The sequence below is a fragment of the Gouania willdenowi genome, chromosome 12 (assembly GCF_900634775.1).
Source record: "Gouania willdenowi chromosome 12, fGouWil2.1, whole genome shotgun sequence".
Taxonomy (NCBI): domain Eukaryota; kingdom Metazoa; phylum Chordata; class Actinopteri; order Blenniiformes; family Gobiesocidae; genus Gouania; species Gouania willdenowi.
The window spans coordinates 27,861,113-28,004,517 of NC_041055.1; the positions used below are offsets into that span (position 1 = coordinate 27,861,113).

The window sequence follows — 143,405 nt, forward strand, 5'->3', positions numbered from 1 at the left end:
TGAGTGTTGGAAACTTGATCGTGCACCTTGTTAAAAAAAAAAAAAATAGGTGAGAAAAGCAAAAACCTAATACAGTAGCTGTGTGGAAGAATCAGACAATGAGTTTAAAAAAATATTTTTTAATGGCTTACAAAACTGTTTTATATAAAAACTTCACTGCGAAATTCTAAAAATTGGCACATTTACTATTACCTGAAAAAACAGATTGTCACAGTATTTCTCATCAAGCTTTGAAATTAAAAAAAAAACTATCCAAACCCTGAGAAAAAGACTCTGCCTTTAGCAGACACATGTCCTTGTTTTTTCTCCATTTCTAGTATTTCGGGTAAATGACCCTGGAGATCTTCCCATCAGCCTTTTCCATGTCCAGCCACTTCCTGCAGAGGAAGATGGTGGTGACCCCGTTGGCGGTGTTGGTGACTTCCACCCGATCCAGGAGCCACCCGGGGCTCAGGCCTGAGTTGTCGTGCTCCACTCGCACCTTCTGCAGCTCCCCCATGTCAAGCATCTCCATCAGAAACCTGTCGGTTTGTTCGCGCTCGAAAAGGTTGCGAAACTTCTGCCTCAACTGTCGTTGGCCAGAGTCTCCGTTGGTGCCGTAGATGGTGAGGAAAACGTTGGCATCCGTACCCGCTCCCTTCTCGTCACCCGTGATTACGATGATCTCGTACTTGACCGGAACCAGGCTTCGAGCTTTACTGGCAAAGCTCTCCATCGTCTTTGTGCACTCGAAGGTCTGAAAGTCATCCCTCTTTGAAGACAGAGGGATGAGGGCATTGCAAGTGAAGAAGTACCTGGAGAAATGAACAGATAGTTGGGCCATTATCCAAAAAAGAAGAATGAAATGAACTAATAGTAGTCATTACCGTACTTGTTTCCCAGCTCTTTCTCGGTGACAACCACCTCCTCAACCAACCAATAAGCCTCTCCTTTTACTTTCTTTCCATCCTTGGGTGTGTGGCCCAGGCAGATACCGGCAATATCACCCACGTTCTTGGAAGAAAACTCAAACCTGTCAACATTTCCCCTGACAGAAACAAGAACATGAAGTTATTAACCACATGCCTTTATTGACAGTCACCGACAACTTGAACTAAGTCGGGGGGAATGTTCAGCAGGACTCTGAAAAGTGTGGGAGTGGGTTCAAGTGTTTGGTTGCTGGTGGGATTATCATACAAAGTGTAAAAGGGAGAGAAAAGACTTTTTTTAATGCAGAAACACGGCAGCTGAGTGAGGTAATCTCACAGCAAAGTACCTACCGCAAGAACCTCTTCTTCTTTGAGGAGTTCTCCATTACTAATTCCTTTGATCGACCTTTCCTTCCCTCGAGTACAATCCACGCATTCTCCTTGGTTTCTGCCTCAGCCGTGTCTCCAGTCGTAACACTAATTTCATACTCTTTTAGAGACAGAAATTAAGAGAAACATATTTTTTTTAATGCCAACACTTTACTTTAACAAGGTCAGATGGATCCCAGAAAAATGTTGTCGGGTGGTGATGTTGGATTGTAAGCGTTGTAAGCAAAATGTAAATATATTTGCTATTAAATAGTGTTTACTTATTTGTTTATGTCCATAAAAAATTCATAGATGATTTCCTTACGAGAAACATCAGGAATCTATGAAAGATCACCTGCACTGTCCAGTATCCAGGGATTTATTTCACACTCACACTTGTTACATTATCATTTTGACTAAAAAGTTACTGAATCGCTCCAAATCGAATCGTTCTAAATGAACCAATATCGTCCTTGAATCGAATCGGCAACAGCGAATCGTGATTCAAATCGAATCGTTGCTCAAACAAATCACTACACCCCAACAAACAAGCATTCTCCTCTGCAATAATATGTTATTTAAATGATCTGTGCAGTTTAAAGACAAACACCTTACAGTATGAATACAGTTGGTTCTTACTGGTCTTTTCATTGAGGTCTAAGAAGTCACTGTTGGCACATGCTAGCTCCCTCATGAGCTGCCCGTCGTCCTCGTTCTTGGCTAGCCAGCGGTCACAGGGGAAACGGAAAGTTTGGTCCATGTATTCATCTTTCACTTCAATGTACTCCAAGTGCCATCCAGGTGCAACACCTTTGGAGAATGTGGTAGAATACAATATCATGTCATGTCGTTTTTAATACTCATATTATATCTTAATGTGTTTTAAATGCATTTTCTGTCTTAGTTGGGCTATGACAGGGGTGTCAAACTCATTTTGGTTCAAGGGCCAAATACGGACCAGTTGGGCTGCAGATTTTTGATGTGCCCAAGTTAAAAATTAGACATAAAGTATGGAAGACATCAACAATATCTAAGTAATAAGTGACTGATACTCAAATGTCTTTTGATTTTTTGACAATTTTTTATTCAATTTGGGGACATTTGGTGGATTTTTTTTCCGGAAAATTTTCGAGTTCTTTCAACAACAATTTACAACTGAATTAATTGATAATTTCATGTTTTCTCTGTCATTTTCACTTTCTCCTGCAGGCCGAATCGGATGCTCTGAAGGGCCGGATTTGGCCCCCGGGCCTTGAGTTTGACACGTGGTCTAAGAAGCTGACCTGTGTTGTCATGCCAGACCCTCACTTTGGAGAGCTCCCCCAGGCTGAAGATGTCGGGGAACTGAAACGTGTCCACCTGCTTGCGTTCAAACTTGTTTGACTTTGGACTTTCTTTCAAAGCGAGAGTTCCCGTGTCTCCGTTTTCACCGAAAATGATGATCCACACGTTGGCATCTGTTCCCGCCGCTGTCGGAGAAAAGAGTGTCAGTAAAATGACTAGATTGATGCAACGCTAGTAGATAAATAGATTCGTTACATATTCTTTTCCTTCTTTCTTTATTTATCCATTGTTAATTATGTTATAAAAGAATAATATTCTTTCAGTAATAGCTGTTATATCTCCACCCCTTTCATTTCCTCCCCTTCACTGAGGTTCTGTGGGAGTGGCTTATTGGCTGATTGGCTGATTGGCTGGGGCCTGGACTAAATGGAGCTGCTACTTGCACTGATTTAAAAGCAGTTGCACCACTAGAAAGGAAGTTCCTTGGATGGTAAGTGAGTTTGTTGGTTTCTGTTCACCATGTGTTAAGTTTAATTTCCTCTGTTTGTCTCTGTCTCTCTACTGCTGTCTTGTTAGTTTAGTGGATAACATGTTATGTTGTGAACACATTTTAGTTTTTTTTTTTGCTCCAGCCCATGTACAGTATGTGCCCATCTTTAGCCATAAGACAGTAAACTTAAATGGGCATTCAAGTAAAGTACAATAGTGTGTTTACGACTTTAGGCCAAAATCTGTGACAAGCATAGGTGAAAGTAACCAAGTATTTGCATTACTGTAACAGTTGTTTTTAGTATTTCAGTATATTCTTAAATTGGCAAATTTACTTATATGTTTTAAAAGTAAAATATTACATTTCTACACCTAGCTGTTATTTTTTTGTTTTGTTTTAAAATGATTAACGGACATTGTGAAACTAGAAAAAAATGAAATGACCAGACAACAATCAAATGCATCACATCATCGCCCACCAATCAGATTAAACCTAATGTTCGGGACCAAAATACTGTTTAATGTGGGTTATTTTCTCAGTTATGAAGCTATACTTGGACCTTGTACATTTTGACAAACCTTTTATTTTATGGAAAATGTAGATTTGGTCTCTTTTTATACCTGAGATGTTTACTGTATGCAGGGGAACCGTGTTAAGATTTATATTAGCAAAAATATACGTAAGGGTAGTAACTTTTACTTTGAGTACTATTTAATTAAGCTACTTTTTACTTTCAAACAAGTAAACATTAATTCTATTTGAGTAGGATATATTAGCACTCTTGACAAGTTTGACTCTTAGTCGTAACATATAGCATACTATTGGCTTTATTACCATTTTACTTTTTTTCAAATGTTTCTCTTTTCCTCTATCACTTCCCTCCTACCACACACACACTATCATAATGTGTAAATATCATTTCTAGTAACTTTTTGTCAGTGTATTGTCTATCATTGTTGCTGTGGTTTTGTGTAGAAAAAAGGTCATTAATTGAAGATAAAAGAAAAGCTTTTGAGTCACAATAAGAGTAAAATAATGTAATTGTTCACTTGTAATCTCAATGAGAGAAAGTTTTGCACAAGCTTCTAGAACATGGTGCATACCATATGCACAAGAAAGTAATTAAGCACTTTCTCGCGGTAAAATGTGTCTAATTAGATACTTAACATGCTTCACCATGTCTCAACATGTGGATGCGGCCCCTCAGAGGCTCCCAGTGGGGACCATTACTCCAATCACAGCATCGTTTCATGTGTAGAGTGGCTCATTATTCCCTCAGAGACGTAGAAGCGTTTCTTTACTTTTAGTTACTGCTGCCACGAGCAGGAAAAAAGTCCTTTGAAGTCATCCAGAGATTTCTATTAACTCTATGGTATTGATCAGCAGCGACCACAGACGCTACAGAAGGTACAGCGTGAGGGAACAGTACCGTAAGTTGAAGGATTTCTTTCATGATCACGTGTGAGTCAAACATGAGTCATTTATTACCACGGGAGAACAAAATTCTCTGCACAATAGTGGGTCAAATAAGGATGTGTGAAATATTAAAGATGTGGCTTTGACACACCTTTAATCTGGTTATCAGATCACATAGGTGAACATGGACCAGTGGTTCCCAACCTTTTATGGATAACACTTTTTTCTCTTTTTATTCTAGAATGAATTTTAGATCACGTCTATTAGAGAGTTACAAATACAAAGTGGCGACAAGATATTTTCATATTGCATTTTATTTGAACTAAATTTATATTTGGGAAAGTTTAAGTATAGAATAAACCCCTCAATGGCCCACGTCACGAGTGACATGGCTGGAGGCAAAAACGGGAAACGCTGCTGGCTAAAGCATATATATATATATATATATATATATATATATGCTAGCTCAACGGCGGCCATCTTACCACTGACGTTCTGACGCACTCTACGGTAGCTGTTGGAAGGTGAGTGATCAGCTTAAACAAAAAAAATACCCTTAACTCGATGAAATATTGACAGATTTACAAATGGTTTGCATTATTACAAACCTCATTGACATAAGACGCTTGTACATGTTGAAGTTGTTGTTTGAAAATTGGTTATTTAAATAGTACATGCACCATTGACGTAATGAGTGGGACCAGCTGTCTGAGATAAGATGGCGCTAAGTCGCTCCTCATTTTCTAACAGCGCGCCGAAGTCATCTAGTGAATATATATATCTATTGTGGTTTGCCTCCAGGCTAAGCCCCGCCCAACAAAATACGTTGCAATGCTTACAAGCAAAGGGTCTATACAGTTGTTTGATGTATTAATCTGACAAATAATGATAATTAAAATATATATAATTTGATCAACAATGGGTTGTTGTTGTTTTTTTTTTTTTTTTTTTTTTTTTTTTTAACCAATTATTACTAGACCATTCAGGCGACCCCATTTTAATTCTAGGCGATGGCACATGGGGTTGAAAAACAGACAATTGTAAGCATTTGTCTAACTAACTAATTTTGCTTCAGGAGCCAAATAATGACCGATTCGCTCTCAAGTGGAGAAAACAAGCAAGTTCAACATTATCGTGGCTGAGTTTCTTTGTTTTATAAAATATTTAAGGCACTGATCACAGGTTGCAGGATCTGCACTTAAAATTTCTTGTTTTTGTCACCATTTTTCATTTCATTTGAGGATATGCTGTGGAATAATTTGAGGCAAAATGCAGAATTTTAGAAAAATTAACAGTTCTTGCAACAATTTGAGATTAAAAATGTAACAAGCATTGAAAACTGGAAGGCCTGCAAATATTGTAGAGTACTATTTATTTTGGAAGGGTTGAGTTTATGTAATTTTTACTTTCCCCCGTGGACCCAACTGGATATTATAAAGGGCTGGATTTGGCTGCCAACCCTTGGTTTTGACACATGAAGTCTAACTCATATATTCTGTATTTCCCTAAAAGTGTTTTATTCATTTATTTGTTCTTTACGTAAGAAATTGCAGCAGCCCCAGGAATAAGGTGGATATTTTTAAATGTTCACGTTTTCTCCTCAAGGTAAATGTTGACCTTCCACTGTGATCTCTGGAAAATGATGCAATATGTGTGGAAACTTTTTTTCTCCAAATAAAAGCACATGTTGCATGTGCTGGACTTACCTCCAACATCACTGGTTTTGACCTGAACGACGTACGTGGTGAGCTCCACCATCACTTCATCGTTCACCACAGCAGCCATCTCACAGATGATGGTCCTCTTTGGGCCGTGCGTCCTGGACAGCCACTCCTCATACGTGAACACACAAACCTCCTCCGTGGTCAGGTTACGCATGTTTACCTGTACGCACACACTCAAAACTGTCATTATACCTCAGTTAACTGAAAAAACCGGGAAAGTAAAAACTATTCAATGGCTTTATTCAAGAAGGACATATACAGTATGTATAAATTATTTGTGTTATTACCTCCATGTCATATTTTAGCCAGTGTTTATTTGGTTTAGTTTGCAGGATTACGTCAAACGTACCCAACACAGTGGTTCCAGTTACCACCCTTATTTGCATTGTGACCCCAGTTTGAGATCAAGAATTTCCTGGTGACCCTTAAGACATTTTTTTCCCAATAATTAATTTTTCATCGTGTTTGTTATACTGTATTAAAAATACAGAGGAGCCAAGATTAGTGACAAGTTGTGCCAGCTCAGATATTTTTTTAACTGCATTTTATTATTATTATTATTATTATAATAACTAGATTTATATTTGACAAAGTAAAAGAATAGTATACAGTTGTTTAAGATTGTTTTAATTTGAAAAAGTATATGATATATTGGAAAAATGCATTTCTAATCAGTGACTTAGTTTTTTTATTATCAAGTACTAGATGATTCAGGCAAGGTTGAAAAACACTGACTTAACAGATTCTGACCAAATTTTTATCAAAAATAGTTTGTTAGGGATAATATTTTTTGTATTTGCATTTTACTTAGCTTTGCTTTTCATTAAATTGTTAATAACAGCTTTTAGAGAATTTCCATACCAATTACAACAGCAACACAATTTTCTAATTACAACTATAAGTGTCATATTTGTAGTTATTAATTATACTATTACAATTATACTTTACCCCAACTCTGCCACTATTTGTGTTTTACTCTTAATACTAACTTAGCCAGGTTAAAATGCTGGAAATCAGCCCTATTTCACTTCACAGACCAAGTAATCCATGAAGGCAGCACATCTGCTTGTGATGCTGAACACATTGGGCTACGTGCAGGGTCAAGTCAAGGATATGTTCACAGTGGTAGAGTCGGACAGGGCTCAGTATTGTTCCTGACTGCTCTGCATGGTGGCTGCACCACAGGAGACGCTCACAAAATAAGTCTGTTGTGTTTCATCAAATCTCTCAGCTCGACACTTCAGTCTGCATTTGGAAGTGAGCATTGAAGACGTCCTCCAAGGGTCATTTCAAGTAAGCACTATTATCTACAGTGTAGATTACAGCAGGTGACGATATGGCCAAACAACACGTTAAGTATTCAAAGCATACACAAGATGAAATGATTTTTCATCCCATTGAAGACTGAACTGCACACTGAGCATGTGCAAGTGTGTGTGTGTGTGCAAGTGTGTGTGTGTGTGTGTGTCTGATGCAAGAACAGCATGATGAATCAACTGCATCAATATGCCCTCTCCAGGAGGCCTGAGCCCTGGTGTGCATCAACTTGTGTGTGTTTACGGTGTGCGTGTGTGTGTATGTTTTTGTGTGTGTGAATCACTGACTACCCTCCAACAAGCTTCTATGTATGACTGTCTGGACCTGTACTACGTAGCTGGATAAGTATATCCTGGATTTATCTCTGTTAGCGGGCTTCACCTAACCAAACATTCTCCGTCAGAGAGCAGCTGTACTACGAAGCTGGATATAAACACGCTAATGGCACGTTCACACCAAACGCGGCGAAAGCGTCAAAAGCGTCAGGTGTACATTCACAATATATGGTGGACGCCCTTCTAGGAGCGTCGAGAGGTCCCGCTGTGCATCCTTCGCCTCCTGTGCGGAGCGTTTTGAAGCTTTACCCGTTTTGAGATTTCATTCAACCACACTTCTCTATAGCCCTCTAACATCACAGTGCACACACTGAGTCACACCAAAATACATCCGACCGGAAACGCCGCCTTCTCAACACAATAATGTTCCCCACCACTCCACGTGAATTATGAAAGTAACAATATCATCCACTGTATGAACACCACCGGCAACAGAGAAGCCCCTCCCCTCTTGTTTGAACACGTGTCCAGAGCGTCTTCGACAAGCGTCTGATTCAATGAGCACAAGCGTCCAACTAGGGGCGCGAGGCATGATTTTGACGCCCGAAACGCGTTTGGTGTGAACGCGCCATAACTTAAGAGAGTTGATTTCAGACAGAATACTAGTGCCCTCTGTGACAGGGGTGGAGATTGCAGTGTCAGACTAATCACAAACAGATAAAGCGTGTAGAGCAATTTATGTCACAATTGAGGAATAATTCTTTAAAAAATATGAAGAATTAAAACCCATAGTTGAGACGAAAAACAACACTGTTGCTGCAGAAAAAGCAGGAAGAAAGTAACACAGGCAGGAAGCTCTGATAACACGTAAAAACGTGAGATCATACAATATTAATCCATGGGATGATAAACGAACAGCGCTCTGATCAGTTTCACTTTATTACATCACAGACGTTTTTCTATTAAGGCAGTCCTCAATTTATCACACACACACTGGAATGAGAGCGCATTGTTTCACTGTAGTATATTCCTGCTGATGCTGTCAGCGTCACTGTAGTGTATGTATGTATGAATGAATGAAAGAATTAATGATGTGTTTAAAAAAAAAAAAGTGAAATGATTATACCTGCTTAAGAAACCAGTCTGGTCGACTACCAGACCCGTCAATGCGAATCCTCATTTTCCTCAAAGGAGCGATGTCATCGATCTCCATGTTGAAAGTGTCTTCCTGCCCACGCTCAAACCTGTTGTTCACAATAAGAGAATCAATCTCTACCTTTAATTATCCTTGCTTTTGGTGTTAGAAAAAGAAGACATGGTCCAGGTGTGGTTACCTGTCCTCATTCTTCTGCAGTAACATCTCCTCCGTGCTGCCATTGGCCCCAAACACTGTCATAAAGACCTGAGTGTCTGTTCCTGCATCCTGCACGTCTCCTGTTACCACCGTCACCTCATAGATCACCTAACACAAAAATATTGGATATTAAAGATACTGCATCAGCAGCTGCAGCTACAGTTAATTCTGTAGTTCACAGATGGGCAACTTTTAGCACAGTATCACTCAAAAGACACATTATCCACATTCAAGTCAGCATTCGGAATTATGACCAATCTGATCATTGATACAGTTTTCACTTTTTTGTTGTATACTTCCTGTCATTTTTGTATATTTTGCTGTTTCATGTATATTTCTAGTTGTTTTTTGTGGGTTTGTTGTCAATTTGTGATATTTACTGTATGTTGTTTTGTGTTTTTTGGAGTCGTTTTGTAGTATTTTTGTTGTTTTGTATATTTTGTTGTTTTGTGTATATTTTATGTTGGTTGTTGTGGTTTTGTTGTCTTTTGAGTATTCTTTTTTTTTTTTTTTTTTTACCTCGCATGCTGTTGAAGGTCAACACTACATGTAATGCAATTTTTTTACGACAGCTATGCATGTTTTATTTAATGACATAGTCGAGTATTTTTGTTGAACTTTTGTGTGTTTTTCTCTGCATTTGTTTCTGTTTTTGAGTCACTGTGTGTGATTTTGGATTCACTTTGTGCATGTGACCCCCGAGCTGCTAGTAGCCTGTGTCTAATGTAGTCTATAAATAATAAGATTAGGTTAATCCTGGTCTTTAAACTACAGGTAGTCATCATTTGTCTTTGAAAAACCATTTTGATTCAGAGGTTTTTAATCTGATGCAATATATCTATATCTATGTAATATCTATGTTCACTCATCTTTTTCATGTATTGTCATCTACAGGTTCAGTTTGCGACTACATAGTGGATCTTGCGTTTGAACCAGTGCTCAGTGCTGTGTTATTATGGTGTTGCGGTATAACGTGTGTTTGCTGACAGATGGCTCTGCCTGCTTCCACATGTTGATGTTTCCACACCTTCTGTGAGATAGAAATGCCCTCTGCATCCATCACGTTGAACACCCGAGCTGTCAACCCGTCTCCTCTGTCTTTGGCGAGCCAGCATTTGCAAGCGAAGATGAATTTGACCCCTTTGGTTGGCACGGCAACGTCCAGCTCATCTACAAGCCAGCAGCTCTCAGGCGTTCCTCCATCATGGCCGAGCTGCAGGGGGCGGAGCCAAACAATCGCGATGACCACTGAGTGTGTATGTGACCGCATGTGTGCGTGGGAATAAAAGGTTCAACCCCCTGCCTCACCTCCACCTTTTTAATCTCTCCCACATCTGAACCATAGAGTTCAAAGCTCTCCAAAGAACAGGCCTCAAAGCCAATCCTCCCGTCTGGCAGGTCCAGCCACAGCCTCTCAGTCTGAGTGTGATTGGCTCCGATGATGATCACATAAGCTCTGCTGGTGGTGCCTGCATCGCGTTCCATTCCAGTGCAGATGGTGATGTGGTACGGTATGCCTGCACATGCACGGTGGAGATTTGGTTGGATTTTCTCATGAAAAAGACACCTTCAGTCCACAGAGACCTGGAGAACTTTTCTTACTTGGAAGCTCGATTCCCTCTTTCTTCTTTTTACTTTTCTTGTTCATGTTGCTGTCGAAGCTTTTCAGTGTCAGAGCTGAGTTCTTCTGCTTGCTGTTCAGACTCTCTCTCACGCCATCGTAACCCTTAAAACAAACAAAAACATACTTAAAGAACATATCTGCAAGACAGAATGACTGCTTTTAATGGGAGCTTCATCACTCTGTAAGAATGTGTGCATAAAACTTAAACTAGAGGTACAGTGTACATTTTAGGTATTAGATATCAGAAAAACCTCTCATTTTTCAGAGCAAACTGATTTATGTCTCAGCATAATCTCCGTCAAATGAAACGCGGTCAAATGACAAGACATCAGGCTTTAAAATAAAAGTCTTCAGTACGTCTTGAGGACATTAAGTCTAGCTCTACGCGCACTATAGCAGAGAAAATGATTCCAAGAATTATGTCCTTTGGATTTCAAGATAATACCGTGATTAATAATTGATTTGGAAAAATTGTACTTCCCAGTATGATTACTGTTTGTTTGGTTAGCAGAGGAACTTCGAAAATTTTAAAGCAAGGGTTGGGCATTCGAATCCCACTCTATCTGAGTCATTGTCGTTGTGTCCTTGGGCAAAGCACTTTACCCTCATTGCCTTGTATGAATGGGTATGATTTGTGCATGAATGTTGGTGGTGGTCAGAGGGGCCGTAGGTGCGAAATGGCAGCCTTGCTTCTGTCAGCATGCCCAAGGGCAGTTGTGGCTACAATGTAGTTTACCACCACCGGTATGAGTGATGTGAATGACTGGAGTGAATGAATAATGGTTTCTGTCACGCGCTTTGAGTCTCCTCGAAAAAAGCACTATATAAATCCTAGCCGTTATTATTATATCACTATTATTTGACAAATATATTCTCTGTTCAAGTAATTCATTGTTTATATCAGTTGAATAAACTTTATGTCAGTGTTTTTCAACCTTGGGGTCAGGACCCCATGTCAGGTCGCCTGAAATTCAAATGAGGTCACCTGAAATGTCTAGCAATTGATAATAATAATAATAATAATAATAATAATAATAATAAAATTAAAAAACGTAGGTAAAAATGGATTAAAACAATTTTTTTTAATTTTGGAATTATTTTTCAAATACACATCACATACAATAAATATCAAATAACTGTATCCGATACTTAAACTTTCTCAAATATAAATCTAGTTTAAAATAAAATGCAGTATAAAAATATCTGAGGTTGCACACACTAATCCTGACTCCTCTGTATTTGTAACACACTTTAATAAACATGATCAAAAACTAATTCTAGAAAAAAAAATGTCTTTGGGGTCACCAGACATCTGTGATATCAAAATGGGGTCACGACCCGAAAAAGGTGCAAACCACTGCATTATGTACTATGGACTTGTTAAGACTTGTAAATTAAAGTTGAGGACTTTTGTTTTGACTTGACCTGGAACTTGAGAAGCAGTGACTTGTTCCCACCTCTTTAACTGCTTTCAAGTATTCTCAAAAGTTTGCACAAAGCAAGAAACGTCGGCATCATTTACTAATTTTAAGTCAAAACACATCAGATTTCTATCGTCACTCTGCTTCCTGACAGTTTGCACCATTGTTTATCAACACATACAGTTTATAGTGTAAAGACATTATGTTGTACCTTTACGTAGAAGATCCTCTCAATGCGTCTATCCTCCCTCTTCCTAGAGAGCCATCGTTCACATAAGAAGAGAAAAACCTCTTCTGTATCCTCGTCAGTGACCTCCACTTGGTCCAAGTACCAGTCGGCGCTCACCATGCTGTTATCGTGACGGATTCTTATCTTGAAAACCTGGCCCAAGTCGACAGCCTCAATGGAGAACTCATCCACCTGAAATAAAGATTAGAGCTTGTGGCGTATTTGTCTACGGATGGTTTGTTACGGTAACTTTTATGCTTCCTTACAGAGCCACGTTCAAACTTGTTGCTGTTAGTCTCTGACTTCCTCAGCTTTCTCTCCCCTGTGTCTCCAAGGTCTCCGTAAAGAGTGATGAAGACGTTGGCATCAGTGCCGGCTCCATACACATCACCTGTCGTCACTGACACTTTGTATGTGTGGACTGGAGGAAGAGAGTGAGTACATGAGGGTGAGTAAAGACAAAGCACGCCAAGAAATCAGATATTGCAAGTGTTTCTGCGAGTGTGTGCATGGAATAAATCATACCCTCTAAAGCGTCATCCACCTCCTCTTCGGTTATTTTCAGGCTTCCATCTCTGGCCAGTTTCTCAATGATGATGTCAGAGGGCACCAGCTCCCTCACTGTTTCTCCATCATCCTCTGACTTGGCAAGCCAGCACTCACATGGGAAGATGGCCGTCTCAGAACCCTAAAACCAAGGAAACAAAGCCTTATTAGAGAAAAAAAAATGTTCAAAAGATGTTGAATCAATAACAATAACTCAGACCAGAAGGATGTGAGAATCTTTCTATGAGGAGAACGACTCCACCTACTGACCAAGAACAGAGCTGCATGGTTGACGTATGAAAGGCCAATAAGGCTTTATTTACGAATCCAAAATCCTGTTTCGCACTTTTGTTTGAATTCTGGTGGAAAACAGTGTAAATGACCAAATCATTTCATTGCAGATATCCCAGTAGGGTTGCAAAGGGGCGTAAAAACATCTGGCAGATTTCTACGGAATGGAAATTTTCTCAATATTCAAAAAATAGAAACTTTTAGTGGGAATTATTTATTGAAGTTAGGAAATTGGGAGTCATTTTATAAAGCAAAAATAATATGCTCAGCATATATCCACAGATTTGTGTTTGGATGTACAACTTTAAAATGCATTTGTCACAAATTCAATGAAACTAACGATATTTGCAAGGGTTGGCTGTTTTCCCATGCTTGTATATCACGATGGAATTTTTTGAAAAAAAAAAAAACAAATTTTTCCCAAATCCTGCTCAATCTTCAAAGTATTTGACAAAATTTCCCCAAATTAAATAAATATAGTGAGTGCTTGTCACCTATTGCTTGGATATTGTTTTATATACTACATACTTTTATATCATTTATACATGGAAATGCAAAGTAGCACTAATATTGTTCAATTCCTCACCTCTGCAGTTATCCATATTTGACCCCTGAACTAAAATGAGTTTGACAACCCTGTATGGTAAAATGTTCAAGTGTCTTGTGCAACCTCCTATACCTCCTATATATATATAACCCCCCTAACCTATATATTAATTCATTTGTATAAAATTTGGACTCAACTAATTTAGCCAGATATGAGACCAAATGCAGAGTTCTAATCTAGAGAATCACCCTAATGGATATGGATCACCTTTCCCTTCCTGAGCAGACGTCTGATCTCCACTCTGTCCAGATGCCACCCTGGATTCACACCTCGGTTGTCATGCCCGATTCGAATTTTCTCAATCACGTCTCCGATATCTTTGAGCTGCACAGAAAACCAGAAATGTTGATGCATGCAGTAGTTCATTTAACTTTAGTAACATTCACAAAACGTTGCTGTATTTGCACCTTTGCGGAACGGATGCCCCCACTTTGTGTCTCTATAACGTCACATATTTGTTATACCTCGACTATAAACATATCCTCTGCTCCTCTCTCAAAGTACATCCTCCTCTCCCGCTTGTTGACACACAAAGACTTCTGCTGGGTGCACACTGCGTCTCTCCCGTACAGGACGATAAAGACGTCTGCGTCTGTGCCGGCTGCGAACAAGTCACTCGTAAAGACTTTGATCTCATAGGGAACGACTGGTAGGAAAAGAAATATCTTGATCAGGAAACCTTCTCAATGCCAACATGAAAGAGAAGAAATGGCAACACTTTACTTGAAGTTTTATACAAAAGGCTGACATTACACTGTCATTATCGTGACATGAAACCTGTCATTAGCATGAATAAGGTGTCATGAAGGCTGTCATTAAGTGTTGTTTGTTAACCTAACCCTTCGTTACCCTAACCTTTGGTTACCCTAACCTTTCGTTACCCTAACCCTGAACCCTTCGTTACTCTAATCCTTCATTACCCTAATCCCTAACTTTTTGTTACCCTAATCCTTCATTACCCTAACCCTTCGTTACCCTAACCCCTAACCCTTCGTTACCCTAATTCTTCATTACCCTAACCCTTCGTTACCCTAACCCCAAACCTTTCGTTACCCTAACCCTTCATTGCCCTAACCCTTCGTTACTCTAACAATAACCCTTCGTTACCCTAATCCTTCCTTACTTTAACCCTTCTTTAACCTAACCCTTTGTTACTTTAACCCTTCGTTACCCTAACCCCTAACCCTTTGTTATCCTAAGCCTAACCCTTCATTACCCTAACCCTTCGTTATCCTAACCCTACTAGATTCCTCCACCTAACATAGCTTAAAAAGTGCCATAATTTGGTGAACAACACTTGTCAGTGTAATGTCAGCCTTTTGTATAAAACTTCAAATAAAGTCTGACTGATGAAATAGTAGCGTGATTTACATGGAGTGTAAAACTCTGTCTGGAGGGAATTTGGGAACAGATCTCTGACGATAGCACCATCGTCCTCGCCTCTATCCAGCCACCGACCGCAGGGGAAGCGAAGCTTCTGTCCTAAAGACGGGGCATCAATCTCCACCCAGTCAAGAAACCAACCTGCTGATCCACCACCTTTAAACAGGAACATGAAGCACTCTCATCACACACAGATCTCAGCAACTCCTCATTCTAACTATGAGGCAGAACGTTTATGAACACATACCGTTGTCGTGGCCAATTTGAATCTTTTTCAGAGGTCCGAGGTCCACAGCCTCCACAGTGAACTCATCAATCATACCACGCTCAAACTTATTCTTATGACTCTTTGAGGCCTTCAGGTTAATCAGCCCTGATTTAACAAAGACAGAGTATTGAGTGTTTAATTACACGTACAAAGAACAAGTCTAAGGTTAAATACTTTTCACCTGTGTCATCCTTGGAGCCGTACAGGACCATAAAGACATTGGCATCTGTTCCCGCATATTTCTTATCACCAGTTTTGATCCTTACAGTGTATGTTGTTGACATCGCTATGTTAGAATAAAGAGAATTAAGTCAGTGATGGACCATTTAAAAGCCCTGTTAGAGATGTTCAATATCATCGTGCTGCCAATATTGTCAAACACATAATTTCCAATATCAGTCGAGATTAATGTACATAGACGCCCCCTCCCTCAACCTCAGTTTACGTTACATTATATAAATATCTCCATGGAATTACTGTAACACACTAAGTCTGTTTCTAATGAGATGCTTGACTGGATGAATTGCTCAAAAAGAACTTCACTTGATAACTTCACAAACTGATATTATCAGATATTATCGCCTCTGACTCCTGCTTCATTTATTTGATCGTTTCTTTTTGGCTCTGACCACATTTCTCACCTTTTTGTTCCAGACCGAGAGTTACATCAGACTCCTCATCATCTTCATCATCATCTTCACCCCGCTTCATGAAAGCCTCATCCACAGGGACCAGCTCCCGGGCCAGCTGTCCATCATCTTCATCAACGGCCAGCCATCGTTTACAAGGAAAAAAGTAACTAAAACACACAAGAAAATACACAGATACGCGCATTCTCTAAATGGCAAATATGCAAAATGGAACTACTATTCTACATAATAAAAAACAAATACAAGTTACAGACAAATAAAAACATTAAAACGATTTTTAAGTATTGATTGCTCAATTAATTGTGTATCAATGTTTTTTAAGGGACATTTAAGACAATGTAGTTTTCCTTGGGTTATAAACTTTCCATAAGAGGAGACAGCAAAGCCAGTAGAGATGCACAAATAGATACACGCTATAAATCAGAGAGGTACCACTTTACACCACACAGAGGAGCTCTACACATGCCTGGCAGCTGTTGCTGATGAGAAATCTGTTAAAGAGGAAATAACCTGACATAACCTTTAAAGTAGGGCTGGTGAGAAAAAAAAATCTAAATTTTCTTGATTTTATTATAGATTCTTAAATTTCCAAAGATTGAATATTTCCGTTTTTCAGTTACAGTAGACAATATTATTGAAGGTGTTCCTCTAAAGAGCAGTCTAATAATTCAGCAACTGACTGATGTTAAATGGAAAATCAATAATCAGCAATAATCTAAAATTGAATCGATAAGCGTTCATAATTGACAATTAGTTTGTAATCGAATCGAGACTTCAATAATGGGAATCAAATCGGGAAATTGTGCTGATTAAACACCCGTACTTTAGAGCACATGTGTCAAACTCCAGGCCCGGGGGCCCAATCCGGCCCTTTAGAGCATCCAATTCGTCCCACAGGAGACAGTAAAAATGACAGAGAAAACATGAATTGTTGTGTAAATTAATAATCCAGTTGTAGATATCTCAAATTCACAATTTTAATGAAACTTCACAATATTTTTAGGGGCACGCAGTTTTTTGTTTTGTTTTGTTTTTTGATACAGTATATCACATGAATGCATTCATTTTTAATTGCAAATTGTGGAATGAGCTCTTCAATTTGCCACAAATGTTGCAATTTCTCACAAACAATTCCACTAAATTCCTCTAAATTACACAAAAATTGGTTACAAAATCAATAATTTTTTTGAGTGAAAGTCCTTATGATATTGTCATTATCATAAGCCATAAATCGTCTATCGCATCATATCGTGAACTCAGTGTATCGTCCCATCTCGAGTATTGAAAGTAATGAAAAGATTCTAATTTTCCAGTTTTATTTGAACTGATTCATCTCATTTGAAGAACTTTCATCTCTTACGTGGTTTCATCTTTGTCGTCTAAAATCTCCACTCGGTCCAGAAACCAGCCGGCGCCGGCCTGACAGTTGTTATGTCGGATCCTTAACTTCTTTAGGACGCCAAGGTCGACCGCTGTGATGTTGAAAATGTCCTCCTGGGTCAGAAATACGCACAGATAGCAGTTCATTAGGTGTTTAGAACTCATTAAATGCTCTTTGTTTGGCCTGTCACTGTTCTAAACTCATTACCTGGCCTACATATTAAGCATATAAAACAGTCTACTCAGGATCTACGGCCTATAAGGAAGAAATGTTCCTTAAATTATTATTATTATTTAAGATAAGATTGGAACACTTGGAAAGAGAAACGTGCAGGATCTGACCTGTCCCTTCTCAAACTTGTTAATGTTGTTGGATTTCCTGAGCCGTCGTTCTCCAGTGTCTCCATTCTCTCCGTAAACGTTGATGTAGACGTTAGCATCAGTTCCTGCTCCCCACATTGTCCCAGTGAACACGTGAACCTCATAAGAATTCACTGAAAAGAAAGAGAACCAGAGAGACATTTTATCATTTTAGATTCCATTGCTTTTTATTAACGTTCCATTGAGTTTTAGCTCACAGCAGTGCTAATGGAGCTGATTTGTGTCTTTGTTATTATATATATATTTTCTTTTTAAAAGTTGCTTCATTAAAAAAAAGTATTTTTAATTTAAAAAAAAAAAAAAAACTTAACTTCAATAATTTAAAAAATATCTTTCTCCAATTATGGAGCTAGATTTGTCTTTATTTAATTTTTGCTTTATTAAAAAAAAAGTATTTTAAATATAAAAACAACTTCACTTCAATAATAATAATCATAATAATAATAAATCTTCACAGTTATGGAGGTAGATTTGTGTCATTATTATTCAATCAAAAAAACTTTTCAATAAATCCTAATCACTTCAATTAAAAAAACACATTCAATCAAAGAAAAAAAGTGTTCAAATGCAATTATTTGGCTCTCAAATATGTTTTTGCATTTGACATCTTTTTTATTAAATAATAAAGACACAAATATAACTCCATATACAATAAGAAAAGTGTTCAAGTGCAACTTTTTGGGTTTTAAATATTTGTTTGCATATTTGAAACCCCAAATGTTGTATTTGAACACTTTTTTCCTTTAATCAAAATTGTGTTTCTTTGATTGAATCCACTATTTTTGATTGAATAATAAAGACAAACCTCTCCCGTACTGCTCTACTTACTCTCCAGGTCTTCATCGCCTTCAGTCAACAGCTCCACTACGATCTCTGTGTCTTCCTCATCTTTGGCCAACCAACGATTACAAGGGAACGTAAACGTCTGCACCACCTCCTGCAGCTCCTCAATAATCTCCACCTCCTCCTCATCTCCCTTCTTTTTCTTCTTCTTGTCCTTCTTCTTGTCTTTCTTGGGCTCCTTCTTTACTTCGACTTTTACCATCGCCATAGTTAGCCTTCTGATGTGTACGGTATCCAGGAACCAGCCGTCCCCAACACCCGTCCCGTCGTGATAGATTCGTATTTTATAGATCTTGCCAACATCCAGTGCTTCAATCTGTGTTACAGAGGTTACAAATAGGAGTCGTGGCAAACTCAGCCACTGGGAGAAGTTGACGGAACGCAACAGTGTTCAGGACAGACCTTAAAGATTTCTGTGGTGCTACGTTCAAAGTTGTTGGATCGACTTCTCAAAGGAATGACTTCTGTTTTTCCCTCTTCTCCATAAATCTGGCAGAAGACGTTGGCGTTAGTTCCAGCTGCAAACACGTCCCCGGTGATCACGGTCACCTCATAGTTGATTACTGTCACAGATAATAGAAAGCATGGCAGCATTGTGACTGAACGCCAGAAAATAAAAACAAACGTTAACGTGTTTTAAAGTCAGAAACAAATATCTACCATTTTGTTTCGGCTTGTTCAACATTTTAACCTCAAATAAGCAATACATAAATTGGGACTAAGTTTAGAATCTCAAAGAGTAATGGGTAACACTTGAAATTCTATACATAAGGCTGACATTACGCTGTCATTATCTGTTATTAACATGAATAAGGTGTCATGAAGGCTGTCATTAAGTGTCGTTTGCTAAATTATGACACCTTTAGAACTATGTTGGCATTTTTTGGGTTAGATTGAGGCATAGGTGTAAAATACGGGGAGGATAGGGGCGTTACAACCCCCCAATATTCAAACCTAACTAATTTAACCCCCCCCCCCATCTTTGTCCAAATGTAAATTCCAAAACATTTAACTTCAAATTTCCTACGTTAATGTGTGATGTATTTTACAACCATTTAATGACAAAATACGTAACACGTTTATATGCCGCACCCCTTTCCAGCTGCACACTTGGTAGCTTCCATTACCTACCCAGAGATTAATGCTGCATTCGATTGCACTCGGAACCCGCGAAAACCTGCACTTTTCCGAACAAATCGGAAAAGTGCAGTAAAGCGGCCCTTGAGCTCGGGACCCAGAGTCCAGCAAAGCGCAGCTTCAGTGCACTTCAATGTTTAAAAACATGGCTAAGACCTACTTTGTTACAAACATGTTGTGGTTTGCCATATTCATCCAGAAAAGCTTGATGAGATAAACAAAACAACAATTTGTCAACAATTTGTTTCATTTTCAGACAGACGGAAAAAAAACTTTTGGAACATTTGCGTAATTTAGGGTTTTCGTAATGCATGATTCTGATTCTGATTCTGATTCTGATTAAAAGTAATTTAATGAACTGAACCAAAATCAAGGCCTTAATTGTTATTAAAAAAGCATTAAATTGAATTCACACTGGCATAATATACGGAATTTATTGGGAAATTATGACATTGCTCAACAATGTTTGCAAATCTTAAATGAAATACTGTATACGCTGATTTTTTTTTTCATTTGTGGCATTAACATATATTATTTAGGCATTAAAAAGCATTACATTTGACTTGCTTCTGCCTGTATCAACTCTGTAATTCTGTGATTTATTTGTTGCAACATGGTTTGTTTATTAATTACACACTGTTGTGACAGAAGTGTGACCGAGTTCAGTAAGATTATTGTACCAACGTTTTCATTACGATTTGTTACTTGTTTATGTGGCTAAAATGCACCAGAATTCAGGGAATTGCATGCATTTTGTTAAAATGTTTCTCCCCCGGAAGAGATTAATTCTCAACCCTCCCCCTAATATTCAAACAAACGTTACACCCTTGGCTGGAGGGATCTAGTGGGGTTAGGTAGGGTTAGGCTTAGGGTAGGTAGGGTCTGGTTTAGGGTTCGGTAGGGTTAGGTTTAGGGTAGGTAAGGTCAGGTTTAGGGTTTGGGTTAGGTAGGGTCTGGTTTAGGATTGGTAAGGTCTGGTTTAGGGTTGGTAGGGTCAGGTTTTGGGTAGGTAAGGTCAGGTTTAGGGTAGGTAGGGTTAGGTTTAGGGTAGGTAGGGTCAGGGGCTATTAGGTTTCTCAGACATCTAAAGTTCCATATAAGTTATTTCAGAGTTAAATGAATAGAAGTGAAACTGTTTTTCTGCATTCATTTATCTTGTACAGTATGTCTCTGTACTATTAACTGTTACTTTATATGCATTGTCTTTCTTCATTCCTATCTGACTGTTTCTTTCTCCTTTATTTGGGCTTTTGTCCTTTGAGCACATGTGGGCAACTCCTTAGCTTTCAGAAACTGGTGGAATTTCACAGATGAAGCAGATATTAGTGGAGTTACAGTGTTTTAACGTGTTTCCGAGATGCGTTCAAAGTCCCTGGGAAACAAAATACCCCTGGGCATCGCAGATGGCGGAGAATACAGAGATTTTGTTGCGCGTAAACGTGGGGTGTTCAAGGACCGTTGGAAAGTGGGGTTTTTTTTATCTTAAAAAAAGAATTATATTTGGCTAATTAAGTAATATCTGGGGCTTTAGCCGTGAAAAAAACTACCTAGTAACGCCAGTGGGCAGGATTAGGTGGAGGGTTAGGGTAACAAAGGGTTAGGTTAATGAAGCTTTAGGGTAACGAACCACACTTAATGACAGCCTTCATGACACCTTGTTCATGCTAAGGACAGGTGTCATGTCATAATAATGAATGCGTAATGTCAGCCTTTAGGTATAAAACTCCAAGGAAAGTGTTACCGAGTAACAAAATATTGTTTTCTAAAGTTGTGGACTGTTTTGTACGTTTTGTGGTTTTGTTGTTATTTACACTTTTCGATGTTCAAAGTCTCACTGGGATAGATCTCCACCTCCACTTTGCCATCGGCCTCATCCTTGCAAAGCCAGCGATGGCTTGGAAACATGTATTGCTTCCCATGAACTGGCACAGAAAGCTGCACGCTATCCAAAAACCATCCTGCTCGCAGGCCTTCGTTGGTGTGACCAATCAGAAGACGATTGACCTGCAATCAATAAAAAACAAAAACAAAAAACACTAAAAAGTTTTGAAGAACAAAATGCAAACTATGCAGCTTCATTAATAATTTGGACAACCAGAGGTCTTGCCTCTCCAACATCAAAGGTGTCGATGGTGAATGTATCAGTGCGCCCCGTCTCAAAGTAATTCCTCAGATCATTGTCAGAAACAGCCAGAATCATCTTGGTAGTGTCACCCTTTTCCCCGTAAAGCTTCACAAACACCTTGGAGTCTGAGCTGGCTCCGTTCACATTGCCTGTCTTGATTGCTATGTGGTAACTGACATCTAGAGAGGAATCAGGGCGTTGTTGTATTTGTATTCATATTTGTATTCATATTTAATTTTATTGTTATAAGATGTACTCACTAAAGAGACGGACGCCATCTCCAGCTGGTACCAACTCACGGACAATCTGTCCATCATCTTCATTGCGGTCCAACCATCTGAAAAATGATTAGTGACTTTGGTCATAAATGGTAATAATGGTAAAATATAACTTTACCAAACTGAATCCCAACTGGTGCTTTTCCTAAATGAAACTTTTGTGACCCTTAAAGGTTTTTTTCTTTTAACAAAAACAACCTACCAGGTGGACACTAGGTAAAGGAATTTAACTTTTAACCAACAACAAGCGAATGCATTGCACAGACATAAAGAGCCTCTTCCCAGATGTAACACTGCACCATAGATTGTCTGTGGTGCAGCTCCAGTTTCAAGGTGGGGGCCGAGCTGGCTGACCGCATGCATTTAGCACCCATTTGTAAATCAAATGCACCCATCAGCTGACCTAACTACTTAAACAAATGGAACTGGAGAACTTTCGATGTTGAGTGTGGTCAACTTGCACCACTTAGGAGCGTTGGAAAGCTAGTTTTCTATTCCTGTTCATCAGTTAAGGCAGGTTTGACCTTTGCAGACAGTGTAACAATGGAATAAAATGGTCTAATCTTTACTTTATTTGTAATATTTGCCCTGAGAGAATCACTTTCTAGACTCCTGTTTCATTTATTAACAGATCTTTTTTCACAAAATATTTCAAACAATGATACAGTAACTGATGGTAGGATTGTTTGTTAGTTTGGCATACAATTATATTTCTATCGTGGTAATCTTTAATTTAGAAAGAAAATTACATTACACTGTCATTACCTACCGTTAGCATGAATAAGGTGTCATGAAGGCTGTCATTGTCGTTCACTAAATTATGACACCTTTTGCTAAATTATGACACCGTTGGAGCTATGTTGGTATTTTTTGGGTTAGGTGGAGGGATCCAGTGGGGTTAGAGTTTTGTGTTACGGTAACAAACAACACTTAATGACAGCCTTCATGACACCTTATTCATGGTAATGGTAAGTGGTAAATGGACTTGATTTATATGACAACTGTCATGTCATATTAATGACAGCGTAATGTATAAAACTTCAAGTAAAGTTTTACCGAAAAGTGTGTAAATTGGGAGAAAACTTAGTCAATTCGATTACATTTTATGGAATTAGTGCCAAACATGTACAGCACATCTAGTAGCATTCAGTTGAAAAAGGGGCCATTTATAAACTCAAGGTTGTGCTGGAGTTTGCAGAGTCATTAAATTGGATGTATTGCACATTTCTTCACTACGGTGGCTGGGAAGTGTCAGGTGAATGCATTTACAAATGAACACAAATGCAAACAGGTCACAACACGAATGCAAACCGGCCAGTGTTTCCGACGGACCGGTATTACAGACGGACACGTTTCTGGCGGATGTTTTTAACCCACCAGAACAGAGAAGAACAAGAAGAAGACATCGAAACGCGTATGAAAGTAAGTGAAAGTTGATTAGGATACTCTTATATTTCTCATATCAGGCTATCATATCATAATACCTGTCCGACTGTAATACCGGTCCGTCAGAAACACTTCCGTTGTGACCTGTTTGCATTCTTGTTGTGACCTGTTTGCATTTGTGTTCGTTTGTAAATGCATTCACCTGACACTTCCCAGCCACCGTACTTCACCACTACTACCTACAATAATGCTGAGTTTGCGCTATGGGACTTGCCTGTAACAGGGGAAGTCGATAGCCGAAACCTCAGGCTGTCCTTCAACTCTCACCATCACCTTATCCAGAAACCAACCACAGCCTCCACCACGGCCGTCGTGACCCACACGGACCCTTCGCACCTGGCCTAAAGACACTGCCTCGATGATGAACTCATCATGCTGAGGGAAGACAGACAGACGGACAGTGAGGTAGGACATCACACAGTACCCTACACTCTTATTAGGAACACACTCACGTTTCCCTTTTCAAATTTATTGACGTTGTTCTTGCTCAAGATCATAAGCCTGTCCCCCGTGTCTCCATGGTCACCGATAAGATTCAGGAAAACGCTGGCATCTGTACCACTACCACTGATATTTCCAGTACAGATGGTTACGCAATACTTAAGCACTATTGAAGAATAAAGAAAAGGACAGACAGTATCAGACTTGAATTGGCTACATTCAGAAAGGACAGTGTCTTTCATCTTGAAGATGTTTTCAGAGAGATTCTTACGTGGCAATGGTTCGTTGATTAAAGCTCCCATAGCTGGAAGCTCTCTGATGATTTCATTGTCATCTTCATTGATGTCCAGCCAGCGGTTACATTCAAATTTGTACTTCTCCGTGGTCAGGGTCTTTAGTAACGTCACCTGCGGGGAGTGACAGTCTCGACATGAACCTCAGTGTGCTGATGAGACACCAAACAAGTTAATTATCTATCTTCACTGTTAAGGAGTTTAAAGTCTTAGAAAGGAGATTCTCTTTGGAGTAAATGTTAATCATGCTGCTTTGAGTCCAAAGATGTGGGTTAAAATTCCAGTCCTGAACCAACAGAATGGCGTGTGGTTGTTTTAGTGTTTTAGTTCTTTAAATGTAAAAAATGCATTTAAGGTAAGATTTAGTTTCTTGGTTGAGTAGAAGAGAGAATGTTGTTCATTGCCTGTTTTAGTATATGAGGCCTGAAATGAACTGATTACCTGTGGAAACTGTTCTGCTTCACTTTACCCTAATGCTAGGATTGTCTGTAGCACTTTAAACATTGATTAACAATGGTTTATAAGGATGCAAGGAATAACTGAGATTTACTGAGATACTTAAGTAAAACTAACAGCCTCCGTTGTCTCCATTTCGGTGAAAACAAACAATAGAAGGATAGAAGAAGGAAGCTAGCCTTGCTAGCAACAAAGGCCGGGAACTTTTTTCTTTATCAAGAATTATGTCATGTTCATGAAAATGTCAACATTTCATTTGAAAAAAACCTCACATTTTTGTAATCAGTCTTGTTTCTCTCAAACCTCTGTCAGCTGATACAAACATGCCTCAAAGGTATCTTTTCTTTTAGCTAATAATGACTCACATTTTGCTCTAATAGTCTTCTCATATCTTTGCGCTATGAGATAATTATTGTTGTAATTGGTGCGGTTTAAATAAAGTTGAATTGAATATTTAACATCCATGTGACTAATGCACAACCTGGTCAAGAGTTGACAATTCAAGTGGATATACCTTTCCTAAATGCCAGCCAGAGAATGGATGCCTCTTCTCGTGCCAGATCCTCAACTTGTGGACTTTTCCTATGTCTGGCATCTCAATCTGCATTTATGCAAACAGAAAAATATAAAAAAGATTATTGTGCTCCGTGAGCCTCATTCTGATAAAGAGCAGGTGGAAGATGTACTGCTATTGTCACAGGCTCACCATGAATTTATCAATCTGGGCTTGTTCAAAACTGTCTGATTTGCTTTCCAGCTTGAACTCATCTGACTTTCCCTTTTCCCCATAGACCTGCACAAAGACTTGGGCATCTGTGCCTGCTCCCTTCACATCTGACGTCCAAACCCACAGTGACCACGGGTACCCTGTGTGACAGAAAGGTAGAATATTCAAGAAGGAAGGAAGGTTACAGTATCATTAGCTTTTGCAGCGTTTCAAAGTAGGTCCTTCACTTTTCTGTTTTTTCTGCCTGAGCGAAACCATCTCGTACAACTCCCTCTCGACCAGTCCATCTCCCTCATTTTCATCCAACCAACTCCCACACGGAAACGTCTGCTCAATTCCCGTGAATGGACAGTACACCACCACCTAGAAGGATAACAGATGAGGAATTATTGCACCGTTGAACACCCTCAGATAATAATGAGAAAAACCAGCTTACCTTTTCACAGTACCAGCCTGCACCAACAGCTCCATTATCATGCCCGATGGTCACCCTGCTGAGAGGGCTAATCAGCTCACATATCTCCACATTAAAAATGTCGATGAGCCCACGTTCAAAAGTACCGCCCTCGAGGAAAATTTTGCCACTGTTTTTATTGCCCTTGGCGCCATGCATGACTAAGTGGATCTTAGAATTGGTGCCTGCTCCTCTGATGTTTCCAGTCATCACTTGGACATTGTACACAACTCCTACAGGACAAAACGTAAGGTGGAAAGAAGAGCCCTATTTACAAAAGCGTTAAAAACTAATGGAAGAAAAGAAGAAATGCTTTTATTTTGAAAAGGGGATGTTTGACTTTTAGCTTGAAGCTGGTCCCAGGACGATTTTACATTCTGCTCGCCAGCCGCAGCGCCACGGTATCAAGGCCCACACAGGTGCTGTTCACCCGATAGCCAGCCCAAGGAAATCTTTGAGTGAAAGGTTTTCAGCCAATCAGCGACTTGCACCCCACATGTGGACTCTTAAGCCCGCCCACAGGCTGCATCGTCACCAGTAAGTTGCTGTCCTCATGCTGCACTTCGCACAGGTATGCATATAGCTCGCTTGGTGGGCGTAGCAAAATCACACTCCTGTACAATTGGGACACTCTATGCACCCTATAGGTGCACATTGGCTTATTTTAACTGGCCCATCCAGTTTTCTGGGGGCCAACCCACAATTAAGATTCTGGCGCCGCTACTGCTGCTCACATTGCATGAAGGGGCGGTTCAGTAGGACTAGGACTATGACTCGAATTGTGCAAGGCATAATCGTAATGTACGTTTAATTACCTTTGAAACGATATATCACACGACTTTAGTGTACACAACAACAAAAACAACTTGAACAAAGTGAGTGGCATTTTTAGGCCGGTAGCACGGCCTAAAAATGGCCAAAAGCACATGGCCCTTGTTTGCCCACCAGTAGATCCCCTTGATGGTAGAAACTTCTGTTGTGATGAGTGATCAACACTTCTTGAGTATATTTAAGCCAATCAGATCTCTGCTTTAAAAAGGAAGTGAGTGAACACTTTATTCATACATTGGGTTTGTAAACCCCGCCCCCTAAGGTTCTGGGTTGTTTCATAAGACCTTCTAATCATGAACGATTCTGGTACATCTCCCCAGAACAAACAAAACAGATATTACCAGAGAACATTCTTAGATCCAGGGGTTCCTTTGGTAGAACTGTGTCAATCATACTGTATAGTCCTCACCCATTGGCTGCGTGGATCCAACCAACACATCTTTTTGTATTTTGCCATCGCCATCATCTAAGGCGAACCAGCGATAAACAGGGAATTCATACACTTCTTTGTTTCCCATGTCATCTATCAGCACCTGTGGACATTATTAGAGTGTATTATAGTACTTGCATCTGCTGGTGAAGTTAATACATTCAGGTTCTGGTGATCCGTGCCTTATCTAGGAACCATCCAGCTGACGATCCTCGGTTATTGTGGCCGATGGTAATTTTCCTCAGCTTTCCAAGGTTTGGACTGTCGATTGTAAACTTGTCTTCTTGGGCACGTTCAAAGTTGTCTTTGTCACTGTCCAGTCTTTTCTCCCCTGTAGTAAAGAAACACATTCAAAACACAGAGGATAGTAGCTATTAGCGCAAATTAACTACAGTACATATGTAAATTTAAATGGGTTTCTTGTCTTATGTTAATTATTGACAAGTATAAACCAATAATTAGTTCAGTCCTTACCTGTATCTCCAAATTCTCCGAAGATTGTTAAAAATACATCAGCGTCTGTTCCACTTCCCTTTATGTCAGCCGTGAACACACTCACAATATATTTATTTGCTGAAAAAGAAACCAGATAAAATATTAGATCAATACAGTGAAAGTTAATAGCTTTCATTGTTTTGTTTGAAATGACGTATTAAAGTTAAAAGAAAATATTTTGTATTAAAGGTAAAAGGAAGTAAAAAATTAAGAAATCAAATTAAAAAAATTAAAGATTTTTTTTTTTTCCTTTAAAGAACATTATATTTACATATATAGAAGGTGATCATTTTTCTTTAAAAAGCCTTATCTACTTCACATAAAAGACCAAATTCACATTTTGAAGTTGGTCAAAATGTAACATTTTTTTTTGTTTAAAAACTCTGCTTTTAAATTTGATATTAATCAACTTAACAAACTCCATGTAGGTCAATCTGTCAGTGTGTGACAAGGTTCTTAAATTTAAAAAAAAAACATTTGCTTATACTAAAATCTATAACTTAAATTAACTGCACTGTTTTTTGTTGACAATAGTTTTTCACCGACAGATTAGCACCAAATGCAAAGCAGGAACACTTGAACTGTGACATTTATTCACCTGAAAACTAGGCAGAAATGTTCTAAAGACTCAAATATTATTCTGCCATTTGCTATCCTCAAAGCAGATGTTTAGCAGTTTCTTAGAGTTTACTCATATTAGTTAAAAAATAAATAAAAAACCATGATCTAGTTTAGTTTAGTTTATTAGCTTATTATTTCATGACAATCCCCTTTTACAATAAAAGGAGCAGCTTTAGCCTTTGCGGCAAATTTTCAGCTGTAGTCCCCGGCCATTTGTGAATGGGCAACCTAAAGTGCATAATTAAAAAATGTAAATACAATAAATTACATGAGGACAGGTGGTTTGGAGTTACGGGCACATCTGTGTGAATGGGACGAGGTGTTTAATGAGCCGATCAGAAGTCGGTACATTCAAATAGCAGTTAAATAGTACAAAATCATTACAAATTTCTTCAACAAAAATTATTTTAAAATTACCTCGTTGACCAAAACAAAAAAAAACCTTATTATTATAGTCTGACCACTCCCCCACATTGCCATGTTACCCCGTCTTTACCTTCAATGCTCTGCTTGATCGACTCCAGACGCCTGAACATTGTATCTCATTACAAAACAGAGCTGGTCTGCTTTACATGTGGACTACACTGAAGGATATAGTTACAACTCAAAGTAGTGGTAAGATCAGCAGCAACTGAGCCACTGGGAATACACACGGCTTTAATAATGTCAGGGTTCTATAGTTTAAAAACCTGCAATTCCAACCCCTACATTATTCTGTCCCTTGGCCTTGTTCTACTGTACGTAACCAAGAGGATGTATGTGTAACTGTGACCTACATTTGGTGACATCCATGGGGTTCATGCTTCCCAGCAGGTCTCTGACTATGAGGGTGTCTCCCAGCTCGCGGCTCAGCCAGTTGCTGCAGGTGAAGTAGAAGCGCAGATGTGGTCGGTTCATGTCTGTTACCATCACCCTGTCCAGGTACCAGCTGGCGTTCATCCCAGTGTTGTCGTGTTCAATCCTGTGGAATTTGACACATTTATACAACATTCCTGGCAATGTTTTATCCCCACACAGCAAATATCGTTGTCTTCCAGTTTATTTCTTGACATTAGCTAAACTGCAAAACATATTCAAAAATATTATTAGTTGTAAGCGCCACCTTTAATGTAGCTATCTGAAATCTGTTGGCTCTAGGAGACATCACCTTTAAAACGCAGAGGTGTAATGAGTACTGATATATCCTACTCAAATAGAAGTACTGTCACTTCATTGAAATTGTATTCAAGTACATGTAAGTCATACATAAAATACTCAAGTACAAGTAAAAAAGTAGCTCAATTAAATATAGTGCTCAAAGTAAGTTTATTTTTGGTAATAAATCTTGCCACGGTTCCCTTGCATACAGTAAACATAAAAAGGAAGAGACTAAATCTTGCACAAATTTGGAACTTCATTTGTTTTCCACTAAGGAATCTGTATAAAATAAAATAACACCAATAAATTCAATTCAAAATCAAAAAAAAATATCAGGCTCTAAGTATAGCTACATTTATGAACTCTAAAGCCAAGAAAATAACTGTCACTCAATGGTGTTTTTTGCACGGTGCATTACGTTTAATCTGATTGGTTTGGTATGATGTGATGCATTTGTTTGTTGTCTGGTCATTTAATTTTTTTTTTTGTAGTTTCACAGTGTCCTTTTTAAGCTAAACAATAATTTACTCAGTAACGGTTGGGTGTAGAAATTTAACTAATTACTTATTATTAAATTATTTTAAAATGTACTTAAGTACAAGTAAAATGACTGGTTTTGAAATAACGTGAGTACTTGTAAAAACACTTCTTCACCTCTGTTAACTGTTACTATAATGTGCTGCTTCTTTTTGGCTGTTTTTCTTTGAACTTTTTTACAGTCTGGAAAAAGCCAGCAAATTGGATCAATGTGTGGTCAAGTAGCTGTAGAGGTTACATACCAACATGACAGCTGAGAAAACACTGATCACTCCAGGTGGGAGTTCACAACAAACCAGACGACATGTTTAAGACAGAGATTCTTCGATTCTTCTGACGTATTGAAATGTATTCACATGTAAATACTGTATGTGGGTCTTTAAAAAGCCTTTCCCTTCTCCTGTCACTCTGTAATACTGTGATATATCTGCCTCAGAGGGTTCAACAGTAATTCCTAACAACAGCTGAGGCCTAACCTCCTGTCGTCATTAGATGAGATACTTTGTTGGCCTCCAGTGTAGCTGGAATGATTGAGAAATGGGAACATATACTGGGAAATATCAAAGATCAGAGCCTTTATTCAAGGTTTCTGGGACAGTGAGAATGCTCTAATAGAGGTTTGCAACTGTTTTCAGCCCGCGACCTCTAAAATAAAGGTCCCAGAGACCGGGGACCCCCACTGTACCTGAATGTGATTGAACACAGACATGAAAACTGAGGAACAGTCATGTGGAGACAGGGCCATATATAAGGGGGAATAAAGGGGAGATCTTTTTGGGGTCCATCCATAAAGTCAGGAAAATTATGGTCCATTGTTCTATGAATCTGTGATAACCACATTTATTTATTGATCGGAATAATATCCACTGTTATCCAGGAAGTTTATTATTTGTGCCATACTATCATCTTAAAAATATAAATCCTTGTTTTAATCGGAAATGAAATTAGTTAAAAGTGCCCAAAAATGGTGGAAAAGGTGGTGAAATTGGATTTTAAAAACCACAGAAATTGGTTAAAAGTTGCAAATTAGAGTGGCCAAAAACAGACAGAAAAAGTGGTAAATGGGGATCTATTGGCTTAAAAGTGGTAAAAAGTGGTGGGGTTGGGGTAATGTAAAAAGTAGAACAATTAGTTTAAACTGGCAAATAGCAGGCATGACGTACTGTGACTGTGGTTAAATTGGCAGCAAAAAAAGCATGAATCATGGTGAAAATAGGTTAAAAGTAACAATGATGGGTCAATGTATGCAACATTAGGTGGGAAAAGGGGTGGGCATCGTTTGTAAGTGCAGACAATGTCTTGAAAGTGGAAAAAGTGTGCAGGAAAGGCATTGAAATTTGATGGAGAAGAGACAGAAATGGGAGAAATTTAGCAAAAATGCATCAAAAGGAGCAAAAATATGGCAAGAAAAAGTGATGAAAATAGGTTGAAATATGGTAAGTTTGGTGTAGTTGCAGAAAAAGGTTAAAAAGAAGCAAAAATTGGCTCAAATTGATCAAAAATATTCTTAGTTTCTTGAGGGCAACTGATAACCCCTGCTCTAGTGTACCTCAGTTTCTTTAGGGGTCCCACGTAGTGAGTTTTAATCCGAAAAACATCAGTTTTGTTCTTCTCGAATGCAGACCGGCTTCTGAAATGAGGAAATATATTAGTACCTTGTGATGGATGCTTCAAAAAGACATGGTGTAGAATAGAAAATAGTTCAGACAGACAAAGAAAGCAAACTGTTCTCTCCTGGCTGATGAGGTACCCTGGTGGTCCCGTGGCATGGCAGGGCTATAATCTGACACTTCCCTTTACAGACCAGACCTGTCAGCAATCAGACACCCCTCTTTCTCTTTAACAAAGAACACCAGCCTTTGTGTTTGACCCACATCTCCATCAGCTCTCCTTTGCCTCCAATATTCACCCCCATAACAAAGCCTCCCATAATTAAAGTGCACAGAGTTATGCTGCCATAAAATTCTAGGATTGACCCACGGTTGGTCACACACGACTTACTTCTCCTTGTTCTGGTGTAAAATAAAATCACCTGCATGACGGACATGAATTGAGCAGAAGGCAAACACACAGCAAACTTTGGAATTCATGTAATGTGATATAATTACACTGAATGTCCAAAGAGATGCATTTCTACAAGTAATCGGATTTGATTTGTTTCATTTTGCAACCCTGCTGTTCCTGTATCGTATCATAAAAAATAACGGTAACACTGTACTTGAAATTTTATACATAAAGGCTGACATTACGCTGTCATTATTATGATATGAGACCATGTCATTAGCATGAATAAGGGGTCACAAAGACTGTCATTAAGTGTTGTTTGTTAAATTATGACACCTTTGGAGCTATGTTGGCATTTGTTGGGTAAGTTGAGGGGACTGGAGCATGGCACTGGCAACAAGACATCATCCTGGTGTTCTTACTATCCCTTGTTATTACACAGATTAAAAAGATTTTGAAAGATATGAAAAAGGAAAACTCTTGAGTCATTGGCTCTGGGTTGTTTGAGTAGTGGTCTCCCATCCATGTACTGGCCAATTGTGTGGTCCTTTCAGGATGGTCCTTAGCCATAAGTGCTATTTGTAAAAACTTGAGAGTCTTCCTTGGGAAAGGATAGAGGAGGGAACAAGGAAGGGGCAGGAATACGTAAATCAGAAATTTGCATGATTGTGAGATGTTTAGGTTTGGAAGGATGGGTAAGGGTTTGTTTTAAATTTGACCTCTGTAATTCATAAATTTGAGGTTCATAATGGAAGGTACGGGGGAGGGGATGAACATTTTATTGAATGGTTGAAATTGTACATAGAGGTGGGATGGTTAGGTTTAGGGAAAGGAATTAGGGCAAAAGTAATAAATAACATTCATTTTAATTTTTAAAGTAAGTCCCAAGTAGTTCATAGAAAATGGGGGTGGTTTTCAAAGTCTAAAACATGTCAAATGTAAAGTTAAAATTATCGAAGAACACTGTTCCTAAGAGCTTTGTTGTTTGTCGTTCGCTAAATTATGACACCTTTGGAGCTATGTTGGCATTTTTTGGGTTAAGGTTAGAGTTTGGGGTTAGGGTAACAAAGGGTTAGGGGTTAGAGTTAGCGGTTAGGTAACGAAAGGTTAGGGTTAGTGGTTAGGGTTAGGTTAATAAAGGGTTAGAGTTAAGGGTTTGGCTAATGAAGGGTTAGGGGTTAGGCTAACAAACGGTTAGGGTTAAGGGTTTGGGTAAAGAAGGGTTAGCATAACAAACGACACTTAATGATAGCCTTCTTGACACCTTATTCATGCTAATGACAGGTAACGTCAGCCTTAAGTATACAACTTCCAGTAAAGTGTTACCATAACACTTGAAGTTGGTTATGACACAATACAGGCAGGACATAAAATATATAGGAGTAAGGTGGAACTCCTTATCATACTGTACTATTTATTAATGACAGACATTATTATCATAATTCTAATGCTTTTATAATCTCAAAAAAGCTGCAGGAATCAGACCTACTGAATACAGTTTCTGCAGTGGATGAACTGGTGTGGATGACATGGTTTCCAGTTGCTGACAATAAGTTGGTATATTCTAGACGCTGCACAGGTTAAAGCTGTCAATCATTATGTGCAGGAGGATAAATGAGAAGATCCCCTGAGAGTCATTCGATCATCCACACAAATGACATCGTGGTCTTCTTTCATTTGATATGAAATGGAAAAGAAGACCGGCCATGTCAAGCAGTAGTTGCCCCTTACTCCAGATATTCTGTGTCCAACACTTTTTTTATGCTGTATACAGAGAGATTCCTGCATGGGAGTTTTGTGCAGATTCATGAATCCATCTCAGTTTGAGTTTATCATATCAAGAAATCTCTCTCATACAGAGTTATTACGTCTGCAATGCAACCCAACATGAAGACAGAAGCAAAAACCACCCGGTTTTTCTCCAGGTTGATTAGAAAATACCTCTTTTCTGTGCTGAAAGATCAAAGAGAAATAGAGATGGTCAATGGTTAATATTGTACATGCAGAATGCTCAAAAAGAAGGACAACAAAAAGGAAATATAAGAGATTTGAAATATTTGTTTTGAAACAGGGAAAAAGGCAATATACCTTTCCTATCAAATGTATGATTTTTAGTGCCTTTTCTGAATTTTTATGGCTTCTTTTAAAAAAATTCATTTTTTTAAATTCACCTTGTTTCATTTTCTGTTGTTTCACACATTAAATCAGTGTTTTAGTATATTTTAAAAATTCTACATTAAAAAAGTTACAATAAAAACATTTATTTAAATAAATTTTTTTGAAAAACAAAATTAAAAATAATTTCATTTTACATTTTTGAAATAAAAAAATAACAAATATTTTATTTATCTAAAAAAAAAATAATTTTAGAGGAAAAAAGTGTCTGAAATAAAAAATTAATAAAAAAAAATGTCGTTATACCTTTTCCAAACAAACTAACCTCAACCTTAAAAAAGTTTTTTAATTTAGGAATCAGACCTGAATCTAATTTCCCTGGGTTACATAGTGAACTTATCTGAACTCACTTGCTCGCCAGGTGAACCTTGGGTGTGACCCCAAAGTCTCCAAACAGGGTAACAAACACATTAGCATCGGTGCCGGCTCCCTTCACATCGCCTGTAACGGTGACTACTTCGTACACTGAAAAAGAAAAAAAAAGAAATAAAACATGATCTGTGATAAAATACATGTCTGAAGTGTTAAATTAACAATCAGCTGAAGGATCAAAGGGACAAAAGGACAAAGGCCAACAATCTATAAACACTAGGGAGCGTTGTGTTTCTTCCATGCATTGTTTGCCAGTGGAATTCAATGCGGCGAATCGACTGAGAATCCATGTCTGGCATGATACACCTGCCGAGCCTCTCTCACATTTCACCGATGTGTCTGGGCTCAGCCAATGAATGGATCAAAAGTTAAACAGGAAGGAATCTGTGATGCCTCATGAAAAAACCCCTAACCCTAACTCTACAGCTGAGATATCCAGCTGTTTAGTGATCTAAATTGGGCCTGTGCATGTTTCTCACAAGACCTAAAGGAGCATAGGAAGGATTTGAGAAAGAAATCAACATTCATTTTAAGTTTTTTTTAATGCTAATGGGTGATGAAGCGCTCAAAACCAAAGAGAATTCGCCAACACACATTTCTACCTATTGCCTTGAACAGATTGTGTGATACAGTGTGTACTGCTGTTCTGGGCGTGAATTTGATGCTGGTGCGCGTTCTCGACAGCTTGAAAATAAACTGGAAATAAAGAAGAGAGAGACGAAGACGGTTTGGAGACTGAAAGAAGACAAGCACAGTGGACTAAGATACTCTTTGGTTCCACAGATTTACGCAGAGGCATGTGGACAGGTCTTGCAGTAAACAGTCACATGAACGGCGAGTAAATAAATAACCGTGTCACGGTTGGAGCGCATATTAGGCCGCATTTTCTCGTCCAAGACCGACCCAACGGTGAAAACATAATTAACCCTAACCCATAATTTGTTTTAGTGGTAAGCAATTAACAAACAACTGTTATCACTGCTGTCACTGTTACACAGTTTAAATATCTAAATGTCTTTCCGATGCGACCCGTTCGGCGCCGTCGGATCCCGGTCCTCTAGTATCAGCTGTAAACAGTTGATGCGCACCCCCGCGGCGGCTTGGCTGATGGCTGCATAACTAACCATAAGGTGTCACTATGGAGTCTGATTTCTAGATCCTGCCCTATGCTAGTTTAACTATGTTTTTACTTTATTATTTATTTATTATTACCTTCATGTATTTTTTATTCATGTATGTTCATAAACATGCACTGTCCCAATCAAATAAATAAATCAATCAATTATCTTAGGGCAGGGGTTTGAAACCAGAGGGTCAAATGAGCAAAGCTCTTAACCTAAGTGTCAATGATTCCAGCAAGTTCTTTTTGTCATCTTTTTGAATAACTTGTTCAGGTTTAATTTATTCAAATTAACTTTTTTTTAGAAAATTTACTTTGATATTTGGTCTTTCTTTTGATCAAAGTCAATTTTCTTTAAAAAATTAAACCTGAACAGATAAAAAGAACTTGCTGGAATTACTACACAGAAGTCAAGGAAACATCAAAGCAATCAGCAGACGCCCGTAAGGGAGATCAAAGTCAATTTCCTGCTAAACAGTTGTCTGAATAAGTGAAACCTTAACAGACTAAGAGTGTCAAGCTCTTTTTAGGTCAGGGGGGCCAAATATGGACCAGTTTGATCTCAAGTGGGCAACAGATTTTAGGTGGGAAAAATGAGTCATTTCAACATTATTGTGCCCTTGTTTGCACTTCAACGTATCAATGTTACGTAAACTACATAAAACACAGACAATTTCCATGCAAAAAAGATATCAGTCCCTGCGGGAATTGAGGAAAATTGCAGTAAAACTAAGATTTATTTGCTGCAAATGTCATGTAGTTTCATTTAATTTGTGTATTTGAGATATTATTTTGTCATTTACACAGTGATACATGTTTTCTGTGTTGGGTTTAGCACATGTGGCCGAACCCGTACTGCTACACTGATTGTTTAATGCAGAGAAACAATTTAATTTCTGTAAAGTAATATTCTTCTGTTTCATGGAGAATATTTGTGAGTAATATCTTGCATTTTCCATGTACTTCAAGATATTGTGCTTGGCAGCTATTTTGGTCAAGCCTCTCTTGCAAAATGCATTTTTAAACTCAATGGGACAACGTGGTGAGATACAGTTTTAAATCAATGAAATCTGCGTCAGGGTCAGCCAGGGCTCACCCAGAGTTGCTAGCCTGTGTGTGTGATGCAATCTAACAGACCGCTAAGGGAGACAATGCTCGTCCTGTCTTTGAGGTGTGAGAACACTAAGTTTCTCACAGTTTAGTTGCATAAGTTGTGGTCAAAGAAGAACATGTGGTCATTGAAGTTTCCTTTAGTTTCATTTTTATTTCCTGCAAGTACAAGGTCAATGTTTGGTTTGTGTGTAAATGTTAACTGAAGATTTAAATGTGCATTTCTGCTGATGCTTTTTAATGCGTAAAAAACTGACAAAGAGCTGATTAGTCATGATTAGCTCCAGCAGGTTTGTGTGAAACTCAATAGTCCCTCTGCATTACTGTAACTGAACCCTTTTTGTTTTGAGATGATAAAACAGTGATGAGAACTTGATGCTTTTGGAGCTTTAAGTTAAAACTGGCCTGTATTATTTAATAAGAACCAAACAATAGCAGCTCCAGAATTAAAGACGGTAGAGTCCATTATTCCATGTACAGTATATATTGAAATGTACGTAAAATACAAACAAATTAACACAGAATAACTAGTTTGAACTAAGGCTAGGCAATATATCGAGATTCAAGATGTATTGAGTTTTCTATTTTGGCGATATAGAAAATGATAATATTGCTTATATTCAGATATGTTTTCTTATTTTGTATTGTTTTAGGAGTCGCTGCTTTTGCTACTTTTCAGAACACCATGAAAAGTACATGTTAGATGGATTATTGAGTGTGTTCTAACCCAGACTTTCCCCTGAATAAGCCACACTACAGAACTCACTCACACGTGCTGTCCCTTACAGGAGAAAAAGCCAAAAGTTGCACATATTGTGCAGCTGTTTGTTCATAAATGTACCTGTGTGGCATTTTTCATCAGAAAATTTTACCCAGAATTGTCTTTCTGTTGAGACTTTATTTGAATTAAAAAATATTGAGCTTTATATCGTATATCGCCATTTTGAGAAAAAATATCGAGATATCAGTTTTGGTCAATATCGCCCAGCTCTTGTTTAACATTTGAATCTAATTTGTTAGGGTTTAATTTATTCAGACAGATTTTTTTCAACTGTGCTTTCCTTATGAAAGAACATGTAGGGATACATCAAAGCAATCACTAGATGCCCCTGAGGAAGACTGACAGTTGGCAGTCAAAAAAAGTTTGTCTGAATAAATTAAACCTTAACATATTGTTTCAAAGAAGAAGACAAAATGAACTTGCTGGAATTATTAACATTTGAGTCTATTGCAGGGAAACTTTAGTACCAGAAGAAAACCTATACAGTATATCAGGAGAACATGCAAACACCAAACAGAAAAGTCACACAGAGTGCATGTGATGGGGTTCCTATCTGCTGACAAACTTAGCTGTACGATGTTGTGTTTTTTAACAGTTTAAAGCACTTTATGCTGTGATGCTTTGTATCAGAATTTCTTGACTGGCTTGCTCTCTTGAATTAAGAAACTCTTTCTGGCTATTAGGGCTGGGCAATATATAGGGATTCAAGATATATCCAGTTATCTATTTTGACGAAATAGGATATGACGCCTATATCGAGATATATCTATATTTTTTTAATGAATGTGCCTGTGTGACATTTTTCATCATCGTAAGACTTTATTGAGTTAAAATATTGAGATTAATATTGAATATTGCCAATTTGAGAAATAGTATTGAGATATGAGTTTTGGTCCATATTGCCCAGCCCTACTGTGTATTATCACACAAATCCAAACCATCTCATGTCATTTCCTGATTATCAGTCTCTGATGTCTCCCCTGCAATGGTTTTCCTAAAGTCGAGGTCTTAGTTTGACCTTCTCCCCACACTGTGTCCTAAAGGTTACCTTATATGGACCTTACCTTTCTTTTTGTAGTACTCGTCTTCATATCCATCAGAAGAGTCTGTGTGGTAGTTCAGCAGCTCGTTCTGGTAAATGGCGGCGTAGTCCACCTGTTTGTTCTTGGACTTTTTCCCCTTTTTCTTTTTATCTTCATCGCTGTCCGCAGACCCCTTCTTCGCCTTCTTCTTTTTCTTCTTCTTCGAGTCTTCCTCTTCCTCCTGTTCGTCCATTAAAGGCTCCCCGTCATCGTCATTGTGGGACTTCTTCTTTTTCTTCTCTTTTTTATCCTTGGACCCCATCTCCTTCTCCTGATCCACTCCTTCTGGAGAAGATTTCTTCTTCTTCTTCTTCTTCTCTTCCTCTTTTACTTTCTCGGATTTATGTTTTTTGGGTTTTGGCGTTGGTTCGTTGTTGTTCGGCTCAGCTTCTTCATCTTTGCGTTGAATCACTGCATCATCTCTTGGCTTCTTTCTCTTTTTCTCTTTCAGTGGAGCCTCCTGACTCTCAGAGACGTTTGAACTCTTGACTCGTTTATTTTGACTAACATCTCCGTCAGAGTTTTCTTCCTTTAGTTCAGTCTCACTTTCCTCCACCTCGTCATCAACCTCCTCAGTTTCGTCTGAAGCTGTGGATTTTTTCTCTTTCGACGGCATCTTTTATTCATCCACTTCCCTGGCCTTTAGTTTCGTAAGTGCTGCCTTCAGCTGTTAATGGTGGAAGTCTAGATAATTCATTTGACCCTATGCTGATGAGAGCCAGTTGCACTCTGGAGGTTTGTGCTATATGCTGATGATGAACCCAATGCAAAGGATGCAAGGATGCAGTGAGTGGCTCATGCCTGAGCTGTGTGTGTGTTATATGGTCATACCAACGACACGCAGCAGTACTCATGAAAAATTACTGTCACCTCAACACTCACGTGACCCAGGGGGGAGAAAGCCCCGTGAAAAAAGAGCCTTGCTCAGAGAACTTATCCCCTCTGCTGCGGCACGCTCCATTATTGATGGTGTCGGGATCGCTTTACCTTTACCCTGCTGTCGCACCCCCAGACAGACAGACAGACAGACAGACAGACAGACAGACAGCTCGACCCTTATGACAACCTCATATAGGGATTTAGGCTTGCAGTAGGGTCATTCCATGTCATTTCACCAATGGTCCCCGCACTTCGATCCAGTAAGAAATGACTTATAAACTGTAATTGATAATGAGACTCTCATGTAAAGGATTTTCAATATCCGCGAGTGGTGAAATAACCCATAGTTGGGGTCCAAAATAAAAATGAAGAAGTTGCATAAACAACATTTGTTTCATATCCCAAGAAGGAGTAACCTTTACACTATAAATTAAAACAGATCTTACATTCCCACATTTAGTTGTGGGTTAATGAAACTATAAAAAAAAAAAGCATTTTGTCAGATTTCAAGAGAGTGTCACCATACGCAGAGTTTGCGGGTCAAGAGTTTTCATTCGAAAAAATATGCAATTCTTAATATAATGTACATAATATACAAATATTTTAAGTGCCATAAAACACAGTGACTACAAAATATACATGAATTCATTGGTTGTTCTTTTAAACAATACTAGTCTAAGTTTTCAGTGTAATGGTCCCAAACTTTTAAGACTTTAGGTTGGTTCTTCTTCTGTTGCGCAATTGTTCTTCATTTAAACTCTCGACTCCAAGGTTAAAAATGCACTGCATTAAGGTCTAACCCATTCAAACAAGTCAAATAAGTTTGGTCCAACTATTAGCTTTTTTCACTATACATTTTCTTTTTGAACCATGGGAGTAATTACCCACAAATCATTGGGAGAACATTCAAGCTCCACATAGTAAAAAAATTTTGCATCCTAAAAATACTAAGAGACAGAACTGCTAATCATTCCATCGCAGTGCTGCAGTCAAGGAAAATACAAGTGTAAAAAAAAATCCATACAAGTTTATTTACAAACCACATGACAAGTATAAAGAATGATCCAGAGTTGTGTGTATAAGCACTGTGTTTCAAATCTGATCCGTTCAACAATCAAACCAGTTCCTCTGTTTTCCATTCTAGACTCAGGGTGGGATTGTACAACACTTTATTTTAGAGGTTAAGCCAAACAATTCTTGGTCTTCTTCTCATTGTCTGAACGTGTCATATAAATACAAAAATGAGCAGAATGTTGTTTAGGTAAAACAGAAAGAGGACAATGGGGAAAAAAACACGACATTCCAATAGTTCTATGCACAATGCTTATTAGAGTGCAAAATAAATGCTTAAATCAGCAATTCTCAACTGGTGGGTTGGGAACCAAAAGTGGATCATGAACTTGTACTGGGACAGCTGGTCAAAAATAAATAAATACTGAATGTCTCTCATGTTGGAATTGTCTTTTAATTTGAAAGAAAGTTTCATTTTGACTGGCATGCTATGAAATGCATGTTGCACAGGAAAATATATATGCTTTAAAAACAGATTATATATATATGAAAAACTAAATTTGGTTGGTTGAATTAAAAAAATAAATAATAATAAAAAGTGGGGTTGGGATTTAATAACCGTGGCAAAATGTGGGTCCCAGGGTGAGAAACATGTTGAGAACCCCTGGCTTTAAATCACAGAGAAGTATTAAAATGGGGGCAGGCAGTCATTTTCATTCCCAATCCTATTGTAGGCTCTTTGATTAGAGCATTGAAGGTTTCACATGTGCATTCACCTCTTCATAAAAAACAGTTCGCATAGCAATATACTTATACTACAAGCACGGTGAGATTCTTCTTTGTCGGATGCTTAAGTGTAAACATTTCTGTGATGTTTAAAGCAGGCACACAGAAAGCCAAATACAGAGTAAAGTCATGCAGAGCATCACATGGTTATGATGAGTGAGGAGGAAACTAACAATATCAGGTTGTGTGGATAGTATGCAAAGCATTGCAATGTTGGACAGAGGGGTCCGATACCTCATAAGGCAATATGGCTTAAGACATGAATGACAGCAAGACGCTGGGTCGCTCAACAAGTTTCGAGGGACGAACAAAGTCTCAAATTGTACACAAAGTGGGCCGTTCCGTTAGAATGTTCACCCTGTCAGGTAGGAAACAGATTATAAAAGTAGACAATCAAATGGTACAGTGTTCTCGTTTTTTTTTTTTTTTTTAATCTTTGAATAACAAGGTCTAGCCAACACAAAGGCTGTGTTCGAAACAACAACATACAACGTACTACTCATACTAAGTCTGACAACGTCAGAATTAGTATGCAGTGCGTTCACATTAGAAAAGATGAAAAGATTGAGTATGTGAGAAATACCCAGATGTATACATACTATATGGGAGGGGTGTCAAACTTATTTTAATTCAGGGGCCAAATACGGAGAAGCTTGATCAAGTGAGCCACAGATTTTATACAGGAAAACGGGTAATTTCAATTTTATTGTGCCCCAGTTTGCGCTTCTAAGTATACATAAAATACTAAATATGTAGGAAATCGACAATATCCAAGTGATAAGTGACAGATATCAGTCCCAACAGGATCTTCACTTTAAATTTCCTAGATTTTGTGACCAATTTCTATTAAATTAAGGGAAATGTTATGTCATAATTTGAGGAAAATTGAAAGATTTAGTAAAAATTTACAGTTTTTTTTACACAGTTTAACATTAAAAATGACTGCCATCATGCAATATAAGAATCGGAAAAACTATTGTTGTCTTTCATTTACACAATGATCCATGTTTTTTCTATCATTTCTACTTTCTCGAGTGGGTGGAATTAGATGCTCCAAAGGGCCGGATTTGGCCCCCAGGCCATGAATTTGACACATGTGCAGGGTGGGCATACTAACTCAACCGCGCCGTGATGCATTGTTAACGGAATCTAAAATCGCCCTGTGACCGGCTTCAAGCTAAATATCAAACATCCTCTTTTCAAAATAAAAGCATCTCTTCTTGTCTTCCATTAGTTTTTTTTAACACTTTTGTAAAAAGGGCTCTTGTTTTGAAGTTAACCAGAAGATTTGTCAGTAGCACAATTGAGGGTCTCCGAAAATCTCTGAAATGGTAAAATGGTAAATGGACTTGATTTATAGAGCGCTTTATCCCCACACTGAAGCAGTCTCAAAGCGCTTTACATATCAGCTCATTCACCCAATCACTCTCACATTCACACACCAGTGGGACAGGACTGCCATGCAAGGCGCTAGTCGACCACTGGGAGCAACTTTGGGTTCAGTGTCTTGCCCAAGGACACTTCGACACATAGTCAGGTACTGGGATCAAACCCTCAACCTCTCGATCAGAAGACGACCCACTACCACCTGAGCCACGGTCGCCCTAATTCAGAAATGTCTGAATTAAATGTGTTTCTGTGAGTTTTATGGCTCAAATGTGCACATGTTGATATTCTGCTTGGTCACTTTCTCACTTAAAATGTTTTCAGAAAGTTTAAAGGTGGAGAATCAACAGATATTTAGCCTCAGTGTGATTCAAGTTTTTGTCATTCTAGGTTCCAAATGCATCTTCAGTGGGAACACTCATCATTCTAATCATACTTATAGTATATAGTAGACAGTATATACTCATTGAGTTTGTAGTGCATAGTATGGAGTGTGTCATTTCGAACACAGCCAAACATTTAAAGCTGCCACACCCACAGAGTGTCCATCAGACACCAAAGAAGAAGAAGAAGAAAAGGGGAACTGGGAGCCCATTTCAGCATTAAAAATCTGTGCAAGTGAGTAAAAAAACAACACCTCTGTACAGCAGAGCCACTAGAAAACTTCACAGAAACAATATCACTATGGAGACCACTTTTCACATATAAACAAGCATCCAATGCTCATAAAGACAAAGAAGACATGAGATAAAAGATGTGAAGGCGAGTTATTGAGACGTGTGTTCCCAAGGCGAGCAGGGTGAGAAAACACCAGGGTTAGAGTCAATTATAATAATTAATTGCAATTTATGACATAATTATTATAGTATTTGATACTGAAAAAAATGTTGCGGTTGTAATCATAATTGAATTGTAATTGACCTCAGATAATTGACTTTGTAATTGTAATTGTCATGGAAATTCTATAAAAACTGTCAATTACAATTCAATTAAATGCAAACCTGTGGAACCATGTTACAGTTCTATAGTTTACACATACTTAGCTAACAAAGTTTTACAACTACCTGTCACTTCTCTTGAAGGCTATACCGACATACACAGAGGGATTAATTGTTGAAAACGTATTGGTCCAGTTAGATTAATTGAATGGTGATCAAGCCAATAACAGCCATTTGATGAAGCCGCTGTTCCAAGTAGGTGAACAAAGAGATAAAAGCGATGAGTAAAGTGTAAGTAAAGCAACAAAAATGAGTAAGAGGTGGCTAAAGTGTGGCAAGAAAAGAGCAAAAATTGTCTAAAATGGGCCAAAAGCAGTCGAGAGTGGCAAAAAAATTGACCAAAAAGAGGAAACAGGTGGCATGTAATGGCAAAAGATAGCTTAAATGAGCAAAATGTGGCAAATAATAGTGAAAAAGAGCAAAAATGTAGAACAAAAAGAGGCAAAAATGAAATAAGTGTTATTCATTGGGCAAAGGGAGCTTATATGCATGGAAAGTGGCAAAAAAAAATGGTTAAAGTATACAAATTTCAAAACAAACTTGCAAAAATATATATTTATTGGCAAAAGGAAGCTAAAATCTAAAAAAAAAAAACAAAAAAAGTGTCACATTTTTTGGAAATGGGGCAAAAATGGAACAAAGGAAGTTGCAAAATGGCCAAAGAAAAATGCGTTTTATGAGGTTATTTATTAAAAGCTCAGTATCCATCCATCCATCCATTTTCATACCCGCTTATTCCCGTTTAACAGGGTCGCGGGGGTCACCCTGGACAGGGCGCCAGTCCATCACAGTAAAAGCTCAGCATTTGTAATTAAACTTTAGTAATTGGGAATGTAATTGTAATTGACTTTCACAGGAAAAAATATCAGTCACCATATTTGACCCCAACCCTGGAGAATACACAACCAAACGAAAATAAAAGTTGTTGGTCTGACACATGAAAGAGGAGTGAATGATCACGTGCACGGCATCGTGTGGACGTTGATGATCCCGCGCGTGTGCATGTGAATAAAGTTGAAGATTTCGTGGGGCATGGCGTGAAATCCGGGCCTTGGCTTGACGTTGTCGTAGTAGTGGTGGGTGATGAAGATGCCAGATGGGTTCATGGGAAACGCCCAGAAGCCGTAGAGGTGGACTTCCTCGCACATCTCAAGCGCGGCAGTGACCAGCATGATGCCGCTGCTCAGACGCTTGGCCCGGACGCCCTGCACGGCCCAGAAACGCTGCACATTGAGCAGGTACTGAGGGTGGAAGAAGAAAACTCCCCTCTGAGAGTCGAAGTCGTCCAGCATGTATTTGACTCTAAAGGACACGTCAGTGTTACGAGTGTTGTAAAAGGCCGGTAGCACCATGGAGGAGTTCTCGTAATTCTGAAGGACTTCGTAAAAAGGTCGCCGCCATTTCTCCAGCTTCTGAAATCTGCAAAACAACAAGTCAGCAGACGACGAGACTAGAGGACTTCTCGTTCAGATAAGTATTTCACAGTACCTTTCTGTGATTATACTGGGATTTATTGTCACCAGATCTGTTTTTGTGCCAACATCTGCAGAGTATTTCTCACTGATGGGTGGAATGTTGCATCTGCAAAGAAGAGAAAAAAAAAGATAAAGAGTTGGAGGTAATCGACACCTGTCTGTATTATGCAGAAAGGTTTCATCAACCTAAGCAACAAATAAAAGAAGCCCAGCAAACAGAAGTCGTAATTTTAAAAAGCTGATCTTGTCTGTCTTAACAGTAATGTTGGTTCTTTGCAATCTTTTACTTCTTTGTTGTATACAAGGGTCACTGAAAACACAAAAATCAAGTTGGAGCCTTTCTGAGCTGAGTTTTGATTTTTCAAGGCTGGAAAATGAAAAAGAAGTCTTACTGATTCAGTAAAATACAAAGGAAACACATCATTAGGTGTGCCTGATGATTGTTTTTGACTTCATTGAAAAGCATATATTCAATAGCTTTAAAACGTTAAGTAAGTCATTCATCATTAATCTAAAATTAAAGTGTTGGCGAAATAATGTTGGGTTTGACCCTGTGTCCCGCAACCCCAAATGGGGTCCTGACCCCGAGGTTGAGAACCCCTGCCTAGAAGGGTTTTTACTTCATTCTTACTGTGATTTCTTGTGTTTGTTCACCAGACAAAGCAGAAAAGGTTTTGTTTGACACTTTCTTTTTTTTCTAGTTTGCTCCCGGCATTCCCCGTGATATGGGAATTAGGTAAAAACACTTCCATGCATCGGTCTCCGCAACTCCACATCCCACAATGCAATGCGTGATAATGTCAACTAACTGATTGTTTACGGTGGAGATTAAAATGTTTGATCCATTGATCTATGAGGCCTACACTATAATTTTATCAAATGACTGATGCACTGATGTATATATTTTGTTATGCCAATGAAAATGAGTGTTTTTAGACAGATTCCTGCATACTTTACGACATTCACTGTCCCATTTAAAATGAACAAAACTCAAACATTTTAAACACATACTGTATATATATATATATATATATATATATACATATATTGTTTTACCTAAAAACAAAGTCTGCCGAGTCGATCTCTTTTCCACATTTGCTGTTCTTGATGATTCCACCATTTCCAATCACAGCACATCTCTTGTATTGTGATTTTGAATAGGGCATATCCTGAAGGAAACACACATTGTACATTTACAGACAAACAGCAGGAGGCCACGAGCTTGAAGAAAACAGAATCTAATGAATCGACAGACGAGAACTCACATCGGGAAACATCTTGAAGAGCTCGGCAGTGACTGGGAGGATCCCACTGGTGTCCACTTCATACCTCAGCTTGGATCCAGCAGGAGTGTTTCTCTTTGTGGTGAACAGGAAGGACGGAGCGTTACAGCAGCGAGATAGAGACATTCTACAGGGAGACACAAGTGGGAAGCATCAGTTGCTTTAAGGATGAATGAACAACAGCAGCATCACAAAAAAGTCCATTTTTCTTTATGGATGAATGATGCAAATGTCAAAATGTTGGTCATAGGCAGAGTTTGAAAATATTGCCAGGGGGTCAAAATAAAAAATAGAATTAAACATATAGACTGTCACGAGATTCTCGCCAACCACAATATGTGTAACATATACAATAATACAAAAATGCATAATAACATAATTGATAATGAAAACATTTGCGTCGACACGTCGTTTAATGTTGTAAATTCATGATAAAATAATGTGAAGAAGAATTGAGCAACAGATTTCACTGAAAACGTATTCTACACATCTGAGTTACAAATAACATCTGCAACATGAAACTGTCAGTAATATGTTAGAACCAAAGCAGCAGAAAACTATTTTATGTTGAAAATAAAACTGTGATTAAAACTTTTGACCACTAGAGAGATGTTTCATTCCAAGCTTTCCCACATTTTACCATTTAAAAATACATAAGTCGAGGGGTATACTGACACAAAAAAGCTCTGCCACCCACACCAAAAATACTAAAACCTATATTTTCATTGATTGGGAAGCCTAACAAGATAACCAATAGATAGGAAAGAAATTAGATGATAGATATTTGTTTCATTTTATTTTACAGCTGATTTCGGACCCGTTATCATAAGAGATGCTAACAGAAAGCTAACACAAGAGGAAGGTTAACTTTTAGGGGGTTATTTATTTCAGACTCAGTCATTGTGATTGATTGTAATTGAGAACTTAATTGTAATTTACTTTCTAAAGATAAAAATAACTATTGTAATTTAATTGTAATCAGAAAAATTGCCGGTCACTGTAATCGTAATTATCTTGTAATTGAACATGGATAACTGAAAATGTAATTGTAATTGAACAATGTAATTGACCCCAACCCTGATGCTTACCTAAAGTGGTTGGATTCCTCCTTGTTGTGGTCCCACTTGCAAACCTGCAGGTTCCTCCACCTTTCAAACAGCTCAGAGGTTTTCACCCTGATGGCGAGAAAAGAAAAAGTGTTAAATATGAATGTGATTTCAGACTTTCTGTGACTCATTCCCTAGAGCTGAGCTAAATTCAGAAAACTGTGAAAACGACAAAACCAGGTGGGACATTATGATGACTCTGGGCTGTACCCCCCCCCCCCCCCCCCCCTCGGGTCTCGACTCATTATTAAACCTGCTGTGACTTCATCAAGTCTGTAAATAGATGCTCTTGAACTGACATTTCCTGCTGGAGGATAGGCCACTGGCTTTTACTGGGAAAGGCAGCTTCACAGTGTGAGGCAGCAGCTGCTCTCTGACTTCATCAGCGTGTCTCAAGGCCTGTCTTTGTGCAGAGCCCCGAAAAACACTGGACAAGTACAGTTTGAGAGCCTCAAAGAGGCATACAAAAGGTCACAGGACAATGTTCCGCCTGTCAAAAGGAGGGGCGCGCTGCTATGTCTCAGTGGGGAGTGTAATGACTCGTAAGCTGTTATATAATGTGCAGATGTGTGCAAGAAACTGACAAAAGGAAATGAGAAAAAACACTCAGATGTGAAAGTGTTTAACTTGTATGTAGAGTGTATATCTCTTCTTTAAAAAATCATCAATAAATAAGCTAATCTTTATTAGCTTAGTATAGCTCAAAAGTACATCAAATATTTTATGGGTAAAAGTTAAAAAAGTGTCTAATGACGCAATACATTAAAAAAGAATGCAATAAATCTGTAATTTGCGGAGCCCCCGAAAGTGGCACGAACAAACCTTTTTTAAATCGATGTGCTCACGTAAAAGTTCTACGCAAGCATGTGAAACAGTTTGTTAGCATGTTAGCATGTAGAGTAAGTTACATGGAAGTGATGCTGTCATTATTCTCGGCTGGTGGTGACCAAATAAACCATAGCGATGCACATAAACATCATCGATATAGATATCTATGGTAAACAATGACAAGGCACTTTTTCGCCCCCTTGTGGTCATAGCCCTTCCCGAGGGTGCAACTTCATGAAATTTTGCAGGAGGGTATAGTTTGGTGAAAAATTAAATGTGTATTTTTTTAATGCTATTTTGGGACTCGTTAGCTCCACTTAGCGTTTGTAGCTTTCCACTGGTTTGAACTAGCTTGATGACATACGATTGGTATATGCATTGGCCCATGACTAGCAAAAATGTAATATGGACCTATAACCTGAATCCAACACAAAGTCTGCAATTTTGAAAGTATTTTTATTGTTTTTTCTCCATATTTGCATTTGTTGGTTGACACGACATGTAGTGGAGTCTTTTCTCGACAAATATGCTTGTTTTTTTTTTGTAAAAACCACCAAATTGAACCACCACCAAAACTTTATCAGGGTACACTACTTAAATAGAGAAAGCAGTTTTTTCCCCTGATATTGAAAATCCAACATTGTGCTGTTAAGTGTCCTCTTTTTTTGGAAATCAAAATATGGTCACCCTAGTTTAAAGATCATGCAGCCAGTCCACAGTAACGTTACATTTCTCTCTTTCAGTCCAGCATATTTGAATAATCTTACTTTTTATTGCATCCCTGCTGTTCACCAGGAGTTACAAACACTCACATCGTCAGGACTTTGACATCCATGATCTCCTGCCTGAGCTCCCTGCACACTGTGGAGTTGTATTCAAAGGAGCCATCGTAGGTTTCCAGATACCTGATGGGATAAACAAAGTCATCCTCCGCCCACACCTCGTCATCAGACTCCAACAAACAAAAGGTGGAAGATGCAATACTCATGTAAGCAAATAACCAACAGTGTGTACATATAGCACGACACAGTAAAAGCAAAACACATTGCATATTCATCACAAAAATGTCTTTGACTGTATTATGGGGGTAAAAAAAATATCTGGAGTATCAGTGTCGCATTGATGAGGAATGACCGAAGTGATGCGTTTGATTTTAGGTGGAAACAAACTTGCTCCAGATTCTGTTAGATTTTAGTCTGAATAAATGTGTTAAAATGGAAAGAGGAAGAAAATAATTATTAGTTTGGTCAAATAACTTAATCAGTTAGGGTCTGAACCTTTGATTTTCTGAGATAGAATGTGTTTGAAGGGAAAAGAAGGGTTTAGTGTTAAAATGTTGGATTAGATGACTGTACCGAGGCTGGATTATATGAACATGTGAATATGAATATGAGAACAGGTAGCCACACATTTAAATGCTGTGATGCCACAGTTACTTTGAAAATGTAAAACTTATTATCAATTACTACTTTAAAAAGTAACTTAGTTACTCTACTAATTATTTGATTATGAAAATTACTAAATTAGATTACAATTACAAGTTACTTTATTAATTACATTCAGCAGCTGCCGACAACGTCAACAATGTATCTCCTATTAAAAATACTGTTATCATAAAAAATAAAATAAAGACTTAATAACAATAAATAAATAATAAATAAAGTCTTTCTTGACTTCACTTCACATTTATATTTTTTTTAAAAAAAATAAAATGTCTTATTTTGTCTGAGTATGTAACACGTGAGTTGTCCTCATGCTGAAAATGTGACTTGTCGCATACGTGAAGGAAAATTATATAAACAGTGGCTTGGATAACTGTGGAGGTAGATTTGTGTCTTTATTATTCAATCAAAAAAAAAATTCAATTAAAAAAATCCTTTTCAATCAAAAAAACATTTACTTCAATCAAAAATATATATTTTCAATCAAGGACAAAAAGTGCTAAAATGAAAAAAAAAAAAAAAAAAAAAGAAATTAAGACCCAAATAATTGAATTTGAACACTTTTTTTTATTGAAAATAGTTTTTTATTTAATAATAAAGACAGAAATCTCCCTCCATAGATAAGTAACTTTAATCTGATTACTGGTTCAGAAATAGCAATTCCTTACTGAAAGAAGTGGTCATATTAGAGTAACTAAGTTACAGTCTATGTTTAAACATGTGGCAGTCTGTGCGGTTAAGACACTGGAAACTAACCCATGATTACCATTAACTGTAACATTAAGGCAAAAATAACATGTTTTTTTTTTTTTTTTTTTCAATCCATGGCAAAAAATGTGGATAATAAACATATTATTTTAAGTTACTTATACATTTTTACATCAGTGTGGTGGTTTCGTTGTGCAGAAGCTTCTGCAGATTAATCTGCATAAAACAATGCTTTTAAAGCCAGTCAGTGCACGGATGCCTCGCCTGTGGCACCACAGCTCATGCTTTACATGTGATGAGAGCGCGGTCTATGTGTGATCGGTGTTGAAATGAGGTGGGAGGTGGTTATGACGCAGAGCAAGAATGTACAATAATAGAAACTGTAAATTACTAGTGCTGCACTGTTCTATTTATACAGTATATGTGTAAAGGTTTTAAGTTACAATAATAGCTGCACTTAGAACACAATATTCAGTCCAGGTCTGTTTATGTTCCATTTTACATCCTTTTTTTCAACTATTTGGTAATAAATGTTTTCTCACTTTCTCAATGTAGGAAGACAAATTCTTTAATATGCAATTATTTTTCAACAATCTAAACTACTTTTTGTAATTATTTGTCTAACCCATAAATTCTAATTATTACACGTTTACAAGCTTTTATGCATTAGCATGGACATGTTAGCATGTCATGACCGCTCCAAATTCAAAGTTCTCGTGCAGTTCGGACAATCAAACCTGAGTATGTGTCCTCCTCATGATTCACCTGAAATGTTGAAAGCTGGTATTTAATCATTTGTATTCACTTTTTAAGTGGCTTTATGTTCAGATTAATCTCCTAATAATCAAATTTACAGGCTTGGCCATAAGTAGATGGTGAAGTTTGTCCGTTTTAGTCCAGAATATTTGATATTTGCGCTGAAAGCTACAAAAAATGACCAAACACATAAGCTTTTGTATTAACGGACGAACAACTCGAACAAGTGCTGCCTTTGATGTTGCATCACATGTGAATTTTTCCACTTCTTTAGGCAATACATGTTCAAGTAGTTTATTTATTAGATCTTTGTATTTGACTGCTTATGGTCACAAAAGGTGTTTGTACATCATATAGTGTCTAAATATGACTGAATGCTGATGTTTGTTATAGAATATAAATGGAGTGTGGTGTTTGAACGATACATGACACTGACTGCAGCAAACAATTCATGCCCATGAAATTTTGAAATGAGATCCAAAAGCAAAAAGTCCAACACGTGATTGATGCAGTGATGCCGTAAAAAGAACAAGATGCAGGATGAGAGAGTTTAAAAAAAAAACTAAGGAAGGATGAAACTGGTTGTCTACATCCACTTGATGATGCAGTGTATCTCTGAGGTTACACTGAGAGGAGCATCTGTCTCATAATGACAAATAATCAGAAAGAAACTACCAAAGATGATGAAACCTTAGCAAGTTTTCCCTATTCCACAAAAAAAAAAGTCTTATTTTCACTACTTGAGATGATTATCATTTTTTTGGTTGTACTAATTGTGCATTGCTGGTTCCAAACCACTTTAGGATTGGATAGTGACCAGCATTTATCCACAGATACTGGTTTAAAGGCTTTGAGAATCAAAGTCTGACTCCTCTGTTACAAAATAAGCAAAGTGGGGAAAAAAGGGGGTAATTCCAGGGTCGCGGAGAGAAAATGCAGATGTGAGAAGTGGGAGATAAAGAGGGGAGAGAAGTGTCCACACTATGTACATGACATTCACACAGAGCTGTGCAGGACGCATGGGTACACAGGTTGAGGAGGACTACAAGGCATTTGGAGATGGGTGCTGGATGGGACACAGGAATACGAGGAGAAGCCGGTACATCAATAGGAGACTGGGGTTCAACCAGCTTCTGGAAGGGGAGGGAGTGGGGTGGAGGGTGTAGGGTGTAGGGTGTGGGGGTCTGAGGTCAAGGTGGACGGGATCAGACAACATGCAAGAGCAAATCTGGAGTGCAACCACCACTTGAAAATAAATGAGTGTTTATACGCCTAATGGAACAGAAAGAGGCATTCCTGGGTTTCTGTGGAAAAGACTATAAATGCCTTCAAACTGGCCTACCTTTTTTTTTTCTTCTTAATATCGGCTAGGCAGGGTGTGACTATTACGGAGATCTGTGAATCTGGCTGAATATTCTGACGGAAACATCTGTCAACATGCAGACAGTTTAAGTTAGAGTTAAAATAGTGTGCAGGATCCAACTATATGACAAAAAGAAAAACACCTCGGCTAACTTTCTAACACCTGGAAAACGTATAGAAACAAGTAAAGAGGGAAAGTGGACACGATCTCCGATGTCTCAGCAGCTCAGTCCACACATGCAGGCCTGAGCTGTCTCTAGGATGGATTTGGTAACATCTCTCTCTTTCATAAGCACACACACACACACACACACACACACAAACAAACACACACACTCACACACAGTCTCTTTTCGCAGAGGTGTTGTGTAGTCAGTCACACTGGAAAAGTACCTTTTCCTTCCATTTCTGGCAGGCTTCAGAGATCCATCATCCAAGAAATTAACAGGACCGGTCCAATTTCCTGTTTCGTCCCCTTTGAGTCGGCTAAACGGTTGCGCACTAGTAAGAAAATGAGTCAGTTTATTTGGGATTTACAGTCCTGGTTTGCATGCGACCAAAGCTCAGATGTTGTACTCAAAAAAGTTATTGTCATTCATTCATGCATACACAGAAATATGAAGAATAACCAGGAAAAATGGGTCAAAATGTATCCATTTGTGTTTAACTGAGGCCTTTGTGTGAACCACTCTCTCACAAATTGGCTTGAATGGGGGAACACATTTTGTTGCCAATTTGCTGCAATTACATCAGACGAAAAGCTGTCTTGCAAAGGATGAAGTTGCCAATTTCAAATGATCTCTCCAGCTGAATCTCACAGATGAATGAGATCTGATCATTCTGGACTATTGTGCACGTTATGTCTCATTTTTCAACCAGGACAACAGAGAGCCAAAGCTGGGCCATGTGACTGACGACTAAATCTTTATCTTCAACCTGTACTTTAACATTATGCCTGAATACTAGTGTGTGAGAATGTAATGAATGCCTTATGGCAGCCAGCTGAATATGTGAGCTCAGCTGAAAGCAGATATTTAGCTGAAGGTATGAAAAAGTAAACCCTGCCATTGGTTCATGTGTCCCTTTAGAGACATTTGTCCTTTAAAACATACACAGTATTAGTGTATAAAAGTGAACAGCGCAAATTTTCTCAGCTTAAGAGCTAAAAAGTTGGTGACTTTGGGACCAACATACAAGATTAACGCATTAACGAACAAATCAAACCATATTTTTTTTTTTTTTAAATACAATTTGTAAGTCAAAAATCCACCAAACTGTTAAACTAATCGACATTATAGCAGAGACTTTTTTTTTCTTTTTAAACAACTGGCTAACCAAAGAAAACTAGTCTGCTATTGTTTAGGGAAAATGGCAACTAGCATGATGCTAGCTAACGTTGACAAAATGTCAGTCCATCAAACAGCTAACAAACAATATTTTTTTCATTTTTTTTTTAATAGCTTACTCTCAACCTAAATTAGAAGTGTCTATGATTTTTATTATTATTATTATTTTATTTTTTTTTATCATATCTCAGTTGCAGAGTTTTGAGCTAGCTAGAGCTAGCGAGGCCATAAACAAAGCTTTCCCAGAGGCTTCACCCTTACAGACTTATTTTGAGCTCGTCTATGACATTGTTTAATGTAAATTGCTTAAATAGACTTAAATAATCATCAATTTGTTTAACACAATATGCTAATAACCCGGGGCAACTTAGCTTAAGCTAGCATTGATATAAAACTTGTTTATAGCGTTAGCCGATGGTCTGCAGTTATTATGATCAGCTTATAAATTGTTTTGAAACCACTTTAGAAGTTAAATAAGAATAGTGAACTCAAATACAGCCTCTTGATCACAGACTTTACATTTACACGTTAACACAGTGAGATGCCATTTATATGAGGTGACCATGGCCAACTTTAAAGCATCTTTATTGAAAATGTATCATATGTCAAACCCCATGAAGCAGCATTTTATCAGTATCTGCTACGTGTTATACAGTATGTATGTACGATAAAGTGTTTTTTATCACGCTTTCATCAGTGAGTCATTGCAGTGAGTGCTTCGTGGGAGCTGTGCTGATTTCAGACAGCGGATTGAACCCTAAAGCGCCTTTCAGGAGTGCATTATGTGATGGAGCTTTCATTAGTGAGCAGCGATGTGCATGCACATCTACGCTCTCCGAGTGCCCACTTCAATATCTCTACATCACTTCTGCATTCGCCTTCACATCTGAACATACTCAAGTCAGAGAGGTTTGGAAGAAGAGCTTCAAATTAAACAAAAGCTAATCAAAGCAGGCAAACTTAATAGCAACCATCCTGAGGTTATCTTAATCATTGCATAATGTGCACAGTTCACTATACTATAGATGCATTATACTCTATAGATTGTAGGTAAGGAAAAGCCTATTTGTCATTGGTCGACTCAAGCATGACTGACAGGAATCTAAGCATTAGCAGACAAACAACAACAGGCAAAAAGATGCTGTGCAGCACTAATGAGCACCAACTCTACCCTCAAGGCTGCAGAAAGGAGGTTAAATCTATTAAATGTTCTAGACCTGGTTGTTAGGGAAGTCGTGCTCATTGATCCAGCTTTCAGACAACCATTTAGTCTGTGCGTCTACTAATGTTGTGTCAATACCGATACTTGTATCGGGAGGGGCTCCGATACGGCACTAAAAGGCTGGCATCGGTATCGGCAAGTACTAACTTTTACTATCCCGGCTTCCACTGCTGCCCTGACTCCTGATCACAGAAACACGTATGGTTACGCAGTCAGTGCATAGAGAGGCAAGCTATCGCTCTGATGGTGGGGCCGCGTTTTCATATTGTTGAAAAACAAACAAACGTCCCTACACATGAGAGAAAATGTCGGTGATTTCGAGGACCTGATTTTCAGGTCGTATCTTTTTTTAAACACTGCAGTATCGGCATGTATCGGTATCGACCGATACTATGCAACTGAATATTGGTATTCGCATCAGGACAAAAAAAGAGTATCAGAACAACACTAGCTTCCACACAACATCAGAGCCTAATGGTTGATACTACTTTTACCACTAGTGGAAAAACGTCATCAACTTCCATTAATGGGAAAGTATTTCTACTTTTTATTTACCAAAGAATTATGACAAGCTGCGACTGTAATTCAGATCATTGTCTTCTAATATCACTTCTGACATGGTGTATTATGTGAATTTCATTCTGGATTAACTATCTATCTACCTAAATAGAGGTAGTATTTAATCCATCTGTAAGCCTTATGTTTTCTCATATTGGACATCAATAACGTGTCTCATTTTGACTGCATTGTGTGAATCCAACTGATTTCAACAACCTTTTAAAGGGATTCTCCACTGTTTTCTGTTATCTGTGCATAACAAAATGCATTATTTTGCACCATATTCGTTTTATTAACTTTTTAAATCTTCAGGGTTTTTGTGTGTCTTCAACAGTCTGTGAACAGTGTGTGCTAAATGATCAAAAAAGCTTGCTAAATGCTTCACTTCAATAAAAAAAAAAAATGGGATGTTTACAGACAGTGGGGCCGAGTGACATCATCAATTACGTGATTTCAAAATGGCGGAACACGGGTTTTAAAACAGTAAAATAGTCCCATTTTTAAAAGTTAATAAAACAAATATGGTACAAAATCATGTTTTTTTGTTTGGCATAGATCTTCTAACAAGGACATTTCAAAGATTTTAGGCTGCATTTGTAAACACAGTGGAGGATCCCTTTAAGGCCTGCAGGATCCACAAACTCCATGGATGCATTAGAGCTCAGGTTAGTGAGCACCCAAACGTCTCCTCTGCATACAGGGATGTAACAAACACCTTAAGATTTCCTGATAAAGCGCACACAAAGAAAGAAATACAGTTGATCAAAAAACAACAACAACAACAACTCTGGATCGGATCCAGTTGGGTGTGGTTATGGGCCTGCGTGGAAGAGGAAGTCCTGATTGTTGCTGCTTGAGGAGAGAAATCACAAGAGGATTTCTTATCTTTCCATCATCACACACGCGGAGACACACACACACACACACACACACACACACTTCCCATTGAGCCTCCCCTTCTCTTATCTCAGTCACATCTTCTTTTTCTGTTTGTGTGTGTGTGTGTGTGTGTGTGTGTGTGTGTGTGTGTGTGTGTGTGTGTGTGTGTGTGTGTGTGTGTGTGTGTGTGTGTGTGTGTGTGTAGATTCATGCGGCTCTCTGCAGGGTTTAGGATGCCATGAATCCACACTGAGTAAGACCCGCCTATAGCAGGGAAGCAGATAGGAGGATGGGGGTTGGGAGGGGTTGGCTTGGATTGCACATATATGTTTGCTCTTAAATCAGCATATATCTGCTGTTTTAGGGGGTGGGTGTAGAGGGGGCGGGGGGGGGAGTTTTTTTTTAATGTTATGTTAGTCAGAAGAATTGAATTGGCATTTCTGTAATTATTCTTTGTATCGCATTGAAATTGTCATCAGGAATGGCAAAAACAGTCAAGAAAATTGCTGAATGAACGTTAATTTAAATGATCTGACGTCATCAGTGGACAATAACATGGGTTCAGCTCAGAAAACCCAGTCCGGCAGTGTAAAAAGAAAAAGCATTGCAGAGGTATTATAAAGCCTTGCCTCTGCAGTGGCTCTGCATGCAGTCTGGAGAAGAACATGATTTATTATTTACCAGGGGGACAGTTTTAGGAAATGTACTAACATCTGCAACCATTATGATCATCTGATGCCTCTGTGTAAAAGATGTAGGCTATGGACCAGTCAAAAAGGCAGGAAAAAACGGAAAAACCAAATAAAGGGTCTTTGTGGAAAGGAAAAACGAGGGGGAAAAGCTCACCATACACAGCTTCAGGGCTCTGTGTATGGTATGAATGTGTATCAGAAAAGATCAAAAACAACAAATCCGATGGAGATTGTTTCTATTGGGGGTATAAAAAAAAGATGGATGGTTAATTGCTTTTGTTCTTCCCAGCCATAAAAGCTTGTAAACCCCCACCCCACCCCCCAAGCCCGCATCATGCCATTTACAGCGAAATACATTATGTCATTATTATGTTACCATTCAGGCATTATTTTTCTTTCTTTTTTTTTTACATGAATGCATGCATTTTCTAGGGAAATAAAAATATAACCTACCTTTTAATGTAGTTTTTCCCATAAAGAATCTGCTGCAACAGTGTAACGAGTCCAAACGCGCATATGAAAATGAAACAGAGCGATTTGTTGCCGAGTATGTCTTTACCCGACGACGGGTCGGCGTATCCCATCCTTCGGCGCAGCATCCAGGGCTGACGGTGACACCCAGGGAAGGTGTCGCTCTCTGCACTGCATTCAAAGCCGGGTCGGCAGGTGTCTGAGAACCGCAGGACAACCAGACATGTTGTTGTCCATGAAAAACATATTTTTAGGCGCTAATTTTACTGCTTTCCGACCGTTGCATCACTAAAAAAATATATATATATATCAAACCGATTACCTTTTTTCAAAAATTCTCTTTCTGATGTATTGGAAATAAAAAATGACCCAAAAACATGTTTTTTCTCCCTCTGTCGCCTCGATGAGCCGCTCTCAGTCGATGCAGATGGTTCCAAATTACGCACAGATATAACGCGATTTTAAATAATCGTTCGACTGTTTTGCAGTAGAAGTGTTATTTATAGATGATATGCTATAATAATCAAACCCTGACGCTACGTGATTTCTCTCAAATCTGAGCCCAGGCTGCGTGACAAGAAGTGAATGGATTCAATGGAACAACCGACGCATTTTCTCAGTCTGACCACAAGGAGGCGCTGTGTGTTGTATATGTAGTGACATCAAGGTCACTGCTCACCAAGGATACTAAGGCACACCCACATCACACACGCGCACACACACACACACACACACTACTACTACTACTACTACTAGGAGAAATCACACATTTTATACATTTTACATTAATCATTTAATAAATCTCCTTATAGTTTTGGTTACCTTTTTTTTTTTTTTTACTTTGTCTGCACATGCTGTGGAAGTCCATGTAGTGCATTTTTTTATAACAACAATGCGTTTTGTTATTGCAATTAAATTAAATAATTTATGTTTTTGCATAACTGTGACCATCACCAGAAAAACTTTCATTAAGGCAGAATATAAAAAGACAGGCGGGTGTTACACCTAGATGAGGGGGAAGGGAACAGGGAAGAGGGAGTCAAGGTAGGAAAACTGAAGGGGTGGGGAATAGTTGAAAGTTTTAAGTTGACAGTGAAATGTATAGTGGTGCATATTGTGTTGTGTAATCAGTTAAGCCAGTCTGGTGACAAGTGTGTAGAAATTTTGTTTACCTTGAATTTTCCTGTTGCCTTTCTAAACTCAGCTCAAGTCCACCATTTTTTACACCTAAACAGCTGAAATTGAATATAATTATGCAGATTTGTCAATCTCAGTTAACTTTAGCACAGTTTATTTGTGTGATTCATGTCAAATAAGGAACATATGAAAGCGGATCAGGGACATTTTCGATAATAGTTTTGGGCAAATTAAGAATAAATTAAAAATAAAATGTCAAGATTAAAGTAAAAAAAAAAAAAACCTTCGTCTTTTATCACAATATTGTATTTTGAGTTAATTTTTAATTTTTTTTAACTTTATAATCGTCTTTTCTTTTTTAATCTCGACATTACAACTCAACTTTATTCTCTAAATTTCAACTTGAATCTCAATATTTTGACTTTATTCTTGATTTTCCCAAAATTTGTTTCTCCATCAAAATTTGACCTAATCCACTTCTGTAGAAACAACAATTTTACTCATTTTTAAATATTTCAATTAAATTTATTTTTATTTTATAGTAAAAATCGAGTAAATTAATGTCTTACGTTATATATCATAGTAGCTACAGTGTGAAACAGCGGATAGATGAGGAACAGTAGATTATAGAAATGAGAAGAGATTCTCTATTGTTAGTATTACTTTTAAATCCTTACTTTCTTGCGATTTTCCGATAGGCTCCAGCCATTGTGTGTAACACTGAGCAATGAAATAATGAATAAACCATATTGCTCTCAAGACCTATTTAATACATGTAGAATAAGAGTGCAATTTCGTAAACAACAAATCTTTCGGCGACATTTCTGTGTTACACCGGAAGTAGCCCGGAACTCATTTGACGCTGCGCAGAGAACTCTTCCGCCCTCTTTCCCCTAAGCCACCGGCCCAAAATGGTGAGATCCAACGTTGCTGCTGAGAAATCTTTAAACATCCGATTATTGTGTATTTTATTCGAGACATTTTAGCTGAAGTCTATTGTCCTATGAACACATTTAGGTTGTACGCTAGGTATTTTTCATCAAGAAGTGTTATTTTCTTGATATTTTGTGTTGATCTGGTGGAGCCTATACGGTGTTAGCATTGCTTTCCAAAAGCCAATTGAGAACGTAATGTAACTGGGTCGTTAACTTTAATTAGCTGTGATTGTTCAGTACGTGATTTTGTATATTTGGTTATGTTTCACATTTCTCAGTTTCAGGCCTTTATTCCGCACAAATTGCGGTACTAGCTTCTTAATGGATGTTAGCATCGTATTTTGAATGAGCTGCTAATGTAAAATCGTGCGGAAAACGAGGGTTTCCAGCACGCTTTGTGTATTAAGACTTATCAGTGTTATTTGGAATTGTAATATAAGTAATCAGCGTTGTTTTTGTTCCGTTTGTTGTGTATTTTCCTGAGCTGCAGTCTTGTCTATGATGCCTTTAAACTCAAATGTCTGAACAAATGATTTCCTATGATTCAAATTTCTGACTGAGACAAGACCGCAGGCCCCTCTTTATTGTTTTGTGCCACATTAAGGAATTTAAAATGTTTAATTTCTGTGTTCTGTTGTTTCGCAGACGAAGGGCACGTCCTCTTTCGGTAAACGCCGAAATAAGACCCACACTCTGTGTCGGCGTTGTGGGTCCAAGGCCTATCACCTGCAGAAGTCCAGCTGTGGCAAGTGTGGTTACCCCCAGAAACGCAAAAGAAAGTGTAAGCACGCCAAGGACTCCTGATTTACTTAATTTCAGTAAATTCTTTTTTATATATATAATGTTGGTTTCATTTATTTCAATATGAATTTCTTGAAATAAGTTGTCTCTTAAATGAAAACTAGGACTGCACAATTACAATTTTAATCGTGATCATGGTTTTGGTGTTCGCAATTAAATTAACCTGATAGTCAGCGATATTTACATTAAAAATACAAAGTGTCTATAGTTCTGGATCCAGACAAATCTGACTTTTGTTCTGGCACTTCCTGTGCGCATGCGCAGTTCTGTCACTGTAATGTGCCTGTGTGAACAACGTGTTAAGATGCCCAAGTGGTCTAAGGCGCTACACTTAAGAATCAGAATCAACTTTATTGATCAAGTAATGTATTGAATACACACGAGGAATTTGTCTTGGTGACGTTTCCTTCCGCTGGTGTGGGTTCGAATTCCACCTCTGACAATTTTTTTTCATTTTAGCATTATTAACATGGCAATTTTCACCTTTAAAAATACATATATATAAAAAAAAAAGAAACATTTTAAAGGATTTTCTGGGTTAGGACCAAAATAAACTGACGAAACTATAGCTAGAAGGACGTAGTGACGGAACTATTGGCATTCGGCTTACTGCGGACGCATGCGCACAGGAAGTGCTGGAGCTATAGTCAAGATTGTCCGGGTCCGGACCAATAACAACAGCCTTAAAAATATGTGCTCTATCTGTAAGTTTGTTCAGTAAATTTTGGTACATTGTAAATTCTTGGGATATTTCTTTTTTATGTTTTTAGTGTAATTGTTTAAAGCTTCAAATTGCACTGTAAACTGTAAATTTTAGTTTAAAAGTAGTGCCATAAAACTGATTTTGTTTTGAACTTAACATGATAAATAATTCTGATTATAATATTGATGAAAATAATTGTGATTATTATTTTGGCAGACCCAATGAAACCGTAACATCTATTATCTTAATATGGTTGTTCTGAAAATTCTGATAACTAGTTATTGTTAATGTTAAGTCTGTCATATTGGGGTTTGGTGGTTGTTTTTTTTTTTTTGTTTTTTTTTTGGGTTTCTTTCATCCTAAAATCCAAATTATTTATTTGTGGAACATGGGATCTTTAGCTTTAAATTATGGGCAAAAATATAAATTAGCTTTGTATAAAATGTCATCAAATAGTTAATTTTGTGGGAAACTTTTCTCCCCATTGATTAAGTTGTTGCGTTTACGTACTTCAATATGCTTTGTGCAAACTGTTGGGTTGTTAGGAATAAAGGTCAAAGCTCATGTGTTTATTGCAGCTAGAATACATTTTATTTCATATTATCTTTTCCGTTTTTTACCACTTCAGAGATGTCACAAAAATTAATTTTCTCTGGTCAGAGTAAAATAAAGTAGTTCCTGCTGCATTCTGTTTATGTGAATTAGTAGTTATGTCAGTAATTGTGTTGCTATTTTTATATTTTGTTATGAATAACCTCCCTCTGTATTATGACTTCAATTTATATAAAAAAAAACAAACTAGTTTCTGAGCAGCGCTGCCGCCTAGCGGAATGCAGTACAAACTACTCACCGGTAAATAAAGCCCAATAAAACTCCTTGGTAAAGATAGTAGCTCTAACAGCTGGTACAATGATAAACTTATTGATATTACAGCCTGTGTTTGCGGTATAGGGTCCTGTTTACTATGTTTCTGGGTTTTAATATCACCCCAAAAATGGCAGGAAATTTTTTTTTTTTTTTAAATTGCCGTAGAAAAAGGCAAGTTTTTTGTTTTAAATGCTCAACATAGTCTTTATTCTAAACGCTGGCATGAATGTTGATGATTTGGCCAAAGTTGCATCACACAACATTTTTAAAGCCTTTTAAAGTCTGATCTGAAACATGCTGCTTTCCCAGGACCTGACTTAAGAGCCTCTGCTGTATAATTATTAAAATATTTAGTATCTATGTCTAGATTGCTGTTAAATGGAATTATCTGCACCCTAAATGACTCAATATCTAGACTTGTACAGAAAACCCACTCAGGTGTACATATTCAGCCTGATCAGTGTGGAGTTACCTTGCTGCCCTAGTGATAAGAATCACATTAATATAATAATTAATAGTAATATACTGGTTACACAGCAGCACTGCAGTGTTTTTCAGCCTCTCACACTTTTACGATGTCTGATATATTTTAGACAACTGGAGCGCTAAGGCTAAGAGGAGGAACACGACTGGAACCGGCCGTCTGAGACACCTGAAGGTCGTCTACCGCAGATTCAGGTGAGAATAACATCGAACTAAATTAAAATGGGGGTTTTTTTACATCTCGTTTGTAAATCTAGTTAGCCTGTCTGTCTAATATTAGGGCATTGCATGACTGCACACAGGGTAAATTTCCTTTTTTATTGCAGGATTCCTACCATATAAAGTTGTGGTGAATTAGCCAAATTGTTTACAGACAGGATGAGGAATGGTGCTGTTTTTCTGTTTGGTTTTAAAAAGGTTAAGCGTAGCTTAGATGAAGGTATCTTTAGTGGGTGTAATCTAAATATCTGTGTGAGGTATAAACAGTCATCCTCAGATCTGAGCAGCAAACACTCGAAACAACGACTCTATTACGTCTTGGTTAGTGATATATAGATTCCTCTAAGTGCTGCTTACCAATGATGGTCAAAATAAATGTCTGAACATATGATTTCACTGTGATATCAGCGTTTTAAACTGAGGTAAGCACTTAAGTTCTTCTACAGGTGGGCATTCTTTTACTCTTTACAACACATTTTTGTTGTTTACTGAAAATAGTTTACTGATTTTTAAGAAAAAATGTTTTGTAGAGATCTATAAAAGCCTTTTTTTCTTTTACTGTGAGTTCCTGACGTTGTTTAAAATCACCAAATTCGGCATTAAATTTACAGTTTTTCCTATTTTTAGAGCCTAAAAGGCTCCAACTTTACCGCAGTTAAATTTCTCTCTTTGAATATCAAAATTGTTTGACATTACATTTATTTTGAAGGGTAATTTTTGATATTATTGTGACTTTGATGAAAGTTCTTTTTTCAATGTTAAAATGTAATGAGGCAAAACATGAGTGAAAGTGCAAAAGTATCACAACTTGAGTGCTCCAGCCTCATCATTTTTAACATGTGTTCCCAGGGTAACTCGCTATGTGTTTTATATTTTTCAGGAATGGTTTCAGAGAAGGTACCACCCCCAAACCCCGACGTGCTGCAGTAGCCGCCTCCAGCTCATCCTAAACACATTTTTGGTTAAAATAAATGTGATGATAAAGAAGAGTTTGGGCTTTTTGTTGTTTTTTTGTTTTGATGATAAAGTGAGAATTGCTTCATGCATTTGTACAAACCTCCAGAAGTGTTTGACATTTCCAGACAAGTTTGTTTAAATTATTAGATTAAAAGGCTGAAGATTGTCATGATACATCTGTTTCTACATAACTTGATTTTATCTCTAAACTCTTGACAATTATCTTTGTTTTGGCGTTTTTACATACGAGTGCATACTTTGCCCAAAGAAGACAAGTGAGTTTGATTTTAGGCCCTGTTCTTATTTAACTACAACATGGAGTTCAACTAAAATAAATCCTTCCACCACCACTGTGGATGTGTGCAAATTAAAGCTATACCTTAAGTTGTGATGTTAATACAACTCTTAAAAATACACAATAAAAAACTACCATGTGATATTTGCTCGCTATAAAGCACCACACGTGTGCTATGTCGCTCTTTAGGACTGATCTCACTCACTCTGAGGATGAACAGATGAGTTCTCATTGTTAATGTTAATAAACAAGATTTGGTTCTTTTTTGAACATCACCTCCCTCCATAACAGCCTTTGGATCAAATCAAACACTTGTAACATTTAATTATATACCTTCATTATTTCTATATATGAATAATAATCTAACATTTTATCACCGTAGTGAAATTCCTCTGCATTTTACCAATTTTCCCTGAGGGGTATCAGTATAGTGTTTTATAAAACAAAGATTACACTTTTATTTGAAAAACTGAATACGATACATTTTTTCTTTTCATTTGATTCCTATTTAAAAAAAACTTAATGACTCCAGATTAATTGCAGCATTCTTTATTCGAAAGAGGAAATGTGAAAGATCATAAAAACATTTGGAAACAAGTTGTATTCATAAGGCTGGCATTAGCGCGAATAAGGTTATGAAGGTTGTTACGTGTCGTTCACTAATTTATTACAACTTTGGAGCTATGTTGGCATTTTTTGGGTTGTGTGGAGGAATCTAGTGGGGTTCACAACAGGGTATTGAGCGATACCTAATGACAGGTGTTATGTCAGCCTTATTTTTAAAACTTAGTGTTACCAAAGTTTTTTCTTACAAAGTTTCTTTTTTTTTTTTTTTTTTTTTACATTTTCAGTTGGTGAGGTGACTTGGGATTTTTTAATTGAAAACGTACTTTGGCTCAAAAAAAGGTTGAAAAACATGGATTTAGTCATTGTTATTCCCCGTATTGTTTACATGACGGTGTATTAAGCAAATCAAACTTAAAGAGCTGAACTCATAAAACAATGCAGTTTGTTAACAAGGTTCCATTGTTTTCCACACAGGTATTGAAATATTACTTATCCACATTTCATTAAATTGTACTGTAACAGAACTGGGGATCCTTTAGTTTCTCACAGCAGTTTTTATTGGTTGAGAAAAGCTGCTGCTGGTTCATAAATGTTTCTCTGTATCTCAGAAAATATACTTTAAAAAAAACAAACATCTGAGCCGTCTAAATATTTACTGAAGGCTAAACAATGCTGTCATTTCTCTGATGATTTCTGCACACAAGTCGTTTACATTTACACACACCAGTTAAAAGAGGTTTTATGGCTCCAGCTGCAACATGCCTGGGGTGGAAACACTGGGAAGAAAACCCAAACCTGGAGCTCCTTTTTCACTGGAATGATGATGGTGGACATGCATGTGATTGACTACAGACCTGTGTTTAAAACACAAAGATAACCAGTAGGTTTAGAAATACGCTAATTGTGTTCATTGTTGCAGAAGTTCAAAATCAGCAGTTGAATTTTTTTACGTCATAAATAAGGAACTTTGGGGTGTTTTAGGGAATGCGCTTGTGCAGCCTCAGAGCCTGGGTTTGATGAAGCATCACATACCTCGTAAATCTTACCACAGGCTTTTTTTTTCTGGTTGCACTGCAAAAATCCTTTTTTCCCACCCAGGTGATGCAATGTTTGTGCAGTTCAGCTGCCGGCTGTTTTACATCCAGATAAGACTGCATGGATGTAGTTTTTGGTTCAAAAAAAGCAGTTAAACCTGTAGTGTCTTTATGAGAGAAGAGGGAGTAAAAAATCTAAAGGAAATTTGAAAGTATCAAACTTTATTGCCCATTTATTTCTCTTTCCTATTCCACATCCCTTTTTATTTATTACACGTGTGTAGATGTGTGTGTTACTACTTTATTTTGTTAAGATACAGGGCATTATACGTTTTTAAATGGTCCAATGAAGTGAACTTTTTAAAATGTATTAAAAACTATTACTGAGGTTGTGTGTGTGTGTATTTATTAGATTGATTTCAGATGACCACTTCTACTGTCACACACACAAAAGCTGTGCCCAATATGAAGTACTTATATTAGTCAAGTGTGAATGTATATATATATATATATATATATATATATATATATATATATATATATATGGTTTGCTTCCCAAAACAGTTTTAACAAACACGCCATAGATGAAATGGTCAAATAAATGTATACACGTAATGAAATTATATTAGTAAAGTGAGCTTATATATTTAACAAAATCTTTCATAAATTCATGCCAGTTAAAGGTTAAATGTTGAGTTACATGTTTGTAGTTTTTGTGTTGTCACATTTTCTCATAAACATGGCCTGGATGATAGAGACTTCATATGATGATAATTTATTGATCTATAGTCACAAGCACACTTCTCTAATAAACAGGCTACCACTCTATTAAAAATAATTTATTTAAAAAAATTAAAAAAAATTGGGGAAGAAAAAAAAAATGCTGAAATAAGATGAACAATATTGGAAATAGGTTGGGAAATGTTTTTTACAAAGTTCAATTTAGTTGAAAATGTTCCAAAACTTGAAATGGAAAAGAGTTAAGACAAATACCAAAACAGCAGAATTTGAGACCCAAATAATTGCATTTAAAATGAGTTTTATTTTTTGATTAAATAATAAAGACACATATGTACAACCGGAATTATGGCCCACATACAAAGAAGACTACTTTAATTAAAAAAATTTAAAAAAAAAAACCTTTTCAATCAAAGACAAAAAAAGTGTTTTTTCTTTGAAAATATTTATTTTTGATTGAAAAGGGTTTTTTAATTGAACAATAAAGACATAAATCTAACTCATACAATAACAATAATAAGAATTTGAGTTGATACGAACTTACTGTCACACTCTCTTCCACCGTTAGGGGCGGTATAGAGCAGAGGTCTGATGCTGCTTTACTGTGTGTAAAAGTAAACGTCTCTCTTTTTCAGACTGAAACCGACTTGTTGGTGCAGCTGATCTCATTCTGTGTGGATCTGATCTAACCCTCAGAGCTACATATACTCCTGAAAAACAAGACTACACACCTTTCCCTTTGTTTCCATGAGCTGGAATGTGAATCTCCTGACCTGAGGCTGCTGTAATGAGAGGTAAAGCCAACTTTCTGTCTTTTCTCGTGCTTCACTGACACGAAATCAGTGTTTTTGTTCTTAAACATGCTGTGTGTGTTGCTGCAGCTTCTGCGCTGGGACCAGTCTGTGCTTTACTGCTACTGCTACTGGAGCCTTTACACTGTGGGGATGAGGTTACCTCCAGTACAGGTAGGTCAAAGGTCATGGTGCTTTGATAGTATTAGTAACAGAGAGGGAAATAAAGTGTTTAGATCCAGCAGGCTCTATATTGAACCTGATATTCCAGTAACCGTGATAAGTTATAGCCTATGACATCCTGGCATGATGACAGTATTATCTCCAGCCACAAAGGGTGGAAGGAGGATATAGGTTTGAGCTCCTTCCATCTGTCCGTCTGAGTTAAAGGGGACAGCTTTTCTCAGAAACTGTTGAAGATAGGATAACCAAATGTGGTGTGTGGCTTCAGGCTATCAATACCTTGATGGAGTTCGAAAATGAGAAGTGTGCAAATATTTTTCCCGGAGTATCTTCCCGGGTATCTTCAAAGGGGACAGTTTTCTTAGAAAACATTTAAGATAGGATAACCAACTCTGGTGTGTGGCTGGATGTTGATGTTGATGTCTTTTTGTGTTGTTTTTTTAAATTTTTTTAACATTTAAAGTAAGTCTGAATTGGGAATTTACACTGCAATCTAATATTTTGCTCCTTTGTGACTCTTATCTGATGTTTTTGTGATATTTTTGACGGGTGCAGCTCACATGGATTCTAATATTTTCAAATTAGGCTAAGCCACTTTCATATTTGATCACTTTCCTAGCTGTTGTCGTGGCAGTAGTTTTACATATTTGAACTTTAAACATGTATAGGGCTTTATATTTGTTCTGTTAGAAAACATTTATTTGGTATATAAGCTGGCATTTGATCCACACACAGATATGATAAACTATTTTATTGCATTAACTACATATCACATGCATATTTGTTTTTCTTACATGTTTTGTTGCCTCAACATATAAGAGAAATGCCCATGTTGCAAATAATTATATAATTTATGGTAATAAACAGTATTACTAACTGGGATTTAAAGTGGTTGTTTTATTATTTGAAATGTATTTGTGCCGCCGTAATTCTAGTTTGTGTCCCTGCATTGCCCCCCCCAACCAAAGTTTCCAAGACCCGTCCCTGATGGCATAATTTACCCTCATGGCTCATTGAACGCATCTTTTTTTCTAGAAACTATTTACCCTCGCTGACGGTAAATCTACCCTGTAGTGTGCACGTTTCTGTGTTGTGCAACATGGGGTGGTCAGTGATTTGTCGTGAAGGAAATGAATTCAACACAAGCAAAAGCCCCTCAAACACACTTTTCCTGCTGGACCTGTACAGCCTCACTACCCTGTCACACACCCACACACACACACACACACTGTGCCAAAGATCCTCAACGACAATGGGCAGAGGGCCAAATGATCCGGTAAAAAAAGCATCTTAACTAATATGTCGCCAGACACCTTCAAGACACGAAGAGTATTTTTGGAACAATTTGAGCCCATTTTTGCTTATTTTTACCCTTTTTCTGCAACTACCATATTTTTTTTTACCTATTTCCATCACTTTTTCTTGCCATATTTTTGCTCCTTTTAATGCATTTTTCCTACATTACTCCCATTTCTGCCACTTCTCTATCAAATTTCAATGCCTTTTTTGCACATTGTTTTCCACATTCAAAACATTTTCAGCCCTTATAAACCCTTTCCACCACTTTTTTCACCTAATATTGCATACGTTGACCCATTATTGTCACATTTAACCTCTTTTCACCACATTTCATGCTTATTTTTGCCAATTTAACCACATTCATGATTTTAATGTCCATTATTTGCCAGTTTGAACTATTTTTTCTACATTTTCAAATTATATTACCCACAATTTGCCACATTTAAACAATTTCTATGGTTTTGCTGTAAAGGATCCAATAGGAAGTAAGCTGATTGTGTTTGCGGATTAATATGGTCACTAGATCAATTGATCTCATAAAACCATCCCAGATCAGGTTAATCAATCAAAGGTATTTTAATCTTTTTTTTTTTTTTTTTTTTTTTTTAAATGCATAAACTGTTATGTTTTTATATTTTAGGCGACTATATCTGTAACATATTTAAATAATCAAAATGAACACTAGTCTATTTGTAAGTCCTTAGTGCACATGTGCCAAACTCAAGGCCCGGGGGCCAAATGCGGCCCTTTAACGCATCCAATTCGGCACGCAGCAGAAAGCACTAAAATCAGAGAAACCATGAATCATTGTGTAAATGACCAACTAATTTAGTTGTAGATATCTCCAAAATAATACACAAATTCAATACAACTCCACACTAGTAGCAGGGCTCACATTTTCCCCATGTTTATATCATATGGTGGAAGTCATTTTTATTTTCACAAATCTTCACAAAATTTCCCCAAATTACATAAAAATTAGCTACAAATTCCAATAAATTGAAAGTGAAAATCCTGCATGGGCTGATATGTGTCACTTAATGCTTTGATATTATCAGTGCTGTACATATTTTAACATTTTTTTGTACGTGGAACTGCAAACTAGAGCACAACAATTATTAAATTAGGCCCACTTAAGATAAACTGCTCCGTGTTTGGCCCCTGGACTAAACTGAGTTTTAATGTCTTGAAAAAATTAAGGATGAGTGTTGAAACGTGTGAAGAAGAGTCTTAGCGTGAATTCTTTAGCTTCTGTCTGCATGGTATTCATTTTCCTCTTTTTCCACTTTAGATTGACAACTTCCCTGGAGTGGAAAAGTTTGAACTCACCTTTACCTTTTCAATCAGATAATGTTAGGATAGTTTACATAGCTGGCAGATGAGATTGTAGATGTAGATTGTAGGAGAGGCAGATTGATGGAACCTTTCCCAGAAAAGATTACATGCCTACAAAGCTGCACATAGAGCTAATCTATGATTTTATCAACTCTTTGTCTTTAGATGGACAAAGTAAAGTCTCATAATTTAATATTATTTAATATTTAACATCATCTTCATAATTGTTGAGGGTTTAGGCGTTCGCTTTGATGCTCAGTGCATGTATGGACCAGTTGACAGTGCATGTTGTATCTTGTCAGTTAAGTAGAAAAGCCCCCCCCCCCACCCCCCTTTCCCTCTTCAAGCTTGAACAAAGGCCTTTTTGTGTCTGTTTTTCCACACTGGTTTGCCTGACTAGTCAATCATAAAACATTATATTTTGTTTCAAACAGGAAACTCGTAATATTAATATTGGCTGTGTATCGTTTTTTGTAGTAGGTAAAATCCCTCTGTTTAACCGTCTAATCCTGTGATAACATCAGAAAATGCTTATGTAATTTCATTCTTTTTCAAGTTACATCCTGTTATTTTATTTTGTCAAGAGACAAAGTGAAGGCAAAATAATTTGCACATAGAAAACTACTTCTACACATGTGCTCTGTTAAAATAAATGATAATAATAATAATAATTTAATTGTTGAGTAAGAGAAGTTTATTCAGATCACAGAGTGAAAGAAGGAAAGAATTATCCAATTTATGCCAGTATGGAAACTATGGAGTACTAGTGCTCAAATATGGAGAACATGTACTCTACGTGTCAAACTCATGACCCAGGGTCCAAATCCGGGCCATTGGAGCATCCACTTCGGCCCGCAGGAGAAAATAAAAATGACAGAGAAAACAAGAATCATTGTGTAAATGAAACTCAACAATATTTGCAGGGGCTCACAGTTTTCCCGGTGCTTATGTGGCATGATTGCCGTCATTTTTAATGTTAAGCAGTTGAAAAAACTCAAAATTCTTATTAAATCCTTCACTTTTCCTCAAATTGACTTAATATTTCCCTTAATTGAAAATAAATTCATCACAAAATCTAGGAAATTTAAAGTGAAGATCCTGTTGCGACTGATATTTACAATATCACTTATTGCTTGAATATGTTGGTTTATATGAAATCTTAGTACAATTAAATGGATTTTTGGTTAAAGCCACAATTAAAAAAAATCCATTTGGACTTTTTTTGGATCAATACAATAATTGCACAGGGAAATATTGCGATATATCACCATATCGATTTATTCTTACACCCTTAACTAGTAGTACTAATAAACAAAAAAAAAAGTTTTTTAGTAAAGGTAAAGTAGACTTAGAACTAGTAGTATTAGTAGATTTAAAATATGTGACTAGTAAAAACTCAAAGCACTACCAGTACTACTTGTAATCCAAAGTTTATTACTATTAGAGCTATGGTTGTTATCACTGATATTACATTTATGCTCAAATGTCTTTTGAGGCATTAGTATAGATAATATTAGGGCATAACTTCCTAGTTAGTAATAGTAGTTAGCATCCTATGAACAAGTAAAGAAAGAAAATATCTGTAAATATGTATTTATCATAGGAACATACAGTAAATGTATGGAGATGGGAATGAACTGCTCATGTCAAAAGCAGCAGAATGAAGGATGAAGTGTTTGAAACACTTCAGAATGGACTGAGCGGATGTTGACTGAGGAAATGACTGAGGGACGACCTGAATATATACGGGAAAGTAACCAGAGCGTTTCTTATGTCAAACATGTGGAATGTTCTGCAAAGTCCAAGTCAACGTCCAGATGTGATTCCAGCTATGCATGGACTTTAGCTGAAGACACGACTGGTTATTTGTTCTTTTCCTATTTGTTTTATGCATTGCATTTGTGTAAAATATGCTATCTTTCTTACATTGGTTAAATAAGAACCTTAAGAATGGAAGAGGGCCACTGGAAAAAACCCAAATATAACAGCCACTGGGAAAAATAAACACATCTAGTAGGGGAAGAAAAAAAAAATCACAATTGTAGAACACTTTTTTAAATCATATGGTTATCATTTTTGTTATTTTTTTTAAGTCTTGATCTCTTTTTTTGGTCTTGATTTTTTTTTTTTTTTTTTTTTTTGTCCCAATCTTTTTTGTCTGAATTGTATTTTTGTCTCAGTTTTATTTTATTTAAAAAAATTTCAAGTTCTCGATTCCTCAGTAACCCCTCACTCATGCTGAAAATCCAAAAATTTTGTCATTTTTAAAATGAAGTTAAAACTAAAAAAAATATTAATTAAATTAAAAAAAAAAAAAAAAAACCCACACACACAAAAAAAAAAGTGAAGACTAAAAGAAAACAAATGAAGACTAAAAAAAAGTCTTCTACATTTTTTTCTTTTTTTATTTCTTCCACCACTGGATCTGTTTTTTTTCAGTGGCCCTAATCCTCTTCCATACTTGAGGAAGCACCTACAGCATAACTTGATTTTTAATTTTAAAGATGTGATGGTTCAACTAAGATACTGAAAGTTTTGCCACTGACTAAATATTATCTTAAATGTAACTAATTATGACTGCTTTGACTTAGTTTTATAACAATTTAAATTGTTGATCTCAAGCATCAAAAAGTACTATTTTCCACTTGTTTTCCACATCCCTGCTCAAGACCTGAGTTATTTTCCATGTTCTGCTACATGTGTGTTCATATGTGAACTCTGAAAGAATTTAACATTTCCTGCTTTCTTTCCAGTGAACCCATGCTGTTATTTCCCATGCCAGCATGGGGGTGTGTGTGTGCGTTACGCTGAGGACAAGTATGAGTGTGACTGCACCCGCACCGGATACTACGGGCAGAACTGCACCATCCGTGAGTCTATTTACTCTCATCTCATCCTCTGGTATTATGCCTCCAGGGAAATATGAAATACCTAAAAAGCAATCTAAAGATTAGGATTTTAATTTAAAACAAAATAGTAAATAAAATTAGCTCCAGGCTGGCATGATTAAAACTGCTGGTCTAGACTCAAATATTTGGAAATATCACAGCAGATGAGGAGACTGGTTACTCAACAAATACACCAACAACACACACTACAAACATTTATTCACTGGGATGACATGCTTTTATCATGTCATGATTACCTTAACTTTGATTGGCAGGAAAGACCAGGGAAATTGTCCTGTAATGTAAGATAACATATACGGTACTTAAAACAATATTTTTGCTTCTTATGTAAGGCAGAAAAGGCAAAAAAAAAAAAAAAACTATGAGAAAAGAACTCCCAGAATCCACTTGGTAACATCTTAGTGAAGCTGCTGCCAGTTAGAGGATTGGTTTCACCCTAAGGAGGGATTTAGTTGAAAGGGCAAGTATAATGAAATCTGCTATTAAAATTAAAAACAATGTAAAATCATAAAGGAAGGAATCCTGACTTTAATCTCAGAATTCTGACTTTAAACTCAGAATTCTGACTTTAATCTCAGAATTCTGACTTTAATCTCAGAATTCTGACTTTAAACTCAGAATTCGAACTTAATAATAACTAATAATCAACTGTTAAAAGATAAATATATAAATATTAAATAGAAATAACTTCAAACTGAAATAGCAAAAGCGTTTAAATTTTCATTGTGCATTCTCTTCCAATCTTTACAGTATTTTTTGTTTCTGTAACAAGTTAACTAGCTTATTTTTCACCCCACTAATAAGTTATCACACACTTTTACCATCACTAGTTCACTAGTGCTGCTGCAAATCTTTAATTTTACTCGTTCATAAACATGTCGGTTCCACTTAGTTTACTAGTAAGGCCTAAAAAAGGCTTAAACAATGTGAACTAGTTCAATAACATGCTTAAATTCCAAAAAGAATCATTGTTTTATAAATGTTTCATTGGATTTTGTTTTCCTACATAATACCTCCCTTGCATTGACACACAGTCTGATCAGTGTTGGCACTGATACTGTAATAATGTAATAATTTCCTGCAGAACTACAGTATGATGCCATGACTTTGTATTATTATTGTATTATAATATTGGATCCCCCCCAGTAACATCTGCTCATTCATGTCTGTGTCTTCCTATCACAGCTGAGTTTTGGACCCGGGTGCGTGGGCTGTTGAAGCCCAGTCCGGGTGTGGTGCATTACATCCTCACTCATTTCCGCTGGCTGTGGGACATCATCAACTGCAGCTTTCTGAGGGAAGTCCTCATGCGGCTGGTTTTAACAGGTTCGTTACTGGGAAACCTAAATCTGTGGCGTGTCACTATTTGTCCTTTTTATGTTTTTCCTTTTTATTCATGTGTAGTGCGATCTAACCTGATACCCTATCCACCAACATACAACTCTAAATATGGCTACCTCAGCTGGGAGTCCTATTACAACCTCAGCTACTACACTCGCATCCTGCCTCCAGTACCTGAGGACTGCCCCACGCTTCTGGGGGTCAAAGGTCAGAGTTGACTTTTTTATGTAATATACATTTTTTCTTCTATTTAAACACAACTAGTTAAATTTTTATTTGGCTTCATATTAATAATATCTATGAATTGAATGATATGTTCAGGTTTCATGACTGCATAATAACAGTAATAGCCGCGTAATAACCAAATAATAACCACGTTATGATGCGTGATAACAAGTAATAATCGTATTATGACTGCGTAATAATTGCATTATAATGCATAATACTCAATTAACAACCGCATTATGACCGTGTAATAACCGTGTGATAACCTTGTGATGATGCGTAATAACAGCGTAAGTAATAACGTGTAATAAGAAAACCAAAATAATCCTAAATAATTTATACAAAGTAATTTGAACTTAAACTACTTAATTGATGTAAATACAAAAGATTTAACGTCATTGTTTTAGATTTAGTGCTGACGTGTTCAAATTTAAATACCGATTTTTTACAAAATATTATGATGATTTCATTTGACTTCTTCTGGGCTTACATTTGATATATCAAAAGCCATATTTATTTTATTTCAAACCATAATTATTACAGTTTCATAGTCACAGCATTTTTCATCGTAACATTTTTTATTACCTGCCTTTGTTTTGTTTCACTTGAACTCTTCACACAGTGGCCCACATGCAGAGCTCTGACCTTGAATTGTCCAGCAGAGTTGCTGTGTAATGTGTCAACTGTATCAGCGTCTCTGCAGACACGCAGCTTCAGTGTTATGACTAGAGGCGTGGCATGGAGTGGCGTATATCTGAGACGCGTGTGCGTGACGTGTGTCTGTGCGTGCATGTGACCCTCTGCAGGACAGGCGGGGCTTCCTGACCCCGAGCTGCTGGTGGAGAAGCTGCTGAAGAGGAGGACCTTCAGACCCGACCCGCAGGGATCCAACCTCATGTTTGCCTTCTTCGCTCAGCACTTCACCCACCAGTTCTTCAAGACCTTCAACCACATGGGCGTGGGCTTCACCAAGGCTTTAGCTCATGGGGTTGGTCTGAACCTGTTTTGAACATATATATATATATATATATATATATATATATATATATACTGTATATAATGTGGATGAGTCCGAAATGTAACAAGATCTAAATTGTTATAAAAATAAATGTAATAAAACACGAAATGCAATAACGGGTCGACATTGTAAGAAGATGCTGAACCCAAAATATAACGATTTGTTACATTTTAAGTTTATTACAATTTATGGCAGGCAAAAAAATTTTTACATTTTATTACATCATAGAGTGAGTCAATGTTTATGGAATAAAGGATTAAATGCTTTAATAGTGTAGTATCATACACAAATGTGTATGCGTAAATGTTTGTGTGTATATTGTATTATTATTATTATTATTATAAATAATAATAATAATAATAATAATAATAAAGCCTTAAGGAGAACCTTGACATTTTTGGTAACTTTTTTATTTTACCTTCATATGTACTGTATATACATATATATAAAAAAGGCAAAACGTTTTTATGTTTTGGGCTCAGCATCTCGTTACATTATTGACCAATTGCAACATTTTGGGTTCTAGTAAATTTTTTTATATATAACAACTTGGGTCTTGTTAAACACTGTAAACTGTTTGAATCCTTACATTTGATGGTGTATCTTGTCTAACTTCTCTACTGGGACGTCTGAAGGTGGATGCAGGACACATTTATGGTGACAACCTGGAACGCCAACTTAAGCTCAGGATGCACAAAGATGGAAAACTTAAATATCAGGTAAAGAGTCTGGGTCTTTACCTGATATTGATCTAGTATGAGTCTAGTAACATAAATACATAAATAAATGTATAGTTCATGACAGATTTATGTTGGAGCTGAATCATTTCTAATCTTGCTCTCAGTTAATAAATGGAGAGATGCATCTTCCCACTGTGGAACAAGCGCCGGTGAGGATGAGCTACCCACCTGGCGTTCCCCCTCAGAATCAGGTGGCCATTGGTCAGGAAGTGTTTGGACTTCTTCCTGGTTTAGGACTTTATGCAACGCTGTGGCTACGAGAGCACAACCGTGTGTGTGACGTGCTGAAGGCTGAGCATCCAACATGGGACGATGACCAGCTTTTCCAAACCACACGCCTCATTATCATCGGTACGTCGCCCAAATCTTTTTGTTTTCCAATGTTATTTCTTGATTATTATTATGTATTATTCTTGATCAATAAAATGATAAGTTGGGGCCGTCAACTACAGGGCCAAATACGGAGCAGTTTGAGCTTAAGTGGGCCACAGATTTTTTGTGGGAAAAAGAGCAAATTCAACATTAATGTGCTCTGGTTGGCACTTCCACATATAAAAGATATATAAATGATACATTTTGCCAATTTGGGGAAACTTTGTAGAATTCTGAGCAACATTTTCCAGATTTTTGGAGGAATTGAGAGTTCTTTCAACAATTTTAGATTAGAAATGATCGCCATCATGTAATTGGACTGGAAAACTGAGCTCTGCAAGTATTGTGGATTTTACTAGATTTATTTGTATTTGGAGGAACTGAGATATCTACAACTGGATTAGTTGGTCATTTTATTTCTATCATTTTTACTTTCTTGAGCGGGCCAAATTTGATGCTCTAAATGGCTGGATTTGGCCCCTGGGCCTTGAGTTTGATACATGTGTGATAAGCTATAAAGCTTTTCTACAGAAAAATTGACCATACAACTTCTGTTCAAGTCATTTATGATTTATGATTATCCGCTGCGCCTGACATGACATTAGTTTAATGTAAACCATTACATGGGAGAAAGGCCAAAGGTTAATAAGCATTCAAAGTATTTCCTTAATTTTTTCTTTTTTACTTTTTTAAATATATTAAGGTTTCATTTATTCAGACAACTTTTTTTTCAGGAAATTTACTTTGATCTCCTGATATGTTTTGACTCCCAACTGTCAGTCTTCTTCAGCGGTGTCTGCTGATCGTTTTGAAGTTTTTTTGACTTCTGAAGTAATAATAAGTAGGGATGTCCCGATACAACTTTTTCACTTCCGATACGATACCGATATTACAGCCTTGCCTATTGGCCGATACCATTATTGATCCGATTCGATATCAGCACAAATCATACATACTTGTATAACTTATTTTGTAGTGTGGTATGTTAGAAAAGGCTTCATGAAGTGATGTTACTCAAACAGAGAACAATAGTCAGCAACAGTAGGTTACTATGTTGGAGTGTGAACCACAGTCACCTATGAATAGAAGTGCTGGAGCAGAACATTTTATCGGAGAACTTATATCGGTGATTTTAGATGCAGTTCGATAAAATCCGATATTTGTTTTCTAGCTGATATCGGACCAATATCCGATATCAATATTGAATCGGGAAACCGCTAATAATATGTAGTAATAACCGTGTTATAACAGCTTAATTTTGATGACACAAAAGGACACATCAAAGTGATCAGCAGGATCTGAGGGATTCTCAGTCAAAACATGTCAGAAGATCAAAGTAACCTTTTGGACAAATATTTTTGAGGAAAGTTTTTCTCGGGGGGTTAAATACATTAAACCTGTTTAGTTTGACTCAAAGTCCATTTCCCATCTTGTTTTTTCTTCCGTTTTACTCACTCTATCTCTGCGTCAGGCGAAACCATACGCATCGTGATCGAAGAATACGTGCAGCACCTCAGCGGCTACCTGCTGCAGCTGAAGTTCGACCCCACCCTGCTGTTTAACTCGCAGTTTCAATACGGGAACCGCATCGCCCTGGAGTTCAGCCAGCTCTACCACTGGCACCCTCTGATGCCCGACAGTTTCTTGATAGACGGAGACGAGCTCTCGTACGCACAGTTCCTGTTCAACGCGTCGGTGGTGTCTCACTACGGCGTGGAGAAGCTGGTGGAGGCGTTCTCTAAACAAACTGCAGGACAAGTTAGGACCAGTCAAAGAAGACACACATAAGGACATGTTACTGTCATGCACATGGATGTATATGTATATCTGCAGATTTAATGCAGTGCTCATATGGCAAGCCGTTTTAACATTTAAAAAGTAGCTTTACTTGTAATTGTAGATGTCTATAATTCAATTCTGACATATTGTACTTCCAAGTCCACATATCTATAATGTAATTTTGAGTATTTGCAATTTGAATTATTAATATCTACAATTCTATTCTCACAAGTTACACTATTAGTTGTCGATATCAACAATTTAATACTCTAGTCGAAATGTCCCATTGACTTTCATTCAAATTTAATTTCAGATATCTATAATTCAAATTCAACGTGTTACAATTCCAAGGCCACATATCCATAATATAATGTTGACTAGTTGCAATGTTAATTGTTGATATCTACAATTCTATTCTCACTAGTCATAATGTTAATTGCTAATATCTACAATTGTTCTTACTTTTCTGAATTAAATTACTGATATGTCAGCTTGGTATTTTAACTGTTGTATGAATATAATTTCAGATATCTAAAATATAATTCTTACTAGTCACAACTTTAATTTAGATATCTACAATTTATTTTACAACTGGTCAGAATTGAATTATAGATATTAAAAAGAGACTTCTTACTAGTAAAAATAACATATCCAAAATACGAGTTACGATTGTTTTGTGGAAATTGAATCGTAGATATATATAATTCTTATTCTTACATGTGAAAAAAGAGATACTGATATCTGTAATAAAAAAAAAGTTTTAACTAGTTAAAATGTAATTACTACATGTGAAAATATATTTGTAACATGTCAAAATAGTTTTCCAGATATCTAAAGTTGCCATTTTGACGTGTCAAAATGTATTTCCCACTAGTAAGCCGTACTGATTAAATATTAAAATGATTTGCCATAGTGCTCACTGTTGATTTATTAAGTTTGGAACCAGACTACATTTTTTTTAAAAAAACATTTAAATCTGTGTATTCCCTGCAGATCGGCGGAGGTCACAACATCAACTCAGTGGTGACCAACGTGGCCGTGCGGGCCATAAAAGAGTCGCGTCAGCTCCGCGTGCAGCCGTTCAACGAGTACAGGAAACGCTTCAACCTGGAGCCGTACACGTCGTTCCAACAATTCACCGGTGAGACCAAACGAAACGAATCTTTTACATGCTTGTGTAAACAACATGAACACCAGCCGGTCATTGAACCCAATCACAAGAAAGTTCATAAAAGCTTTTGTTTCTATTTCAATGTATTTGCTCCATTTTCTGAACCTGTAGCCTATGACGTAGTGTTTAACCCTGGAACACTATCGGTGGGTGATTTACACCCGAGCAAACGTATTTACATTATTTATTTTCATGAAGGTGTGTTTGTCAGAGTGTCTTTGGTTCAGCATCTTCTCTGATGTTTGAACAATAGTGTTCTAGGACACATTATATAAACATTGGCTGCATTCATCGTGCACTCATCATATTTCACAGTAAAGTGTTTGGTCACTGGGGAAATTAAAATAGAGCTTCCAAACCCTTCCAGAACAATCTGTGTCCGACATGTGAGATTTTTCTGAAGCAAACCCATCTGTCTCCTTATCAATCATCCAAACTGTCACTGTAATAACCTTACGCTCAATGTTAGCTACATATTGGTAGAGTTGCCACAAACCATTTCATCCTAAACTGCCAAGTTTTTCATGGAATTCTACAAAGCGCCTAAAAAAAAATGTTTGTTTGGGGTCAATTACATTTTTCAATTACAATTACCGGTACGTCTTCAATTATCCATGTTCAATTACAAAACAATTATGATTACGGTGACTGGCATTTTTTCCTATTTCAAATACAATTACAATGATTATTTTTCCTCTGTAAGTCAATTACAATTAAGTTCTCAGTTACTAAGGTTCAAATTTGATTAATCACAATTACTGAGCCTTTAATAAATAAGCCCGTGAAACGTAACCTTTCTCTTGTGTTAGCTTTCTGTTAGCATCTCTTATAACGGGTCAGTTTTGACCCATGTCTTAAATCAGTTGTAAAATACACTAAAAAATATTATCTATCATGCATTTTATTTTTAATCTCTCGGTTACTTTGTTAGGCTTCCTAATCAATGACAAATATTGGGATTCATATTTTTGGTGTGGGCATCTGAGCCTTTTTTCTGTCAGTATACCCCTAGATTTGAAAAAATATTAATAATGAAATGATAAAATGATGTGTAAGCCATAGAACTTTCATGCCAATTACAATTAGAAAGTCAATTATCTGAACTCACTTACAATTCAATTATGATTACAAGAGCAACAGATTTTTTTTTAAGTACAATTATATTGCCATAATATCTGTAATGAATGATCAATTATGCTATTACAATCATAATTGATCCTAACCCTGGTTTAAATGCATCCCAACTCATAAAACTAAACCCTAAATCTGTCTTTCAGATAATGAGGAGATCGCCGCCGCTCTGGAGGAGTTTTACGGCGACATTGACACCCTTGAATTTTATCCTGCTTTGATGTTGGAGAAAACAAGACCCGCGGCCATATTTGGAGAAAGCATGGTGGAGATGGGCGCCCCGTTCTCCCTCAAAGGGCTCCTGGGAAACCCCATCTGTTCCCCAGAATACTGGAAGCCGAGCACGTTCGGAGGCAAAGTGGGCTTCGATATCGTAAACTCAGCCACTCTGAAGAAGCTGGTGTGTCAGAACACCAGGACGTGTCCGTACATTTCCTTCAGGGTTCCATCGGAGGAGCCACCTCCAGCAGACGTACGGACCGATGATGAACTATGACCTTTACCCACCAGCAGGAAAGTTTTCTTTCCAAAACTCAGTATGAAGTGTTAGAAGAGAACGCTGTTACGACAACAGTCACGGGAACCAGGTGTTGAAGAGCACAGAAACAAAGCGAGGGAAGTCGTTAGCTGTAGAAAATAAACGGGCGCCGTTTTGAAATGGGGTAAAAATACTTGTCTGCCTCCTGTATGTCCGATAACAAAACCGGCTTTATTTAAATACTGGAGTGATTTATATCTCTGTATTCTTATAAAGATACTCTACCAGAAGAGGCCAGGATACGATATATGGTCACATTAAGTTACCAGTGCTCGGGATATATGAGTGCACATACAAAGTCCCAGCCATCAAAATATTCATGCAAACTTTGCCTGATAAAGTCCATATTAGGAAATATCATGCTGTAAAATCCCTACACGCCATTAATCACAGCGTACTTTACAACAGATATAAATACACCATATTACCATCTAGAATGAAAACTAAAGCCACCGAGATGCCCCTAAAATCCTAATTTCAGATCTTAACTGTTCACTTACCCGTTATGAAATGTAGAGAGCGCACGTAGGAATGAGACGTTTTTGGAGACCAGTTTTTACCCATGTGCACCCTACCAGACTCCAGCATTTTCCACCGTCCTATGAAGGAAAGCCAGCGTTTTCTGTGATTTTTCTGTTTTGGAATTTTGGAATCTGAATTATTTTTGCCATAGGACAAACAGCCAGACACACAGCAGCTCTTCAGCGTGGTGAAACGTCTTCTGTTACAATGGAAGTCAACACATTTTTTTCTCCCAACACAAATACGGCGACTGGCGTTGCTAGGCAGAAACAGGATGCCCGACTTCCCGAATTCTTCTCTTCACCATCTCATTCACTCCTGAACAAACCTGTCAGCGAGGACACAAACATGGACATTCTCTAACAAAGAACTGTATTGTCTGTAGATTTATTTTCTTAAAGCTTGACTTAATGAAAAGATTTGACATAAAGATGATGTTACACTAAAATTTCTTTTTCCTGATTTAATTCTCACCCTCTGCTTCTTCTTTTTCTTGTCTTAAAGAGTAACTAAACTCCAAATACACTTTTTTCTGCTGAATACATATATTTGGGTTTTAAGTAGTGTTGTTGATTGATCCTAGCCCAACTTTTAACATTTTAGTAAAAGTATTTAAATTTTGCATATTTTGTTGTGAAATGTCAGAGTGACTACGCTCTAAATCAGGGGTTCTCAACTTGTCTCACCCTGCGACCCACATTTGTAAAGGTCATTAAATCGTGACCCACTTTTTTTTTTTTAGAATTCAACCAACCGTTACCAGACATACATTATCTATTTTTAAACATAAATCTATATATTTTCCTGTGCAACATGTATTTCACACCATGCCTGTCAAAATATCATCAAATACATATGTTCCTTAAGTATGAATTTAAAGAACTGAGAAATTCAAACTGTTTTTATTTATTTTAATGATATTTTTCCTCGTCCCACCCACAAGTGATTAAACCAGGTTTGATTTTCTTGGAGCAAACTGAGTTTAGAAACTAGTTTGTTAAAGGAGAACTTTACAGCAACAGTCATACAGTCATACAGCATTTCCATCTAATGGTGTACTGCTGAATTTAAAGATCCTCATTAATTGCACACATTATTATTTAACTATGTCTGATCAAACTCCAGACATTTTTGAAAAAGAAAACAAACAAAATATGCACTGACTCTGACAGTTTTGCTTAGGAAATACCTGCTAATCATCATTATGTATTGAGGTAGATTTGTGTCTCTATTATTTAATTAAAAAATATATTGTTAATTTAAAAAAAAACAAAAAAAACTCCCATTTAAAAAAAAAGAAAAAGAAATTTCAAACAAATGTTTTTTGTTTTTTTTTATTTCTATCAAAATAAATATTTTCAATAAAATCAATAAAGCAATAATAAATAATATTTGAGATCCAAATAATTGCATTTGAACACTTTGGTTGAAAATGCTCATTCTTGATAAAAGTAAACTTTTTTTGATTGAATATGTTTTATTATTATTATTGAAGTTATTTTTTATTGAGATAAAAAAATCTACCTCATGCACAATGAATTATGTAAATCACCCACTTTATTAAAGTGATTCAAAGCGCAGATTAAGATTTTGAGATTCACAGATTCATATTCATCTCAATAAGGTCTATACGTGTATTTTGTTATAATGTACATAATGTAAAACAATTTGTTTAACAATCTAAGCAATTGCAACTTCTCTGTTGTTTTATAATAAATGAAAGTGATCAAAATAATATCAGTGCCACTATATCAGTCATTTTTATTATTTCTATAACAGATCTGTTCATGCTTTTATCGCTGCCTTTTCGCACTATTAGTACATGTCCTCCAATAAGAAATCTACGTTCAAATGTATTTACTGAGAATAAATAAAAACGTGAAACACATGTATGCAGAATGAGTTTAGCAAACGTTAAATTGCTACAAATTTTCCACTTTTTTTTTTTTTAAGTTAACAGAATCCACAACAAACAAGTAAAAGAGTAATTTTTATTCATTTATTTTTTTTGGTATCGTGAACGCATCACGACGTAAGAGGGCGTGGTTACGCAGTCAAACAGATTAGCCGAAGAAGGGAGTGGAAAGAAACAGAATTTCTAATAAACATCGTTTGGCTACCGAAAAGGTAAGAACCCACACATATATGCACACAAAGCGTTTATTTAGAAGTGAAATATGTCATTTGACTTTATTTTCTCTGTTTACGTTTTATAAACGTTGTCAAGTGAAGCAAATGTTTGGGGAAGCAGCCTAGCTAGGTCGGCTAATGCTAACGTAGCTAGCTGTTCAACCTACTTACATAACGGAGCTGATTGGATTTTCTTCAGCCTCTTTCCAGTCCAAACCCGTCAATAATTGCACAAGTTAGCTCTGAAAGCAAGCGGAGATCGGAATAACATCGATAACGTGACATGTGGTTATGCGGTCTGCTGTTTTTTTCTGGTTGTTGTGTTTACATTTGCATAGGATCGTAGTCACAGAGACACATATGTTGTTATTGTGTCCAAACTAAAAAGCTGCTGTGTGTGTTAGTGAGAGGGATAAAGCTTTAGTGTCCAACTGTGCATTGAGGCCGATTAAAACACGGATCAGTGCATCACAAAAAGGCCTTTTATTTACAACCTGACACACTTTCACTTAGCGCTGAACAGTCAAATGTGTTGTCCTGGATTCTAATCCGATTCCCTTTTAATAACATGTGACAGTTTGGACGGTTTTCAGTCTGGATTATTGTTGTAATTCAGATTGTATGCAGATAATGTGTGTGATGATCATATGGGTGAAAGTATTTGAGTTGCCCTGAACATCGCTCATTCATGTAAACAAAGCATCACTTGGAAAATATTGCATAAATCTGAAAACTATTGTTCTTATGAGCAAAAACACCTTCCTCTTTACAGGAAATATGTTAATTAAATTAGAAACTCATCATTTTTAGCTACAATTGCATGATTTATCAGTGTCTATCACACTAATGTGCATCTTTACCTACTTTTTCGTACATTATTTTTTCTTTCAAAACCTGGACATGGTTGCTCCCAATTGATTTTATTTAAAGGTATAAAATTGTTCAAGATAATACTTTGAATGTGTGATTTTATTTATTCATTTTTAATAAATGCATATATTTTATTTTTGGTTTTACATAAAACACTTCATGACTAGTGCAGGTACCCTATTACAGGGGTTCCCAACCTGGGGTACGTGTACCCCTAGGGGTACTTGAACACCTCTCAGGAGGTACACAGAAACATTTGTAAGTTTATTCTTTAACATTGTAGAGTTTTTTTGTTTTTTTGTTTGTTTTTTGTACATGCACACATTTTTTCTCATTCAGCAATAATAGTTTGTGGCACAACTCTTTAAAATTCACCAAAAGGTGAATTTCGAATTCTAAAACGAGCAAAACATCAGAAATAAGTGAATAAAAAGGCCTAAATTCAAGGTTGATGTTGGCAAGACACAGGAAAGAGTTTAGATGAGCTTGCAGACATAAATAAATTATGTTTTACATGAACTAAGGGGTACTTGCAATAATAAATAAAGGTTAAGGGGTACATGGGGCAATACATTTTGTGAAACACTGCCCTATTAGATTTTCACCATTAAAACAGCAACTACCCAATACTTCATTAAATTAACTCCAATTACTTCATGTACAACTTTGCACAGAAAAATGTCTTTTTTCCAATGATAATGTGAAATAATGTACAGCCAATTTCATGATTATAATTTGTGTTTCTTTAGTTGATCTTCTAAATAACAGGTAATTGTTTAAGTCATTCCAACTTTTATAAGTTATGTGTAACACAAGGAAATAATGGTATAGATCTTTTTAAAAAATGGTACAATTTTTCTAAGTTTTATGGCCAAAAGATGCATTTTATTTTTTTGATATTTTGGGATTATTGAGAAGATTTATGTTGTGCTCTGCTTTTCTTTTTTCCAAGTAAACTGTCACCATGACTACGCTGGATGACAAACTCCTGGGGGAGAAGCTGCAGTACTACTACAGCAGCAGCGAGGACGAAGGCAGCGACAATGAGGATGAGGATGGGGAGAAGAAGACCATCAGGGAGGCGGACGCCAACGAGCCTGAAATCGATTACAGCGCTGACGGAAGCGCCGTCAACACAGGTGGTGCACGTTGAAGTGTAACGTTATTTAAACATCATATTAATAATAAAAAATAATGCAGAATAAAAAAAAATGTTATGTGAAGAACAGAATCTTTGTTGCTTTTTTTTAAGGAAACCAGTGAAGCATTTGCTGCTAAACGCTTAGATCTGCACTACTAAAGTCAGTAGCTGTGTTTCCATTACAGTTTTTTGCAACTTAAAAGCGATATTTCTAGGGGTGCGCCGATTGCAATTTTCTGACCTGCCCATTCTGATTTATTTTATTTTTTTAACTAGCAGCATTCATCTTAAATGTTCTAATGGTATTTTATTGTTAAACATTGAACAATACCAATGAAACACCACAAACTTGTTGTTTTAACTGCACATGAGGTAATCTAAAAAAATACAAGTTAAAAGTTTAGAAATTGCTGTTCAAAATATTGAATTGTGTCTGTTCCTTTAGTCTTTCATTTTTCACATTTTGAAAACAAACAAAACTTTATGCATGTAACATTGCAGACCTGTTTCGAGCTCTTTGCCAAAAATGAAGTGTACAGCACTATTTTGTTTAGGTAGAGGTAGAAGATAAAATAATAATCTACAGCTCAAACTAACAAAACATCTTAAACCACAAGTAAAGTGTCCAAAGTTTTAAATTTCCTTGTAGTGCAAAAAGAAAAAATGTCCAAATGCAGCAGCTTTGTGGATATTAAAATGTAAAAGATTTCAATCTGAAAATAACTTAACAATAGTTTACTTCTAAACAAAAGCTCCTAAAAGTCAAACATTCTACAAAAAATAAGAAAAAGTGAATCATGTGTAACATTTTTGTCCTCAGGACCAAAGGGTGTGATCAATGACTGGAGGAAGTACAAGCAGCTGGAGGTGGAGCAGAAAAACGAGCAGAAGAAGGAGATGGAGAGACTGATCAAGAAGCTGTCCATGACCTGCCGCTCTGACCTCGACCAGGAGAAAGACAAAGAGAAGCAGAAGGAGCTGCAGGACAAGATTAAAAGCAAAGTAAGCATCAGCGTGATGTGAATAGGGTGCCCCAGGGCCCGGAATGAAATGAGGAAAGTATTATGGGGTAATTTAGGCCTCCGTGGTCTGAAACAGTGGTTCAGAATACCAATACTAGGGATAACATTTTAATTAATTTAACAGTATTTAACACAGTTGTTTCCAACCTTTTTTGGATCGTGACCCCATTTTGATATCAGGAATTTCTGGCGGCCCCAAAGACACTTTTTTTTTCCTTTTACGATTGGTTTTATAGATAAGTTATTTTTATTTATTTTATTTTTCACTGTGTTACAAACACATGCATTTTAATTTAAATAGATTTATATTTTAGAAAGTGAAAGTAAAGAATACAGTTAAGATTGTGTGTTGTTTTATATTTAAAGAATATAATTTTAATCAGTTATTTTTTTTATTAATTACTTGACATTTTAGGTGATCCCATTTGAATTCCAGACAACTCCACATGGGGTTACGACCCCAAGGTTAAAAAACAATGATTTAGTGCCTCCAGAATACATTTATTTCTATAGTTTATCATTTCCGTCGCTAACGCTCTTTATTGCACTCCGCATTCCTTTGTTGTTTCACGTCTAATATGGCAGTAATCATTTTTAAGTATAAAGCTAAGAAATGTCTTGGTCTCCTCTTCTGTCCACACGCGCTGCCCCATGTTTTCTCGGAGGGAAGTGGTCATGTGACCAGGTAGCGTACATCACATTCTGTGACGTGTGTTTGCGGAAAAAGTGTTTCCATAGCGCTTTTAGCGACACATTACAATATTGAAAGTGTAAAATTCCACCGTGAAAGCGTGAAAACTTTTTAGTGATATTTGAGTGTTTTTTTCACATTAGTAGTTTTTATTGCGCAATTTCGATTTTGCACATTTCCAAGGGTAATGGAAACGCAGCTTCTGTCACACTTTGTGTGGATGTGGTGGGGGAACTCGGACTGGTTTACTTTGTTGGGTGGGGGTTTGGTCTGGTCCAAGATGTGACGCTGCACTACAGCTTTAGGTAGGTTGTGACGTGAGAAGCTCTGTCTGTGTGTGTCAGGGGCGGGAGGACAAAAAACATGGGGGCAATTTTGACTCGTGGGACATGGTTTTTGGGGGCTTTCTTGGCTAAATTGAGGGCCAAATGGCCTGTGCACCTCAATAATTTCTAACACTGACCCAGGGTCAGCAAGAAGCCTTCAGATTAATGTATTTTGTTTGGTCGTTATAGATGACCATGCAGGAGTACAACATGCTCCAGGAGGAAGAGGACGATGAGGACTTCCTCCAGCATTACCGCATGCAGCGGATCGAGGAGATGCGTCGTCAGCTCTGTCGCGGTAAACGCTTTGAGCGCGTCTACGAGCTGAACAACGGCGAGGACTTCCTGGAGGCCCTGGACCAGGAGGACAAAGCCACTCTGGTGATGATCCACATCTACGAGCCCGACATCCCAGGCTGCGAGGCCATGGGCGGCAGCCTGCAGTGCCTTGCTCAAGAGTACCCGCTGGTGAAGTTCTGCAGCGTCCGCAGCTCGGCCATCAGCACCAGCGCTCTGTTCAGGGACAGCGCTCTGCCAGCGCTGCTGGTTTACAAAGGCGGGGACCTCATCGGGAACTTTGTGCGCGTCACCGATCAGCTGGGGGAGGACTTCTTCGCCGTGGACGTAGAGGCTCTGCTGCAGGAGTACGGCCTGCTCCCCGACAAACTGGCCATCGGCCCCAAAACGATTCGTAATGGAGCCATCGTACAGAACGCCGTTAGCGACAATGACTCAGATCTTGATATAGACTAAACTGGAGCTGTGATAATCACGTGCACTCACTTCTATGTACGTGGACCAGTGTCATCACACACTCTACTGGCATAATATCATTCCATAGTCCATGTCATGTATATTTAAATCTGAGTGCAAACCTCATCATGTGACTTCACTTGTCATTTATTTATTTATTGTGTTCAAACATTTCCTTGTTTTGTCTCGTGTTTGTTTCTCTGCTGAACGTCTCACTGGCTTTGAGTTGATTTTCCACAAGTGTCATTTCAATTGGTTGGAAATAAATACACAACTCATTTGGACTTGTTGCTCATGTTTGTTGTTTTTTTTATTGTTCAGTTATCCACACAGTAATCAAACTGGATCTCGTTAACCCTAGAATACCATCGGCGGCTGATTTTCACCAGAGCAAATGTATTTATATTATTTTTATGAAGAGTGTCTTGGGTTCCGGAGTAGCTTCAGCATCTTATTGTCATACCCAATAAAAAGTAATTATCAAAATATGTCGGCTAAACATCACCCGGCGTTAGTGATGGTGTTACTAATTTTAGCTAGTGTTTTAAGTGAAGAAATTATTAGATTTTCTTAGTCAAACTATTAATCTCGCTCTGTGTAAATCAACCAAGTGTATTCAACAAAATAAATCCCAGAGTTAGACTTTAGTTTTCTATATTTACAAAAAAAAAAAAAAACAAACACATTGTTTGCACTTTAGCTTCACCGCTAACATCCTGAGCTTAAAAGTAGGTGATGATTAGGGTGAAGCACGGCAACAGCAGCAGAAGGGTCACTTCCTCATGGGAGAAAACTGCTGAGTCATGCAGGTCTTGTTCACAGAAGTACTGTTCCAGCATCAGACGGGTCTCTGGGCTGATGCCTGATTAAATAATATAAAAAAAAGCATCGTATGTTAAGGTTTCATTTATCAAGACAACTTTTTTCAGGAAATTTACTTTGATCTCCTAAAATGTTTTCGAATGCGCGCTGTCCGTCTTCCTCAGAGGCGTCTGCTGTCTTAATTTTAATTATTGTTCCCCCAGAAAACTGTAAAAGGGGGAAACTTTCTAACCCCTTTTTACCTATTTCCTTTGGCCATTTTGTAACTTCCTTTGTCCCATTTTTGCCCCTTTTCAAAAAGTTCTGACATTTCTTCCACACTTTAACTACCTTTTGCCAATAAATATCCCTTTATTTCCTTTTTTGTCAATTTTTTGCAAGTTGTTTTTGACATTTTCATCAAATTTTTGTCCTTTCCTCAAATTGTTTGGCCACTTTTTTATCCAAATAAGTTAACTTTTGCCTAATAATTACTGCTCGTTTCCTTTTTTCTCAACATTTTGCCATGTTTTGTTCCACATTGTTGCCTTTTTTCACTATTGTTTGCCACATTTTGCCTCTTTTTCATCATTGTTTGCCACATTTTGCCCATTTAAGCTACTTTTTGCAATTACATACCACCTGGTTCCTCTTTATTTGCCCATTTTTGGCCACTCATGACTGCTTTTGGCCCATTTTAGTCACTAGCACTCTTTTCTTGCCAGGTTTTTGCCACTTTTGGACCATTTTTGGCCACCTGTAACCATGTCTGCCTCCACTCGCTCGTCAAAAATCCTGATGTCCGGTGTGCCAGATGGCCAGTCAACCCCCGACTGTCATCATTGGCATTGGGTGACAGGGGGTGTGGTCAACCTGAAAGAACTCTTAATTTTTGGCCACGTCCAGATAGAAAGAAAGAAAGGACACATGAACGTAATCAGTAGACGCCTCTGAGGAAGACTGACAGTTGGCAGTCGAAATATGTCAGTAGATTAAAAAAAAATTCAAAGTAAATCTCTGAAAAAAGTTGTCTAAATAACTTAAATCATAACATTATTTTTTTAAAAAGAGGACAAAATGAACTTGCTGGAAGGATTAACAATGTGTTTGTGATTGACCTGTGTGTGCATTGAGGCCATGAGATCAATACGAACAAATGCTATATTCTCTTATGCAACTTTTACATCCAAAGTGTCGACACTCAACCATTTTGCAGTAAAACTCACTGTGCTGGTACCATTCCTCCCACAGATGCTGGACACCTTCATCGTGATGTGCATGATTCGCATCTAAATTGATTACATACAATAAAGTTTGTTTAAAAAAAAATATGAAAAAATATTGAGAGATATTAGACTGAGGGAAACATCACAGCTAGGGCTGGGCATTACAGACCTCAACAATTTTTTTCAAAATGGCGATATAGAATATATTTCGATATTTATAATTCAAAAAGCGGTGACTCCTAAAACGAATATTTTAATGCAAAATAAGCTATGAAAAAAAATATAACTCAATATAGATGATATTGTCATTTCCTATATCACCAAAATAGAAAACTTGATACATCTATTGAGTTTTTTCTAATCTCGATATATTGCCCAGCTCTAATCACAGCTACTGAACCGTGAATGCATCCGATATCTAAAGGTAAAACCTGCTGGCTCATGATTTGTGATGTTGCCTCTCATTGGTTGATTATGCCCAAGTCTCGATCTGGGATAGGCAATCCTGAACACGATAAACAGGTATACAAGACTTTTCTCAATAATTTGATCCAATAGTTTAGTACAAAAAAAAAAAAAAAATCCTCAATTATTTTACAGTTATTTATTTTCTAAACACAATAAATTACTATATATCTTGTAAAATGTGTGCTTTTCTAATTGTTTCACATCTGCCAGTTTTCTGTATAAAGAGGAGTGAGTGAGTGAGTACCGTTTGAGTGATGCCACAGCATCCGTTTCAGCTCCCTCAGGCCCTGGGTGAGGTTCTCCAGCTGGTCGTGGAGGTGGATGTTCTCCTCGATCAGGGCGTGAATGGTGTCGTGCAGCTCGAAACTGCAGCTCTCCAGCACCAGCAGAGTCAGAGGAATGAAGAACAGCTTTGGTCCCGTCATAGCATCTTCATCCTCATCCTCACACACGCCAAAGTAAATCCTTCTGTGTCCGTGTCCAAGCCAAGTAGTAGTTTAACTAGGGTGGGAGGCTGCGGCTGCTGTTGCTGCTGCTTTCAGATCTATACAATGTTTCCACATCAGTGACCTATGCAAAGTGTTGGTTTCAATGACCTTCAGTAAAAGAGGATTATTTACCGTCCATACACTGTACACCAAGGTTGGGGTCAATTAAAATTGTAATAGCATAACTGATAATTATACAAGTATGGACATAATTATAATTGAAATTGTATTTCTAAAAATCAGTTGCTGTTGTAATCATAATTGAGTTGTAACTGAGTTCAGATAATTGACTTTGTAATTGTAATTGGCGTGTAAATTAAATTGGGGGTGAAAATGCATTAAGGCATGAAAAATGCAACACACACACAAATTTTGGAGGTAAGGCTAAGACATAAAATGGAAATATTTTAGATTTTTTTTTCCGAGTTAAAATTTCATGAGTGCAAGTATGATGAGCGAACTTAAACTGTGATGAAAAATTGGTAAAAAGAATTAAAAAGACGACTAAACGTCTGAAAACGGAGGTAAGGCTATAGTAAGGCATAAAAATGGGCAAAAAAATTTCAAACGCCTCCAAACAAATTTAAGGCTATAGTAAGGCATAAAAAAAAACGACAAAAAATTTCAAACGTCTAAAAACGAAAGTGAGGCTATAGTAAGACATAAAAAACAAAGAAAAATGTTTACATGCCTCAATACGGAAATATTCAATACGCCTCGAAACAAATTTAAGGCTATAGTAAGGCATAAAAAACGACAAGAAAATCAAACATCTGAAAACAGAGGTAAGGCTGTCGTAAGGCATAAAAGCGGGCGAAAAAATTTCAGACACCTGAAAACGAAAGTAAGGCTATAGTGAGTCATAAAAAAAAACAGCAAAAAAATGTCAAACACCTCAAAACGGAGGTATGCCACACAAACGGGCGAAAATGCTTGAGAACTGCTCTTCTAACTCACAAAGCTTGGGTTTAATATTTGCTGTGTGAACATCTGAAATTTTAGATAATATCCACAAATGTGAAAGTCAAATACCCCATGAGTCACATGAAGGTAGTGTGAACACATGGTGTGATGGATAAGCAGTTGGTACAGTTTTCATTCATTTATTTGTCAGGATGGATTGGGGTCCAATGGCTCACTCAGCAATAAATGAAATTTTAAAAAACTAATATTTAAATAAGTCAATACGCAACCAGAAGATTGAATAGGAAGAAGTGCTTTAGTGTAGTGCGCCAAGCTGTGACTCTGGCACACTAAAGCAGGAGTTCAAAATCCATACTTCCATTAGAAAAAGCATGTGTCAACACTTTGATTCAGAAACTTTTTTAAACTGAAATACCCTAAAAGTTAAAGTCAAATATCCTCTGTTTTGCATTACCTCTCTTTGTAGGCGTTAGAAATTTTTTCGCCTTACTGCATTCTTAGTCCGTTTGAGTATATGCATTATATTTACAGTAGTTTTTAGGGTCTATTGATGGTCAATTTTAAAAAAAATATGCCTTGCTATAACCTTACTTTTCATTTTGGGTGATTTTGGTTTTTTGTCATTTTTTGTGCCTTACTGCTTTCTTAGCCTTGTTTAAGTATGTGCATTATATTTGCAGTAGTTTTAAGGGTCTAATGATGGTCCTAACTCAATTTTTTTTTTTTGAAATTTTTGAAAAAATATGCCTTGCTATAACCTTACTTTTTTATTTGGGTGATTTTGGTTTTTTGTCATTTTTTGTGCCTTACTGCTTTTTTCGGCCTGTTTAAGTATGTGCATTATATTTGCAGTAGTTTTTAGGGTTTAATGATGGTCCTAACTCAATTTTTTATTTTTTATTTTTTTTTTTAATTTTTGAAAGTATTTGCCTTGCTATAGCCTTAATTTTTATTTTGGGTAATTTTTGTTTTTTGTCATTTTTTGTGCCCTACTGCTTTCATAGCCCTGTCTAAGTATGTGCATTATATTTGCAGAAGTTTTTAGGGTCTAATGATGGTCCTAACTCAATTTTTTTTTTTTTTTAATTTTTCAAAAAAACATCGCCTTGTTATAGCCTTACTTTTTATTTTGGGTGATTTTAGTTTTTTGTCATTTTTTGTACCTTACTGTTTTCTTAGCCCCATTTAAGTATGCGCATTATATTTGCAGTAGTTTTTAGGGTCTAATGATGGTCCTAACTCAATTTTCTTTTTTTTTTTAAATTTTCAAAAAAAATGCCTTGTTATAGCCTTACTTTTTATTCAGGGTGATTTTAGTTTTTTGTCATTTTTTGTGTCTTACTGCTTTCTTAGCCCTGTTTAAGTATGTGCATTATATTTGCAGTAGTTTTTAGGGTCTAATGATGGTCCTAACTCAAATTTTTTTTTTTTTTTAAATTTTCAAAAAAAAAAATGCCTTGTTATAGCCTTACTTTTTAATTTGGGTGATTTTAGTTTTTTGTCAATTTTTGTGCCTTACTGCTTTCTTGGCCCCATTTAAGTATGTGCATTATATTTGCAGTAGTTTTTGGGTCTTATGATGGTCCTAACTCAATTTTTTTTTTTTTGAAATTTTCAAAAAAAATGCCTTGTTATAGCCTTACTTTTTATTTTAGGTGATTTTAGTTTTTTGTCATTTTTTGTGCCTTACTGCTTTCTTGGCCCCATTTAAGTATGTGCATTATATTTGCAGTAGTTTTTGGGGTCTTATGATGGTCCTAACTCAATTTTTTTTTTTTTGAAATTTTCAAAAAAAAAAGCCTTGTTATAGCCTTAATTTTTATTTTGGGTGATTTTAGTTTTTTGTCAATTTTTGTGCCTTACAGCTTCCTTAGCCCCATTTAAGTATGTGCATTATATTTGCAGTAGATTTTAGGGTCTAATGATGGTCCTAACTCAATTTTTTTTTTTTTTTTGAAATTTTCAAAAAAAAAATGCCTTGTTATAGCCTTACTTTTTAATTTGGGTGATTTTAGTTTTTTGTCAATTTTTGTGCCTTACAGCTTCCTTAGCCCCATTTAAGTATGTGCATTATATTTGCAGTAGATTTTGGGGTCTAATGATGGTCCTAACTCAATTTTTTTTTTTTTTTGAAATTTTCAAAAAAAAAAATGCCTTGTTATAGCCTTACTTTTTATTTTAGGTGATTTTAGTTTTTTGTCATTTTTTGTGCCTTACAGCTTCCTTAGCCCTGTTTAAGTATGTGCATTATATTTGCAGTAGTTTTTGGGGTCTTATGATGGTCCTAACTCAATTTTTTTTTTTTTTTTTAAATTTTCAAAAAAAAAATGCCTTGTTATAGCCTTACTTTTTATTTTGGGTGATGTTAGTTTTTTGTCATTTTTTGTACCTTACTGTTTTTATAGCCCCATTTAAGTATGTGCATTATATTTGCAGTAGTTTTTAGGGTCTAATGATGGTCCTAACTCAATTTTTTTTTTTTTTTTTGAAATTTTCAAAAAAAAAAAATGCCTTGTTATAGCCTTACTTTTTATTTTGGGTGATTTTAGTTTTTTGTCATTTTTTGTGCCTTACTGCTTTCTTAGCCCCATTTAAGTATGTGCATTATATTTGCAGTAGTTTTTGGGGTCTTATGATGGTCCTAACTCAATTTTTTTTTTTTTTTAAATTTTCAAAAAAAAAATGCCTTGTTATAGCCTTACTTTTTATTTTGGGTGATTTTAGTTTTTTGTCATTTTTTGTGCCTTACTGCTTTCTTAGCCCTGTTTAAGTATGTGCATTATATTTGCAGTAGTTTTTGGGGTCTTATGATGGTCCTAACTCAATTTTTTTTTTTTTTGAAATTTTTCAAAAAAAAATGCCTTGTTATAGCCTTACTTTTTATTTTGGGTGATTTTAGTTTTTTGTCATTTTTTGTGCCTTACTGCTTTCTTAGCCCCTATTAAGTATGTGCATTATATTTGCAGTAGTTTTTAGGGTCTAATGATGGTCCTAACTCAATTTTTTTTTTTTTTGAAATTTTCAAAAAAAATGCCTTGTTATAGCCTTACTTTTTATTTTGGGTGATTTTAGTTTTTTGTCATTTTTTGTGCCTTACTGCTTTCTTAGCCCCATTTAAGTATGTGCATTATATTTGCAGTAGTTTTTGGGGTCTTATGATGGTCCTAACTCAATTTTTTTTTTTTTTTGAAATTTTCAAAAAAAAATGCCTTGTTATAGCCTTACTTTTTACTTTGAGGTGGTTTTAGTTTTTTTGTCATTTTTGTGCCTTACTGCTTTCTTAGCCCCATTTAAGTATGTGCATTATATTTGCAGTAGTTTTTGGGGTCTTATGATGGTCCTAACTCAATTTTTTTTTTTTTTTGAAATTTTCAAAAAAAATGCCTTGTTATAGCCTTACTTTTTATTTTGGGTGATTTTAGTTTTTTGTCATTTTTTGTGCCTTACAGCTTTCTTAGCCCCATTTAAGTATGTGCATTATATTTGCAGTAGTTTTTAGGGTCTAATGATGGTCCTAACTCAATTTTTTTTTTTTTTTGAAATTTTCAAAAAAAAATGCCTTGTTATAGCCTTACTTTTTATTTTGGGTGATTTTAGTTTTTTGTCATTTTTTGTGCCTTACTGCTTTCTTAACCCATTTAAGTATGTGCATTATATTTGCAGTAGTTTTTGGGGTCTAATGATGGTCCTAACTCAATTTTTTTTTTTTTTTTTAAATTTTCAAAAAAAAATGCCTTGTTATAGCCTTACTTTTTATTTTGGGTGATTTTAGTTTTTTGTCATTTTTTGTGCCTTACTGCTTTCTTAGCCCCATTTAAGTATGTGCATTATATTTGCAGTAGTTTTTAGGGTCTAATGATGGTCCTAACTCAATTTTTTTTTTTTTTTTAAATTTTCAAAAAAAAAATGCCTTGTTATAGCCTTACTTTTTTTTTGGTGATTTTAGTTTTTTGTCATTTTTTGTGCCTTACTGCTTTCTTAGCCCCATTTAAGTATGTGCATTATATTTGCAGTAGTTTTTGGGGTCTAATGATGGTCCTAACTCAATTTTTTTTTTTTTTTTTTAAATTTTCAAAAAAAAAATGCCTTGTTATAGCCTTACTTTTTATTTTGGGTGATTTTAGTTTTTTGTCATTTTTTGTGCCTTACTGCTTTCTTAGCCCCATTTAAGTATGTGCATTATATTTGCAGTAGTTTTTGGGGTCTTATGATGGTCCTAACTCAATTTTTTTTTTTTTTTGAAATTTTCAAAAAAAAATGCCTTGTTATAGCCTTACTTTTTATTTTGGGTGATTTTAGTTTTTTGTCATTTTTGTGCCTTACTAGCTTTCTTAGCCCCATTTAAGTATGTGCATTATATTTGCAGTAGTTTTTGGGTCTTATGATGGTCCTAACTCAATTTTTTTTTTTTTTTGAAATTTTCAAAAAAAAATGCCTTGTTATAGCCTTACTTTTTATTTTGGGTGATTTTAGTTTTTTGTCATTTTTTGTGCCTTACTGCTTTCTTAGCCCCATTTAAGTATGTGCATTATATTTGCAGTAGTTTTTTAGGGTCTAATGATGGTCCTAACTCAATTTTTTTTTTTTTTGAATTTTCAAAAAAAAATGCCTTGTTATAGCCTTACTTTTTATTTTGGGTGATTTTAGTTTTTTGTCATTTTTTGTGCCTTACTGCTTTCTTAGCCCCATTTAAGTATGTGCATTATATTTGCAGTAGTTTTTAGGGTCTAATGATGGTCCTAACTCAATTTTTTTTTTTTTTTGAAATTTTCAAAAAAAAATGCCTTGTTATAGCCTTACTTTTTATTTTAGGTGATTTTAGTTTTTTGTCATTTTTGTGCCTTACTGCTTTCTTAGCCCCATTTAAGTATGTGCATTATATTTGCAGTAGTTTTTGGGGTCTTATGATGGTCCTAACTCAATTTTTTTTTTTTTTTTGAATTTTCAAAAAAAATGCCTTGTTATAGCCTTACTTTTTATTTTGGGTGATTTTAGTTTTTTGTCATTTTTGTGCCTTACAGCTTTCTTAGCCCCATTTAAGTATGTGCATTATATTTGCAGTAGTTTTTAGGGTCTTAATGATGGTCCTAACTCAATTTTCTTTTTTTTTTTTAATTTTCAAAAAAAATGCCTTGTTATAGCCTTACTTTTTATTTTGGGTGATTTTAGTTTTTTGTCATTTTTTGTGCCTTACTGCTTTCTTAGCCCCATTTAAGTATGTGCATTATATTTGCAGTAGTTTTTGGGGTCTTATGATGGTCCTAACTCAATTTTTTTTTTTTTTTTTAAATTTTCAAAAAAAAAATGCCTTGTTATAGCCTTACTTTTTATTTTGGGTGATTTTAGTTTTTTGTCATTTTTTGTGCCTTACTGCTTTCTTAGCCCCATTTAAGTATGTGCATTATATTTGCAGTAGTTTTTAGGGTCTAATGATGGTCCTAACTCAATTTTTTTTTTTTTGAAGTTTTTCAAAAAAAATGCTTGTTATAGCCTTACTTTTATTTTGGGTGATTTTAGTTTTTTGTCATTTTTTGTGCCTTACTGCTTTCTTAGCCCCATTTAAGTATGTGCATTATATTTGCAGTAGTTTTTGGGGTCTAATGATGGTCCTAACTCAATTTTTTTTTTTTTTTTTTGAAATTTTCAAAAAAAAAATGCCTTGTTATAGCCTTACTTTTTATTTAGGTGATTTTAGTTTTTGTCATTTTTTGTGCCTTACTGCTTTCTTAGCCCCATTTAAGTATGTGCATTATATTTGCAGTAGTTTTTAGTGTCTTATGATGGTCCTAACTCAATTTTTTTTTTTTGAAATTTTTAAAAAAAAATGCCTTACTTTTAATTTTGGGTGATTTTAGTTTTTTGTCATTTTTTGTGCCTTACTGCTTTCTTAGCCCCATTTAAGTATGTGCATTATATTTGCAGTAGTTTTTGGGGTCTTATGATGGTCCTAACTCAATTTTTTTTTTTTTTTGAAATTTTCAAAAAAAAATGCCTTGTTATAGCCTTACTTTTTATTTTGGGTGATTTTAGTTTTTTGTCATTTTTTGTGCCTTACTGCTTTCTTAGCCCTGTTTAAGTATGTGCATTATATTTGCAGTAGTTTTTAGGGTCTAATGATGGTCCTAACTCAATTTTTTTTTTTTTGAAATTTTCAAAAAAAAATGCCTTGTTATAGCCTTACTTTTTATTTTGGGTGATTTTAGTTTTTTGTCATTTTTTGTGCCTTACAGCTTCCTTAGCCCCATTTAAGTATGTGCATTATATTTGCAGTAGTTTTTAGGGTCTAATGATGGTCCTAACTCAATTTTTTTTTTTTTTTGAAATTTTCAAAAAAAAAAAGCCTTGTTATAGCCTTACTTTTTATTTTGGGTGATTTTAGTTTTTTGTCATTTTTTGTGCCTTACTGCTTTCTTAGCCCCATTTAAGTATGTGCATTATATTTGCAGTAGTTTTTAGGGTCTTATGATGGTCCTAACTCAATTTTTTTTTTTTTTTAAATTTTCAAAAAAAAAATGCCTTGTTATAGCCTTACTTTTTATTTTAGGTGATTTTAGTTTTTTGTCATTTTTGTGCCTTACTGCTTTCTTAGCCCCATTTAAGTATGTGCATTATATTTGCAGTAGTTTTGGGGGTCTTATGATGGTCCTAACTCAATTTTTTTTTTTTTTTTTAAATTTTCAAAAAAAATGCCTTGTTATAGCCTTACTTTTTATTTTGGGTGATTTTAGTTTTTTGTGCCTTACTGCTTTCTTAGCCCCATTTAAGTATGTGCATTATATTTGCAGTAGTTTTTGGGGTCTAATGATGGTCCTAACTCAATTTTTTTTTTTTTTTTGAATTTTTCAAAAAAAATGCCTTGTTATAGCCTTACTTTTTATTTTGGGTGATTTTAGTTTTTTGTCATTTTTTTGTGCCTTACTGCTTTCTTAGCCCTGTTTAAGTATGTGCATTATATTTGCAGTAGTTTTTGGGGTCTAATGATGGTCCTAACTCAATTTTTTTTTTTTTTTTGAAATTTTCAAAAAAAAAGCCTTGTTATAGCCTTACTTTTTATTTTGGGTGATTTTAGTTTTTTGTCATTTTTTGTGCCTTACTGCTTTCTTAGCCCCATTTAAGTATGTGCATTATATTTGCAGTAGTTTTTGGGGTCTTATGATGGTCCTAACTCAATTTTTTTTTTTTTTTGAAATTTTTCAAAAAATATGCCTTGCTTATAGACTTACTTTTTATTTGGGTGATTTTAGTTTTTTGTTCATTTTTTGTGCCTTACTGCTTTCTTAGCCCCATTTAAGTATGTGCATTATATTTGCAGTAGTTTTTGGGGTCTTATGATGGTCCTAACTCAATTTTTTTTTTTTTTTGAAATTTTCAAAAAAATATGCCTTGTTATAGCCTTACTTTTATTTTAGGGTGATTTTAGTTTTTTGTCATTTTTTGTGCCTTACTGCTTTCTTAGCCCTGTTTAAGTATGTGCATTATATTTGCAGTAGTTTTTGGGGTCTAATGATGGTCCTAACTCAATTTTTTTTTTTTTTGAAATTTTCAAAAAAAAATGCCTTGTTATAGCCTTACTTTTTATTTTGGGTGATTTTAGTTTTTTGTCATTTTTTGTGCCTTACTGCTTTCCTAAGCCCTGTTTAAGTATGTGCATTATATTTGCAGTAGTTTTTGGGGTCTTATGATGGTCCTAACTCAATTTTTTTTTTTTTTGAATTTTTCAAAAAAAAATGCCTTGTTATAGCCTTACTTTTTACTTTGGGTGGTTTTTTGTTTTTTGTCATTTTTTGTGCCTTACTGCTTTCTTAGCCCCATTTAAGTATGTGCATTATATTTGCAGTAGTTTTTGGGGTCTTATGATGGTCCTAACTCAATTTTTTTTTTTTTTTTTTGAAATTTTCAAAAAAAAATGCCTTGTTATAGCCTTACTTTTTATTTTAGGTGATTTTAGTTTTTTGTCATTTTTTGTGCCTTACTGCTTTCTTAGCCCCATTTAAGTATGTGCATTATATTTGCAGTAGTTTTTGGGGTCTTTTGATGGTCCTAACTCAGTTTTTTTTTTTTTTGAAGTTTTTGAAAAAATATGCCTTGCTATAACCTTACTTTTCATTTTGGGTGATTTTTGTTTTTTGTCATTTTTTGTGCCTTACTGCTTTCTTAGCCCTGTTTAAGTATGTGCATTATATTTGCAGTAGTTTTTGGGGTCTAATGATGGTCCTAACTCAATTTTTTTTTTTTGTGAAATTTTCAAAAAAAAACCGCCTTGTTGTAGCCTTACTTTTTACTTTGAGTGGTTTTAGTTTTTTGTCATTTTTTTGTGCCTTACTGCTTTCTTAGCCCCATTTAAGTATGTGCATTATATTTGCAGTAGTTTTTGGGTCTTATGATGGTCCTAACTCAATTTTTTTTTTTTTTTTAAATTTTCAAAAAAAAAATGCCTTGTTATAGCCTTACTTTTTATTTTAGGTAATTTTAGTTTTTTGTCATTTTTTGTGCCTTACTGCTTTCTTAGCCCCATTTAAGTATGTGCATTATATTTGCAGTAGTTTTGGGGGTCTTATGATGGTCCTAACTCAATTTTTTTTTTTTTTATATTTTCAAAAAAAATGCCTTGTTATAGCCTTACTTTTTATTTTGGGTGATTTTAGTTTTTTGTCATTTTTTGTGCCTTACTGCTTTCTTAGCCCAATTTAAGTATGTGCATTATATTTGCAGTAGTTTTTAGGGTCTAATGATGGTCCTAACTCAATTTTTTTTTTTTTGAAGTTTTTGAAAAAATATGCTTTGCTATAACCTTACTTTTCATTTTGGGTGATTTTGGTTTTTTGTCATTTTTTGTGCCTTACTGCTTTCTTAGCCCTGTTTAAGTATGTGCATTATATTTGCAGTAGTTTTTGGGGTCTAATGATGGTCCTAACTCAAATTTTTTTTTTTTTTTTGAAATTTTTAAAAAAAAAATGCCTTGTTATAGCCTTACTTTTTATTTTAGGTGATTTTAGTTTTTTGTCATTTTTTGTGCCTTACTGCTTTCTTAGCCCCATTTAAGTATGTGCATTATATTTGCAGTAGTTTTTGGGGTCTTATGATGGTCCTAACTCAATTTTTTTTTTTTTGAAGTTTTTGAAAAAATATGTCTTGCTATAACTTTACTTTTCATTTTGGGTGATTTTTGTTTTTTGTCATTTTTTGTGCCTTACTGCTTTCTTAGCCCCATTTAAGTATGTGCATTATATTTGCAGTAGTTTTTGGGGTCTTATGATGGTCCTAACTCAATTTTTTTTTTTTTTGAAATTTTCAAAAAAATATGCCATTAGACCTTACTTTTTATTTTAGGTGATTTTAGTTTTTTGTCATTTTTTGTGCCTTACTGCTTTCTTAGCCCTGTTTAAGTATGTGCATTATATTTGCAGTAGTTTTTGGGGTCTAATGATGGTCCTAACTCAATTTTTTTTTTTTTTTTTGAAATTTTCAAAAAAAAATGCCTTGTTATAGCCTTACTTTTTATTTTGGGTGATTTTAGTTTTTTGTCATTTTTTGTGCCTTACTGCTTACTTAGCCCTGTTTAAGTATGTGCATTATATTTGCAGTAGTTTTTGGGGTCTTATGATGGTCCTAACTCAATTTTTTTTTTTTTGAATTTTTCAAAAAAAATGCCTTGTTATAGCCTTACTTTTTACTTTGGGTGGTTTTTTGTTTTTTGTCATTTTTTGTGCCTTACTGCTTTCTTAGCCCCATTTAAGTATGTGCATTATATTTGCAGTAGTTTTTGGGGTCTTATGATGGTCCTAACTCAATTTTTTTTTTTTTTTTTGAAATTTAAAAAAAAAATGCCTTGTTATAGCCTTACTTTTTATTTTAGGTGATTTTAGTTTGTTGTCATTTTTGTGCCTTACTGCTTTCTTAGCCACTTTTAAGTATGTGCATTATATTTGCAGTAGTTTTTGGGGTCTTATGATGGTCCTAACTCAGTTTTTTTTTTTTTGAAGTTTTAAAAAAAATGCCTTGCTATAAGCCTTACTTTTTATTTTGGGTGATTTTAGTTTTTTGTCATTTTTTGTGCCTTACTGCTTTCTTAGCCCCATTTAAGTATGTGCATTATATTTGCAGTAGTTTTTGGGGTCTTATGATGGTCCTAACTCAATTTTTTTTTTTTTTTGAAATTTTCAAAAAAATGCCTTGTTATAGCCTTACTTTTTATTTTGGGTGATTTTAGTTTTTTGTCATTTTTGTGCCTTACTGCTTTCTTAGCCCATTTAAGTATGTGCATTATATTTGCAGTAGTTTTTAGGGTCTAATGATGGTCCTAACTCAATTTTTTTTTTTTTTTTGAAGTTTTTGAAAAAATATGCCTTGCTATAACCTTACTTTTATTTTGGGTGATTTTGGTTTTTTGTCATTTTTTGTGCCTTACTGCTTTCTTAGCCCTGTTTAAGTATGTGCATTATATTTGCAGTAGTTTTTGGGGTCTAATGATGGTCCTAACTCAAATTTTTTTTTTTTTTTTTGAAATTTTAAAAAAAAATGCCTTGTTATAGCCTTACTTTTTATTTTAGGTGATTTTAGTTTTTTGTCATTTTTTGTGCCTTACTGCTTTCTTAGCCCCATTTAAGTATGTGCATTATATTTGCAGTAGTTTTTGGGGTCTTATGATGGTCCTAACTCAATTTTTTTTTTTTTTTGAAGTTTTGAAAAAATATGCCTTGCTATAACCTTACTTTTCATTTTGGGTGATTTTTGTTTTTTGTCATTTTTTGTGCCTTACTGCTTTCTTAGCCCCATTTAAGTATGTGCATTATATTTGCAGTAGTTTTTGGGGTCTTATGATGGTCCTAACTCAAATTTTTCTTTTTTTTTTTTTGAAAATTTAAAAAAAAAATGCCTTGTTATAGCCTTACTTTTTATTTTAGGTGATTTTAGTTTTTTGTCATTTTTTGTGCCTTACTGCTTTCTTAGCCCCATTTAAGTATGTGCATTATATTTGCAGTAGTTTTTAGGGTCTAATGATGGTCCTAACTCAATTTTTTTTTTTTTTGAAGTTTTTGAAAAAATATGCCTTGCTATAACCTTACTTTTCATTTTGGGTGATTTTGGTTTTTTGTCATTTTTTGTGCCTTACTGCTTTCTTAGCCCTGTTTAAGTATGTGCATTATATTTGCAGTAGTTTTTGGGGTCTAATGATGGTCCTAACTCAATTTTTTTTTTTTTTTTTGAAATTTTAAAAAAAAATGCCTTGTTATAGCCTTACTTTTTATTTTAGGTGATTTTAGTTTTTTTTGTGCCTTACTGCTTTCTTAGCCCCATTTAAGTATGTGCATTATATTTGCAGTAGTTTTTGGGGTCTTATGATGGTCCTAACTCAATTTTTTTTTTTTTGAAGTTTTTGAAAAAATATGCCTTGCTATAACCTTACTTTTCATTTTGGGTGATTTTGGTTTTTTGTCATTTTTTGTGCCTTACTGCTTTCTTAGCCCAATTTAAGTATGTGCATTATATTTGCAGTAGTTTTTAGGGTCTAATGATGGTCCTAACTTAATTTTTTTTTTTTTTGAAGTTTTTGAAAAAATATGCCTTGCTATAACCTTACTTTTCATTTTGGGTGATTTTGGTTTTTTGTCATTTTTTGTGCCTTACTGCTTTCTTAGCCCCATTTAAGTATGTGCATTATATTTGCAGTAGTTTTTGGGGTCTTATGATGGTCCTAACTCAAATTTTTCTTTTTTTTTTTTGAAATTTTTAAAAAAAATGCCTTGTTATAGCCTTACTTTTTATTTTAGGTGATTTTAGTTTTTTGTCATTTTTTGTGCCTTACTGCTTTCTTAGCCCCATTTAAGTATGTGCATTATATTTGCAGTAGTTTTTAGGGTCTAATGATGGTCCTAACTCAATTTTTTTTTTTTTTTGAAGTTTTTGAAAAAATATGCCTTGCTATAACCTTACTTTTCATTTTGGGTGATTTTGGTTTTTTGTCATTTTTTGTGCCTTACTGCTTTCTTAGCCCTGTTTAAGTATGTGCATTATATTTGCAGTAGTTTTTGGGGTCTAATGATGGTCCTAACTCAATTTCTTTTATTTTTGAAATTTTCAAAAAAAATGCCTTGTTATAGCCTTACTTTTTATTTTAGGTGATTTTAGTTTTTTTTGTGCCTTACTGCTTTCTTAGCCCCATTTAAGTATGTGCATTATATTTGCAGTAGTTTTTGGGGTCTTATGATGGTCCTAACTCAATTTTTTTTTTTTTGAAGTTTTTGAAAAAATATGCCTTGCTATAACCTTACTTTTCATTTTGGGTGATTTTGGTTTTTTGTCATTTTTGTGCCTTACTGCTTTCTTAGCCCAATTTAAGTATGTGCATTATATTTGCAGTAGTTTTTAGGGTCTAATGATGGTCCTAACTTAATTTTTTTTTTTTTTGAAGTTTTTGAAAAAATATGCCTTGCTATAACCTTACTTTTCATTTTGGGTGATTTTGGTTTTTTGTCATTTTTTGTGCCTTACTGCTTTCTTAGCCCTGTTTAAGTATGTGCATTATATTTGCAGTAGTTTTTGGGGTCTAATGATGGTCCTAACTCAAATTTTTTTTTTTTTTTTTGAAATTTTAAAAAAAATTCCTTGTTATAGCCTTTTTATTTTAGGTGATTTTAGTTTTTTGTCATTTTTTGTGCCTTACTGCTTTCTTAGCCCCATTTAAGTATGTGCATTATATTTGCAGTAGTTTTTGGGGTCTTATGATGGTCCTAACTCAATTTTTTTTTTTTTGAAGTTTTTGAAAAAATATGCCTTGCTATAACCTTACTTTTCATTTTGGGTCATTTTGGTTTTTTGTGCCTTACTGCTTTCTTAGCCTTGTTTAAGTATGTGCATTATATTTGCAGTAGTTTTTGGGGTCTAATGATGGTCCTAACTCAATTTTTTTTTTTTTTTTAAATTTTCAAAAAGAAAAACCGCCTTGTTGTAGCCTTACTTTTTACTTTGGGTGGTTTTAGTTTTTTGTGCCTTACTGCTTTCTTAGCCCCATTTAAGTATGTGCATTATATTTGCAGTAGTTTTTAGGGTCTAATGATGGTCTTAACTCAATTTTTTTTTTTTTTTTTTGAAATTTCTGAAAAATATGGCTCATTTTTTGTGCCTCACTGCATTCTTAGTCCCTTTTAAGTATTTGCATTATATTTACAATAGTTTTTAGGGTCTATTGATTGTCCTAACTCAATTTTTTGCCTCTGTTTAGAAGTATTAGAATTTTTTTTCACCTGTTTTTATGCTTTACTATTGTTTCCAGGTGTTAGAAAAATGTTTTGTCATTTTTATGGCTTACATCTGTTTTTAAACATTTGAATTTTTTTGTCGTTTTCCATGGGTTACTATAGTTTTACCTCCTTTTTTTTTTTACTTTAATATTTGAGAATGTAACTGGGTTTTGTAAAGTGTATTGATATCTGTTAATGTCTGTCCACTGTGGATATTATGTTTTGTTGTATTTTAAACAAATAAGAAAGGAAGACTCATGTTGTCAACAATCCTAATTAAGAATGGAAACAAAGTCACATTTTTTTCTTTAAACAAAGAACATTTTATCCTGTGACTCAGTTTATGCCGTCTTGGCAGCTTTGGTGCGTTTCTTCTTCACCACAACAGGTTTCTGGCTCTTCAGAATGGCACTGGCACGACGCAGAGCAGCCTGAGGAAAACAAAATAAACTTTAATCATTGCACTCTTTAAATAAATAAGTCAAATATCTAAGGTATCTTACCATGCGCAGGTCTTTCCTGTAATGGTTCTTGCGGATGATGTGCCTCAGGCTGTTGAGGGTGGCACGGGAGTTCTTGTTGATGGTGATCTTGTCATAAGACGTGGCAGGTTTGTGTTGACCTGTTTCACACAAACACAAGTCATGGATCACTCTTGTTGAAGTTGTAGTGAAGCAAACCTGCTCTGCATGTTTATCATTCATTGCATTTCATGATTGGACAGGGCAAAGAATAGTCACACCATTAAGAATGCAATAGAACTCTGAACTAAGGATACACAGATCCATCAGCTGCTTATTTCCATAGTTTTGAAGGATCGGTGACTAAAATGATGGAGCTCATGTCTTTGGAAATGAAGAAAAACCTGAATTATAAAAGTGACTGCAATAAATCTGAGACCAACTAACCAGTGCCATGTTCATTCTGTCATTAGCTGTTGACTTCTAAAAATGTTACACATGCTGCACTTATTATTTTTTGTAGAATGTTTAACTGTTGCAAGTTATTTAAGATTGATATTTTAACATTTCAATATCCACAAAGCTGCTGCATTTGAATTTTTTTTTTATTTTGTACTACAAGGAAACTGTTTTTAATATTGTACAGATCACTTTGTTTGATACTTTTAAACCTGCTTTTATTCATATGCACCCATTGTTACACTGAGATTTGTTTTAAATGTTAAGTGCATTATAAATAAAATGTATTATTATTATTAGAACTCGGGACACTTTATTTGTGGTTTAAGATGTTTTGTAAGTTTGTTCTATAGATTATTATTTTATCATCTACCTCAAACTTTGTGATTTTCTTCATTTGTAAAATTGAAGGTGTATGGTGTCAGAAGACAAAGAAAACATAAAATCGGAATCAGCCAATCAGGCTTTTTAAAAATCAGTAATCGGTGCACCCTTACAGTAAACTTAGAAGAAAAAAAAAAAAGAAATACAATTGTACTTGACCAAGAATGGATTTTTCCCTTAAACATGACATGAAATACAGTTCATTTGTTTACCTTTACGCTTCTTCAGCACCACCACGATGCCTTTGCCATCAGCAGCTGGCTGAACGCCAACAGTCTTCTTATGCACCAGCCCATTGAAACGGAACGAGTTCCTGGCTTTCAGGTTGTTGGGCTCCTGTTGAAAAATTAAATAAATAAATAAATAAATAAAAAATTGTCGTTTGTATAGAGGAGGATTAGGGCGAAAGAAAAAAAAAAAAAAAAAAAAACCTTTAAGTTTAATATTTCAATATTATTAATGTTCTGAGAAAAAAAGCCAAAATGTAATAAATCTGACTATTAAAAAATATTGGACCTTGTTTTTTTTTTTGAGTGGTCCTAATCCTCTTCCATTTGATGGTGAAAAAAGCTAGATTAAAACAATTTGTGAAGAATCTCTGAGATACATATATATATACAAACACATGTTAGGTTTCTATTAAAAAAGAGAGACTTAGCCCAAGTTATGACTATGAAATTATGTCTGGTTTTCATGTCTTGGAAATGCTAGATCAGGGGTGTCAAACTCATTTTAGTTAAAGGGCCAAATACAGACCAGTTCAATCACAAGTGGCCACAAGTATCAGGCAAGAAAACGAACAATTTCAACATTAATGTGCCCAAGTTTGAACTTCCAGTTATAAAATAGACATAAAGTATTAAGGCATCAATCATATCTAAGCAATATGATACTTAAATGTCCTTTGATAATTTTTGGAGATTTAGTAGAATAATTTGAGAAAAATTGCAAGATTTTGGAAAGATTTAGTCTTAACAACAATTTAATTATTTGGTAATTTACACAATGATTCATGTTTTCTGTCATTTTCACTTTCTACTGTGGGCCGAATTGGATGCTCTGAAGGGCCGGATTTGGACCCCAGGCCTGGAGTTTCACACATGAGCTGTAAATTACTTAATGTTGGGACTGTGCAAATGATATTTAATAGAATTGTTAACACCCCTCATATAAAACTTGAATTGCCTTAATATTAAAACCAGAAAAAAATGGTCACTTTATAGAATTTACAGTATTAAGACTTTAAACCACAATTAAGGAGATGTAATAATATACTTTTGTTTTTAACCACACGTTTGTATTGAGTATTGCTATATTGAATAATAGATTCACACACTTGATAATCCTTTTTTAACGTATATTTTCAGATATTAGGTATATTATATTTTGTTCAGGTGAAAAACCCAGCTTTAAATATGACAAAACTCACAGTGCTGTAAGTCTGTCCATTCCTCTTCAGGAGGAAGCTGGAGCAGTTCCTGATGACCATCCACTGCAGATGGGACGACATGATGAACCTGGAGAAAACACAGAGATTATTAAGATATTATTAAAGCAGATTTCACCTTTAATTCAGCAGCTGCTGAATGAAATGTTGCCTCTATGCACTCTCATACGCTAAACGACGCTCGGTAAAATGCTCAACTACAAGCTAGAAAAACATTCTTATCGAGTTATTAGCCAGAGTCCAACAATAAACGCCTAAACTGTCATATTTGTGTTAAATATATAATTTGGAGAAGCCAGGTCATGCTACAGCAGCTAGCTAAAGTTAGCTCCGCCGCTAAAACCCAGGCGGGGCCTAAACACTAAGCAATGCTTTAACGCGTACACAAACGTTTTCCTAAAGAGAAACGACACACATTCTCCCGCGGCTGAGACTTAATAACCACTGCAAAAAATTACACGTCAAATATTTAGTATCAGATATTGAAAGGACGCTTAAAAACATACTTTATTGACTGGTTGCTAACAGCGAAGCGACCACGTTACCTTATAGCGGAGGAAAAGGACCAGAGAGACCGAAGAACGTCTTACCAACGTGTAGCACGGTTACTTCCGCGGACCGGCTTACACTGAAATGCGTATTTATCAGTTAAATAATGGAACAATAAAATCACTAAATCAAAGCTGTATTATAGTTATAGATTTTAAAGAAATAACAATGCGGCTATTGGTATTTTATAGTGTTTGTTACACTTGGAACTATTTTCTTTAACAGCGGAGGAACATGACTACGTTCCGGTGCGTAATGACATCATCGATGTGCGCCTGTTGTTTACTGGCCTTAGCTGGAAACTATTCATATATCTTTTTACCGTTATTTTATTGTTGTTTTAATTAAAACTCTATTAAATATATAGTAAGCACATCACAAAAATGATAGGCAAAAGTAGTATCAACAACAGCGGCGGATTTGTTGACCTTCCTTCAGTTTAGGATATAAGGTTTAACATTTTTCACCTAAATATGCGTGTTTTTTTTAAGTTGTTGTGAAGGAAATCGGCCTTTTGATGTACAAACTATAGCATGGATAAAGAGGAGGATCTAGAGGCGCTTGGCGAGCAAATATACGCTGTAATTTGCCGCAAACACAAAGAAAACGCAGCGAAAATCACAGGTGAGAAACATGACGCTAACACAGTGGTGGTGCGTTCAGGTGCATTATGTAGCCTAATGTATAGCTAAGATTTTAAAAAAAAGTGTAAATCAAAGAAAACAGTGTGTGTTTTTACTAAGTAAATACGGAAAAACACTGCAGAAATACCAATTTACCAGATTTTTTTTATTTTTTTTTACCTAATGCTATCAAAATACTGACTATTTCTCAGACACAGATTCACTTTTAAGATAAACAATGTTTTAACAGATTTGAGTGTAGATTTTATTTTATTTTTTAAATAATTCAGAGTAATTTTTGAAGACTTGTGCTCTTCAGGTCAAGTAAATTTCGCTTTTTTTCTATAACATTAAATGCACACATTAAACGTTTAAGTTTATTTGTATAGTCGCAGCGCATTTCATACACAAGGCAATTCAATGTGCTTTATATGATTAAAAAGTGCAACAGGAAACATTTAACGGTTTAAAAATGAATAAAAACATTACAATCAGCAGTAAACACATTTAAATCAGCAGTAAGAACATTGAATCAACACTAATATGATTATAAATATCTCTCTCAATAATACGCAGTAGAGAAAAAGAGTGGCTTTAACTTGGATTTAAAAATGTTCACATTGGATGCTGACTTCAGAGCCGCTGGCAGTTTGTTCCACTTCTTTGCAGCATAACAACTAAAAGTAGCATCACCGTGTTAGCTGTGAACTTATATATATATATATACACACACTCAGGATTCACATTATGACAGAAGATCAGATTATAGAGCACAAAACACTCCATAAACTTGTTTTTTTTTTTTTTGCATATGATTTCTCATATGGAGTTGTTTTTTTTGTTTTTTTTAAAACAAAATCTTAACATTAATAATTTTTTTGCATCATATGTGAATAGTGTTTTAATATTATTATTTTTTTTAACTAAATTTAAGTCTGATAACGACGACGGTTGTGACTTCCTGTGTGTCTCAGGCATGTTACTGGAGCTTCCTGTAGCCGTCCTCAGTCAGATGCTGCAGGATGAAGCCATGCTGAATGCAGCATTGGAAAAAGCCCTCAGAGCTCTGCAGCCAGCACAGGAACCCAGGTACACGAGATTCACTTTAATGCTCAATGATACAAAATACTGTTAAACACTTACAGTTGGTGTTGTCAAACTTTTTTCAAGTAAAACTGTGTAAAATCAAATGATTTAAAGAAATAATTTGTTGTTTTTGTTGGATGTTTGAATGAATCAATTTCTGCCTTTTGTCTGCAGAGATGAGGACGACGTGTCGGAGTGTTCAGACTCTCTGGGGGAGCAGCTCTTTGACCTGGTGGAGGTTTACAACACTGGTCACTCTCAGAAAATCACAGGTAGGTCAGACTAGTGAGTTTTCAGCTGACATGAAAGTGCCTGTCATCACAAACATCAAAGGTGAGATTGGAGCCAGTTATTGCTCTCAAGGGTTTGAAACTGGAGGCCATTCTACTCAGGACCAACTATGCATAGGAACCAGCTTCAGCAAATAACCAGGAGCACTTTGTGACACTTAGTATGCAAGACATGAAGCGTAGCACTAAATGAAAAGCAGTTGTTTACTAGATTAATTTTTTTATTACTGTAGAGCAGGGGCCGAATATGGACCAGTTTGAGCTTTATGTGGGCCACAGATTTTAGGTGGAAAAAGAGCAAATTAAACATTAATGTGGATTGGTTTGCACTTTTGTGTATTAATGATAAAGTATGTAAGTATATTTCGTGGAATAATTTGATTAAAATTTGCCAGATTTTGGAAAAATTGAGAGTTCTTTCACCAATTTCAGATTAAAAATGACTGCTGTCATGTAATATAAGAACTGGAAAACTGAGCTCTGCAAATATTGTGGATTCTAATTGAATTTTTGTATTTGAAGAGGCTGAGATGTCTACAACTAAATTAGTCGGTAATTTAGAAAATGTTCCATGTTTTACTTCATCTTTTTTACTTTCTCAAGCGGGCCGAATTCGATGCTCTAAAAGGGCCAGATTTGAGTTCGACACACGTGCTATAGAGCTAAAGTTATTCAGTGTTGCATCAAAATTAGTGATCTTAACTGTAACCAGGTATTTTTTTTTTTTAATGAGGTGATCATGTTTGTAGATACAGTACATGATCAGAAGCTTCCAAGTGGACATTAAATGTAAAACTCAGTGATTGTGTTTTACCTTGTGCAGATGCTTCAAAATATGGTAAATTATGGGTAAAATACAACAAGTGAACATCTAAATTCAGTTGTTGTATTTTACCCATGATTTGGGTAAAATTCTCCAAATTTGGCTTTTCACAAAAATCACAAATCCCAGTGAGTTCATGGAAAATAATGTCACCATGAACAACTCACGCCATGATTTCTTGGTCACCAACGGTTTTTCATCTAAAGCAGGGATGTCATTTTAGTTCAGGGGATAAATACAGACCAGTTTGATCTCAAATGAGCCACTGGAAAAAGAGCCATTTCAACATTATTGTGCGTTAGTTTGCACTTCCCGATATGAATTACAAATAAACTATATGAGAGACCGACAATATCCAAGCATCAAGTGACCTTAAACTTTTTTAATTTACCTAAATTTCCTTGATATTATGAACAGTTGTTACAGTATTTGATTTAATAGAATAATTTCAGGAAATTTGCAGGATTTTATCAATTTGAGATTAAAAAATGACTGCCATCATGTGATATAAGTGTGAGAAATGTATAAATTTGTATTCATGTGTATTTAAAGGGGCTGAGATATCTACAACTGAATTATTTTGCAATTTATACGATCACATGTTTTTTCTGTCATTTTTACTTTGGCTCCCAGGCCTTGAGTTTGACACATGATCTATAGAATCATGTCTTCCCAGGTTAAAGTTAGGAATCAATGCTCCTTTAATTTAATTTATCCAGTTCACATTTGGATTATGTAATTCTTTTGAAAATTTGTGTTTTAAATATATTTTTTCATCTCTTTAAGCTCTTGGGAGTAAAATAAAGACTACTGCTGTGTTGAGCCATCAGCTCCATTTAGTTCTGTTGTCTGTTTAATTCTTATTCTTATTATAATTATTCCCATCCCTCTGTCCAGGGATGCTTCTTGAGCAGCACAAAGCTGCAGTGTTACAGCTGCTGTCAGAGCCCAGACTGTTGGAGGAACAAGTGAAGCTCGCTCTGACGATGCTGAAAGAGTATGTGTACTCGAGTAGTTTAGTGTACTTTTCCCTCCTGATCATTCTGGTCCTGTGATGTCACAGCTTAAAGTGGTCCTTATATATCCAACGTTGCTGTTTTTGTTCAGGCAAAACGAAGAGACGGATGTCAGTGACTCCTCAGAGGCTGATGACGCCGAGCGGCTCGGAGAGAAGATTTACTCCCTGGTGGAGAAGATGGATCCTCCTCATGCTAATGACATCACAGGTGATCACATGCTCTCTAGATTAAACGGTTTCTTTTGTAAAGAGTTTTAAATATGGGCCCCTGTTATCACAGTGAGGGTCACAAAAATGTGTTTTTCTGATCTGAGGGTGACAATGTTAACAAAGGTGAGCATTTAGAATAATGACCAATCTGAGCATTAACGGGAAATAACTAAGGGCCACTGTGTCTTTTTGTGTATTTATATTGTTTTGTGATTTTTGGAGTCATTTACTAAGTTTTTGTTGTCATTTTGTACATTTTATTTTATGTTTTTTGTCAGTTTATATATTTGTCTCTCATTCTCTGTGTTTTTAGAGTCATTTAGTGTATCTTTATTGTCGTTTTATTAATTTGAGTAATTTAGTATATTTTAGTTGTAATTTTGCATATTTTTCTGTCACTTTACATATTTTTCCTCTCATTTTGTGTGTGTTTTTTTTTTTTTTTTTTGTTCATTTTGTGTTTTGGAGTCATTAAAAAAAAAATTCTGTCATTTTCTGTATGTTTTAGTCAGTTTGTATATCCGTCCCTCATTTTTTTTTTTTTTTTGAAGTCATTTTGTGTACTTATCGCTGGTCCTGTGCTGCTCGTCCTCAGGAATGTTGCTGGAAATGGATCCGTCCGTTCTTCACCAGCTGCTCAGTGACCAAACGCTGCTGGAAGCTGCAGTTCAGAAAGCACAAATAGCACTGGATGCTCCAAATTGAGCCAACAAATCCCTCTGCTGGCACTAAGGCACTATTATTCAACTCGTCACTTTAATCAACTTTCATCATACAAACATACGGCAAAGAAGACTCTGCAAATACAATCAAATGCCTTAGTTTAAAAAATTGATCAAAAAAGTTTGACTGAAGAAAATATGTTTGTCAAGAACATCATGTGTTGAATGTTGCCAACAACTAGTTGGTTGTGTGTTAATATTCAGAAAAACTAACAATGTGTTTGCAACCTCTTAGAACACGTGTCAAACTCAAGGCCCGGGAACCAATTTCGCCCTTAGAAGAACGTAAAAATAACAGAGAAATCATGAATTATTGTGTAGGTATTCAGTTTCCCCAGTACTTATATCACATGATTGCAGAATTTTATAATGTTAAACTGTTGAAAAAACTCCAAATTCTTACTAAATTCTAAAGATTTCCTCAAGAGACAATATTTACCTTAATTAAATAGAAATTGATCATAAAATCTAAAAAATTTGAAGTGAAGATCCTGTTGGGACTATTATTTGTCACCTATTGCTTGTATATCATCAGTTTCTTACATATGTTGTATTTTATATATACACAGAAGAGCAACTTATAGCACAATAATGTTAAAATAACTTGTTTTCCTGCATAAAATCTGTGGCTCACTTGAGATCAAACTGCTCTGTATTTGGCCCCTGAACTAAAATGACTGACACCGTCTTAGAAAACCTAATGTGCCTCAGTCCTGATGTGTGTGATGTAACTGCACTATTTAGTTTTGTAAAGATAATTAAGTTAATGATTATGCTAGTTTGTTTATTTTTAATTTATTTTAACAAATGCAAAAATATTTACTGTCATAACAGTAAGAAACAGTTATCAGTTGATTACAAGGGTATATAGACTACATTAGGGGCTTTTATTGTGAAAGGGAAGCTGAAGTTGGTTCTCTGAACAATTGTGTGTTGGCAAAAAAAAAGAAGACAATTTAACAGTCAGTCTTTAAGAACTCTCTGCATTCCTCTAGTGCAGTGTTTTTCAACCTTGGGGTCTGGACCCCATGAGGGGTCATCTGGAATAAAAAAATAAAAACAGATTAAAATGAGGTTTTTTGGAATTATTTTTCAAATACACATCACACACAAATAACTGTACTCTATACTTAAACTTTTTCAAATACAAATCTAGTGTTCTAACCGCATTGTTTGTATTTCAAGACTGAATCAAAGGTCACGTTTCCAGCATTGATTAAAACTAAATCACTTCCAGGTGACAGATCAAGAATACAATCAGCAGACTTTTTTTTTTTTCAAAGTGCTACAGAGCGCAAAAAAATACCTTTTTATTAACGTTGGTGTCTTATGTTTTTTTGTATTTATAATCATCATATGTTCAGAATTATTTTACACAAGCAGCTCAAAAACATCCAAAAAAATCATTAGAAATCATCAAACTGATGTCAAAGGAAATTAAATCACATTTGGGATAATTGATAAAAAATAAATCATATCTGTAATTTATGATTCACAATGCTAGTGAAGATTTATTTTTTCTGCATTAGAGCCAATACAAATAATCAGAGTCGGTTGTCAATGATCAGAAGAATTAGAAGCCACACACACACGCGCACACACACACGCACACACACACACACACACACACACACAGCTCATAAATACAATCAATCTGATATACAAATATTTTGGTAGATTAGTTTCTGGTGTAGATTTTAAAATGCTATATTCATCCCGCCTTCTGCAGCTCTGAGGGGATTTGATCATATTTCAGTTCTCCAAAAGTCAAACTGGTCTGACCTTAAAGTGGAAATCCCTGGTACAATTTTCTATTTTTTTTCTCTTCTTTACAAGTGGTGGACATTTCAATAAATATGAGTGGAGCAGCTCAACACTGCAAGCTTGTACACTCTGTTTCTCAAAGGAAAGACGTACAGGAGATGATACGTTGACATGAACCATTCTCATCTAGAAACATTAAAGAAACGATGATTTCTATCCATCACATAGAATAAATGAGGTCTGAACTGCAAACAAAGAGAAATACATGCAACAGGCTCTGTTACAGTGTTACGTTCCAGGGGAAATCTGAGCACTTCATTATTCTTACAGGATCCGTCTACAAACAGGACTGATGTAAAAAAAAAAAAAAAAAATCAAGTCCATTCGCAGTCTGGATGCTGGAGTGAAGCCCTTCAAAATAAAAGAGTTTAAAAAACAAACTGAAGACAGTTCCTGACATGAGTTCCTTTTTTTTCCATGAAAACAAATGATTTTGTCTCGATTGGATGAAAAAAACAGAAGAATCCTGAAGACAGAGCAGTGAGTCTGTGCTTTTTTGACTTCCAGGCTTTTCATTGGGTCCAGGTTACACAATCCGTATGTGGGCAGGGTCAAGTTTACTTCAACACCGGGTACTGGCGCTGGCCTCCCAACCTGCCCGTACGTTGTCCACCGTTGGATGGTGCACCTACCTGAGAAACAGAGACAGACGTAGGTGAAGAACTGAAAAGCCCAACAGACTGTGTTCAAAATCGCGTTAGAAAATTTTGGTATGAAATGTGTTTCCGTGATTTTTATGGATCATATGACCACATCTTGATGTTGTATTTGGTCACTTTCTCACTTAAAATATTTTCAGGACTTTACATTCATTCATTTACTTTCACTTGTGTGTTCAGTGCTAGATAGGGGATTTTGATTGTTAGAACTTTTTAGACTGAATTCCACTTGCCTTTGCAGTGTGTTTTTGTTTAAACACTTTTGTATTGTCCCTTGCACCTTGTGATGTTCTTAGTTGTAACTTTTTTGTTTGAATTGTAAGGGGTTGTTCCTACTTTGGTTTCTCCAAAGTGTTTTGGTGGATGTTTCCACTTGTTTATTTGATTTAATTGCTCCGTTTGTTAAATTATCAATAAATTGTGTGGTATTTACACCATTCCAACTGGTTGTGTTATCCTCCTTTACTCCTAGACACAAATGGGGGCTTTTTCAGGATCTGAACCCAAGACCCAGGACCTTTCACATCCGAAGCGAGAATCATACTCCTAGATCAAAAGGGGTCGTAACATAATTGGGGGCTTTTCCAGGATCCTTTTTAAAGGAGTCCCGAGAAAACTGAATTGTTTATTTATTTAGAGTTTGTGTTTGTAATTCTTTAAATTAGTTTTCAATAGATGGGTAGTAGGATGTGTTAAGAATGCCTGGCTTTAATTTGAAAAAAAAAAATGGTGCAAAACCATACTTAGAGCTAATCGATCGCTGTCATAAAGATGACCTAAAAGAAATTGCAAACTACTTCAGCATCCCACTACATCTCATAACTAAAGCAAGAAAAATAACAATACCTTGATTTAACTTTAACTCTGGACATACCTTCATACTTCCTCTGGATATGACATTTTCAACTCAATAGGAATATAAAAAATAAATCCAAAACATAACAGTCTAGTTTGTAGCGTGCACACGTGAATCAAAATATTCCTACCTGTACAAACTGTGCAGGGTTGTAAAAGGTCACCCCTCCAGTGGGTGCTGGTTCCTGGGCAGGTTCACTCTGTCAAAGACGCAGTTAAAATGTGAACATGGATTATGAAGCGTTGCATAGAGAGAGAAAAATACCCTCCCGGTGTCACGGTGAGACAGCATCACAATCCAATGTTAGATTGGTTTTAGTGGCGATGCAAGCTTGTCAATGGGTTAATGAGCAGGTGAGATTCAATATGAACAAGCAAAGAGTCCCCCGGCATCGTCTCCAGCATCAGCCCCAAACTGAGCTGCACTCAATAGATTAATAAATGATTCATTTGGAGCTCAGCACTACATGGAGAACACTGTTTGCTTACACATGCTGTGGCTTTCTTAGTAGACATGTTTGACAATGCTTTTTCATTAGTGCGCTTATCACACAGACCACAGTTTACATATTTTTATTTAAACACCTCTAGCCAGGTGATCAGTCAGAGGACTTTACAATAAAACCGACTAAGAACGTCACGATCAGATATTGATATCGGACAATTCAGAAGGGAGCAATATTGGTGTTGTTTCAGAAGTATAAAGTTGTACTGGGACACTCTCAAAAAACCTACAACACATGAAGCAGGGGTGTCAAACTCATTTGAGTTCAGGGGCCAAATATGGAGCAGTTTTATCTCAAGAGGGCCACAAATTGTATGCAGGAAGTTTAGTAATTCCAACATTATTTCGCTGTAGTTTGCACTTTTACGTATACATGAAATATAAAATATGTAAGAAACAGACAATATAAAGTTGAATGAATCCAATATTTCATGATGCAATTGAGTGGTTTCCAGTATCAAATTCAGGCCACTTATGTAATGAGCTGCTGATGCTGGAGACAGCGGGGGGTGGGCAGGTGGGCGGGTGATGCTTTGGGTTAGATGAGCAGGTGGAGCTGCTTGGTGCACACATAGTGAGACATGCTGCTTGTGACGTGGTGAGCTTGGGTGGCAGGCGGCGGGGGTGGGGGGGGGGTCGGGGGTGAGTGTTGACCGTTTGAGCTAAAAGCTCCAGGTACCTGGTTTAAATGCTGACTCACTTCTCGTGATAAAGAACTCATTGAGCTAGAACGTGAGAGCTAAAGACAGCAGGAGAGGAATAAACAGCAGACAAAAAAACCCAGATTATCAAGTCTCACATGCACTCTGCAAATTATTCATGATTTCTACAGGTTTAGGATGACCATGAATTAATCAGTGTTAGAAAATTATGGGTTTTTAAAACAACAGAAATTACGGCAGCACACGAAGTACACAGTTTTTAAACTGACCAGCATGCAATACTGATGTTCAGACTTTATTTTTTCAGTTATTGTAGTCATAAACAATTAGCAAACGGTATGAGCTAGCTGCTGTAGCTGCTAAGTATCGGTGGTGGCATTGCTGAAGCTACACGAGCAGCCAAAAGAAGAAACCACACTGAGCTTACCTCACCAGACTGTAAACCGTCAGGCACAGGAGCTCCTTCGGGTGCAGGAGGCAACAATGTGGGGTTGAACATCTGGACAAATTAAAAGAGCCATGAAATATGACCTGAGCGTGGAGGTCTGCAGCTGGACTCTCTTGGGAAATACAGGTTTCCCACACTTATTTCACAATGATTTTCCAAAACGTTTCCATAATATTTTTACTAAATTTTTACAATTTTCCATGCCTGTATCCAGCACTTTCACTTTGAGAGATGATGCTTAACATCTTTGTAGTTTAATGTATTTTGAACATGAAATAAATAGGCTATATTTCTATATAATAGGAATTTCATGATCGTGGGGACCCTGGAAATAGAATGTAAATAAATAACCCCATAAAAATGTAACCTTCCTTTGTGTTAGCGTTCTGTTAGCATGTCTTAAATCCGCTGTAAAATACACTAAAAAATGTTATCTTTCATCTAATTTGTTTTTCATCTCTTGGTTACCTTGTTAGGCTTCTTTATCCATGAAAATATTGGTTTTACCATTTTTGGTGTGGGCATCAGAATTTTTTGTGTCAGTATACCCCTAGAATTTAATGGAAACCTGATATGTTCTGCGATTAATTAAATTATAATTTTCATATGTTGTTTTTATAGAATGTTAATGCCAATTACAATTAGAATGTCAATTATCTGACCTCAATTACAATTCAATTATGATTACAACAGCAACAAATTTGTCAAATACAACTACAACTATAATTACGCCATAATTGTAATTAATTACCAATTACAAAATTACAATTATATTTGACCCCAACCCTGATGTAAGGTGTAGTGGAACAATAAATAAACCTTCAATAGCTGATTTGGTTTTCTGAAGCTTTTTTGGCACAGATTGCAAACAATTTTTCGTTATTTTCTGTATTTTTGACTGCTGCACTTTTACATTTGTTTTTTTAAGCAGGTATTTAATTCATTTTAGTTTTTGAGTTTTGATTTATTTATGAAATACATTACTTGTATTATGAAACATGATGCTACTTTTTCCCAGTTAGTTAATTTCATACGTGCACTGAATTTTCTTTTTTGTTTTCCTAAGCTTTTTGTCACAGATTGTAAGCAATGTTTGGTTTCCTGTATTTTTGACTGCTGCGCTTTTCCATTTGTTTTTATGCAGGTATTTAATTTAATTTAGTTTTTGAGTTTGGACCTATTCATGAAATGTGTTACTTGAACTCAACAACATGTTAATTTTTCCAATTAGTTCATTTCATATGTGCACAGAATTTCCTTTTATGACTTCTTAAGCTTTTTGTCATAGATCGCAAACAATATTTGGTTATTACTTGCATTTTTAAATCTGTTTCTATATGCAGGTGATTAATTTAATTTAGTTTTTGATTTATTATGAAAAATTATGTTACTTGTTCCCTGTTTGTTCAATACATTTGAAAATGTATTCGGGATTATTTGGGGGAAAAGCCCCACTAATTAAACCACTGGTTTAACCTGTTCCCGCCCACCATGAGTTTGTTCATCGAAGTTGGAGCAGATGTTTATGGATGTAAATATATTCATTATTTATTTAAATTAAAACTCCTGTTTCCTGTAAAGCATCTTTGAGTTTTCTTGAAAAGCGCTACATAAAACTGATGTATTATTATTATTATTATTATTATTATTATTATTAAAACTCTGCACTTGGTACCTGTGGAGCAGCACTGCTGTTTGGTGAACTCTGCTCTTGATTTCCTCCCTCAATGCCCTCCAAAGATTGTTGATCACCAGAAGCTAAACCAAAAATAATAAGAGATGATTATTTCATATTTGTCCTGCAGTAGCAGAAATAATAAAAGAAAGAACTGTTATTGTTTTAAACCCATTATGCACATACAGAAGAAAAATATATGTACCTGAACTAGGCACAAACAGGTTAGTAGGCATGGCCATTGGTGCCAAAGGTGCAAAGAGATCTGCTGGTGCTGGAGCCAGTCCACCTGGTTGAGCTGTTCTACTTGGGTTCAGGATATCAACGTATCTGCTCCTCGGGCCTAAAAACACACCAACCATAAAAAAATTGGATTACAATTCAAACTGCTCCATCAAACGCTGTAACTTACTTCATCAATATAATGAAACATCAGCTCCCCAACAAAAAGCATGTTTCCCATTTATACAGAAATCTTCTACTGGATACATCAGACAATACTCTTTACATCAAAACTAAATGGGAGCTGGAGCTGAATGTGATAATAGAGGATGGACCCATTAATTTTATCAAGCGGCCTCAAGCCGAACATTTATGTATATGTTGTCTTGCTGTCAAGGAAGGTTCTAAACATGATTTCTCGTGCAAAAGAGAAAAATAAAATGCTCAGCCTGACCTGCCTTCCTGGAGAACCTGTTGACGGGAGGTCCAGAGCTTGGAGGGGCAGCTGGGCCCCCACCTGCAGGGCCAGGCATAGAACCCATCGTAGGGAAGCCAGAGGGAGGTGGTGGAGGTGGTTTGCTCTAAAGTGGGCACCAACAAAATCATTCATTAATGACTTTTTAAAGATTTCTACTAAAGATTAAACAGACTTGAAGAGAAAGTTGAAAAGTAACACCTCTTTTTCAGGCTCATTCGTGTCCACCCATTTCTGCTTCTTCACATCCCACACGATCTGATTTTAAATTTTAAAAAATGTTAATCAGTGCTGCACCAGGAAACAGTTATCATCAGGCAGCAGGGACAACCATAACTTACAGATTTATTTTTGTCATCTGGGAGGTGAGCCTCATTTTTCCCCTTCCAAGTTAACCAGCGTAGCCAACCAGTACCACCACTCTGTGTGTGCAAGGACAGGAAACATCCAAATTAAAAATTACATTTTCAACTACCCATATTTATTAAAAAACACTTTATCCTCAGAAAGTCAATTACAATTACATTCTCAATTACAATAAATCACAATTACTGAGCATAAACTAATATATTTCCTTTCTATTGGTTACCTTGAGAGGCTTCCCAATCAATGAAAATGTAAGTTTTAATATTTTTGGTGTGGGTGTCTGAGCATTTTTTGTGTCAGTTTAACCCTAGATTTCTTTTTTTGAAACATATTTTAGAAATTGTTAATTACTTATGTGTATACCTGTAACATGGTTCATTTTTGCGTTGAATTATAATTGACAATTGTGATAGAATTGTTATGACAATTACAGTCAAATTAATAAACTCAATTACAATCTTATTACGATAACGACAGAAACAGATTTAATTGTAATTACTTATCAACTATGCGATAATTATAATTGACCTGTCACGGCAAATTTGCAGTTGACCTCATTTGAAGACGTGATTTATTGCTCTGGTTGAATGTTGGAGTCCAGTCGAAGCATGATGATTTTATAAAAAAGATTTATTATAAAATTAAATAAAAAAGGAGTAAAAAAAAAAAAAAAGAAGCTTCCATCCTGTAGAATGAAAGGAGTAGTGGAACAATAAATAAACTTTCAATAGCTGATTTGGTTTTCTGAAGCTTTTTTGGCACAGATTGCAAACAATTTTTGCAGGCCCCCAACAAGGATGGTCAAAAGTTCCCAGGGGAGAGGAAAAAGCAAGACCCACCAACTAACAGTTTCACAGCTTAAGCTTTTATACAGATAACAGAAAAAGTTCCACCCTGAGGTGAGAAGGAGGGGGTCAGATGCCCAACAGTGGAAACGTTTGAGGATGATGAAGACGTGTTTATTATGAGGAAGGTTGGGCGCCACTCTTATCTGTCCTTGATAGTGTGTGTGCGTGTATATCTGCATGTGAGTTTGGCCTTCAGCAGAGACTCTGTGTTGCACTGTGGATACAATACGATCTGTACTGTTTAATCTAACATGACTCAGCTGTTCAAAAGTGCAAAGAGTAATGCAGTCATCATGTATTAAAACATGACAAATTGTACACCTGAACACATTTGACGATATGATGATGAATATAATAATTGCCATAACAGACCCCAACCCTGGCATTGACTGCTGCAGGAGCACTGAGTGAAGGTCTCAAAGTTGATAAGTGAAAGTTTCAACCTTTTTAGGAGAGTCTTTCATCATTTTCTTGGCCCTTTCCTCTCGTGGCTGCTCAGGAATAGAAGGCGGAGGAGGAGACACCTGCTTGATGATGGAGTTGCTGCGCTCTCGTCCACCAGAGTGGACGGAGGACTCGGATGTTGTCCGAGAGCGACGGCCTGGTGCCTGACAAACAGAAAACATTTTGGAGTTTTAGAGTGGTTCTTACATTACAAACCTGTAATGGTACAGTTTGTGTACCAGTTCAAAAGCAGCAGGAGGAAAAACGATGAAATGGAGAAAACAGAGAAACGCTGAACCAGGGTTGGGGTCAATCATAATTGTAATCGTGTGATTGGTAATTAAAATTATGACAAATTTACATCTGTAATTGCAACTGGAAAAATTGGTGGTTGTTGTAATCGTAATTGAAATGTAACTGAGTTCAGATAATGGACTTTGTAATTGTAATTGGCATGGAAATTATATAAAACTGTCTAACAATTTAACACAAAACTGGGGATCTACGCTATAGTTCTATGGCTTACACATACAGTACAGTTAATCATTTAAACATGATTCATATCAAGTTTACCTGAAACTTTTCTTAAGTATCAATTTAATGTTTTTTTTTATTTATTAAATTGAGGCTCATACACCCTCAAAAAAACCATTGAAACCCATACTTTCATGGATAAGGAAGCCTAACAAGGTAACCAAGAGATGAACAAAATTAGATAACAGGTTTTTGTGTATTTTACAGCTGATTTAAGACATGGGTCAAAACTGACCTGTTATCAAAAGATATACTAACAAAAAGCTAACACAAGAGGAAGGTTACATTTCATTAGGTTATTTATTTCAGGCTCAGTAAAATTGATTAATTGTAATTGAAGTTTAGTAATTGAGAACGTAATTGTAATTGACTTTTAGGGAGAAAATAATCATAATTGGAATTGGAAAAGATGTCAACGTAATCGTAATTGAGCTGTAATTGAACATGGATAATGGAAGACTTAATTGTAATTCAAAAATGTAATGACGCCAACCCTGCAGTGAACGCACCATATGCATCGAGGACTGTGAAGTCGTTCGTGATCTTCCAGGACCCTGCAACAGAAAAACAATTCACCATTTGACAAAATATCCAACAATACACACAGCAGAAGGTTTTTGTGGGTAACTCAGGCCACGGGGTACAGACCATGTGAGACATGTGGTCATAAAAATCCATCTGCTGGGCGAGCGAGTTTTTGCGAGGGGAATGGGACATCGGCAGAGCATTCTGCATCTCTGCTGGAGGAGGGTGGGGCGACTGGTCTATGGGTGGATGGTGCACCGGAGACGAGGGCATCAGATGAGGCATCTGCGGTGGGTGGTGGGTCCCTGGTGAATGTGGCACCTGGGAGAGAGTGTGTGGGGATGTCTGGCCCATTTGTGGAGGAAGACCCTGCTGTAGGTGAGCTCCTGGGTACATTTCAGGCTGTTCAGGCTGAGGCTGAAACGGTGGGTGAGCAAACCCAGGATCTTGTAGAGGGTAGGCCGAGCCTGGGATTTGGCCAGGAGGTCCACTGGGAGGTACTGGGTAGAACTGTGGCCCTTTATTAGGAGGCAACAGCTGAGGAGGAGACATCCCATCTTGAAACGCAGAAGTCGGAGCTGAAAAAAAAAAAAGGAGAAAATAAATCTAATTTACAGCCAGAGTTGGGGTCAATTATAATTGTAATTGGAAATTAATTACAACTATTAAGTAATTATAATTGTAATCTTAATTGAAAAAATATGTGGCTGTTGTAATCGTAATTATATTGTAATTAAGTTCAGATAACTGACTTTGTAAATGTTTTTATTTAATTTCCATGCCAATTAAAATTACAATTTAATTAAATTCAAAACTGGGGAATCATGGTATAGTTCCATGGCGTACATACATATAGTAATTATTAAAGCTTACCGGTCAGTTCTCTTCAAGATAATTTTACCATTTAACTAAAAAATGGAAACGTAGGGGTATACCGACACAAAAAAGGCCAATATTTTCATGGATAAGAAAGCCTAACAAGGTAGCTAAGAGATGAGAAACATTAAATGATAGATAATTGTTTTTAATATTTAGTATTGACTACAGCTGATTTAAGACATGCGTCAAAACAATCTGTTATCATAAGAGATGCTAATAGAAAGCTAACACAAGGGTAAGAATAACTTTTATGAGGTTACTTATTAAAGGCTCATTAATTGTATATGAGAACGTAATTGAAAATTGACTTTGAGGGGGAAAATAATAATTGCAATTTTTATTGTAATTGGAAAAAAATCACGGTAAGCATAATCATAATTGAGTTGTAATTGAATAGATCATTTAAGACGTACCGTATTTTTCGGAGTATAAGACGCACTTAAAATCCTTTAATTTTCTCAAAAATCAACAGTGCGCCTTATAATCAGGTGCGCCTTATGTATGAAATTAATATGTCAAAATGTTTTAGCACAACTTTGGTAAACTATGAAACTGCACTGCTTGATGGATTTTTGGCACTTTAGGGCTACCGTAGTCAGGCGCCTCATGGAGTGATAAGTACCTGTACTGTGCTTCAACATACTGAAAAAGTGAGTGTATTGTTCTGTATTTTATGTGTTAAACCTGAACAAACCGGTGCGCCTTGTAGTCCGGTGTGCCTTACGTATGAAAATAGACCCAGTCAGACCCATTCATTGATAGTGCGCCTTATAATCCGGTGCGCCTTATAGTCCGAAAAATACGGTAACTGTAGTTGAAAAATGTAATCAACCCCAACACTGCTTACAGCACACAAAAATGCAAATCAAAAAGTAAAAAGAGTGTAAAACTAATGCACACACACACCTGGAGGTATCAACTGTACTCCTTGTGGAGGAGCTCCAGGTAATACGGAGCTCATGAGTGGATTGTCAGGGATGGAACCTTCCACCTCAGGTGGCATGTGTGCTTCAGGAGGACTTGGATGGTCCATGTCAGAGCTCGGGCTGCTGCAGTCAAAATGGGTCGGAGTTGTTCTGTTTGTGTTGTATGTGATCACACCAGTCTGAGAAAATACCACAACAACAAAAAAAAACATCTCGTAAACGCTACAGGAATCTGTAAAAAACCCTAAAGTTATGTCTAATCAGGTTTGAGGATTAGTTCAAAAATGTTGACAAACTGAATATACTGTAAATAAACACAAACACCAGGGTTGGGGTCAATTATAATTATACACGCGTAATTGATAATTACAATTCTATTTTAAATTTTAAAATTTTGTTGCAGCCGTAATAATAATTAAATTGTAATTTAGTTCAGATAATTTTGTAATTGTAATTGCCATGAAAATTCTATAAAAATTCTATAAAAAAATGCTGGTCACTGTAATGGTAATTGAATTGTAACTGAGCATGGGTAATTGAAAATTGTGACGGAAAAATGTAATTGACCCCAACCCTGACAAACACATCGTGCCTGGGGTACAAGGTAACCCTTTCTTTTAGCCAGAAAACACTTTTTCCTCACCCGAATTTGTCCCTCCAGCTGTCGGAGGTGCATGAGCCACTCAGGCTCCGTGAACAGCTCTTGCTCCGGCTTCTCCTTCAGTTGTGGATCAAAGAACCTCAGCTTCTCAGACATCTGGCAAACAGCAACAATTGAGGTTTGTTTGAAAAAAAAACTATTATGACAGATTTGGAACACAGGTAAAAGCAGTGCTTACTTGGATGATCTGGCTAATGAAACTGGGAGAGAAAGATGAAGGCTGCATCAGGACTGTCCTTGCGATAACTTCACAGTACTGGAAGGCCTGAGCGCTGAGGCCAGATTCGGCCAGACGACATGCATAGATGAACTTGAACACCTGACAGAAGAAAATTGAGAGCAGAGAAGTGGTATTAATAAATAAGACACTTAAAAGCCCAGAAAACTGTTTCTACCCATTTTAAATCAGCTGACAATTAGGGCTAGGTGATATGAACCAAAACTCATATCTCAATATTTTTTTCTCAAAGTGGCAATATACAATGTAAATCTCCAATTGCACCAGTAAGAAAATTCTGGGTTAAATTTGCTGATGAAAAATGCCACACAGGAGCATTTATTAACAAACATCTGCACAATATGTGCTATTTTTGGCTTTTTCTCCTGACAGCACGTGTGAGAGAGTTCTGTAGTGTGGAGTGTCTTAGAACACACTTAACTGTGCTTTTTATGCTGTTCTGAGAAGTAGATAAAAATATATCAATACAGGCAATATTGTAATTTTCTATATTGGCAAAATAGAAAACTCGATATATCTTGAATCTCAATATATTGCCCAGGCCTACTGACGATACATTTTTTCTGCATCTTAAGAAAATTCAATTTGTGGGTGTGAAAAACTGGTGATTTTTCTTAAGTTGATAAAATCAGTGTAATCTTACCTGAAAATTGGGCAGTGAACATGGATGTGAGCCCAGAGACTGAGCGTACTCGTAAGCCTCTGTTCTCTGTATTGCTTCATTAGAAGCAAAGTGTTTAAAGGGCAAACTGCAAGTGAAGAAACACAACATGTTACACAAGTGATTTGTTATTGAATAAAATGTATACCAATCTCACTGGGACACTTCTGTAACAAACCTGTGGTTGGAGCCAATCAGAACCATTTTGGCGCTCTTCTTTGTGAAAACTCCCAGACCAACTTGAGCCATCAAGTAACAGAAATGTGCGGCATCCGTGAGCCCTTTAGATGCTGTGACATAAGAAGAAGGTCAATGCTTTGGTTCAGGCTGTGACCGCCGTTAGGGGCTGCACTTTGGGAACAGACTCACCGAGCGTGTCGCCCATGGTGGTGACTGTGCGTGTGTCTAGATCCCGAGCATGTGTGAGGTTGGACAGCACCATGGCCAGGTGAGGACGCCAGTCTCCCCATTTCTCCTCTCCACAACACTGAAGAGAGATGGTTTATATTAGAGAAGTGGTCCTCAAACAGAGGTAGAGGAGCACATCGCAGGGGGTACTCGGAAAGATTTAACAATTCATTTAAAAAATATTCAGGAAATGTTCCTAGTTCAATTTCAGGCTATTTTTTTCACCACAAACAAACTACTTTTGCTAAAAAAATACTATATTTTCTTGTAATTTATTTTAAAAAGGATTATTTTATGCTGTAGAGGCCATTTTATCACACTTCTGACCATAGGAGACAATAATTAGCTACATTTTCCAAGGGGGACCGTATTTACATATTTCCAAAATCAATTGTACCCCTTAAATTAAGAAAAGTCTTGAAATATGAAGCAAAAAAAGTAAACTAATATTTTTTGAAAGATAAAACATTGAATGGGGTCAAACTGACCCCAAGGATTATAGGAGTTAATGAGTTTTGACTAAATAAAAAGTGAAAAACCGTGAAGGACGACGTGGACCTACGTACAGTGGCAGACGCAGGCATCCTGCCCGACATCAGCTGGTACACCGTCTGTAGAGGGTCATTGATGGGTAAACTATTTGCAAACCTAAAGAAAAAGGAGTTATATTTCAGAGTGCAGCGCGCACACACACACGCACAGGCATACGTTTGTACGTCTGTTAACTTCCTGAGACTTTACCTCGTCATGACACTTGCATGCGTCCTGTTGTCCATCTTACAGGCCAACAGCAGGGCGTGACCCCACAGACCTCCTTTCATGGCTGCTTCAAGTGCATCCTGTTTCATATTCAGAATTGAGACAAACTTAGCATTCTACACATACACATTTTTTTTAAAACGCTGTGTGTTTTTGTTTTTTTGCCTTCTTGCGGCCGAAAAGCAGCAGCTCTCTGAAGTGCTCGGTCTCTTTGCCGATGTTCTCTGGGACAATCATGAAGGTGTCGGACAACAGCGACAGCGGTCCAGCTCCCGGCTCTTCTTCAGCTCGTGACAGCGGCTCGTTATTAAAATCAATCAGGTTGGTCTCGTTGGGGCTTTTTCCAGGAAGCCAGACTGAGCGATGCTCCGACAGCAAGAGCTCGGCAATGTCTGTGCCGACAGCGGTCTGAAAGATATGAGAACAACACAAAGAGCGGTTTTTACTTTGAACTGCAACTTTGTAGCTTTGTTTATTGTTCTACATCAGTGTCTCTCAAATGGGGGTACGCAATGGCACTGCAGGGGGTAGTGAGAGTGAGCGAGAGAGAGAGAGAGAAAGAGAGAGAGCGAGAGAGAGAGAGGAACAAATAACATGTAAGTCTTGGTCCCACCCCAGGTGTGAAATAATAAAAACTATAGAATTAAATCTATTCAGAAGCCACTAAATCAGTGATTTTCAACCTTGGGGTTGCCTGGAGTTTAAATGCGGTCGCCTGAAATTTCTGAAAAATAATAGATTTAAAAATTTTTTTAATTAAAACACAATTTTAAACAACTGTATACTTATACTTTGTGAATCTAGTTCAACTAAAATGCAGCAAAAAATAAATAAAAAATGTGAGTTCAAACATGACCAAAAACTTTCCAGAAAAAAAATGTCTTTGGGGTCGCCAGAAATTCTTGATATCAAAATGGGGTTTTTTTCCACCTATTTACAAAATCAGATTATTTAAAATGTTAATCACTCGTTCATTCCATCATTATGATCTATAGTTGTTTTTAAATAGTTTTCTAAGCAAAATGTTGTAGTCGGACAAAAGGGGATACTTTGAATCAGAAATAAGAGAAAGAAGTACTTGAGCCAAAAAAGTTTGAGAACCACTGAATCTACACCACACAGATTTCCATTCTTACCCCATTCTGTTTACAAAGCAGAACAATGAATTCCCAAAGCAGACAAGCCGAGGATTTGTCAAGGAGGTTGTTGTCCCGAGAGCACTCCAGCGCTTTGCGCTGGGAGAACTTTATCACATCCACCTTATGCGTTTCCTCCCTGATTACAACACAACAATATGTCAAAAACAACAGCAAGGATAGGTAAAACCTCAAGTTCACTTAACTCTTAATGACAGATTTATCTACTAATTGAACAAAAGATTAATCAAGGCCAGGGTTGGGTTGAACTATAATTGTACTCGCATAACTGATGGTTAATTACAATCATGGTGCAATTGCAATTGAAAAAAAAATCTGTTGCTGTTGTAATCATAATTGAAATGTAATTGAGTTCAGATAATTGAACATGTAATTGTAATTCTATGGACATTTCTATGGAGTTTCTACAAAAACTGTTAATTCCAATTTGATTAAACACAAAACTGGGGAAACATGTTACAGTACTATGGCTTACACATACATAGTTAATTATTGAAATGTGTTTCATATCAACTTCAGTTCTCTTTGTTTTCAATTTTCTTTTAATGGTAAAATGATCATAAAGGGTATACTGACACAGACAAGGCTCAGACGCCCACATTAAAAATATTAATATGAATACTTTCCTGGATAAGGAAGCATTATATGGTGACCAAGAGGTTAAAAACAAATAAGATGATAGACAATATTTTTGTGTATTTTACAGCTGATTTAAGACATGTATCAAAAGTGACCCGTTATTATAGGAGATGCTAACAGAAAATTAACACAAGAGGAAGGTTAAGTTTTATGGGGTTAATTAATTTAGGCACAGTAAGTGTAATTAATTGTAACTGAACTTTAGTAATTGAGAAAGTAATTGTAATTGACTTTCAGGGTAAAAATAATACTGGTCACCGTAATCGTAATTGAGTTGTAATTGAACATGGAGAAATGAAGATGAAATTGTAATCAAAAAATGTAATTGTCTCCAACCCTGATATTCAAGACATTAACAGGGCTTCACAAATATGTTTGTTACTTTGCTTTAAAGATGAGTTAATTAATTAGAGTATAGTTGCAAATAAAAGCATGGGATGGACTTACTTGACAAGTGGTCCTGGGAAGGATCTCAGCTCGACCTGATCTGGAGTATCCTGCTGCATGATCTGAAAAAGCAGATGATGGACTTTTACAAAACTTCTACATAGCATTTATGACGCCTTTTTTTTTTTCATTAAAAAAAGCCTCTACTAAAGTAGTCTGATTTTTAAATGCTGTATTTTTCTGACCTTATTTCCACCCAAATTCACTTTCTTTCACTGTGACTCCCATGTAACATGAACCCAAACGAGCACTTCTATAAGCAGTTGTATTTCTACTGTCTCTTCACCACATGTTCATAAAAAATAAATAATTCCAAGACAAGAAAATTGGAAAGGTTTGCATGATAAACAACAACAACAATAAAAAAATACCTCCAAGTTGTGGATGTCAACCAGAGCAGGCTGACCAGCTGAAGGAAGGTTGGGCAGAACTTGCACCAAATGGCCACCGGGTCCAAAACGAGCACAGCAGTGGGGCATGGTAAACTTCTCAGGTGTTGCAGGCCGTGGAGGGGCTAAAGAGTGCAGTGACAAATAAACTCTTAAAGGGATGATGATCACTAAATTTGCAAACAGTCCTCAAACTAAGGTTGGTGCACTCACGTTGCTCTGGGGTAATCCATGTGCTGTCTGCAGGGTACTCAGAGGGATAGACATACTGGCTGTAGTTCTGGGAGGCGTCGGTCTGGTCGGGGTACTGCCCATGGGAGTAGTCCACAGCTAGGGTGGAGGAGGTGGTGTCATAAACTGCAGATACCAAGTCTGGCTGGCTTCTGTATACCTGGCTCTGCAGGAAGGAGTGACAAAAAAAGAAAATTATTAAAGAGGAATAAAATACATAAAATTATTTCATTCTTGTTTACATTTTTTTTTTTTCTTTTAGTTCTTGCTACAGGAAAGTGATTTGGCAACACTTTAGCCCTGGTTGATGTACACTAAATCAGTGGTTCTCAACATTTTCAGCCCACAACCCCCAGAATAAAGATGCCAGAGACCAAGTACTTCCACTGTACCTGAAGGTGTTTGAACACAGACATGAACATTGAAGAACAGGGGGAATGTAATTTCATTAAAAAGGTAGGAACAATTAGTTTAAACTGACCAATAATGGGCATGACAAATTGTGAATGTTGGAAAATAAGCATAAAATATGGTGAAATAAGGTTAAAAGTGACAGTAATGGGTCAAAACTATGTCATTAGGTGGGAAAAGTGGTGGAAAGGGTTTATAGGTGCCAAAATGTCTAGATAATGCATTGAAATTTGATAGCGAAGTGGCAGAAATGGGAGTAATGAAGCAAAAATGCTTTAAAAAAACAAAAAATATGGCAAGAAAAAGTGATGAAAATTGGTAAAAAATATGGTAAGTTTAATGTAGTCACAGAAAAAATGTCAAAAAAAGGAAAAACCAACTTAAATTGTTCAGAAATGATTCTTAGTTTATTGAAGGCAAATGGCGAGCCCCTCCCAGTTTCTTTGCGACCCCAAATGGGGTTCTGACCCTAAGGTTGAGAACCCCTATAATAAATCACTTGGTTAATGTGTGCAAATTATCTGAATTCTGACTAAATCTACAATATGTTAAAAGCCTCAGTATCCTTTTTTTTTTTTTTTAAACCTGTTCTTTTCCAACAGTGTTTGCTGTACATGCAAATCTAATGAAAACAAACAAAATCAGGGACATTTGACTAAATTGTCGAAAGCAGTGATTCCCCCCCATCCCAGCAATTAATTTTTTTTTGATGGGCAAAAGAAGTGTAATGTTTTTAGAAAAATGTAAAATTTGGATTATCCTTCTCCAAATCTCATAAAAATAACATAAAACATTCTCAGAGGAAGTTAAAGTTCATTAAAAAAAATCAAAACAACATCTTTTAAAAAGTAACCAATCAGTGAGCTTGTGTTTAAACCCTAAATCATTCCTTGCTCCACTCCTCTAGGAACACACAATGAGAACCCCTCACCTGCTGTGAGCGTGAACTGAAACTGCTTCGTCGGCTGTGCTGGCTGTGAGAACTGTGCACGCTGTGCGCCGACTGCTCGCTATGGATGCTGCGTCGGTCAAAGTCGTCTCCATACGCTTCCACTCGACGGCGGGAGTCGTCGTCAAAGCTGGAATCATAGCTTGGATAGTACCGCCACTGGTCTTCATATCCTTCTTTCCTGTTCGTGGTAAATGCACAGAACGCTTAGACATAATTTCCATGCATGTTTAAGCTTTCAAATGCATTCCTAACTAAAATTATTTTGACTGGATTTGAAATCCCAAGGACATAAATATCACAGAGTACAAAATGTCCTTTCTTGTAAAAACTACTACTTAACCCTCCTGTTATCCTTAGGGTCAATTTGACCCGATTTAATGTTTATCATTCCAAAAATAATAGTTGAGTTTGGGGCTTTTTGCTCCATGTTTCAAGACTTTTTTCTAATTCGATGGGTAGAATTGCTTAAGCATAAAATTATAATGATGTGCTGAATGCATATTATACACATTGGTGTTCCTCTGGGGTCAATTTGACCCGAAGCTGTTTTAGCTGTGTAGAACTTGTCTGTCTGTGTCTGACCTTACATCCCCACACCTGGAAAGTTGATACTTTTGAGTTGATACATGACATCTGCATTGCAATTTGCATGCTTCTCTCTCTTGAAAATGTCCTCTAGAAAAAAGTTTACTGTCAATGAGGATTTGGAAAAGCGCTTTCACAGAAACAGAGAAGCCAGATTTTGATGATCTGATGAGAATGAGTGTTGACCATCCAACAGACAATCCCTTTTAACATAAATCAATATGGTTCATTCTGTGAGTCATGAATGTGCAGTGCACCCAAAAAAGATTTGGATGAAACATTTTCAAGATACATTAATTCTAAATCTGAAAGTTTGACCTGATGGTGGCACTGCAGGAAAGGTCATGTTCACCACAACCAAATGGGTTCTGTCAGTGAATTTGAGAAAATTTTAAATTGATAATTATTTAAAGGTTTGGCATGATAATGGCGCTAGAAAACAGATCAAAGTTTCATTATCAAGGGGTTATTTATGTATTCAACAAATAAACAAAGTGTCAGACACAAAAACTTGGTCAACATTTTTTTTCAAATCATTTTCTGGAGGCCAATATCCCTGGGGTCAGATTGACCCCAAAAGTAAAATGTGTTAGTAATATTTGAGGATAATAGGAGGGTTACGGAAATGTAAAAGTCAACGTTGTCATAGCATACCAGGCAGGAGGATACATCTGTTGGTTATAGTAGCTGTCTCTTGCTCTGTAGGCATCTTCGTAATTAGGCCAAATAGTCTGACCATAGTATCGTGGGTCATACTGTCCATAGTTGTATCCTAATCACAAAAGAAAATCCAGAGAACAGTATAAAGTGGAGAATAACATTAATATTGCTTTAAGGAATAATTAATCCTAATTGCTTTTTTTAAAGTCCAATTTAATAACCTCTTACCGTAATCATACTGCTTGGAATAATCTGCATAATAGTCGCCATAGGCACTGCGGTTTGGTCTGTTGTAATCGTCGGGATAGCCTTGTCTTTGAAAGAGGAAAACAAAGAGAAACAAAAACGTCAGATGTTTGAACTTAAACCATAAAAAAGAGCATTGAGGTAACTAAACAATGCCACATTGAAAACATGTATTTCAAGTTAAATCAGGAGTGTTCATCATAGAATTTTATATCTAGCTGTCGAGTCCCTATGGAATCAGAACAGTATCAAAATGAATGAACTCTTGCAGGGTTATTCACAAATGCACGCGATCTGTTTCACAAATGCACACGATCTGTTTCACAAATATATATTTGTTTTGCAGTTGTATTTCAGATTCACAAATGCACGAGATCTGTTTCACAAATGCACGAGATCTGTTTCACAAATGCACGAGATCTGTTTCACAAATATTATTTTGAGGCACACTTATAAATCCACAGATAATGCAAATTGCTGAATGTGCATTTACAAACCGCTTCTGTGCTGTGAAACCTCTGTGTATTTGTGAGAGAAATCTCTGCGGTGAATTTTGAGACTGCCCTGACGAAGACGCGCTACAATGGCAGACAGAAGAGACAGCATTGAGAGATCGAGTCATCCTCAATCTGTAATTCTGCCTTTACACCAAACGCGTTTTCTGCGGGACCGTTCGAGTCTGTCGCGCGAAACCTTCCACAGGATTTGCAGGATCAAAAAATGTTTCCCTATTTGCTTCATATTCGCGTCTGAAGCGAAGCTCCGCCCACCAGACTCCCAAAAAGGCAACAACCAGGCTCTGTTTGTTTCCACCATCAACTATGGAGGACCCTCGTCAATTCACTGCTCCTTACCCTCGGAAGGGGAAGAAACGTCGGCTTTCCTGGCTTCACCAGGTTAACAAGCGCCACATCCAACTCGGTGAGCTTCACTGCCTGCTTCAGGAGCTACGCCTGGATGATGATTTGTTTCCAGCGCTACCTGTGAATGAGCAGCGCCCGATTCGACAACCTGTTGGGTCGGATTGGCCCACGGATGTCCCGGCAGGATACCAACTACCAGAGCTCCATCTCTGCAGCCGAACGACTTTCTGTCTGTCGCCGGTAAGTTTCATAAGCAACCGAAGATGCCATGATTCATCAGACACATCTATACTATAATTCAAGGGAGGACTGTGTGTGTGTGTGTGTGTGTGTGTGTGTGTGTAGAGCAAAAATCTCCCCGACGCGATGCCAGTTCGACCTGAAACTCGCTCGACGGGTTCCAAATACCCCGAGTGCGTGTATCTGTTATTTTGGAGTAATTTGGTCATTTCAAAATGTTTATTTTAATTTTATTTCACTTCTGGACGGCCCCGAAATGAAACCTATTCAACTTTTGACCTCAGGGTGTGAGGGGGCGCTAGCGCACCATCTATATCCATTTCACCTCCTCACGCGAGCAAGAGTCACGTGTGCAGCCAGAGCCAATCGTTGCGCACACAGCCAAGCAGACACGAGGTAGAGAGAGGAAGATAGTTTAGACCGGAGTAATTTGGTGTAGCAAAACGGTCAAAACGTTAATTTTATAATTACGGCTCTCTCGGTAAGAGCGCGGTATTGAGCGTGCTACTTTCGGTTCCATTCGATTACATCACAAACATTCTGATTCTTCAGACCGAGGAATGTAACGTTTTTGTAAGCGGATGAGTCCACTATGATTATTGTTTGTTCTTTGCAACGGTGAGTGTTAATTTATATACTGTATTATTCTATGTGCTAACAAAGATGATAGCAGCTACAATGTAAACACACACACGGCTGATGCGCGTGCACGGAGTAGATGGATGTAGACACACACACCGCTGATGCGCGTGCACGGAATAGATGGATGTAGACACACGGCTAATGCGCGTGCACGGAGTAGATGGATGTAGACACACGGGTGATGCGTGTGCACTGAGTAGATGGATGTAGACACACGGGTGAAGCGCGTGCACCGAGTAGATGGATGTAGACACACACGGCTGATGCGCGTGCACGGAGTAGATGGATGTAGACACACACACACAGTATATATAATGAAAAAAAACTAAATGAGTCAAATAAAACAAAAACCTAAAGAAATGCATAAAACTACACTAAAAAAGATCATGCACAAATGACGTAAAACAAAAAACTAAACAATATTTATACAGGAATGCACAAAAATATGCAAAAGGCTCTAAAAACATACAAAATGACTCCAAAAAACATATATTACAGAAAAATACACCAAACAACAAAAATATGAAAATGACTCAATATACACAAAACTTAATATTTATACAAAAAATACACTAAAATGACAACAATAATACACAAAACTACATCAAAAAAAAAACCAAACACACAAAATGACTCCAGAATAACACTACAATGGCATCAAAAAACAATAATTAAAACAAAAAATATAAAAATTAGTATAAAAAAAACCCCAACACATTCATCATGCGCATGTCTCATAGAATTAAACCAGGGAAATTGCACATGTTATTTTACTTTGCACCTGCAAATATGCCCCTTAATAATGCTACAGAGTATGTTATTATGCCCGTAATTGACAACTCCCCTTAAGTGCCCACTATATGAATGCATACTTCCGACGGGCACTGTACTAGTCTCTTAAATACACAATAAAGATAGATAGATACTATATTAATCCGAAGGGAATTTAAAAGCAGAATTATTAAAATTGTTTTCTGGAGATACCTATTCTGGGAGATATGGCCTGCTTTATTATCGTCTTTGTCATAAATATATTACAATTAAAATAAAAGTTAATCATTATAATAAATGATTTACTATTGTTATTTTTTGTTCTCTGGAGACCTATTCTGGACGATAAGGCTTGTTTCATTAATATTTATTGTTTTTAACTCATTAATAATTCATAAATCATTAGTTATTTACTACTGTTAATTATTGTCATCTGGCAACACATTCTGGGAGATAAGGCCTGTTCTCGCTCTAATCTCTCCCCCTTTTATGCACACGTACACACACCCACATTATATATATCTGATTATCAATTGATCTGAGCTTTTCTATGTTGTTCACTGTGCAGGTACCTGGCCACAGGTGACTCCTTCAGGACCACAGCTAACAGCTATGGATGAGAGGTCTTCACATCGTACTTCTCTGCAGGAGCCGTTCCATGGCTAGACATATTGCACCAGCACACCAAAAACGACTATTTTAAGAGCCAACCACCTACTTCTATAGAGCAAACTTCCTACTGTATTAATGTGTATAATAAATATGGAAGAATGGGGAGAGAAACGTCTGTCGGCTTCATTTTTAACCAGAAAGAAATAATCCAAGAAACCTCACCTCTGAAATTAATTTAAGGCATTAAAGGTCTCACAGAGAATCAATATGAGGAAACTATATATTCTTGTATGAACAAAATATACAACCTTGATGTGGTGTACACATAGCTATTAATACGCATTGATATAAATTAAAAATAAAGCAAAAGTACACTTCAAAATGTGTTTTTAATCAACAATTCTGAAAGAACACCATGTACATTAACATTATAATACCTCAATTTTAAAAAAACTATTTACTTCAATATTATAATACTTACATAATAAACAAACTAGTATAAAAAACTATTCACAATGTGGTTCCTGCCATGCAAAGAGTGCCGCCCACTCCAGCCCAATCAAAAACCTAAAACCTTAAAATTTTCCAAATTTAGTGTTACAGGATGATAATCAAGAAGTTTATAACTTTGAAATTTAACGTTCCCTAAATTCTGGTGGCACTTTTTGCAGGATAGGAAGCAGGTCTCTCAAAAACATCTCATCCTCAGTCAGAGCTGGTGGTGAGAAGGAGGTCTCCTGAAGGTCTGTAGGATAAGCTGCTCCACCTCTCTTGGAGGGCCTTGGCTGGGCCTCTTCTTTGCTCTTTTTCCTTAAAAAAAAAAAACCAAACATATATATACATTATCAAGTCACTGTTACTTAAATAAAATCATAGATATCTTTTAATTAAACATTAAATTAGGTAATGATCAACATTGTCATCACTGATATACCAAGCATTTATAGATACATTTTATTTATAACAGAATGCAAAACAACTTCTGTCATGTTCATTTCAGATGGTTTGGCTGCACTTGTTTCTGCAGGAGATGCTGCTGTAGCACCATCATCACCATCTTCTCCTGCTCCCTGAGCACTATCTGTTCCCCCTCCCTGTCCTTCTCAATCACTCATCTGATTGTTTACCTCTGAGTGACAGCAAACAATATATGAAACACATTACTATACATTTTAAATCATTATACTAGATTTAGATCCCCCACTAGAAGAAGTGGTACATAAAGGCCTGAATATTAACCTGGTATACAGTATATTTCTATATGTCTGCACTGATAAACAAACCTCCAGTCTCTGATGGTTCACCATACTTTGCGGTCCTGTCTTCCTCAACCCTCTGCCCCATGTTGCTGCTCGTCTCTCGCAGTGAAACAAAGGGGTCGATGAAGGACATGACCACAGGGTATTTCCACCGTTTGGATGTTCCTGCAGCTAACCCACTACACTTCTCCTGACTTTTTTTTCCTCTCATAAACCATCAGTGAAAAAAGCTGGTGTTAGCGGCTAATGCTATCATTAGCTAATGCTATCCTCGCTCACTGCCGACTTTCAAAGATGAAAACTACAGAAAGAACATTTACCTGCTGCTCCCACCTCCTTGCTGATTCTCCTCCACACCAAATCCTTCCTGGTCCTGGTCCTGGTTAAAATAACAGGCCGTGTCATACAGCTCCCGGTGGTCACACACCGCTACAATTAGCTTCTCCTTCGTGTGTGCCGCAGAAAACGCGTTTGGTGTAAAGGCAGAATTACAGATTGAGGATGACTCGGTCTCTCAATGCTGTCTCTTCTGTCCGCCATTGTAGCGCATCTTCGTCTTGTTTGAACACTGCACATGAGCAAATATCAGAGCTCTGCAATTGTAAGAAGCCATATGATAGGCTGAAAGCAAACACACCTGATTGGCTGATGAATCTGTCAATCAGTGTTATCAGCCAATGGTGACGTTCGTTGACCTGCGGCGTCAGGGCAGTCTCAAAATTCACCGCAGAGATTTCTCTCACAAATACACAGAGGTTTCACAGCACAGAAGCGGTTTGTAAATGCACATTCAGCAATTTGCATTATCTGTGGATTTATATGACAAGTGTGCTTCAAAATAATATTTGTGAAACAGATTGTGTGCATTTGTGAAACAGATCGCGTGCATTTGTGAATCTGAAATACAACTGCAAAACAAATATATATTTGTGAAACAGATCGTGTGCATTTGTGAAACAGATCGCGTGCATTTGTGAATAACCCTGCAAGAGTTCATTCATTATGATACTGTTCTGATTCCATAAGTCCCCCTCTAATGTACATCCACCTTTTGGTCATTCTGGTTTTATTAATCCTTCATGTCATGATTAATGAGATGTGATGCTTTATATTATCTCAAATTCATACAATAACATCAGTTTGTTAAAAATCAAACGCCTGAACATAACTTGATTTACATTTAAGCAACGAATCAGAAAAAAAATTTAGAACCTTACCTGGATGAGGGTCGGTCTGAGTATTGGCTGGTCCTGGAGCTAGGGCGTTCCGGCTGAGGCTCTTTGTACTGATAGTTTGGATCCCGATACGCATGTGCCTGACCCTCGTGTCTGCCATACCACGGATCCACTCTATTCCTGTATGAACCATCCTGAAAATGAAAAATTAACCAACAACAATTTTACTAATAAATATCTACACATATAGTACTGGTTAGTGATGCAATAAGAACTGTGTTTACTTGATAATACGAATGTGCTCTGGGATCCCCGGGTGGAGGTGGGTACTGTGGTGGATGAGGAGGATGAGGAGGATACGGTACTCTGTTATCTGGGTGGTCCCCATAACTACCATAATAGCTACCATACATCTGCCCAGGTTCTGGCGGTGGTGGTGCGTAGCCATGGCTGCTGCCTGCAGAGGAGGGGGGTCTTGGTGGCTCTGCAGGAGATGGCTGGGAGGATCCCGAAAGTGGTGGTCCTCTAGGCCCTGGAGGATGCATCGGGGCAGAGGAAGGTGGGCCAGTGTTCACTGCAGTAGGCCCTTGTGCTGGAGATGAATACTGGGAGGGGGGAGGTTGCGCTACACTCACAGGATGAGGGGGCACCACCTTTTCTTCCTGCAATGGAGCCTGAGAACCTGAAATCTTGGGAGGTTCATTTGGGGCATGTTGGGTGTTTGCAGGTGCTTGCGAAGGTAGCGGAGGCACTTGTTGGCCAGATAAATGAGTTGATGCAGGGGGAGGTGCATCTCCTTCAGCTCGTGCCCCCTGCTGTGCATCCTTGGTGACCTGTAGGTAAAACCCGTTACTAGATTGCGGAGACTCGTGTAAAGACGAAGGATGACCAGACGGTTGGCCTTGAGCTTGTGATTGGTGCATAGAAAAATCAAGCAGTCCGTAATTTGACGGCGGATTGTGATTGGATAAAGGAGGAGGCACAGTGGACTCCTGTGAATTGACTTGGAAAGCAGAGTGGCTTTCTGGATTCACTGATTGAGCCCTTGAAAGAGGAGGGCAGGTGTTTGCAGGCTGTGGCTGGGTTGCGATTTCAGGACACGGCACTGTTGTATTATCTCGAGTTAGATTCAGTGGATTCTGATTAGAAGCCAAAACACTGACGCTTTCAGGTCCAGAAACATAAAGAGGATTTTGATTAGACACAACTGGAAGGGCTTGAGAGGTATTATTAGCACTGGGACCCTGGACAAGCAATCTTATAGGCGTAGTAGTCAAGGTTTCCCTCGGGCTACTTTGATTGGCTGCTGGAGCAGGCGTGCTAGTGGGAATCACACCGTAATTGGACACAGGCGGAGCAATCAAGACATGCTGGTGAAGCGAGCCAGACACAAGTAGAGATGCATACCCCACATTGCCTTGAGAGTCAGTTGCTTCCGATTCACTCACCTTTGGTGGGTTCTCTAGGTTTTCTAAATGTTGGGAATTGGGTTGTAGTCTCTGAGGCTGTAGGTCAAGTGGGCCGTCCTCTGGGGGCTGGATGACATCAGCGGTGGGCTCTCTTAAAGGGGCAAGAACCGCTGGGGCAGCGGGAGCAAGAAGGATGTTAGTGCCGAAGCTCGTCGGATCAGTTTGAGCCCAAAGAGTAGTGGCAGGGCTATCACAGGGCCGGCTTGCTCCGAAAGCACGAGAAGAAGGTCGTGAGAGTGAATGGACTGCCTGCGGAGTCATATTAGCTGCCCCGCCCCCAGCACTTGCAGGTAAAGGATGGCTAGAGCTGTAAAGGTTTTCCAAGTTATCCGGTGGCTGCTCCAAGTTTCCAGAAACGCAACCTGTAGCACGTTCTGCAACCATTTTTGCCTTATCGACCTCGGCAGGACGAACACCAACTCCTTGTGAACGGACTGGTTCAAAAGAGCTATTTGCACTGGCCTGAAAAATGCCAGTTGGTTTAGGAGGGCTTGGCGTAGGCTGCCAAATGTGCTCCGGGGTGCTCGGTTGCACAGCCGCATCTCCGGCAGGAGACGTATCGATCTGCTCAAAGTATCCCCCAGTGGCGGCAGACCGGTTGGCATCATCGGTGAGACGCGGGCTTTCCTGCTGGATAAATGTGCCTACGACTCCCTGGTGCCGACGGGTGCCAGTGCTGCTTCCGTGGCTCATATTGCTGTAGTTGGATGACACACTGGCAGACCTCATTGGTCTTGGAACAGAGTCAGGAGTCTCAATGTTGGGCCCAGTCTCAAACTGGTCTTCTGCGTGTGGCGCTGTGGTAACAGGATTGCAAGGAACTTCGCTCGGTAATACTTCCAGATTTGGAACACACTCCAAATTCTCCACAATATCAGGCTGGGAATCAGGTGGCTTCTGGGTATTTTCCTGTGCCAGAGGATTCCCATCGTTCATATAAGGTATATATGAGTTGTCATGAGGAAACCCTCTTCGATAACCTGCAGAAACATCAGCATTGCCACCATGGGCTGGTAAGTTGCTTGGATGCTGAAAAGATCCCGGGACACCATTAAGTGCTTTATTTCTCTCTCCAGCAAGTGTCTCTTCATTTTCCACATCGTTGTCCTTGAAGAACATCGACAGTGTACCAGAGTCCTGGGAATACAAAGCTGGGACAGGGACAGAACTGGCCCCATGCTCAGCGGTGGAAGTTTGTTGAGGATGAAAAGAGCCTGGTTGAGCATGACTCATGCTAGTTCCCATTTGGTGATAGTCAGAGACTTGTGAAGGGTGGCTAACCCATGACTCTGGGGGTGCACCACTTTGACTAAAATAATTCTGCGTTTGAAAATGGGAACTTGGCTGCTGGGCTCTTCCGGGATCTGGCCATTCAAAGCCAGGGGCGTGTACAGGGTTTGGAGGAGGGGCCGGATTTTGGAGATGTGCAGGTTCTACTGGAGAGGTGGGGGAATTAAAATGAGGCGAAGTGTGGGTGGGATATATCTGAGTCTGAGGAGGCATGTTAAATGTTTGAGGAGGAGGATCACTTGTAGGCTGGAAGTAGTTCTGGACTGATGGAGGACGACTTCCATGATCAGCGGCCCTCTGAGATAAGGAAGTGGTCTGGGGCATCGGCTGAAAGGATGCTGAAAGAGGAGGACGCTGTCCTTGGAATTCTTGGGAGAAAGGTGCCTGACTATGAGCAGAGTGCGTGAACATGGTTGGTGGCTCTGTGACCATGGGTAGTGGCTGCTCTCTTGAATTAAAATATCCATGTTCTGTATTCGGTAATGCATATGAAGGACTTGGTGCTGAAAAAGCAGCAGGGGGTGCCATACTGTGAGGGTTGAAGAGAGTC

At 36.8% G+C, this 143,405-nt stretch overlaps 7 protein-coding genes and 2 non-coding genes across 16 annotated transcripts in view; 5 read left to right on the top strand and 4 right to left on the bottom strand.

The window, feature by feature from the left end:
- Window positions 1-313: 313 nt before the first annotated feature.
- loxhd1a (lipoxygenase homology PLAT domains 1a) lies at window positions 314-39,512 on the bottom strand. Its single transcript, XM_028463475.1, has 42 exons — window positions 38,795-39,512; window positions 34,698-34,812; window positions 34,114-34,125; window positions 31,718-31,798; window positions 29,271-29,455; window positions 27,853-27,951; window positions 27,561-27,709; window positions 27,358-27,481; window positions 26,100-26,350; window positions 25,891-26,026; window positions 25,643-25,803; window positions 25,451-25,537; window positions 24,459-24,594; window positions 24,199-24,353; window positions 23,961-24,121; window positions 22,283-22,359; window positions 22,005-22,201; window positions 21,709-21,901; window positions 19,163-19,323; window positions 18,746-19,076; window positions 17,879-18,030; window positions 17,517-17,650; window positions 16,148-16,305; window positions 15,688-15,792; window positions 15,486-15,611; window positions 15,227-15,394; window positions 14,320-14,501; window positions 14,063-14,179; window positions 12,937-13,099; window positions 12,678-12,832; window positions 12,394-12,603; window positions 10,740-10,863; window positions 10,446-10,654; window positions 10,165-10,350; window positions 9,118-9,245; window positions 8,910-9,027; window positions 6,174-6,351; window positions 2,561-2,746; window positions 1,917-2,087; window positions 1,260-1,398; window positions 872-1,027; window positions 314-794 (listed from the first exon to the last, which is right to left on the bottom strand). Exons 1-42 carry the CDS (start codon window positions 39,426-39,428, stop codon window positions 314-316), a joined length of 7,191 nt encoding a protein of 2,396 aa, XP_028319276.1. The 5' UTR covers window positions 39,429-39,512.
- A 5,113-nt stretch (window positions 39,513-44,625) lies between these two features.
- st8sia5 (ST8 alpha-N-acetyl-neuraminide alpha-2,8-sialyltransferase 5) lies at window positions 44,626-58,626 on the bottom strand. Of its 4 annotated transcripts, XM_028463294.1 has the most exons (9): window positions 57,983-58,626; window positions 53,226-53,333; window positions 52,813-52,899; window positions 49,377-49,469; window positions 47,719-47,805; window positions 46,613-46,757; window positions 46,404-46,516; window positions 45,361-45,453; window positions 44,626-45,291 (listed from the first exon to the last, which is right to left on the bottom strand). In XM_028463294.1, the coding sequence occupies exons 1-9, from the start codon at window positions 58,126-58,128 to the stop codon at window positions 44,829-44,831; spliced, it is 1,335 nt and encodes a 444-aa protein (XP_028319095.1). In that variant the 5' UTR covers window positions 58,129-58,626; the 3' UTR covers window positions 44,626-44,828. The 4 variants fall into 4 exon arrangements, with proteins under 4 accessions (XP_028319095.1, XP_028319096.1, XP_028319097.1 ...); XM_028463295.1 differs by lacking the exon at window positions 52,813-52,899; XM_028463296.1 differs by lacking the exons at window positions 52,813-52,899; window positions 53,226-53,333.
- A 1,335-nt stretch (window positions 58,627-59,961) lies between these two features.
- On the top strand, window positions 59,962-64,134 carry rpl37 (ribosomal protein L37). The gene is made up of 4 exons (XM_028462720.1): window positions 59,962-60,051; window positions 60,718-60,853; window positions 63,037-63,121; window positions 64,026-64,134. The coding sequence occupies exons 1-4, from the start codon at window positions 60,049-60,051 to the stop codon at window positions 64,093-64,095; spliced, it is 294 nt and encodes a 97-aa protein (XP_028318521.1). The 5' UTR covers window positions 59,962-60,048; the 3' UTR covers window positions 64,096-64,134.
- LOC114473871 (small nucleolar RNA SNORD72) lies at window positions 60,562-60,640 on the top strand. Its single transcript, XR_003675318.1, has one exon. It is a non-coding gene; the product is annotated as a small nucleolar RNA SNORD72 (small nucleolar RNA).
- On the top strand, window positions 63,496-63,574 carry LOC114473870 (small nucleolar RNA SNORD72). The gene has a single exon (XR_003675317.1). It is a non-coding gene; the product is annotated as a small nucleolar RNA SNORD72 (small nucleolar RNA).
- A 3,215-nt stretch (window positions 64,135-67,349) lies between the features above and the next one.
- On the top strand, window positions 67,350-89,307 carry pdcl (phosducin-like). The gene is made up of 14 exons (XM_028462266.1): window positions 67,350-67,530; window positions 67,618-67,701; window positions 73,098-73,214; window positions 74,439-74,579; window positions 74,658-74,801; window positions 75,626-75,807; window positions 76,473-76,556; window positions 76,682-76,928; window positions 78,421-78,707; window positions 79,722-79,869; window positions 81,177-81,523; window positions 86,046-86,229; window positions 87,052-87,233; window positions 88,460-89,307. Exons 1-14 carry the CDS (start codon window positions 67,524-67,526, stop codon window positions 89,021-89,023), a joined length of 2,718 nt encoding a protein of 905 aa, XP_028318067.1. The 5' UTR covers window positions 67,350-67,523; the 3' UTR covers window positions 89,024-89,307.
- A 17,158-nt stretch (window positions 89,308-106,465) lies between these two features.
- rpl28 (ribosomal protein L28) lies at window positions 106,466-109,531 on the bottom strand. 2 transcript variants are annotated; one of them, XM_028462085.1, is made up of 5 exons: window positions 109,468-109,531; window positions 108,905-108,992; window positions 107,688-107,811; window positions 106,675-106,793; window positions 106,466-106,602 (listed from the first exon to the last, which is right to left on the bottom strand). In XM_028462085.1, exons 2-5 carry the CDS (start codon window positions 108,983-108,985, stop codon window positions 106,513-106,515), a joined length of 414 nt encoding a protein of 137 aa, XP_028317886.1. In that variant the 5' UTR covers window positions 108,986-108,992; window positions 109,468-109,531; the 3' UTR covers window positions 106,466-106,512. The 2 variants fall into 2 exon arrangements, with proteins under 2 accessions (XP_028317886.1, XP_028317887.1); XM_028462086.1 differs by having other exon boundaries at window positions 109,429-109,493.
- A 201-nt stretch (window positions 109,532-109,732) lies between these two features.
- LOC114472822 (polyadenylate-binding protein 4) lies at window positions 109,733-115,316 on the top strand. The gene is made up of 6 exons (XM_028462084.1): window positions 109,733-110,095; window positions 111,069-111,183; window positions 111,355-111,452; window positions 113,191-113,290; window positions 113,401-113,519; window positions 114,117-115,316. The coding sequence occupies exons 1-6, from the start codon at window positions 110,005-110,007 to the stop codon at window positions 114,224-114,226; spliced, it is 633 nt and encodes a 210-aa protein (XP_028317885.1). The 5' UTR covers window positions 109,733-110,004; the 3' UTR covers window positions 114,227-115,316.
- A 111-nt stretch (window positions 115,317-115,427) lies between these two features.
- Window positions 115,428-143,405, bottom strand: part of sec16a (SEC16 homolog A, endoplasmic reticulum export factor) — a 30,172-nt gene continuing 2,194 nt past the window's right edge. For 2 of the 4 annotated variants that reach the window (XM_028462080.1, XM_028462081.1), the window contains exons 2-31: window positions 140,381-143,405; window positions 140,139-140,290; window positions 134,517-134,602; window positions 134,283-134,400; window positions 133,023-133,221; window positions 131,663-131,846; window positions 131,432-131,574; window positions 131,061-131,122; window positions 129,954-130,092; window positions 128,983-129,225; window positions 128,800-128,897; window positions 128,625-128,706; window positions 128,020-128,137; window positions 127,829-127,940; window positions 127,633-127,738; window positions 126,930-127,070; window positions 126,734-126,847; window positions 126,071-126,269; window positions 124,409-124,863; window positions 124,270-124,314; window positions 123,226-123,390; window positions 121,910-121,990; window positions 121,770-121,826; window positions 121,548-121,674; window positions 121,077-121,214; window positions 120,872-120,954; window positions 119,176-119,247; window positions 118,766-118,825; window positions 117,713-117,781; window positions 115,428-116,699 (exon numbers count right to left, since the gene is read on the bottom strand). The exon at window positions 140,381-143,405 is cut by the window's right edge and continues 413 nt beyond it. In XM_028462080.1, the coding sequence (XP_028317881.1) occupies window positions 116,625-116,699; window positions 117,713-117,781; window positions 118,766-118,825; window positions 119,176-119,247; window positions 120,872-120,954; window positions 121,077-121,214; window positions 121,548-121,674; window positions 121,770-121,826; window positions 121,910-121,990; window positions 123,226-123,390; window positions 124,270-124,314; window positions 124,409-124,863; window positions 126,071-126,269; window positions 126,734-126,847; window positions 126,930-127,070; window positions 127,633-127,738; window positions 127,829-127,940; window positions 128,020-128,137; window positions 128,625-128,706; window positions 128,800-128,897; window positions 128,983-129,225; window positions 129,954-130,092; window positions 131,061-131,122; window positions 131,432-131,574; window positions 131,663-131,846; window positions 133,023-133,221; window positions 134,283-134,400; window positions 134,517-134,602; window positions 140,139-140,290; window positions 140,381-143,405 (6,748 nt within the window). In that variant the 3' untranslated portion in view covers window positions 115,428-116,624. The remainder of the gene's footprint in view (window positions 116,700-117,712; window positions 117,782-118,765; window positions 118,826-119,175; window positions 119,248-120,871; window positions 120,955-121,076; window positions 121,215-121,547; window positions 121,675-121,769; window positions 121,827-121,909; window positions 121,991-123,225; window positions 123,391-124,269; window positions 124,315-124,408; window positions 124,864-126,070; window positions 126,270-126,733; window positions 126,848-126,929; window positions 127,071-127,632; window positions 127,739-127,828; window positions 127,941-128,019; window positions 128,138-128,624; window positions 128,707-128,799; window positions 128,898-128,982; window positions 129,226-129,953; window positions 130,093-131,060; window positions 131,123-131,431; window positions 131,575-131,662; window positions 131,847-133,022; window positions 133,222-134,282; window positions 134,401-134,516; window positions 134,603-140,138; window positions 140,291-140,380) is intronic. The other 2 variants (XM_028462083.1, XM_028462082.1) reach the window with 2 other exon arrangements.

Bases quoted from the DNA above. Each gene is read 5' to 3' on its own strand.
- loxhd1a (XM_028463475.1), bottom strand. From the start codon at position 39,428: ATGCCGTCGAAAGAGAAAAAATCCACAGCTTCAGACGAAACTGAGGAG. The intron at 34,813-38,794 runs GTAAGGTCCATA...TTTCTTTTTCAG, and splicing joins CGAGTACTACAAAAAGAAAG to TGTACGAAGTAGTCACCGTT. The intron at 9,246-10,164 runs GTGTGGAAACAT...TTTTTGTGTTAG, and splicing joins GCATTTCTATCTCACAGAAG to GTGATCTATGAGGTGACGGT.
- st8sia5 (XM_028463294.1), bottom strand. From the start codon at position 58,128: ATGCTGCGCCGAAGGATGGGATACGCCGACCCGTCGTCGGGTAAAGAC. The intron at 47,806-49,376 runs GTGAGTGTTTGT...TCTCGCCATCAG, and splicing joins GATGTCAAAGTCCTGACGAT to GGTGAAAACCTCTGAGCTGT. The intron at 46,758-47,718 runs GTAAGCATCAGG...GTCTCCCTGTAG, and splicing joins GAGGAATCCAACCACTTTAG to AATGTCTCTATCTCGCTGCT.
- rpl37 (XM_028462720.1), top strand. The intron at 60,854-63,036 runs GTAAGCACGCCA...GATATATTTTAG, and splicing joins CCAGAAACGCAAAAGAAAGT to ACAACTGGAGCGCTAAGGCT. The intron at 63,122-64,025 runs GTGAGAATAACA...TATATTTTTCAG, and splicing joins GTCGTCTACCGCAGATTCAG to GAATGGTTTCAGAGAAGGTA.
- pdcl (XM_028462266.1), top strand. The intron at 74,802-75,625 runs GTCAGAGTTGAC...GACCCTCTGCAG, and splicing joins CACGCTTCTGGGGGTCAAAG to GACAGGCGGGGCTTCCTGAC. The intron at 76,557-76,681 runs GTAAAGAGTCTG...TCTTGCTCTCAG, and splicing joins ATGGAAAACTTAAATATCAG to TTAATAAATGGAGAGATGCA.
- rpl28 (XM_028462085.1), bottom strand. From the start codon at position 108,985: ATGTCGTCCCATCTGCAGTGGATGGTCATCAGGAACTGCTCCAGCTTC. The intron at 107,812-108,904 runs GTGAGTTTTGTC...ATTTTTCAACAG, and splicing joins ATGGACAGACTTACAGCACT to GAGCCCAACAACCTGAAAGC. The intron at 106,603-106,674 runs GTAAGATACCTT...TGTTTTCCTCAG, and splicing joins ACAGGAAAGACCTGCGCATG to GCTGCTCTGCGTCGTGCCAG.
- LOC114472822 (XM_028462084.1), top strand. From the start codon at position 110,005: ATGGATAAAGAGGAGGATCTAGAGGCGCTTGGCGAGCAAATATACGCT. The intron at 110,096-111,068 runs GTGAGAAACATG...TGTGTGTCTCAG, and splicing joins AAACGCAGCGAAAATCACAG to GCATGTTACTGGAGCTTCCT. The intron at 111,184-111,354 runs GTACACGAGATT...TTTTGTCTGCAG, and splicing joins CAGCCAGCACAGGAACCCAG to AGATGAGGACGACGTGTCGG.